Source organism: Rousettus aegyptiacus, unplaced genomic scaffold (genome assembly GCF_014176215.1).
Source record: "Rousettus aegyptiacus isolate mRouAeg1 unplaced genomic scaffold, mRouAeg1.p scaffold_m13_p_5, whole genome shotgun sequence".
Classification (NCBI taxonomy): Eukaryota; Metazoa; Chordata; class Mammalia; order Chiroptera; family Pteropodidae; genus Rousettus; species Rousettus aegyptiacus.
The window spans coordinates 22355135-22496834 of record NW_023416308.1 but is presented as its reverse complement, the minus strand read 5'-3'; the positions used below and the strand labels follow the sequence as shown (position 1 = coordinate 22496834).

General features: G+C 50.5%; 3 protein-coding genes across 5 annotated transcripts; 2 read left to right on the top strand and 1 right to left on the bottom strand.

Moving 5' to 3' along the window:
• The first annotated feature begins 660 nt into the window (after positions 1–660).
• On the top strand, positions 661–19980 carry LOC107500145 (glycolipid transfer protein). The gene is made up of 5 exons (XM_016125053.2): positions 661–924; positions 14610–14668; positions 15731–15864; positions 16758–16908; positions 18784–19980. The coding sequence occupies exons 1-5, from the start codon at positions 822–824 to the stop codon at positions 18964–18966; spliced, it is 630 nt and encodes a 209-aa protein (XP_015980539.1). The 5' UTR covers positions 661–821; the 3' UTR covers positions 18967–19980.
• A 10436-nt stretch (positions 19981–30416) lies between these two features.
• TRPV4 (transient receptor potential cation channel subfamily V member 4) lies at positions 30417–66070 on the top strand. Of its 3 annotated transcripts, none has more exons than XM_016125043.2 (16): positions 30417–30494; positions 44315–44731; positions 48090–48262; positions 52181–52333; positions 53092–53232; positions 53847–54145; positions 55801–55980; positions 57322–57480; positions 57722–57814; positions 58111–58184; positions 58934–59099; positions 59347–59413; positions 61730–62046; positions 63225–63352; positions 64777–64898; positions 65373–66070. In XM_016125043.2, the coding sequence occupies exons 2-16, from the start codon at positions 44346–44348 to the stop codon at positions 65528–65530; spliced, it is 2616 nt and encodes an 871-aa protein (XP_015980529.2). In that variant the 5' UTR covers positions 30417–30494; positions 44315–44345; the 3' UTR covers positions 65531–66070. The 3 variants fall into 3 exon arrangements, with proteins under 3 accessions (XP_015980529.2, XP_015980528.2, XP_015980530.2); XM_016125042.2 differs by lacking the exon at positions 30417–30494 and adding an exon at positions 30849–31694; XM_016125044.2 differs by lacking the exon at positions 30417–30494 and adding an exon at positions 37070–43105.
• An 8477-nt stretch (positions 66071–74547) lies between these two features.
• FAM222A (family with sequence similarity 222 member A) lies at positions 74548–131292 on the bottom strand. Its single transcript, XM_016125041.2, has 3 exons — positions 130253–131292; positions 101438–101565; positions 74548–77082 (listed from the first exon to the last, which is right to left on the bottom strand). The coding sequence occupies exons 2-3, from the start codon at positions 101517–101519 to the stop codon at positions 75806–75808; spliced, it is 1359 nt and encodes a 452-aa protein (XP_015980527.1). The 5' UTR covers positions 101520–101565; positions 130253–131292; the 3' UTR covers positions 74548–75805.
• Between the last annotated feature and the right edge of the window lie 10408 nt (positions 131293–141700).

Sequence of the window (141700 nt, the reverse complement as noted above, 5' to 3'; positions counted from 1 at the left end):
CCAGGTTGTGGCAAGCATGTGTCCTGGGACGTTGGGGTGAGGCTGGGGTTGGGAAACGCGTGCGTCCAGTCGGGTGGTGTTTCAGTTGGATTCTGGGCTGTTAAGGTCAGACTGGACCCCAGATTTCAGGAAACAGGAGTCATAGTTAGGCATGGCTTAGTTAATCCGTGACTTGAGCAGTGAGTGATCAACAGCTATAAGATCATTGAAGGAGAAGAATCAAATGTCCCCTGTGGTGTCCAACAGGTCACTTAGGGTTGCTGGACGATAGGCTGTTTTGGCAGAAACAGGTGTCCTGAAGGGTGATGCTCTGGGTTGGGCTGTACCCTGGGCTGTTGTGTGGGTTGTGAATTACGACGAGGGCAGCTCCACGAGCCCATCAGGCGAGGATCCGGCCCAAGCCAGCCCGCCTGGGTTTGGGGGACCACGCCGGGGGCGGCAGGAAACACGCCTGGGGAAAGCTCACCTGGGAGCGGCTTACCTGGGCGGACCTGGACCTACCAGTTCGCGTACTTCCGCGCGGAGGCTGGCCCGTCCCGCCCCCCGACCAATGGGGACGCACAGGACAGCGGCGGCGGGAGACGATTGGGCGCGGGTGGGCGGAGGCGGGGCGGCGCCGCGGACCGCTTAGGCGCCCGGCGGGCGGGCGGCGCTCAGCGCTCGGCTAGGCGGGCGCAGCGCGAGCGGAAGTGGCGACGCTGGCGTCCGGTGAGCCTGCGGCGGGCGGCAGTGACAGCCCTGGCGCTGACGGCGGCGGCCGGGGGGGCGGCGTGGACCCCCGCGGCGCCGGTTGGGGCATCACTGCAGGTCTCGACCCCGAAATGGCGCTGCTGGCCGAGCACCTGCTGAAGCCGCTCCCTGCGGACAAGCAGATCGAGACGGGGCCCTTCCTCGAGGCGGTGTCCCACCTGCCGCCCTTCTTCGGTGAGCGGGGGTGAAGGGGGGCGCCAGCCCGCAGCCCTGCTCCAGAGCGCGCGCTCCCAGACGCCCGCGAGTCCTCCTCCCGAGCATCCCCACATAGCCCCTCCCCTAGGCATCCTAAATCCTAGTTCCCCAGGCACCCAGAACCTCTTTTCTCTTCAAGGACCCCAAATTCTTCCTACCCCGGACCGCTCCGAAACCCGCCATCCCCCCACCCCCAACATGTCGCATTCCCGCATCTCTTCCCAGACACTCCAGCCTTCATCTCCAGACATCCCAACCCTCTATCTCCAAAGAGCTCACATTTCCACCATATCCAGTCCTCTCCTCCCTTGGGCTCTCCAATCATCCATCTCCCCCAAACACTACTTACTCTTCCAAATTCCCAGTTCTCCAATTCTCCCGGAAAGCATCCCACTGCATCTCCCCCTAAATCCTTCATCCCTCACCTTATCATTCCCTTCTTCCCTTTTAGAATGGCTCTTAACTCCCTCTCCTTAAAATGACTCCTCTCTTTTCATAAACCTTCTTTTCCTTAAATTCTCCCAGCATCAAACTCATGAGATCTGTGAACCAACCCTTCTTCCCTCATAATTCCCCCATTCCAGATTAAGGACCCTCCCCCCCCAACACACACACACACACACACACACACACACACACACACACTCCAAGGGCAGGAAGCCTGACAGGGTGAAGAGGGGACTTTTGAAAATGAGTCACAAAACTCTAGGACCCCTTTCTACGAGAAGCCACTTAAAGTTTTTCCTCTTTTTAGAACATGGGTCAAGACCGGGGGTGGGGACTGCTTTGTGGGGTAATGTCAGACACAGGGTACTTGGCATGGGCTCTAAAAGAAGAAAACTCTTCCCCTGTTTGTAATGTTCAGGAAGGTCTTAGAAGCACTGGGAACATGGTCCCTAAGCCCATGTCAGACCCTCCTTCCTCCCCTCCTTCAGCCCAGCCCAGGTCCTGAATGGAAAATGAGAAATTGAAGACAGTATCATCTGCCCCTGCCCTTTGCCTTTCGGGTCCTGGGTAAAGGATGTAACCTGAGCCTCTTCTCTCTTCTCTTCTCTTCCATGTGGGCTTGCCCTGTGCCCTGCCCTGCAGGTTCACTTGGTGGCCTTGCAGGAAGATACCAATCCCCAGGGCAGAGTCCAGCTGCAACCTACAGACTGACAGAACCTAGACTGAAGAGTTTGGCCCCCAGGGCAGTCACTCACTTTACCCTTAGTGGGTAATCAGGGCTTGTAACGGGTAGTAGTTGTTGCAACGCCGTGAGCTCTGGGGTGGTCATGGTTTCCTGGAGTCGTATACTAGCTCTTCTCTTCCGCCTCTTGAGTTTCAGCATCCCCTCCTGTGAAATGTGCTGTGTAAAGGTCTACGGTCTTAGTGTCAAAGTGGATCTTAGCTGAGGCAGGTGGCGGGCGGTGTTTTATGTTTCTGTATCCAGTTTTGGTTCCTTCAGGTAGTAGATGATTAATCAGTGTTTGAACAAGTGCCGTTGACCAGTTTGTATGATTCTCAGACCTGTATAAGCAACCTGAGAGTAAGGTCTTGGTCGTTTTTGTCCACCATAGTGCCTGGCACATAATGAGGTGCTCAGGCTGTACTTGCTAATGTACAGAAGGATGTACAAAACGTTCTTATTGTCGGTATCACAGTGTCATGATAACACTGACTTTCCAGGCAGGGGTTTGGGAGCTGACTGGCTTTGGCATTAAGGAGTTGTTCATTTGGTTCTCCGAACATTGCAGGACAGTCATCTTTCCTTGGACCAGGATTCAGAATCTGTTTAAGCCAGTGGTTCTCCATAGAGGGCAAGGGGTACGGATGCTGGGAGATACTGCTGGCATCTAGAGGGTAGAGGCCAAGGATGCTGCAAACATCCCCTGCCACAAAGTATTGATCTAGCCCGAAATATTAGCAGGGCCGAGGTGGATAAGCCTTGAGTTAAGCTATGTAAGTAACCTTTTCCTCCTCTATCTTCAGCAAAGTTGCCCGTCAGTTCTGCATTTGGGAACACCTTCATTTGATGCGATTATCCGGCTGGTTTTAGAGGAAAGGGGATGGTGGCAGCTGGAGCCAGCAGTAATCTGGTGCTAGGGCTAAAGAGTATCCCCTCCTCCCTTTCCCTGATCTCAATGGACCTTTGTCTTTGCTGCAAGCCACATGCTGTGGGGTGTTGCATCTGTTGACAGAAGTGCCATTTATACAGAAGCCTCAGTAGGTTGGTGCACAGAGGACGATTCTTAGCACTCTACGAAAAGTGATAATCCATTTTGAACTATTATGCTCTTCGGGGCGGGGAGAGTTTCTCCTAAGGGTTTAAATTTTTAAGAGGATGCTTTCACCAGTGACTTTTCTCTGGGACTCAGGGGTTGAGTGTGATCTGCTGTCAGCTCTAACACAGGCGCTTTGTCCCAATCTTGGGAGTGTCTGCTCACCTGGATGATCTAAGCGGCGTGTGTGTCTCTTGAGTGGAGAAGGTCTGGGATAATGGATGCAAGAAGTCTGAAACGCATTGCAATAGCAGTTCCCTTCAAATCAGAATTTCTCCACCATGGCACTGCTGACATTTGGGACTGGATCATTCTTTGTGGTGGGGGGCTGTCCTGTCCATTGTAAGATGTTTAGAAGCATCCCTGGCCTCTATCTACTAGATGCCAGTAGTACCTCTTCTCCCCAGGTTGTGGCAACCAAAAATATCTGTAAGGAAACAAAATTGCCACTGGTTGAGAACTACTGCTCTTGATATAAATATGGCAAAGAGCTGAAAGATGTGTTTTAAAAAGTATTTAATTTTGCAAGGAAGATCTGTTTCTTAAAGGCAAATTGAACAAGAAGAAATGATAAAAATCTCTGTCATTTATTGAGCACTTACTATATACTAAGTATTCCATGTGGATTTATTCGCTTAATCCTCTGACAACCTTTTGAGGTAGAGCTTTTAAAAGAGGAACTCTCTGCTGATATTTCAGAGTATTTTCATTCAGACTTATTTTATCAATCTTTAAGGGAGAATGTATAAGCTGTTTTTTCCATGTAACAGTATAGCATGACCATCTTTTTATGTCAATCATCATTTTTCATAGCTGCTTAGAATTCCATTCTTTGAATGTGGCTATAATTTATTTAACCAGTCTCCTGCTGTCGGACATGCTCATTGCCTCTCTAGTAAACAGTGCTACAGTGAACATCCTTATATGTATTTCTTTACATACTTTGGTTATATCTAATTTTTAGAAGTGAAATCTCTAGGCTGAAGGGTGCAAAGGCTTTTAACCTATTAAAGCAGCCTCATTTTTTAAACCCTTGTTGGGTGTGGTTTGTGACAGAGTTGGTTGGGCTGGATGAATGCCGATTCTCTGGGAGCAGATCAGTTGTGGTTTAGAGCACCCACATCTTGGGCTAGCCCTTCCTTCATATCTCTAGCCTGAATTGCTCGAGTTGTGTAAGTTTCACTATGTCCACTTAGCGGCCAGTCCTTTGTCCGTCTTCTTTCTCCACCTTGACCCAGTAATCGGATCTCATCTCTGATTGATCAACTTGTATCTGACTTTTGTGGCCTGCTGTCTTGTCTTTTAGGTCAGTTATCCAGCTCTTCTAGAGCATTAACAATTGGAGGCTGGAGGGAGGGGGATCGAAGGAGGGAGAGACTTAGTTGTCATTTAGTCTTGTCAGTCCTGCCTAGAAGCCTCAGTGGCTCCCTATTCCCCCACCTTGATATCTGCGTTGCAGCCTTTCTGAATGGCTTGCAGCCCCACCAGTGGTACCAGGCGATCACTTGCCTCTGGAGCCTTACCCATGTCAGTGTTTCTGCCTGTTACATCACTTCTCTCCAGCCCACCACCTTCCGTTTGCCTGGCTGGGTGGGTTCCTCTTATCCTTAAGGAATCAGCTTAGCAGTCACCTCATCCAGAAAATCTTTCCTGAGTCTCATAGAACGTGTCACATTCTGAGCCTGAGTTATTTCAGTGCCCAGTTTGCCGAGTGAATGCTTTTGGTTCCGTTTCCATTTTTTCTAGGTTCTTTCTAAAGGTGTTTTGCTTTTCTCTCTCTTTCTAAATTGAAATATGTGACCAAATTACAATACATAATTCATATCCTGTACCCATGGCAGACGTTATTAATCAATCAATCATGATACTGTTTTCTCCTTTGAGTGTACCCACAGACTTGGCATCTTTCCTAACCCAACCACTCCAGGTCAATTAAAGTTGATGCATGAGATGACACCTGTTTGCTCTTACTGTTTAGGGAGAAACCAAAGATGCAGGTGATGTTTTCACCTCTCAGTTCCTGAGATTTGAATTCCAGGGGGTGATTTATTATTTTTTTTCATTCAGTTCTCTTAACTTAATTAAATGGATGTCCATTGAATCGAGCCTTAATGGATATCTGGCACTCATTAATTAGTTCTAGAGCAATCCCAGGGAGAGTGGTTTTCCATCACTTTGGTTCAGTGCTTGCTCTACTTGGTGGGGAGAAGGGGAGAGCAATGGCGGCCCAGAGCACAGAATTATCTTCCTGTCATACAGCCAAAGAAACCAAAGCCAGAGAGGGTAGGTGACTTGCCCAGGGTCACACAGCCAGTGAGTGAACGAGAGCCAGACTAGAACTCAGGCCTGTGGACTCTTTATGCAGCACTTATGCTGTTATACCTGCCTGCTGTCTCGGCTTCCTGTCGGGTAGAGGAGAAGCCCCACATTGGAGCCAGCCTGCTTGGCCACTGCTGAAACCCAGTGGTTTTGGCTCCACAACGACTTGTCTTAGATGCTGGGAGCCATAGACCAGATGTGCAGATTTTCTCTGAGTCAGGTGCCTCACAGTAGGCCTGCTAAGGTGGGCCCATAACACCTGCTTATTTGAATGCAAATTTGAATAACTGGGATGTGGAAGTCATCAGTGGGGAGGCCTCAAAGAGGTCAGTTTTCCTTTAATTGGGACATTGGTTTAACTACATGGGAACCAGCCCCAACAGCACCCCTGGGTCTGTAAGAAGTTCCCCTTCCTCTAGAGAAATTGTTCCTGCATTGCAACAAGCACCTTCTAGGTGATGAGACCATCAGTTACGTCTGTGCAGTGTTTTTGTTTTGAAGTTTATACAAATATATATTTGATTTTGTATAGAATATCCTAAGATAAACAAACTATTAACCATCTTCCTTTAGCAGGTCAGTTATTATTTTGGTTGAGTGTCTTTGAGAACCGGAGTCTGCAGGAATGGGATACAGGCTGTGTGCCTGGGAGGGACACTTCTAGGAGAAAGAAACAGCGTCCCTATGGGAGAAGTAGCCAAATATACCCTTTCTGCAATAGATTTTGCAATTTTGAAATAGCCCATAGGCTTCTGTCATCATCAGTCAGAGGTGCATTTGTAAGTACTAAGTGAGGATTCGTTAGCCTTTATAAGCACCTACTGTGTGCCCAATGTCCTACCGGTGCTTCACACTCATAATCTCATCTCATCTCATCATAGCAAGATCTGAGTAACAGCTGATGAGAGGGCCTCTGCTGGCCTCCTTGTGTTAGCTTGTCCATCTGAGTAACAGCCTGGAAGTGGGCTGTTTTTGAGGTTCAGCAGGGAGAAGTCACTTAGAACCTGGGTCTGTTTGCTGCAGTCTGTGCTCTGAACACTACAGATGAACAGAAAGAAACATGGGCAGTGCCGTCAAGCCGAGCCAGCCTCAGGTGGAGTCCTGGTTCTGTGGTGCCAAAGCTGTGTGACTGCATTGCAAGTCCTTCCCTTCTCTGAGCCTGCAGCCCCACCCAGTTGTAAAGCAGGGAAGCCAGGCCTCTCAGGAAGGCTGGTGGAGGTGAGCTCCCAAAATGATTTTGGTGCTCAGTGCCTAAAATCACTTCATCTTTGCACAGGTAGGACAGACAGCCTCAGGCCTTTAAAAACTGTCCCTCTTGTCACACAGCCCTTGGGAAACATGTGTCTTCCAAAAAGAAGTTGCCTCTGGGTCTTGATGACCAACTGCCAGCTGAGTTGCCTGCCCGAAGTCTGAGAACTGCTTCAATGTCCTCACTTATGACACCCACAGAGCACAGACCAATGGCCCCCACCGGCTCTGTTCCCCCAGTGATAGTGACCAAGATTCTCTTGCTCCTCTGTGTTGAGACCCCTGAGGCCAGGACCTGATGTCTGGCCTCTGCTCCCTGGAGGAGACAGATGGAGAAGCAGGAGGGAAAGACCCAAGTGTCCACTCTGTCCCTTGCTAGCCAATCTAGCCCCTGACCTCGGTTCCTCATCTGTGTGGCGTCCACTGGAGAGGGCTACTTGGAGGAACAGTGTCACCCTGTAAATCCCTTAGAGACAGAAGTCAGGCCTTGTAGGGTCCAGAAATGTGCCTGGCAGAGTTAGGTGCTCAGCCAATGTTGAACTGAAAGGGAATGGAAAAAATGCATGACAAAGGGCTTTGTAAACTACCGTGTGTGACCCCGATCATTGCCAGTGTAAAGCCCTGTTTTGAGTGTCTGCCATGTGCCAACCATTGAACTAGCTGAGATCTCATTCCCAGTCCTTATAATGACCTTACGACTTAGGAGGGATTGGCACCATTTTACAGAAGAAACTGAGGTTCAGAGTAGTAAAGGGATTTGATCAGGTCAGACAGTTAGAAAGTGGCCCAGGAGGGTTTGAAGAAGGTAGGCCCTGCAACCAAGGAGGGCAGCACACTCAAAGATGTTGGAAGTGTTCCGGGGTGGGGGAGGAGAAATGACAGGAAGTTCGCATCTGGCAAGACACTGCTTATTTCAGTGAATGTATTATAATGGAAATGTTGGGCTCTAGTCTTAGGTTTCATTATTTCAGTTTAAAAATGGCCTGGGTGGATGTTACATCCTTTGTTACATTCTTCCAGAGTAACTTGTATCAGAGCCTTTTTTTTTTTTTTTTAATTGTTATAGTGTTAACTGTATCTGAGCTTTTAAGAGTCATTACAGTGGACCAGTCCTCTCCAGGGCCCTATACAAAACTCTGCTCACCACACTGTGGTTAGGCAGCCAACTCACACTTCCCCATGTTGAGAAATGATTCATTTTCTGCATTGCTGTTCCCCCAAGTTCCTTATTCCACTCCTTTCTTAGCTCTCTCTTTTAATGGTCTGAAACACATTAGAGGGCATCATTTTATAACTAGAGGATTCCTGCTGATTTTACATCAATCAATCAATCAATTGATCGATATTGTTTTCTCTCCTTCCCTTTCTTCCTTTCTCCTTTGATTTCTTAGTCCCGAGGTCATTATTTCCTGGATTTCCTCTCTGAAGAGCTTTCTTTGTTGAGAAAGATGAAAAGGATGATAAAATTTATAATAATCAGCATTAAAAAGAAAAAAAACTTTCCTTTTTATTGAGCATTTAGTAGGTGCCAGAAACTGCTTAGCCCTTTGTTTATACAACCTCATTTAAACCTATGAGATAGGGTCCATTTTTAGCCTCTTTTGACAAACAAGGAAACTGGAGCTCAGAGCTGTTAACTAATCTCTCCTGGGCCACACAGCAAGTAAGAGAAATCATTTTCTTACTACATTCTCAATTCAAGGCTGGTTTTTGCCAAAGGCAGTTGTGGACAGAGAGAGTCATTACAGTGGACCCTATGCCATGGGGGTGATTTTTAAAAGATTTGGATTGTTTTGTGAACATTCTTTCCACTTTAAACAGTAAAATTAAGAGGGGGAATTGGTTTTAGGAAGGTGGGCATTCTCAGGGTTTGTATTCCTCAAAATAGGTTTTATTGCAAACTGAGCCAGGACGTGTACATACACACACACGCGCGCACACACACACACACACGTGCACATATAGCACCCCTGTATGCATGTGGATTAATAAATGATTCATCATCAGCTGTAATTTGAGTGCCTCCCATTATGATCCCTGTAACCCAGGACCTACAAGTTAATCTGCCCCCATGTGTTTAACAATGGAACCTTATTTTCCAGCTATTGGGAAAAAAAATGAATTTGAAACATAACCTCTCCAAATCAGGTTCCTAGCACCGCGGCACAGGCGTCATGGTCCTTCTCTCTGAAATAAACTTTTATGGGTTGGCTTAGGTGTTCCCATCCTGAATCACATAGGCCAAAAGTGAAGCTGTGCATCTTAAAAATGAGGTGATTTTTGTTCTGGAATGAAAATTATTCCTGGGATGAAGTGAGAGGGTGGGCCAGGGTGGGAGTGACCTGGTCACCAAGTTGCCCAGTGTCAGGAACATCACCTCTTGAAAGAGATGGGTGTCTGAAGCGGCAGGTGTTGAGGGGCAGCTCAGGTGGAATCTCCAGCTATGCGCTCTGATCTTGCTCAGAGCAGAATGGCAGGTACTTTCCCACTATGTTGAAACCAGAAAAAGAGGAAATGAGCGATTCTGTGTGGCATTTGGTGACCACTGGCTCATGGGGAATTCTGCGCTCTGAGCAACCTTGCCCATCTGAACTGTGGCAGAGACCTGGGCATGAAGCTCTAGGTTTAGCCGGAATTGTTACAGAGGTCAGGTACAAAATGGTTGCTTGGTGCCTGTCTCCTCTTAATCTGTAGGCAATGCTGACACAGCTGGCTATTTGTTTTTCAAATAGGTAGCAGATTCAAAGCAGGAGGCAGTGACCATCAACTGTTAAGAAGTTTTTAGAAACTACGCAAAGCTGTACCAAAATCCTGCAAGCACACCACGGAGAGCTGTTTAATGAAGGGTCAAGGGGGCCTGCGATGTTTCTGTTTCTGGGTCACATCTTCATCATACTCATACTTTTGATGATGGCCTTGTTTAGAAAATCACAAATGGCTTGCAATACGAAAGCAGGGACATTTTTGTTTCATTTTTATGAGTTCCATCCAGATTGGTTGTACTAGAGAAGGTTGGTGCATTCATAAAATTTAGTAGAGGGAAAATATTTCACTGTTGTAATTTTATTTTCTTTTTATTATTGAGATTAAGTGTCCTCGTTTCTTCTGTGAATTGCTCATTTTTCTATAGGGTTTTTAAAATTATTGATTTGTTAGAGCTCTTTTTACATATGAGAGATAAAAGTCCTTAGTCTGTGATTTTCATTACACAGGTCAACCCCCAATCATCAGTTTGTCGTTTGGCTTTGATTGGTGATGAGTCTTTTTCCCCGACCCATATAGAAGATTTCTGGGGTTTGTAATCAGATTTCTTGTTCTTTTTTAATGTTTTCTGAGGTGAGTAGCATACTTAGTGAAACTCTTCTATACTAAACAGAAGGGGCCATTGGCCACATACTCCAGATAAGCTTGACTTGACCATATTTAGATCTGTGCCCATTAGAGTTGGTTCTATGTAGTAAGACGGTAGGATTGTATCTGATTTTTTGTTTGTTTGTTTTTACTTTTTTGTTTGTTTTTGAGACAACTTCCTTTCTCCCTGGAGGTCAGATGAGGAACAAGAAAACCATCCAAGCCCCCTCCCTCCCTCCTGGCAGGTTCTGGGTGGCATTTTAAAGAACTTATTTTGCTGACAATTAAAAAAAAAAAAGTTTAGGGTAATGCAAAACTGGTAAAACAAGTCAGGTAATATTGGGGCAGGACTGCATTCTGTAGGAAAGGTGAGGCTGAATAACCTGTTAGAAATGTGTACACTATATCTGGAACAGGGGCCAGCTTGAGTTTAAACTATTAGAAAGGCCACTGTTTGCAGAGTCCTCTTGCTTTTGTTGAATTTACACAAACAGATGGAAACATTCTGGAAAGAAAGGTAAGGGATCATTGGAACGAGCCTTGGCTCAGTAATTGTGTCTTGGTACGTAGCTCTTGCTGTGTAACCCTGGGCGAGTCACTTGGCTGTTCTGGGCCTGGTGGCCTTGGACTGCACCAAAGGCAAACATAAGCCCAGAACCTATGGTGGGTCATGTTGAAGCAGGCTTCAGCTCAACCGCACCTGTAGCACCTCTTGCACAACTGCTAGGTTGGGGGAAATGAGGGGCCTGAGCCTCAGCAGTTAAGTCACTTGTCCACATCCACATCAGAGCTGAGATTCAAACCCTGGACTAGAGCACTACACTGCTTCTCTCCTGATCACAAGTGGCCTTGTGATCACAGATGCTCCCAGACCGACTTCAGAGCACACATTTTATGTGCATGTGGAGGCGGTTTCCTGCCGGTGACTCCCTCTGGGTTTCACCTCTCACCCCTTACCTCGCGCCGCTCTCTGCTTTTGCTCCACTCCCAGCTCCAGAAGTGTGCTTTAGGCCCCACATTCCTGCCCTGCCATTGAGCAGAACTGTCCCCGTATGGTGCCCACGAGACACAATAAGAGCTGCTGTCGGGCTGGCTCCCTCTGACCATGGCGGCCTCGTGGCCCACGGAGTGCACTGTCAGGAAAACAAAACAAAACCTTTCTCCCTGCCACTGGGGCAGGGCCGCTCACAACTACATGAGAGCTGTCTTCAGAGCCATGAAAGCCAAAAAACATGTTTTGCATCTCGAAATACGTATTGAGTGACCTGAGTCATCGGGACAGCTAAGAAACCAGTCATGGCCGGCTGATGGTGAGCTGTTACCAAGCCCTGGTCCTGGATCTTCTCCATTTGAAAGCTTTACTTGAAAAACAGCCCGTAGCAGCAATAACTATCTTGGTCAGTGCTCCTAGCACTCACTCTGCACAGATGATGTCTCCCCCCACAGCAGCCCTGCAGGGGAGGTCCTGCTGGTGATCCCATTTACAGACAAAGGAACTGAGGCCCACACCCTTCCCATATCCTCTGCTATCTAAGCATAGGTGCTTAGAACCAGTGCTTTGAGTCAATCTGAACTATAAGAAAGTGGATAGAAAAAGTTCCTGGCAGGAAATATGCCTCTAGGTTTACGTTTTCCACAATCTATTCACCTGTTCGTGCCACAGATATCATATAAGCGCCCACTGTGGTCCAGCTCTGTGCTAGAAACTGGAGACACAGCAGGGGACCGAGGCAATCTGGCCTCTGTCCTCTCAGAGCTCAAGTCTGTGGGAGAGGCAAAACAGTTACCCATGTAACTACAATCACTGTGACACTGAAGTGGACTTGGAGAAAAAGTAAAAGGAAGAAGTATGATTTTCATGAGCAGGGAAAAAAAAAACCTAATATTTTTCCAACATTTTATATGAAAATTTTCAAACATACAACAAATTTAAAAGAATTTTACAGTGAATATTTATACACCTGCCACTTAGATTCTACCATTAATGTGTTGCTGTAACTAGTCATTCATCAATCCACCTCATATCTAAGTACATTGTACATTTTTGAAAGATGAGGATGCAAAGCCATTGGCTGGAGCTAAGAGTGACCATCCCTTCGCAAGTCCCCACGCAGCCCATCCGCGGCACCTGCCTGGCCCCTGTGAGGGTCAGAATTGATTACCCTTGGCAGCACAGTCAAGAGAGAAATGGTCACTGGGGGAGGAAGATCTTGGCTCTCTTGCTTTATTATTGAAGTCTAGAATGCATTGTCTTTTGGGGGAGCCACTGGTAAAGCATCCTGGGAGAGAACACATTCCAGGGCTAGCAAGTTGCACCACCTCCCCAGGTTAGCCTCTACAAGATGAGGTCAGTGACACATCAGGTAAGATTCAAGGGTGGGAGGGAGTAGTTCTCATGAATGTCCTAGGCAGGCCCATCTGGGAGGCCAGAATGCCCAGAATCAGGTGGGACAGGCCACCGGTAGCCCCAGCCCAGCACCTCAGAACAGCTCCTTGTGGCCACCCTAGGGGAGACTCCGGCGTGTCCCCATGATGTGAGATATGCTCCTACAGGCATGGGAGAGAGACCTGGTCATTGAGAGAAAGGGCTTGCTGCTCAGCCTGAGGATTCTGTGTGGAGAGCCTGAGGCCCAACAATGGGCCTCAGGAAAGAGGATAGTAGAGGTGGCTGGGGGGACAGGCCAAGTGTGTCCTATGTGGTAGGATTCTAGGGACCTGGTGGCTTCCAAGCAAGTCTAGGGACTTGGTAACCTAGAGTGACATTTGCAATACATTCAATACACAGTTTCCAATTCCTGCCACAAGCCTATGAAGAAGTATTATTACTGCTCCATTTATCATGTGAGAAAACTGAGGCACATAGGTAGGGAGATTTGCTCAACTGGGGCGTGGTTGGGAGTCAAGCTCAGTCTGGATCCCTAACCCATCTTCTTTTCATCAAGACATTTAATTTATTTTTAATTTTATTATTATGTCTTTCTCTCTGCAGCGTTTTATTTATAGTGTTAATCCTGTTTCCCCATGCACTTCTTTTAACAACTGCAATTAGAATGTTCCAGACAGCCAGCCAGGTGTGCTGGGTCACCTTGAGTGGAATTTGGCCCACAGATGGCCCTCCCTTATTCCTCTACTTCCGTGTGGTCAGTTGGCATTCACGCTGAGGGCCCGGCCTGGCCTGCAGGCAAGGAGAAGCGGCCACTGGCATTCCCTCTTTTGGTTTGGTACCCACTGTGGCCCGCTCGGGCATCTTTGTCCCCTGGGCTCTGGCCTCAGCAAAGAGGACAGTGAGTAAGTGCTGTCCGTGTTGAGGCTCTGAAGGCAAAGTCTGTGTTGAGCTGGCCCAGGAGAGACTGACCTGTGCAGTTCCTCTGTGCTGAGTCCTCAGTCCCCAAGACCACCTGCCAGACAGGTCACAAAGGAGGGAGAGGAGCAGAGACAGGCCACGGGCTGCTCACGTTTCACATAGAGCCCAGAGTCCCAGGCACTGCCAGTTTCTACATTCCATTCCATTAACTCAAAGGTGTCACTGTTTTAAAATGCTCTTGTTTTATGAACCACCAAGAAATGAAAAACACTTCCCATTAAGAACATTTGGATTCCAGAGATGAACAAAATATGTCTTGGAAGTGGATTGTTTTAAGTCATCGCTATAGTGCCTTTGTGTTGGTTCTGTTGCCCCATTTGCTAGATGGGAAAGCTGAGGCCAGAGAGTGAAGGTCACACACATGGCCAGGGTGTGCAGAGTCAGGCACTGAGGCCAAATTCATGCTCCATTAAGTGACGGGTCCCATTGCTGGTGTGTTCTCGTGGGCTGTTATGCAGCCTCAGAACTGTAGAGCTTCAGAGCTGTCAGGCCGGCACCTGCAATCCTGGTATTGCATCACTTCTTCCTTATAAGCTGATGAATGAGAAGGTCGTCTTTAATAAATCTGACCCCGCTTCTCCCACCTCGTAAGAGTCCTTGGTCTGCCTACTGGCCAGCTGCTTAATTAGCATTGATCCGCCTTGTTGGCCGAGATGAGTTTCTCAGACAGTTCTGCAAGTTACTACATAGCTGTGCTGTCTAATACAGTAGCCACCAGCCACATGTGGCTATTTAAATTCAAATGAGAGTTAAATAAAAGTGCAAATTTAGTCCCTTAGTCTTACCGCATTTCAGGTGCTCAATAGCCACCTGTGGCCTATATTTCAGATATGGAATGTTTTCATCATTCTGTGGGATAGCTCTGTTCTAATGCAGAAGGGCACTGTGGACAAAAGGGTTTATACCCCAGATGGTCCTGTTGCATGTTAAAAACTGACTAGTCCTGCAGTAAGAAAACCATCTCTCATGAAGCCTAGCACACCAAATTTACTTGCCCAGGAACCTTTTTAGCACCTATAAACAGTTCTGCCTTTCTCAAAACACATCAAGTGACTTCCTCTCCTGTCCCCAAGCCTCGAAGGCCTCTTTAGGAATCTAAACCTCATTTGCTTTGTCCCCAGATTGCCTCGGATCCCCAGTGTTTACTCCCATCAAGGCGGACATAAGTGGCAACATCACCGTACGTACTTGGCCTGGCAGCTACAGCCTTGGTACTGCACCAGGACTCTAAATGCCCTGCTCACTGGCTCCTTGCCCCCCTCCACAAGCTTCCCAGGCCGAGGATCAGGAAGGAGATGTGGAAAATGGGCTTGGCCCCCAGCTCACCTGACTCGGGGCTCTTGGCTCTCCGTCCTCCTGTGTAGTTATGCCACCCAGTCACAGCCTGACTAGGACCACAGTCTGACGGTCGACCTGCAAAGGAACCTACTGGTCTTGCATCCACCCCACTACGTAAACTCTAAAGATAAAGACCATGGGTACACTGGCCCGCGCTTCCCTTCCCCAGTCCTGGGAGCTCCTGGTGCTGCCCCCCACCTACTGAGCCTCTCCCCATGTAAAGCCACGTAGGGCCCAGCCTGCAGCTCAGCCCCACTGCATTATTTCATTTTTTCATCCCAATATCCCTTTGAGGCTGCTTCTGTTGTCATCCCCATTTTACAGATGAGGAAGCTGAGGCTCAGAGAGGTTGAAGGGCTCATTGGAGGTCACACAGCAAGGAAGTGACAGAAGTAGGATTGAGACCCAAATTGCCTGGTTCCACTCAGGAACCTCATTCCTGGATGTCTTTGAACCCTAAGAGCCTATTTCCCCTTGTCCACAAAGTAAAATTTCAATTACTTGGTGTCCAACTCGCTATCAAGAGTAGTCAGAGAACTTGGACTCTGGAGCAGGCCTGTGTGGGAACTCACTCCCACCAGTACCAGCTGTGTCACCTTGGACATGTCACTGCCCCTTTCTGAGCCTCAGTTTCCTCATCTGCAAATTGGGATGATGACAGAGCACTATCAGGGTTGCCATGAGCCTCAAATAAGGCAGCACCCGTGAAGCACTTTCCACGTCCCGGCTCATGTGACGTGCTCAGTAAATGCGAGCATTCGTGGTAGTTGACTGCCATTCTGGGTGTTTCTGGCACTGGCGGGAAGGACAGGGAGGCCCTGGTGGGTGCTCCTCCACCCAGCACGCAGGCTGGCCGCCTGTGGACAGCCTGCCCAAAGGGAACACCCCATGTGCTCCATTTCAGAAAATCAAAGCTGTGTATGACACCAACCCGGCCAAGTTCCGGACCCTGCAGAACATCCTGGAGGTAGAGAAGGAAATGCATGGAGCAGAGTGGCCCAAAGTGGGGGCCACGCTGGCGCTGATGTGGCTGAAAAGGTGATGGGCTCAGGCGGCGGGGCGTTTGTGGCTCTTGGGCCTGGGGACCTGCCAAGGGACGTGCATCCCTGCCACTGTCCCACTGTGACGGCTCTGACAGGGAAGGGAGGTCACTTCCATTTTATCACACAGGTGCTCTTGTGTGCTGCTGGTTAGTGACCAGCACCCCAGGGGTCGAGGCTTGCCTGATGGCGATGCTTCCTTCTGGTCCCATCAGAGGCACAGCAAGCTAGCGCTCACACTGGGCGTTGTGCCAAGCTCTGTGTAAGCCCGATAGCATTTCACGTGCTGTGAGCTAGGCGTGTGTTAGCCCCATCTCACAGAGGAGGCCACAAGGGCTTCAGGAGGCTGAATCATGTGCCTGGGTTATAGGGACCGAGTGGCTGAACACAGTTGTGCAGGTCGTGCACTGCACAGAAATGTCCTGTCGAGGACTGGTCACCTCATGCACGTGGTAGGGCCTGCCCGGTGCATCTGTGGTCTGTGGTCCATGAGCCCTTTCAAGGCCAGCACTGTGGCTTCAGTCTTTAAGCACTGATGGCCAGCGGCCATGTGCTGGCCCATGGTAGGCCATGTGGACACAAATGGACAAGGCAGGCCCAGACCTTGCTCTCAGAGACTTTATAGTCATGGTCAGGGGCCAGCACCTGCCCTAGTGTAGACAAGGTGCTTGGGAAATGCTACGCTGAGCCTGCGGTCACATTACATGGAAGTCAGGTGTAGAGATGACAGTTGTAGGATACCCACTCTTTTGCATGTACATATTCCTGGCCCACAGTAGGTGCTTAATTCAGAGTAGTCAGGGTCTGCCGGGTGTAGGGGGCGCTGGCTGGTCTATAAGCAGGAGCGGGGCAGTGTCCTAAAGCATTGTCTGCCTCCTTTCTGGGCTGCAGAGGCCTCCGCTTCATCCAGGTCTTCCTCCAGAGCATCTGCGATGGGGAGCGGGACGAGAACCACCCCAACCTCATCCGCGTCAATGCCACCAAGGCCTATGAGATGGCCCTCAAGAAGTACCATGGCTGGATCGTGCAGAAGATCTTCCAGGTGAACTGGGGGAGCCCCGTTTTGTCCCCAGGCCCAGGAGATCACCAGCTTGTGTGGTCCACTCCCTGTCCTGCCACCGTTTAGCTGTGACCCCTTGGAGCCTGTGTCAACCCCCCTGGGCTCCGGAAGGGTTCCCTGTCTATGTGGGGGGAGGCTGGTGCATTGAAGGGCCCTCTCACGTGCTCTTGCCCAGCCCCATCTGTGGCCGAGGTGGGTGTCCTTTCAGATTCTCTCTGGTGTCCTGGAAGGCCTGACTGGGAGGCCACAGGAGCAAGCCCAGTAGAGACCGAGGAATGTAGGTTAATGGTGGGCTAACCTGATTGGCCTCTCAGATTCAGCCTGAATCCTCGCTCTAAGCAGGGAGGGGAGAAGGACCCCGGTGCCCACTGGGGCATCTGCTGAAAGGATGCTGGCCTGCAGGGGTCTTGGTGGCTTGCATTGGAGTGATTGTGACTTGGGCGCCTGGAAATGGGCTTCAGTACTGGCCTCATTACCTGAGGGCCCCTAGGGTCGCCAGGCTGACGGGCCCACTTGAGAGAAGTTGAGAAGCCCTCAGGACGCCCTATATGCTGTCACTGGCCACCCTGCCTCTCACGGCCTCCTCCTCTCACCCAGCCTGTCGTGCTACCCTTCCGCCTGCCCATCCTCACTCCCTTGAGAACCAGAGTCCCATGGGCCAGTCTCTTTCCCACATGGCACAGATCATAGACAGGAAGAGCCAGTCACCAGGTGGGAAACGTGACCACCTCTGGGCCATCCACCCTGGCAGGGCTGGGACAGGGCCCGTCCTGGGTGGGCATCCTGAAAGCCTGCCTTCCCTGGAATGTGTTGCCCCTGTGAAGGCCTCACAGCCACCGCCTCAGTAGTAACTGCGTGCCCCATGTGCCAGGCCTAGGGCTGCCCACGGATTGTAATCTTCATCAGTGCACCATGCAGTGGACACTACCCTTAACCCCGTTTCACGGATGAGGAAACTGATGCTCAGAGTGGTTAAGGATCTTGCTCAAGCTCACACAGAAGAAGATGGGGCTGGGACTATGACCCTGAGCCTCAGTATCCCGTCTTTCAAATGGGTGTAAACTAGGCCCTGCCTGAAAGGGTCATTGTGAAGATTAATTGAGTTACTCTGTATCCGGTGCTTGGCACATGGTATACATTCAATATATCAAAACTACCGTTTCCATTCTTAATGACAGTAATATTTGTAATTCCTTCACCCTGTCAAACTCACAGCTTTTCTATCCAGTTGCATCTTTTCCCTTCTGGATCCAAAATTTCTGATTCTTTGAACAGGGAGGCCTGGATATTTGGGGAAGTGTTTCCCCCTGACAAACAAAAGAGGCCAACAGCACAAGCGCATCCCTCTCCCCTTATCGGAAAGTGGATTTTCCAAAGAAGCAGTTCACCTTCTTCAGAGCAGGGAACGCAGAGAGAAGAGGCTCATCCATGAGGAGCACCTACTGTGTGCCTGGTGCTGTGCTGAGCACTTCGCACAACCTCCTTAATCCGCACAAAATCCACCCAATCAGATGGGTGCCGTGATCATCCTCATTTTACAGATGAGGAAACAGGCTCAGAGAGCCTAAGTAACTTGCTCAAGGCTCACAGCTAGTTAGCGCCACAAGCTGGAATTGGAACCCAGGTCTGTCTGTCCCCAAAGCTGGCGTCCTTCCTGCTGTCCCTCGCGGGGGTAGAAGGGAACACACATCGCCCTTTGCCTTCTCCTTTCCCTTCCAATGCCATGAATAGTGCAGACCCCTGCCCAGCACAGACCTCACGGGCATCCCCTCCCTCCCCCCCACGAGCCCCATCGTGCCTGGCAAGGTGGCTTGAGTCCCCACTAACCCTGCCACCTTCTTTCTTGCCCGTCTCAAGGCGGCACTGTATGCAGCACCATATAAGTCTGACTTCCTGAAAGCGCTCTCTAAGGGCCAGAACGTGACGGAGGAGGAGTGCCTGGAAAAGACCCGCCTCTTCTTAGTCAACTTCACGGCCACCATTGACGTCATCTACGAGATGTACACCAAGATGAATGCCGAGCTCAACTACAAGGTGTAGGCATGCGCAATGGCAGGCACGCCCAGGCCGTGTGCCTCGACATGCAGCCACTTGCAGAAACAGACAAACCTGAATCACTGTGAATCAAGCTGGCGGGCCACCCCTGGCCTACCTGCCACCCCCAGAGCAACTCATTTTGACCAGGGTCTGCAGGGGAGGGCTCTGGTTTTTTAAGTCATTTTTGGGGGTCTATCCTAACAGCAATAAATAATGATCCTACTTCCGAATAGCCTTTGAATTTCACAACGTTCCAGACCGATTTTATGCCTTCATTTCAGTGTGGTAAAAATTAATTAATGTTGCTAATAAATCAAGTCCTAGGGTTTTTTTGGTTTATTTTTTCCCCCACATGGAGCCTGACTTTGGGGGAGCTGTGTCATACACCTCACTGTAAAAGCAAGCACGTGTCCATCTGAAGATATGGCTCAGTGATATTTTGGATATTTTAAGGATCATGAGGAGTTTGATTTTAAATTATACAGGACCCCTATTGTGGGATTTTGTTTTTTAAAAGCAAACTGGTATATATTCTTATGTGGTTGCACAGCCCAGCCTCACAGCACTGTCATTATAGACCCTTTTCTTTCTTACTGTCTTTTTTCCAGACAGTCTTTTTTTTATAGCTGAAAACAACCAGCAAGTCTTCGATGACCTGACCAAGAAGACTTTATTTTAAAGCTATTGGGCACAAATAATTGACCAGAGATGACAGTATTTTATTCTTCTACGTAATTATTTTCTTCAGGGACAGCTTTTCCAACCTAAGAAACTACCTATCACGTACTCTCTCAAAGGGGAGACAGGGAATCCCTACGGTTGCTGAGACCCAGGGAAACACCTCGCTGCCTTAACTGTCCTTCTCGGCGCTAAAAAGAGCTGTATTTTTGAACGTGGTAGGGGTGAATAGAAGAATCTCGAAAGAATTGATGTGTATTAAAAACTCAATTTGGAACAATTGGTGATTTTTATGCAGGAATGTAATAATTCTTAATAAATCTCTATTTTGGAATCATATCTGTGTGCTGTTTTGGTCGAGTCTTTTTTTCTTCTTTCCGAATTAAAAGTTACAACTGGAGGCCAGCCAAGGATCTGTTTTCTGGCCTTCGTGGCTTAAAAAAAATAGAACTGGTTGCTACATTAAGAAACTGGGGAAATTTCACATAAAATGTTAATTTCTAGCTTCATTTGAAAAATTGGATTGCCCGGCAGGAGCTAAGAGATGACTGTCGTTTTGGCTAAACAGAGTGAGTGAATATATTCTTCACTTTTGCCTCATTCCCCACCAATCCCTGTTGCCTTCCCAACCCCCATGATCTCATGATAATTTTCACTTTATTATGGGCCGAAGCTTTTTTTCTGATACTAGAGTTAAATGTAAAGGGCTTATTCATTTTACTTTATTTCTGCTCCTGCAGAGCTGGTAGTCTTGTGGGCAAAATGGGCCAATAAATCAACAGTGCTAAAATAGTCAGTGCCCAGAGGGAGCCTGGTGTCACAGCTGAGGAGCCATATTCTGGGGTGCACCTTAGGGAGTCAGGGTTTGCACTGAGCCTTGATGGAAGGGACAGGGTAGGGGTGGAAGCAGAAGAGGGGCAGGAGACACCTCAAGGCAAAGGCAAAGACCTGATGACCTAAAGCAGGCTGTGTGTGTGTGTGTGTGTGTGTGTGTGAGAGAGAGAGAGAGAGAGAGAGAGAGAGAGAGAGAGAGAGAGAGAGAGATGTTACCAATGGATTTGAACTTGACTGTGTGTAACACCTTCAAGGGTCTTGTGCACAGTCCAAGCAGATATCCATTTTGGAAGCCTGCCTCTGCCATGACCAAGGGATGGTCACCTGAACCAAGTTTTTACTGCCTCTGATGTCATTATATTTTATAATATTTCTGGTAGTAAGAATGCTACTGATCTTTCTAAGCCCCAACTGCTTTTTAGGGTTTTTCCCCTTTGGGTTTTCTAGAAATATAAAATTCTACCAACAGAGTAGAAGAATTCTGCATCTCCTTTTTTAAAAAGCTTTTCTTTGGGTTTCTAATATTAAGTGACTAAGGGGAAAAAAAAAAAAGGCTAGGAGGACAATTTTTTTGTGGAAGGTCGAGATAATCCCAGGACAGCATCTTTCACTCCTGGTACCTGCCAGGCCCCAGGGAGACAAAACCAGCAGACATCTGTGCCTTCCTGTTTCATCTTTTTCAAAGTGGGACTGAGTTCTGCCTGCGGCAGAGAGGAAGGAATATAGATTGAGTGCAGCTATATACCAGGACCCACACAAAGCATGTACACACTTCATTTCACAAACCACCCGGAGATGTAGGCATCAGGAGCCCCATTTATCATATGAGGAAACTGAACCCCCCCCCCCCGGGAGGTGAGAGGACTTGGCCAGGGTGACCCGACCAAAGCCGAGGGACTCTGGAGCTTCACATTTGACCCCAAATCTCTCCTCAGCTGTGTCCACTTCTGCGCCAGAGGACAGCACACCTTCCTGCCAGGACAGTCGCACTGCGGGAAGCTACCATATCTGACTCACACTAACCCGATAGTGCACAGAAACCTAAATGAGTCCCCCAGATTTGACAAGGGTTGATTATTCATTTGTTCGCTCAACTAAACCTCACTGAGCAATAGCTCACTCAAATCATTAAAATACATGTCTATTATAGACAAGGAACTGATGCTCACTTCACTGTAAAAAAAGCCTCAGTTTCTTCTTTTTCTTATAACATAGGGGACCTGTTAATACCCACCTCACTGGTCATGAAGCTCAAATTAAATGTTACTATTTATAAAACAATTAGGCATTTCTGAAGTCTAGAAAACTGTCTTAGGTAAGACTGCACGGATGTACTTATGCGATGTGGGGTATATAGTGATATAATTGAGTGTTGGAGTCCTGGCTCTGCTACTTAGTAGCTGAGTGGCCTTGGACAAATCACTTCACCTCTCTGAGCCTCAGTTTCCCTCATCTGTACAATGGGGATACTAATTGTTCCTAACTCACTGAGATTCAATGAAACTGCCTGAGTAGGCGATGGGCTGCATAATCATTCAGTGTTGACCCAATAATCATCATTTGCGGGGGGTGGAGGGTTATCGGAGATTGGAGGGGGAACACATCCTTGGGTTTGTTGGTTGGTTGATGAATTTTCCTGGTGAGCACCCAACTGCCCCCGCGCCTGCGCGCTGACCATCTGCAGTTTCCCACGGTGCCCAGAAGGTGGCAGCGTCAGCACTGCGCCGAGGCTGCTGCAGCTCGGCTGGTCCGCAACTATCCAATCTCTCGCGCCAAAGTGTGTATGTTTGTGGGGTTCCGGGTGGTTTCCAAAGGCTGAACAAGAAGCCCCATTTTGAACACCGTTGGGAAAGTTTGAAGCTTCTCAAACAGGTGCTCTGGAGTTCTGACTTCAGGCCAGCCTCGGCGTGGAGGGAGACCAAAGGTGTGTCCTATTATTTTTACTATTGTACTATTAGTAGCACTGCCACTAGCGCCACTGCCATCACCCCCACCACGTAACAATTTTGGGGTTCGGCTTCAGGCTCTGTAACTGTGTAGCCAGATAGCCGTGTGATACATGAAAAGTCAATTGACCACTCTGAGCCTCAGTTTCTGCATCTGTAAAACAGGACAAGACCACCTCTACCTTGCAGGATTATATAAAATAATGTGTGTCAAATGCCCAACACATGGAAGATGCTCAATAAATGGCTTTTATTAATATTTTTGTTTATTGCGATGCTATGGCCTGCCAGAGACTCCTGCGGGGGCAACCCTGCCCCAAATGCAATTAAACCATAGCACGCTCGTCACTTCCTCCTTGCTCTTAAAGATTCGGCAGGGCCCATGTCGACACATCAACAGGAACACCCCAGAAAAGGTCATGCAATCTGGCTGCTTTCTCACTCTGCCTTGATCTTCTGTGTGACTCTGGGCACACAGAAGTCCCTTCTTCCCTCAGCCTCAGTTTTCTCATCTATAAAATCAGGGGGAGATTGGACAGTTTAAGGCTCCCTCCCAGCTCAGCTATTCTGTAATGAACACCTCTTGTCATTGTAACCATTCCCTGGTTTATATTCATCATTCCGCTGAAATCAACACTCTACCAACAAGTAGAGACATCGGTCTCTCTTTGTGACATCTAATGGGACCACATATGCAAAGCAATTAACAAAGGGCTTGACACCTAGCGAGGGCAGCTATGATGATGGTTAATCACCTCTCAATCATACCCAGAAAGGATTGTCTGGAAAGTGAGTCATTCACTCTTGTTTGCTGAGCACCCGCTATGTTCCAGGCCCTGGGCTAGGCTCAGGGGATCCCACAGGGCCAAGACAGGTAAGATCTCACCTTCCAAGGGGCTCAAGGGGCTCGCAGTCCACTGGGAGATATTTAGATGGGAGAGGGTAGGAGGGCCTCTGAGGAGGTGACTTTTGAACTAAGAGCTGAAGGGGAAAGAACAGGCTAGGGAAATAGGCTGGCTACATACAGCTAGTGCAAAAGCCCTGAGGCAGGAGAGAAAACAGCATGTTCTAAGGACGGAGAGGCCAAAGTGGATGGAGCCTGGAGATCAAGGAGGGAGGATAGCAAGGTATGAAACCTAGAGATGCTGAGGCCAGTGTGAATTTGGTTTTTGTTCTATGAGCAAGGGAAATTATAAGTCTCTATGAGTAGAGGGGAACAACGCTAATTCAGAGTTTAAAAAGCTGTTGGCTAGGATCCTGGACTCAGAAAAGGGAGTGTCTCCACCCCCTACCCAAACTCTGCCTCTTCCTGGCTGGAAAAGTTGGGCCTTCATGACCTACGTGCTGGGGGCGGGGGTCCCAGGCCTCTGTCAAAGTCATGGGCCTCTCTCTAGAAAGTGCTCATTGGCCCCTCTTACAATTTCACCCACTATTCTAGGGGCCTCCGTGTACCTCTCAGGAGCCCACCCAGGATGCCCTGAATTACTGGAACTGCTGGCACCGGCTTAGTTGCCCCCCTCCCTCTCTATGCCACAGTTTCAGATGAAGGCTATCTTTGAAATGCCCATGGCCAGCCATGGCCTGGCCACACCCACAGGCCACAAGGCCTGCTGCCCAGAGGACTGGAATCAGCCAGTGGCTGAGCAGCTGCGAGTGGCCGTGCCCATAGCAACAGTCATCTAAGGGAAGGACTTCCTCTCCACCTGGCCTCAGGTTTCTGCCCCAGGGAGAATTCCAGAAGAACCTCATTGAAGGTCCCTGGCCGGGCAGGGCCTCCAGTCTCTGGGACCAAGGCCAGCTATGCGTGCAGGACCGAGGCAGACAAACCAGCTGATTGTCTCTAGTCTCTTTGTATCCTGTCTCCATGGCTTCTTGGTAAATGTGGGTGTGTGTGATGGGGGTGGGGGCTGCTGTCTATTGGGGCAGGATCCCAGAGAAAGACCATCAGACCCCACGCCCTCCTGGCTATGTGGCCTTAGATACGTTCCTTCACCTCTCTGGTATGCTTCCTCTCCTGTAGCTGGAAGAAATCCTTGAGGATAAAGCCATACACAATGCCTGGCACACAGTAAGCGCTGCATAAATGCACACATGCTAGCCTCCCACCCTCTTTCCCCAGTTGTTTCCTCTAGTTTTTTTTTTTTTTCCCTTTCATCATGACTTGAGCCCACCTATGGCACTCAGTGCAGAATGAGCAAAAAGGCCAACCAGAAGTTTTCACCCCCACCATCCCACACTCCCAATCTCGTCCAAGAGGGTGTGAGCAGATCTTCCCACATCAGAGGTGAGGGAACTAAGGCACATGGGGAGGAGCCAGGTGGCTGCTGCTCTAGGGGCCATTTGAATTTAGAAGGTCCTGGGTTCAAATCTTGAATGTACCACTGGCAGGTACATTGGTCAAAGGACTTTCACTGTGTAGAACCTCAGTTTGTCCATCTGCAAAAAGTGCTGAAGAATACCGAGCCCTCAAGGCTGTGGGAGGAGGGGAAGAGATGGCCCAGGTCTGCAGGAATCCAGCCCCATGTGGTGGTTTTGGCTGCATCCATAACTCAGAGACCCACTCCAGGCCTCCAGGTCCTGGATACCAACTCTTGGCCTAAGTCGAGCTTTGGGTCACCAGCTAGGCTAAGGGGTGCTCATGGAAGAGAAAGAGGGAAGAGAGCAGAGGCAAACAGTGTGGATTATGAGGAGGGTAAGGAAAGAATCTTCTGCCCGGGAGTGTCGGGGAGAGCTGGGACCTGCTAGCTTCTGGATTTCGTAGTTCTTATCTGTAAAATGGAGACAACGAAATGGAGACATTAGTGCCACCCTCACAAGATTACAGGGAAGACGCCAGGTAGTGTGAGGGGGAGCATAGGGTAAACTGAGGGCGCTCTGAGTGTGTGGCGGGGGAGGTGGCAGCTTTTTTTTGGTTGGGGTTTTCAAGTTTTGAGGGTAAACGCCCAGTAGAGGGATTGCTGGATCATGTGGCAGATCAATTCTTAGTTTTTGGAGGAACTTCCATACTGTTTTCCATAGTGTCTGCACCAATATGCAGTCCCACCAGCAGTGTATGAGGGTTCCTTCTTCTCCGCATCCTCTCCAACATTTTTATTACTTGTCTTGTTGATTATAGCTATTCTAACAGGTGTGAGATGGTATTTCATTGTAGTTTTGATTTGCATTTCCCTGCTAGCGATGTTGAGCATCTTTTCATATATTTGCTGGCCATTTGTATGTACTCTAGGGAGAAGTATCTGTTCAGGTCCTCTGCTCAGTTTTTGATTGGATCGTTTGTTTTTGTTTTTGTTGTTGTTGTTGTTATTGAGTCATATGAGTTCTTTGTATATTTGGGATATTAGGTCCTTATCTGAGGCATTGCTTGCAAATATATTTTCCCATACAGGTGGTTGTCTCTTTACCTTGTTGATGATTTCTTTTGCTGAGCAGAAGCTTTTTAGTTTGATGTAGTCTCATTCATTTATTTTTGCTTTTACTTCCCTGGCCTTTGAGGTCAATTTCACAAAATCCTCTTCAAGTCCAAGGTCCTTGAGTTTAGTTCCTATGTTTTCTTCTATGCCTTTTACTGATTCCGGTCTTACATTCAGGTCCTTAATCCATTTGAGTTAATTTTGGTGTGTGATGATAGACAACAGTCTAGTTTCATTCTTTTGCATGTGGCTTTCCAGTTTTTCTGGCACCATCTATTAAAGAGGCTTTCCTTTTTCCACTCTATGTTTTTGGCTTTTTTGTTGAAAATTATTTGCCAATATACATATGGGATTACTTCTGGACTCTCAGTTCTGTTCTGCTGGTCTGTGTGTCTGTTTTACTGCCAATATCATACCATTTTGATTATCGTCTCTTTGTAGTATAATTTGAAGTTGGGCAGAGTGATGCCTCCAGCCTCATTCTTTTTCCTCAAGGTGGGTTTGGCAGTTTGGGGTCTTTTGTGCTTCCATACAAATCTGATGATTTTTTTTTGTTCTATTTCTTTAAAAAATGCTGATGAGATTTTGATATGGATTTCATTAAATCTGTATAATGCTTTAGGTAATACGGTCATTTTAACTATATTGATTCTTCCAATCCAAGAACACAAAATATCTTTCCATTTCTTTGTATTTTCTTTGATTTGTTTTAATAGGGTCTTGTAGTTTTCATTATATAGGTCCTTCACATATTTCGTTAAGTTTATTCCTAGGTATTTTATTCTTTTTATTGCAATTGCAAAAGGAATTATTTTTTTCCACTTCTTTTTCTGATGCTTCATTATTCTAGTATAGGAACGCTATAGATTTTTGAACGTTGATTGTTATCCAGAGACTTTACTGTATTTGCTTATTATCTCTAGTAGTAATCTGTGGAATCTTTAGGGTTTTCTATATAGAGAATCATGTCATCTGCAAATAGTGACAGATTGACTGCTTTGTTTCCTGTGTGGATGCCTTTTATATCTTTCTCTTGCCTGATTGCACTCGCCAGGACCTCCAATGTTATATTGAATAACAGTGGTGATAGTGGACAGCCTTGCCTTGTTCCTCATCTTAGAGGGAAGGTTTTTAGTTTTTCACCGTTAAGTATAATGTTAGCTGAGGTTTGTCATATATGGCCTTTATTATGTTAAGGTACTTTCCTTCTACACTGATTTTGTGAAGTGTTTTCATCATAAATGGATGCTGTATCTTCTTGAAGGCTTTTTCTGCATCTATTGATGTGATCAGATGATTCTTATTTTTTTATTTGTTTATGTGCTGTATCACATTACTCGATTTGCATATGTGGAACCATCCCTGTACCTCTGGGATGAAGCCCATTCGATCATGGTGTATAATCTTTTTAATATGTTGCTGTATTTCATTCGCTAGTATCTTGTTTAGGATTTTTGCATCTATGTTCATGAGAGATATTGGTTTGTAGTTTTCTTTTTTTGTGTTATCTTTATGAGGTGTTGGTATCAGACTAATATTGGCCTTATAGAATGAGTTGGGAAGTATTGCCTCCTCTTCGATTTTTTGGAAGAGTTTGAAGAGAATAGGTATTAAATCTTCTTTGAATGTTTGGTAGAATTCACTGGTGAAGCCATCTGGTCCTGGACTTTTACTTTTTTAGGTTTTTGATGATTGTTTCAATTTCCATACTGCTGAATGGTCTATTTAGATTTTCCAGATCTTCTTGATTCAGTCTAAGAAGATTATATTTTTCTAAGTACTGGTCCATTTTTTCTAGATCATTAAATTTGATATTATATACTTTTTCATAGTATTCTTGTATGATCCTTTGTATTTCTGTGATGTCAGTCGTAATTTCCCCTCTTTCATCCCTGATTTTGTTTATTTGTGTCCTTTCTCTTTTTTCTTCAGTGAGTCTAGCCAGGGGTTTGCCTATTTTATTAACCTTCTCAAAGAACCAGCTTCTTGTATTTATTTTTCTGTTTGTTGTTGTTGTTTTCAATTTCAATTATTTCTGCTCTAATTTTGATTTCTTTCCTTCTGAGGACTTTAGGCCTCATTTGTTCTTCCTTTTCTAGTTTTCTAAGACAAAGCGTTAGGTTGTTTATTCGGGCTCGTTCTTGTTTTTGGAGATAGGCCTGAATGATACAAACTTTCCTCTTACGACTGCTTTTGCCGTGTCCCAAAAGTTTTAATATGTTGTACTATCATTATCATTCATTTCCGTGTATCTCTTGATCTCCATTTTTATTTCTTCTCTCACCCGGGTATTCTTCAGTAGCATGTTGTTCAATCTCCATGCATTTGTGGTTCTTCTTGATTTCTTTTTGGAGTTGATCTCTAGTTTCAAAGCATTATGATCAAAGAATATGGTTGGTATGATTTCAACCCTGTTTATTTGTCGAGGCTATCTCTGTGTGTCCCAGTATGTGGCCGATTCTTGAGAATGTTCCATGTGCACTAGAGAAGAATGTATAAGCAGCTACTTTGGGATAGAAGGCTCTGTACATGTCAGTTATGTCCGGTTGGTCTAATTTGTCCCCCGCACACACACACACTTTTTTTTTAACGTTATAAAATACACATAAAATTTGCCATCTTAAACCATTTTTAAGTATATAATTCAGTGGCAGTTAAGTACATCAACATTGTCGAGTAAACATCACCACCATCCATTTCCATAACTGTTTCTATCTTGCAAAACTAAAACTCTACCCATTAAACAACGCATCTCTATTCCCCTATCCCTCCAGCTAAATCAATCGGTATTTTTAAAGCACCTACTAAGGGCCAGGAGCTGGTCCTGCAGCTGCAAACAAGATAGACATGGTTCTTGCTTTACGGAAACTGATACTCATTTTTTGGATGAGGAGACTAAAGTTCTGAGAGGGAGAGTCTTCTACCTAATCAGCAGCAGGGAAGAGTTTGAACCCAAGCATTGGGCATGGAGGCCAAGATGAGTCACTTCCTCGCACTGGGAACTCCGTTGCCCAGCCTGTGAAATGGGGGTCAGAAGGGTGTTGGGTTAGCTATGCTGATGCTGAGGGCTCATATCCCAACCCCCTGATTTTGGAGAAGAGTAAGCGCCATCCTCAGCCTCATCTCCTCCAGTCCCCTTCGTTCTCCTATTAGCCTGGATCCTTCTTGTTGTTTTCGTTTGAGAAGGGCCCTTCTGCAGAAATAGGCCCCAGACTAGTTCTGCCCATTACATCTCTGCTTCTCAACCCGGCCCAGCCCCAGCCAGGAAGGCCTCCAGCAGGAAGCATTTCCCCCAGGAGTGAGAAAGGTGGATACATGAGGGATGCTCTGTCTCCATTCCTCACCACAGGCCAGATTGCCATTTGCTCTATTTAAGATCCTAGAATACCACAGGGAAAGGTTCTTTCCTCACCCTGTCACAGAGGGAGCAGCTTTTGGAGAAGCCACATTCTCTCCAAGCCTCAGTTTTCCATCTATAAAGTGGGCACGGCAATCCCTTACCTCACAGCCCTGTTGGGAGGAAAGTATGCTTGACATCCCCCACCCTCATACCCAGTGAGTTCATTATCAAAGTTTATTTATTTATTTTTGTACATGTCTCACAGTGGCGGTTTTAACACATCATTCTGTTCTGGCTCTCTCTCTGCAACACCTCTAAAATTCCACATTTTAGCTGCCGAACCTCAGGGGAGCTAGTTCTATCTGCCGACTGGGGAAAGCAGACCCCAAAGTCTTACCAATGGGGGAGTTAGCTCAGTGGAGTAGAAACAATAATGATAAAAAGGACTAAAAATGTTCCTAAAAACGTTCCTTGGGTTCTATGCAGACCTGGTGCTCCCAGCATCTTACCATGACTGTGAGGTGGGGATGTATCTACACCCTACTCTAAATGGGGACACTGAGGCACCAAGGTGAAAGGGCTAGTTGCTCAGCTGGTGAGTTACAGAGTCAAGGTTTGGGCTCAGGGAGCCCGGCTCTGAAACTCGGGCCCACCAGGCTTCCAACCAATCTGGAGGAAGTGAGATGCCCAATCTATGGAAGTAATCAAGATACTGGGGTAGATGGTGAGACTGTATGGCTCACCTTCACCATCCAATTAAAAGACTACGCATGGATCACCTCCTCAGTGCCAGGCTCTGCTGTACTAAGCGCTGGTGAAGAGGCGAAGCAAAGGAACTCATATTTATTGAGCCCTGGGCGGACCCGCACGGACTCGTCTCTGAATTATCTGCTGAGTGAATGAATGAATGAATGAATGAGCGATTGCATGGATCCATTAACAGATGAGCAAGCAGTGCCAGAGTGGCCAAGTCAGGAGCCCGAAACCTCAGGATTCCACCCAAAGCTCTCTCTCCAATCAGCGCCTGCCCCTCTGTCCAGTGATGCTCATTTTCCTGGTGAGGAAACTGAGGCTCCTTGTCCGCCCCAAGCGGAGGTAGGTGATCAGTCCCTGGCTGGGTGGGTTCAGTGGCCGTTCGCCACCTCGGGCGCTGTGCTGGCGGCGGGCGGCCAGGGTGGGCGGGGTGCAGGCCCGGGGGCGGCGCGCAGCTTGGAACCTGAGCCGGGGGAGGAGAGACGCCGCGGAGCAGCGGGCGCCTGGCCGGGGCCGCCGGGATTCAGGAAGCGCCGCGCTCCCGGCCACCCGCGCTGCGCCGTCCCGGAGGTGAGTGTAGCCTGGGCCCTCGGGGCAGGGACCAGGGGAGGGACGGCCCAGACGAGGTCCCCTCGCGCTCCTGGGGACGTCGCGGAGGCTCCACAGGTTCTCCCGGGGCGCGGGAGGTGCGGGACCTTGCTAGGTGCCCTTGGGCCGGGCATCCACCACTTCCCTAGGGTTCAGTTTTTATCATCTGTGAAATGGGAGCCAACGTGGGCCCTGGGGTTGCAGGTCTTGGGGAGAGAGGTCCCAGGTGCCCAAGATCCAAGCTAAGGAACTACATTCAGGAAGCCCGGCAGCCCACCTGGTGGGGGGGGGGACATTTCCATTTTGGGGTGCTTGGAAGAGGGAGGTGGGGGTCTGAGGTTGGCCCGGAAACTCGGAGCAAGCTGGAGGGAACTGGGAGTGTGGAACTTCCAAAGGCCAGTTTTAGTTACTGAGTCCCAGAGAGATGACTCTTCCCCCACAGAGGCAGGAAAATCTTTAACCTCCAGCTCTGCCTGGAGACTCGGGGAAGTCCCGAGGACAGGGAGAGACCTCCCGGGTGCCCTACTTGCCTGGAGAAATGAAACACAGGCACCATGCTTAAGCTACTTAAAACACCACCCATTTTGCAGATGAGGAAACTGAAGCTCTGATCTGGGAGCTTGGAATTTAAACCTAGGGCGGTCTGGCTCCAAAGCCCTCCCTGCCTGGTACTCAAGAGGAGTGCCCTGGAAGTGATGGGGAAGAGGTGGGCCCATGGCTGTCATGGCCCAGCAACTAAAAAGAGGCCTTGAGGGGAGGGGGATGAGGCGCGAACCCCTGAAATTCTAAGCAGATCTCATGAGTGAGCTTTGTCCTGGGACACTAGGAGTCTCCCAAGGATTTCGGTTTTGCAACTTTCACTGTCAGGCGAGGGATAATTCCATGACTGCCTCTTTACAGAGGTCAGGTCGAAGGGTCAGGACCGGGTCATGTGAGAGGTTAAAAGTGGGGCCCGTGTGAGCTCACATTCCCGCTCTGCCACCCTACTACTGTGGCCTTGAGCTAGTCCCTTAGCTGACCGTGGGGGTAGCATGGGGGCCACCCCCGGGCTCTCATGAGGACAGACAGACGCCCTGCGAGGAGAGCTGCGCCTTGCCTGGTGCTCCCTCGGAGCTTGGAGCTCGGTGTCAGCCTGGAGGTCCTGGCAGCAAACATCGTCTTAATGAAAAGGAGTGAAAAAAGGTAATTGCCCATTTCCACATTTCTCCAATTCATTCTGTTTGAATAACCATGGGAAGCCTTCTTTCCCACCTTTATTGGTAAATCAGGGTGGGGGCTCCTTAAACGGATGGCAAATAACACTCATGGGTCAGTCGGGTTCACATTTGTAAAACCAGGTGGAGTCATTTTGAAATGGAGTAAGTAGGTGAATAAGCCTGGGGTTTGTAGAGCTGAGAAACCTTTCTGTTTGGAGTGTGTAGCGTGAACAGGAAGGGCAAGTGATCAGATAGTCAGGGGCTAGGTCAGACCCAGAAGCCCTAAAAGTCCAGGCTGAGAGGGCCATGCTGGATGTGTGCTCTGGAAAGGTCCCTCTGGCTGCAGAGTGGGGGCCAGATAGGGAGGCCGGTCTGCAGGCCTGAGGAGTCCCTCCAGGTGTGAGATGTGAGGCCCCAGGTGGGGACTGGAGAAGGACTGCTGAAAGGAGATTAAGAGGGAGAGGAACACGCAGGATTGGTCTCACTGTGCCTGGCACATAGTAGGTGCTCAGTAAATTGCCATTGCCCTGTTGAGTGACTGAACACATCGTTTCAAGAAGTCCTGAGTCCTTGGAGCTCCCTTGTCTACTCCTGGAAGAGGAGGTCCACATGGAGTGGGCTTCTCCACCTCTCACAAGCCCCTAGCCTGCTGTCTGCCTCAGTTTCCTACATTTTACTCCAGGAAAGATGCTCCAGCCCCTCCCCAAGTCTTAGGGACCCAGCTTTTCTTCTTGTTACACAAAGGATCTGGGGAGCCAAGAGAACATTTTATACCAGCCGGCCCTCTGGAATGCTCTGCATCACTAATTCGGAGTGGAATTTACCTGTTAAAGATTAATTCAGATCTCTTGAGATATCTGTGGTCCTGGGCCCCACAGCTGCCACTCTGAACTCTGGGTGCACGTTTCTGTCCAGCTTTTCCCAAGCCTGGGCTGCATTAGTGGTCATGATGATGGTGGTAAGCATTTACTGAGCACTTACTATGTGCCAGGCACTGAGCCAAACACTCTTGGCATGTTTGGATACAAAACTATGATTGTATCTATTTTTGAGAGGGAGAAACTGAGGTCTGAACAGTGAAGTCGCTTGCCGAGGGTCTCTGAGCTGGGAAGGGGCAGAGCTGGGATTGGAATTCTTGGTCTAATTTCAAAATTCATGTCTTTTATTTCCAAAGTGGCCTTTCCTGGTTTGTCTGGGCCCAGAGTCGTGGGGAAGATGCTCTGTAGTATAGAGATAAGAACCAAAACTACTCAGATAGGGCTGAGCTTAAACCCTAGGCCTGCTGCTCCTTCACCAGGGAGGCGGAGCTAGTCACCTGGCCTCATTGAGCCTGTTTCCTCATTTATCAAGTGGGGCTCTCGGTTCTCACTTTACAGGGACAATCAAGGCACATGACAGGGCTCTAAACCACCGTCTTCTTCCTCATCCTGTCCCTTGGCCTTTTCCAGGGCGTATTTTCCTCCAGCCCATCCCTAGGGCATATAGCACCTCCTTGCCAGGTAGGTGGGTAGAGGGTAGCAGGAGCAAAGCTAGAGTTGTATCTGGACAAAGGATGATGCCCTTCAGCCATGAAATATTTACAGGTATCAACAGAGTACCAGGAGCCATTGGCGTTTCTTACTTTCCTGATTTAATGCTTAAACTCTAGGGATAGAACCTGGCCACCTGGTTCAAATCCCAGCTTCCAGTAAGTTCCCTCACTCCTCAGTTTCCTCATCTGTAAACCAGGGATGATGATAGCACCTGCTTCGTGGGGTTGTGGGCTGTCTCCAGTGTAACATTGACTGTTTAGTTTGTAATCAATGTCTAGCACCTGATATTCACTTTAGCGGTGTCGTAACCTCACCTCTACCAGGGGTGGGCAGGGGCGGGAAGGCTGACTCTTATTTTATAGCTGAGAAAACAGACTCAGAGAGAGAATAGATTTGCCCAGGGTTGCCCCACTGGCTCATGGCAGAGCTGGATCGGGAAGCAGATTTGAGGGACTATGGTCCCCTTGGGTTCCTGAAAAGCCCGCTGACTGGCTTAGCTTCCTTCCTGGAAAGCCACCTTGGACTCATCCCTCTTGCAGTCTGACCCACCTCTGTTCACATTTCAGCTCTGTCACTTGCTGCTGTGTGACCTCAGGAAGTGGCTTAACCTCTCTGTTCTTGGGTCTGCCACCTGGGCTTTGCTGGAAGTCAGAGAGCTCTGCCAGCATGAGAGGGTTTCAGGCAGAGCTCCTGCCTTGGGTGCCCTTGGATCTTGTGAGCTGACACCCTGGCTGGCAGGAATGAGGAAGGGAGGCCAGGCCCTTATTTTCACTGTGACTTTGACTTCCTTCCTACCTCTGAGCCCCTGCCTGATCATCAGCTTCGTCGTTCTGCCCTGAGCCCTGGTCACTGCTGGCTGTGTGACCCCCAAGGAGGTCGCCCCACCTCTCTGAGCAGGTTTCCTCATCAGTGAGGGTGGGTCACAGAGACCATGCCAGGGGCATAAGAGGCCTTCCATAAATGCTCTCGAGTCTGTTCCAGATGAGGTCAGGGGACAGGAAAGGCCACAGAAGGAGGTGGGGCAGGAGAGGGGGGTGACAGGCAGGCCATTGACCAAGTGGGAGTACTCTTATTTTTCTTTAGTGGTGAGTAACGGCTGCCCTGCCTGCCTGCCCGCCCTGCCTGCCCCCCACACAAAGGGCTGCTCGGTCTCACCAGGCGCCTGCTTTTCCTGAGGGTGGAGTAGCCTAGGTTCCACCCAGCTGAACAGGAGGGCTGACCACCTTCTGGGACAGCTCCTCGGGGGTGTGTGTGTGTCGGGGAGGCAATTCCAACATACGCCCTGGTTGGGCCCCACAGGCTTGGGGAGACCCCAGCAGGCCTGATTCACTCCTATCTTCCTTTGGCACAAAAGGAGGGGCTTGGGCTTACGTGTAGCCGTGGTGAATGAATGAAAGAAGGAAGGAAGGAATAAGTGGTTGGATAGACAGGTCAATAAGGCAGGAGGCAGGGGTGTCAGAAGATATCACCTGCTCAGATTCACTCTGGCTCTGAGACTAATTGAGCCTGGGCAAGTGTCCTGGCCCCTCTGAGCTTAGTGTCCTTATCTGCAAAATGGACTCATGATAGCTGTCTCTTTCACAGGGGAGTATTGGGTTTCATAGTAGGTGCTCGATAAATGATCTGTTAGAGCAGGGGTCCCCCACCCCCCGAGTCGTGGACCAGTACTGGTCTGTGGCCTGTTAGGAACCAGGCCTCACAGCAGGAGGTGAGTGGCGGGCAAGCGAGCTAACTCTCATCTGTGTTTGCAGCCGCTCTCCAGAGCTAGCATCACCGCCTCAGCTCCACCTCAGATCATCAGGCATTAGATTCTCATAGGAGCACTGGTCCCTGGTGCCAAAAAGGTTGGGGTCTGCTGCGTTAGAGGATGGGAGAAAGGAAGTTAGCTAGTTAACTAGGTAGAGGTTCTGCTTTGGAGATCTGTCTGCCCTGGGGAGAAGGATGAAGCTTGTCTTTGACTCCTTTCATTTGTATCATGAGTTCATTTGTTCATTAATTCATTGATGTGGTCATTCATCAACTATATCTTGAGCAGCTACTATGTGCCAGGTCCTGTTCTAGGCACTTCAGATTTCAGTGGTGACAGGAACAGAAGAGGGCCTTGCCCTCTTAAAGCTTGCGTCCAAGTTCCCATCATTCCACAAGCAGTCTTTTGGGGCTGCACTTATGAGGCCCCGACACCCACAATGATTAAGCAACCCAGTGGTGGGTGCTGTAATGCAATCTTTTATAGAAATAAGGAAACAGGCTCAGGGCGAGTGAAGGGATTTGCCTGGGCTCACACAGCAACTAAGTGGCAAAGCCAAGATTCAGACTCCAAGTTTGTCTGCCTGTGGCATCTCAGCCCCTCACCACCGTACCAGCTATCCTGCGAGTTCCACGGGGCATGGCATTTCGAAGAGTGGCCCCAGAGAGAAGGTTTCTTAGACCCCAAAGGGATGAACTCGAATGGGTTTAAAAGCAGGTGGTTGGAATACTAGCCAGATTCCCTTCCTGTTGAGCAGTAACCTCTGCAGGATCTCTTGGTCTCTCCTGGTCTCTCCGAGCCTCAGTTTGCTCACCTACGAAATGGGGTAACAGTGATGCCCACCTCATATGGGAGGAAAACGTGAAAGTTCTTGGAGCATGGGAGGTGTTGGATAAATGTCACTCCCCCACCTCCATTCTCCCGGGCTTAGTTTATTCATCTGGGAATGGAGACAATAATATCTAACTTCTAGAGATATTACTTGGATTAAAACAGATAAAAGGCACGGTGTGAAATGTACCAATGAGGGCAGGCACTGCGTATGGTGGAATTTCAGGCACTGGCCTCAGCCTAATTCTAGGCAGTTAACCAGAGACAACAGCCTACGGCTGGCATAGGGGAGGGTGGCTGGGTGGGAGGGAGGATCTCAGCCTGGTTTTCTGCTGCCCCAGGCTCCCTTTCCGGGCTCCTGCCCGACCCATTCATTCCATGGTTTCTGCTCTTACCTCTAACATGATAACCTCAGGGTTTTTGCACTGGGGAATTAAGTGGAGGAGTGTTTGTATGTATGGGTGGGTGGGGTCCCATCCCTTCTGGGCTTCAGCCTCCTAGCTGGGAAATGGGCCAGTGCCTGCCCTGACAGCCTCCCAGAGGTGGCAAGAGATGGAAATGAGGTGGTGAAAAAACCCTTTCTCCCAACAGAGTCATGAGCCAGGTTTTGGAGCCGGGAAGTCTGGGTTCCAGTGCCTGCTCTGCCCTCCCTGGGCCTGGTCTCCACAGCTATCAATCGAGGGACCATCAACAACAATGAAACAGCAGCCGCCCTTCGGTGCTCATTCACTGCACCGGGCACCGCCTTAAACTCTTGAATTATTGCATTTAATCCTCACAACAGGTTCCTTGGTATAGGAGCTATCATCTTATTTTTTTTTAATGTAAAGCTTGAATGTAAAGTCCAACAAAAAATTTACAAAGCAATGCAGGCTCACCCCTCCCAGGTGGTAGTATTATGTCCCTCATTTTATAGATGAGGAAACTGAGAACCAGAGCGAAGTGACTTGCTCAAGGCCGGCCAGCCAGCCAACGAGTGGCAGGTGGGGATCAGAACATAGCTGCTTTGGGTGGTTCCTGAGGCTACAGGGTCCTCTTTGGCAGGGCGGGGGGTGGTGGTCTCCATGGCTGTGACTGTCCTCCAGGAGAAGGGCTGGGCCAGAGAGGAGGGGCTGCTAAGGATCCGAGGCCTCCCTGTCTTGGCCTGGGGCTGAGGCTGAGAGGGTGGGCTGCTGGGGTTGTGCTCTGAGTGGGGGGTGGGAGTAGGGGAGGGGGTGGATAGGCCCAGAAGGAGCTGGAGCCGTCTGGGGCAGGGGCCACATGTCCTTGAGCCTCTGCTGTGTGCCAGACCCTTGACATGTGTTTAATCCCCATGACGTTCCATGTGTCCCTGAGGAAACTGAGGCTCAGGGAGGGGATAGCCACTTGCCCGAGGACATGAAGCCAGAAAGGGTTATTGAGATGTAATTCACATACCATACAACTCCCTTTCAAAGTGTACAATTCAGTGGTTTTCAGGGTATACAGAGTTGTGCAGTCAACGCCACTATCTAGTTCCGGAACATTTTCATCACCTCAAAAAGTTACCCATGCCCCTGAGCAGTCGTTGCCGGCCACTGCCCTGTCCCCCAGCCCCTGGCAACCATGCATCTGCTTCCTGACTCTATGGATTTGTCTGTGCCGGACATTTCATGTAAATGGAATGCTATCATATGTGACCTTAGTGTTGCATAGTGAGTGCCCTTAAACTGTTGAACCACACTGCCTCTCAGTGGCTCCCACTCTGGGCCTGGGGACCCTGGAATGTGCATGGGTGCCCACGAAGGCTCAGGAGGGGGGTATTTTTATGCACTGTCGAATCCCTAGCCACCGAATCTTTGCCATAGCCACACTGGCCTTGCTCTCTGTGGGCCTGGTGAGTCACCCCAGCCCTGCCCCATCTGGGCGGAGTGAGCTTGAGGAGGGGCTCCCTCCCAAGTGAGGGGATCCGACAGGACACTGGAGCTCTGTCTGTCCTGGACAGACGGCCACTGTGCAGCAAACAGGAAGCAGGCTAGGCCGAGACCTGCTAGGTAAATACAAGCTGGCCAGGGATGGGGCTTGGCATGGCATGATGCCCTCAGCGGCCACCTCCTGCCAGGGGCTGAGGAGCCTGGCTGGCAGGAAGTTCCGTTTGGCCAAGGGGCTGAGCTCCCAGCAGCTGCTGTTCTGAGGTGGCTGCTGGATGCCAGTCTCTGGGCCTAGCCACCCACCCTCCTTGGCAGTCGAGCCTTCATTGGTCCTCAGTCAGTCAGTTCATCTGTCCTCTAACAATAATAATATAACGATAATGGTGTTGCCAACAACAGCCATCCTGTACTGAGTGCGTGTGTTCTGCCAGGCACTGGGCTCAGAATTTTACAGACGATCTCATCTAACCGTCACAGCAGGCCCCTGGGGTGGGTGCTAGGACCATCACCATTTACAGTGAGGAAACTGAGGCACAGGAAGGCTAGGTGACATAGCGGGGTCACACAGCGGTGAGGTGGCTGGCAGTCTGCCTCCTGGGCAGTGATCCCTCCACCTACCCTGCGCTACTTCCTTCACCCCTCCCTTCCACCCTTCCCTTCCGAAGTCCCCTGATTCTTGTAAAGGATTCATTGACGGCACAGGTCCCGGTGGCACACAGGTTCTAATCCTACGTATTCCTCTTAGGAGCTGGGCAACACTGGGTAAGTGACTCCACCTCCCTTAGCCTCGGTTTCCCCACCTAGAACATGGGGGCTTGGGCAGGGCTTGTGTTTTCTCTCCAACACCAGTGAACCTTAGTGTCCCCTCTTCCTAGTCCCTTCCCCACCCATGCCACCCTCCAACTGATGTAGAATGACAGGCACTCACAGTCATTCTTCTTCCAGAGTGCTGTAGGAAACAGGGCCCCCAGATTCGACAAGGAACACCCCAGGATGCGGGGAGGAAGAAGCGTACTGGGTCTGTCTGGGAGCCCCAGCCCTTCCCCCCCTGGCCTGCCTCCTCCCTACCCACTCACCTGTCTATTTTTCCTTCCTACTTTTCTTCTCCCAATGCCTCAGGCTGCACCGTTCCTCAGTCTTCTCCGTACTCACCTCCACAGCTGGACCTGCTGTCTCCTCTGCCCTCCCGCCCGTTGTCAAGCCCCAGTCCAATCATCCCTCTTCCTGGCAGCCTCTCCCTGTCCCCATCAGGATGAATGTCTCTTTCCCCTGCCTGCACATCCTGGAATGTCAGAGGCCCCTTGTCTTACAGTTTAAGAAAGGAAATGTTTTTTTAATGCCCCATTCTTCCTCCGCAAGGTGCTAAATGCTGGGGGTGGTGGGGGAGGGAATGGCAGACTCAAAATAGTCCCTACCTCATGGAACTAAAACTCTGGAGAAGAGAGAAGTTGAATAAAAGAATAATACATGCAAATATGAACATTTCATCATGAAAAGTGTTCTAAAGGGAGACACGTGTGGCTCTGAGAGGAAACAGCCAGGCCGTTCGTTGGTTTAGACTGGAGGGCCAGGAAGGCTGTTCACAGGAAGTGTTGGTTAAGACGAGACATGAAGAAAGGGAATTAGCCAGTAGAGAAAGAGGTCCAGGCAGAGGGAACAGCCGGGCAAAGGCCCAGAGTAGGGAAAAGCCATCCGCCTTCTCTCGTAGACTCTCGCGTGGGGTTCCACTCTTTTATGCTACCGGGTGCCCTGCAAACAGGTGGCACTCAAAAGATGCCTGTTGGAGTGAATTGATTCCAGGTGAAAGGGAACCAGGAAGAACCAGCTCCCTAGAATTCTTCCCCCTGGGGCGGAGCAGCCCCCACACGCACGCCCAAACTTGCCCCCAGATTTAAGCAGCTTTTCTTGATCACGTAATCAGGAGGATGGGATTTGACAAGTATGTGCCAGGGTTTCCATGAGATCAGGCAAAGCCATGGAGTCCCAGTGAGGTGAGGATGGGTCCTTCCACCCTGTGCAGTTGGGGGCAGGGCAGGGAGTGGAGCCAGAGACCCCCATTGAATCTGGGATTCGAAGAGAGAAGACACCTGCCTTTCACTTAGTCATGGAATTTGCAGTTTACCGAGGGCTTACTTTGTGCCAGGTGCTTGACTCAAGGTATGTAATTCTCACAATAACCCAGTTAAGATCCCTACAGGTGGGTGAGGGAAGCGAGGCTCGGAGAGGCTGAGTACCTTGCTCAAGCTCACCGTCATCGAATGAGCGAAGGGCCTGGGAACCCACCTCCTGATGTGTCTGACGTCAAAACGCACACTCTTTCCATGCCCCACTAGCTCCCACCTGGTGTGGGGTGGATTTGGCTGCCCTGACTGAACTCTCCAGGGCTGTCGGAGCAGAACGCGTGACCTTCCAGATGGCCCTGTGTCTGGAGAGCCTGGAGCCTCTCTCAGGGGCAGAGAGGAAGGCTCGAGGACCCTGGCTCAGCCCTGTGTCTCCTCACCCGGCTGAGTCCTCCGCACCTCTTAACTCATCCACTCTCGAGCCTTTCTGGTCTACACAGCTCTTAGCACCACTGGGCATGACTCTGCTTATTGCTCCGTCTGGCTGTTTACTCTGTTTTTCCGCTAGACAGTCAGCCCCGGGAGGGCAGGGATTTCTCCCCAGTATCTGGCACACAGTTGGTGCTCAATAAGTTTTTGTTGAATGAATGGATGAATGGTTTCTCCTGTTCCATGGGCCCTGAGATTCAAATCCCCCTTCTGTCTATCCTGACACAAGTACCATCTGTGCGTGTACTACGATTTAGTATATATAGTCAAACAAAGGTTTGGGTGCTCAAAACAAAAACATTTGGAATTCGCTGCTTTAAATGAATATGCAGTGGTGACACCCGGGGCGGGCATGTTCACGCTCATGCATCAGTGTGCCGGGGTGAGTCCCTGATGCTCGCCAGGCGCCACGAGTAAGCATACAGGACGTTCGCATGCGGAGGGGACGCACACGAGGACTCAGCCTCTCCCGCCTGCACCCCTCCTTCCCTCCTAAGTCTGGCAAGGGTTTGGAATGTGTAATTACAGCCTAAAGGGCAAATTAGAACAGGGAGTGAACTCTTTCCGCAGCCACAAAGAACAGGGCAGTGTTTGGGGAGGGAATTGCCACAGAGCGGCCCGGCAGCCCCTGTGTGTGTGTGTGTGTGTGTGTGTGTGTGTGTGTGTGTGTGTGTGTGTGTGTATGCGTGTGTGTATGTGTGTGTGTATGCATGCACTGGCATGTACATATGCTTGGGTGATGTGGTGTACAAGGAACCCAGGGTTAGGATCCAGAGGCCGTTTGCCCCCTGGGTGGCCCCTCGGGGCCTCAGTTTCCTCAGCTACAAAATAAGAGTGGAAGCCCAGCTTTGCTCACCAGACTCTGGGGGGTTAACTGAGGGCAAGGCTGGGAGAGGCGAATTTTAACATGGGACATGTTAACCCGGACATGAATGCCAGGCTGTGGTACTTACTACCTGTGTGTGCATGAGGAAGGTGGTAAGGAGGCAGGAACCCTGTGATAATGGTGATGATGATGATTAAGGCATTTTTCAAGTGCTTCATAGGTGCCCAAGAAACCCCTGAGCTGCTCTCTGTCACAGCAGCCTGATGGAGTAGACACTATTATTGCAACCCATGTTTACAGGTAGGGAAACTGAGGCTTGGAGAGAATAGCATGGGCTGATAGTAATAATCCTGACCTCCTAGGCCTGTTGTGCAGCTTGGACAAGTTACCGTCAAGGTTTGGCGTGGCATCTGGCACCTACGATGTGTCCAGTCAGCTGAGCAGATAGGATAGCCCAGGTTCTGTGGCCAGCTGCCCAGATTTGAATTCTGGCTCTGCTGTGAGCCTGCTGTGTGGCCTCAGGCAAGGCACTTAACCTGTCTGAACCTCAGTTTCCTCCTCTACAAAGGGGGAATTACAGCAGCGCCTACCGCCTACCTGCAGGGCAGAGTTTCACGACTTCTGCGCTGTTGGTATTTTGGGCTGGGTTATTCCCTGTGGTGGCACCTGTCTTTACATTGGAGGATGTTTGACAGCATTCCTGGCCTTGATCGACTAGGTGCCAGTAGCCCCCTCTTCCCTGCACAATGGGATAAGCAAACATGTCCCCAGATGTTGCCAGGTGTCTCTGGGGAGTAGAACGGCCCCCACTGGGAACCGCTGGTCTCGGTCCGGTAGGAATGCACGTGTGAAGCGTGTAGGTTGGTGCCTGGCACAGAGTTAGAGCAGCATAATCCTGATGATGATGGAGGTGTATTTCATAATTATTATTTCGTCATAATTAAAATGTTAATAATGATCACTATGTGCCTTGCCTAAAAGCTATGAGCAGTGACTGGCTGGGAGAGGATTTGAACCCCAGGCTAGCTGACTTTAGACTTAACGGTTATGGAGCCCCCAGAAATGTTGGGTGCTGTCCGGATTGGGGTTCCTTAAGAGATGGGTTAGAGGGGCCTTGGAGCTCCCTGAGCTGGGGGGTGTCATTAGGTCCCGCCCTAGTCGGCGAAGGAGTGCAGTAATTAGAGTGTTGATAGCAATGTCTCCTTTTCCTCGTCTCCAATGAGGCCGACAGGGCTGTTCTCTTGGGAATCTAATTCCCCCTTCAATGCCCAACAGACAAGCCTCCCTGCCTCAACATGTCTCCGCCCCTCCTCCCCCTGCCATTTTTGCAGAACAAAGCCCAAACTCATGCCGCAGCAGGGGCCAAGATCGAGGTCTTTCTTTCTCACCTGGCAGGTAGACAGGAACTACGGCCTCCTGTGGTCCTACTAGGTGGCAGCACTTGAGTAGGTGCTTCAAATTTCTGGGGTCACTGGTATGGCTCAAGAACTCTGTCTAAGAGGAGGTGTGGTCACTCCAGGTTTTATAGGTGGGAAAACTGGGGCCCAGAGAGAGGAAGTGATTTGCCCAAGATCACACAGTGCTAGTTTCCAAAGCCAGGACAGGAACCACATATATCCAATTTCTGAACCGGTGCTCCTAACCCTTCCTTCCTCCTTTGATTATAATCACTGACAGCCCCCAGTTCAATCCCGGCGTCAGCACCAGACATGGCTGATCTCTTTTAATTCTTCCTGCAGACTTATGAAAAAAGCTACTACAATTATACCCACTTTACAGATGAAGAAACTGAGGCTCGGGTAGCTAAAGTGATAGGTAAATAGCAGAGCTGGGGTTAGCATCCAAGCCTGAATGACTCTAAAGTCCAGGCTCCCGATTCCACACTGGTGGCCAGCACGGGGCCAGTGTCCAGCAGGAGCTCCGACGTCGGTGTGCCCCACTGCGGCCGCCAAGAATGGCCTCTTGCAGTGCCCCCACCTCTGTGGCCCACGACTTCCTTCCTGGCAGCCACACAACAAACAAGGTGGGAATCAGTCTTTATTTGTTTCTTTGCTAATGCTTCAGGCAGGAGGGGAGACACAGAAAAGAGGACTTTTCAGACATTTCCCTGCTGCCTGGGTGAGATGGTGTGAGTCTGGGAAACTCCCCCTCGTTGCCCAGCCCTGCCTGCCCAGCAGTGTGCTGCAGAGGGCAGGAGGCTGCCAGGAAGCCAGTAGGACCTAGCTCCCCTGCCCCCACTGCTCCTGGCTAGACGTTGGACCCTAAGCCAGAGAGACCTCTTCTCCCTCCAAGCCGTGGCTGCCTTTCTTGAAGCTTCAGTTTCCTCATCTGAGACATGGGAAAAAATAGTGCCTTTGTCATAAGGTCGTTTGTCCGCGTGGCGCCCTTCAAGATGTTGCAGATGCGGGAATGAACAAGACAGATGCCGCCTAGGAACTAACTAAGCCCATGCACGAATAGTCAGAGAGGGCTTCCCAGAGGAAGGGGTAGTTGAGCTGGGAACATAGGAGGGTGGGAGTTAACCAGGGAGAGAGGGGAGGGAAAGGGTCCGTACTTGGCACTGGGAGCAAAGTTTGTGCCTGGGGAGAGTCATCTTCAGCCTTGGAAACTTGCTTTCTTATTCTGGAAAACGGGGCTCCTAATGGTGGTGCTAGATGAGGAAACTGAGGATTACTAGGTTTACTCCTGGGGCTACAGCAGGTTCACACGGATTTTCTGAGCTCCTACTGTGCCCGAAGCATGCAGGTAATGGCTACATTTGAGTGGGCGCTTACTGTGTGTCAGGCACTGTGCTCTGACATCCCCATTTTACAGGTGAGAAAACCAAGGCTGTGAAATGTCAACTTTCCTGTCATCACAGGGTTCCTAAGTGTGGAGCCTGACTTGGAGCCCTGCTCAGTGAGGCACCAAAACTGTTTAGGTCGGTCGGGAGTGTCAGGCTCCAGGTTTGGGGTCCCGGTGTGACTCTGAGGCCCTTCTTCCCCCAGCTAACGCCCAGGGCAGCTGGACCTGAGGCCGACTCACATTGCCAGGTCTCTGAAAGAGACTCCTGTTGCAGCTCCTGCCTGGGGCTCGCAGCAAACCACATCTGGGAGTGGCCGCCCCACACTCCTGTCATTACAAGGGTGGCTTTGAAGCAGCTGGCAGCAGTGCTGTTTGCCCACGCGGGAGGGGGCTTCCTGGAGCTCCCATCATTGGCCGGGCTCCGACTGACTCTGCTGTTCCCTTGCAGGCCACGCAGTGCAGACGGGCCCGGGGTCAGCATGGCGGATCCCAGCGAAGGCCCCCGTACAGGACCTGGGGACGTGGCCGAGCCCCCCGGGGATGAGAGTGGCACCTCCAGCGGGGAGGCCTTCCCCCTCTCCTCGCTGGCCAACCTCTTTGAAGGGGAGGACGGCTCCGCCTCGCCCTCGCCGCCTGATGCTGGCCGCCCCGCCGGCCCAGGTGAGGGGCGACCAAACCTGCGCATGAAGTTCCAGGGTGCCTTCCGCAAGGGGGTGCCCAACCCCATCGACCTGCTGGAGTCCACCCTGTACGAGTCCTCAGTGGTGCCCGGGCCCAAGAAGGCACCCATGGACTCGCTCTTCGACTATGGCACCTATCGTCACCACCCCAGTGACAACAAGCGGTGGAGGAAGAAGGTCATGGAGTGAGTATTGCTGGCTGCCCGGCCAGTGGTCTCCTCCTCTGAGTTAAATCCACCCACCCACCCACCCATCCATCCACCTACCCACCTGTCTACTCTTTCATATACTTGTCTGTTCATCCATCCATTCGTCCATCCATCCACCCACCCACCCACTCAACCATCATCCTCTCATCCATTCTTCGAGCTACCTATCTTTCCACCTGTTTATCTGTTGGATCGATCCATCCATCCACCATCATTCAAATATCTATTTACCCACCTATTTATCTGTCATCTATTTTTCTGGTCCTCCACTTGTACAGTCAGCCTTCCATTCATCTACCACTTATCCATCCGTCCATCCATCCTACCTACTGGTCTAGTCATCCAACCAGTTATTCTTCAAACTACTTATCATTTATTCATTTCATTTCTAATGTTTTTTCTATTTTTTTCTCTCCCCTCCTTCTTCCTCCCTCCCTCCCTCCCTTCCTTCCTTCCTTCCTTCCTTCCTTCCTTCCTTCCTTCCTTCCTTCCTCCCTCCCTCCCTACCACCAATTCATTTACCCAGCTGCCTGTGCATCCATTCATTTATTCACTCATTCACTAGCTCCACCACTGGCTCACTCTTGTCTTCCTTCATTTACTCATCTATCATCCATCCGTCTATTCATCTTCCTTCTCCTGATGACGCACCCCAATTGGTCCTCCTGGGTCTTCTCTAAGTATCACCTTCATTCCTGGGCATCAGGTGGCTCTTCTGGTGCTCAGGAAGAATTCAAATCCCCAGAGCGTTAACCTTTTCTCTCCCACGGAGGAGGCTTGGCTAAAAGAAGAGAAGGGGAGCAGAGAGAAGTCCCTGGGTCGGGTAACAGCACATGGCTCTCTCAATGACGCGTTCTATGCTAGGCATAGCCGGGGACAGGGAACCTCCAACCCCCTGGATCATGGATCCCCAACTCCTGGGCCATGGACCTGTACCACTCTGTGGCCTGTTAGGAACAGGGCCGCACAGCAGGAGGTGAGTGGCGGGTGAGCGAGCGAAGCTTTTTCTATATTTGCAGCCATTCCCCAGCGCTAGCATCACCACCTCAGCTCTACCTCAGATCATCAGGCATTAGAGTCTCGTAGGAACACCGGTCCCTGGTGCCAAAAGGTTGGGACCACTGTCCTAGAACGCCTTGACTGGACCCCAAACAGTAGGTTCTGCTGAGCTGATTTCTGCAGCCTGGACTCCAGACTCAAAGGCATTTTGCCTGACATCTTCTGTGGTTTGTGTGACATTTTGTAAACCTAGGCTCCCAGCATTCTGTTTGCAGCATGACCCTGCTCTCTGTCACCTGTGGACCCCCTACCTTAAGAGGTTGAGTCCTCCTTCCTGATTATTTAGGGAGTCTGGGGACATCCCCACAATTTTTGCAATTTAGGGGAGGAAGTGGGGGTTACAGTCTCATTGTTACTGCTTTTCCCAGCCTCTGCTCCTGCTGAACTAGCTCAGTTTATGATCCTTCCTAGGTCCGGATGCTGCTGTTGCTAAAATTCCCTGAACTGACCCTTTTCTCAACTCTTTTCTTCATCAGCTACTCACTCATTTATCCAGCTACTCATCTTCCCACCTGTTCATCCGTTTCTCTAATCTGTGCATCCATCATCACGCATTCAAATACCTATCTACCCATCTATCGATCTGCCACCTACCGGTCCAGCCTTCTACCCACGAAAACCCCTTGACATGCCTCTCAGGTCTCTGCATCTGAAGGATTATCATGAAGCCTGGAGATGTCCTGTTGTCACCTGGTCCTCCCCTGTCCTTCTTGCTGATCACAGATTCCTTTATGCCCTCGGATGAAGCACATTCACCTTCTCGGCCCTTGCTTGGTCAGGAGCTGTCCCCTTTATTTTTTTACTGAGGCATCGACTCATTCAATGAATGTTTTTCCAGTGCCCACCACATGTCGGGCAGTGGGGTTGGCCCTGGGGCTCCGGGGTCAGCCAGACCAAATATGCTCCTACTCAGGTGGCACCTTCCACTTGAAGAGTGAAACAGGCAATAAGCAAGGAAATAAGCACGTGACTATACAATTTCAGTTGGAGGAGGCACTGAGGTGGGAGAGGGGAGCTGATGTAGGAATGGTGGTTCCCGAGGGCTTCTGAGAGGAGCTGATGCTCAAGCCCAAAACTAAGGGGTGAGAAGGGGCAGCCACACAGAGAGGGGAAAAGTATTCCACGTAGAGGGAAGGAACAGGGCCTCATAGCCACCCACACACTACTGGATGGTCCGCACAACCTCAGGTAGAAACAGGCCCAGGACGGCAAAATGCCCAGTGTCCCAGTTCCTCCAAGGTCCTGTTGGAAGCTAGTGGGCTCCATGCCTCCCCTTCTCCTCCTTCAGACCCCCCACTTCAGGCACCCACACAGTCAAGGCTAAGGGCTTTAGAGGGGTGATGGAGGAACTGGGGTATGGCTGAGCAGCTAAGGTCCTCAGACACCCTGAAGGTCACCTTAGTGAGACAGGGGGCAAGGGGATTCTTTTCATATAGATTTTTTGACTCCAAGGTCAAAGTTCAGGAGCAGGTCAAGTGGAGGCACTGCAGGTGCCCTCATTAGGGGGCGTGCCAGTCTCTGAGCCCCATCATCAGGAGAGCACCACCTTGCCCTTCCTCAGTGCCCACCACCAGAGGGCTCACTAGCAAGGGCGCTCCCCGCCCCTGCCCACTGCCCGCTGCGTGCCCTGGCCTCCAGACTGCCTCCTCTCTGTCATGGCGCGCTCTCTCCTGCCCCTCTCTCCCTTCGTCTCCTTCCCAGTCTTACTGCACCTCTAGGTACCAGGCACACAGTAGGCGCTAAATAATGACAGTAATGCCAGCTAACTTTTATTGAGGGCTTACTGTGTGCTGGGCCTTGGACTAGACACCTATTTGCATGGCCCCATTCGTCTTAAATGTCTGTCGAATGAATAAGTTAATGAGTGATTGGTTGAGTAAGTGAATGAGTTCCTTTATCTTTTAGTCTGATGTTCCTCCTTTATTTTCTCACTGTCTTTGTTTCTTTCAGTCTCTTTCTAGCTTAGTAAATATTCAAAAATGAAAAATGGAAGGATGGATGGAAACATGGAAGGGTAGATGGATGGATGGAAATGTGTCTGGACAGACGGATGGAGGGATAGGCAGGTTATCCTATCTGTCTGTCCACCCAACACAGTAGGTACGAGGTAGAGTGTGTTGGATAAAACATTCCTTTGTGTCTCCAGCTGTCGCTCTCCTCTCAGTCTGGTCCCTCCCTGGGCTCTGGCTGCCCCCCACCATCCCTAGGGGCTCCAGGGATGGTGGGGTGGGCGGGGGGGATGAGCCCTCCCATCACCCTGACTCCCTACCTCCAGGAAGCAGCCGCAGAGCCCCAAAGCTCCCGCGCCCCAGCCACCCCCCATCCTCAAAGTCTTCAACCGGCCCATCCTCTTTGACATTGTGTCCCGAGGCTCTACCGCCGACCTGGATGGCCTGCTCCCCTTCTTGCTGACCCACAAGAAGCGCCTGACCGATGAGGAGTTCCGGGGTGAGCCACCCAGCTGGGATAGTGGGTAGGCCAGCCAGGGGTGGGAGAGGCCTGGCATTGCGGGCTCCATTTCCAAAACCTCAGCATTTTCCCTTGGGTCTGTGGGCATCACTGGCCGGAAAGAGCACTCGATAGGGAGTCTGGATCTGTGTATCCTTTACCATCTTACTTAACCTCTCTGGCCTTATCTCCCTTTATTCATTCATTTATCCACCCTTTATTTATGAAGTGGTCAGTGTAGCAGGTAAAAAAAAACCATCTCCCTGGTTTTAAATTCTACTTCCACCATTTAAGGGATGTGTGGCTTCTTTGAGCCTCAATTTCCTCGTTTGTAAACTGGGGAATAATAATTGTATGTCCTGGCCTTTGAGAAGAGAGATTCCATAGTGCCGAGCCTAAGACAGCTGGGGTCCCAGGAGCCCCTTCTCCCTCTGAGCAGAGATCTGGGGAGGGGCAGGGCATGGGGCCAGGATTCTTGCTTCTGCTCCTGGGCTCTGCCCTATCCCCACCCAGGTTTCCAGCTTCCTTCCCAAGGCTGAAGGCCTTGTCACCACTGCCCTAGGACTCCCCCAACCCAGAGAGCTCACCCTCCAGCCTTGTCCAGGTTCCAGACACCCACCTCGGGACACCAGCTCCTTCTGCTGCCCCAGGCCTTCTTTGTAAATCCAAGAAGTTAGCCTGTGAGCCCCGTGACCCAAGTCAGCCACCTGCTATTTGCTAGGTGCCAGGTGAGCCATAATTAACTGGCCAGACGATCCTATAGATCAATATAAAATGTGAATTATGTCACCTGCTACAAAAGAGGGTCTGTCTCAGGAAGGGCGGCAGTGGTCTACAACTTGGAACTATCAAAGCTTCGGGGAGGTCAGGAGGGCCTTTTTTTTTTTTTTTTTTTTTTGAGACTTCAGATACTTTAAATGAATTAAGTGCCAAAACAGGGTGACTGAATCTGTGGTATATGTTTCACATATACCTTTATCAACCTTACGATTCTCTGAACACCAAAACAATACAGTTCAGTATCATTATGTATGTCTGAAAAAAAATTTTAATTTAATATTTATAAATTACTGGATTTATAAAAAATATTTATTCATGGTGCCTGACCAGACTATATCTCCTTGTTTGGGTCACACACTTAGAATTGTGGGAGGATGAAGGCTCCTCTCTGCCCTCATGGGTCTCAGTGACAAGGTGAATAACCTCACCAGAGATAACCCACATATAAGCCCTGGCCAGATGTCCTCTCCTGGCTTCCCCAATTTCATTAGGCAAAAGCGGGGAGTCTTGCGGTGGAGTGAACCCCCGTGAAATGGAGGCCATGGGGCCTGTGACTTCAGTGGGGAGAGCAGTACCTTGTGGAGCTTACCAAGGCTTCTGGCTTCTTATGCATCTAAATATGGGTGGGGGACTGTAAGTAGGCTTGGGGGAGGGTCCCTGAAATAGTAGACAATAGAGTATGTGTGAAGGAGGACTTACCATGAGGCCTATTAATTAAGCTGCAGGGCCCCTCATTTGGTCTGGCCCCTTCTTAGGCCCTGGACCTAATTTTGAATTCATAATTATGTTTTGTTTTATAAGCAAGACCCCCAAGTTGTATCAGTCACAGGCCCCGCAAAACCTGGGTCTTCTCCTGCATATTCTTCTAGCCAGAGGCTCATGAGCTCATCTGTGACAAACCCCATTGCCACCACCAACAAAGTCTGACGTTTTTCTTAAAATAGGGTACCCACTGCGGCAGCCTGATCCTCCCCTGTAGGCAGAGCCACTGCGCCACCTGGTGGATGAATCTCGGAACTGCGTGCCTCCATTTCTGTGGAGAAGATAGTCTTGGTATCTCATCTCAGGACCCAGGCTGGCAGCCCCCCACCCTGCTTTAGCCTGGGTCTGGGGATGCAGAAGCCCAATCTAAGGTCTAGTTCCACATCCCATATAAACCACTTTGGGTTACCTGTGGTTTGGAATTTCCTGAGGTGTCCAGCTCACCCCTTTATTGAATGTTATTGATGCAACAAATGGTTATTGGGCAACTACTATGTGTCAGCTGCTGCCTTTGGCATGGGGCAGACAATGGTCAGTGAAGCAGATGTGACCCTGTCCTGAGTGAGACTGACATTCGTCAAGCGATCACAGAAATGAATCCACTGTTACAAACTATAATGCGTATCAACAAGAGGCTGTATTGGAGGATTTGAGCTAGTCAGGAAAATCTGGGAGAGCTTCCTGGAAGAGGTGACACTTGAGCTGAGTTTGAATGAGTTGCAGTTAATCAGGTGAAATGAAGAGGAAGGACTGGGCAGGAGGTAAAGGGACAGCATGTGCAAATGACCTCTTGCTGACCATGATCAGAGTTGTACTTGAGGTGACCATTCCAGCTGCTGCGGCAGGTGGATGCGGGGCAGAAGGGAGGACAAGGACAAGAGTGTTTGGCTGGCTGGGGATACCATCCTCTGAGAAGGGGGCATAAGCAGGCTGGGAGTGTGTTTTGGGAGAGAAAGATGATGAGGTCAGCATGAAGAGTTGCGAGTTGCCTCACCATTAGAAAATAGACCGATGCCACCTCCAGATTAGAGCTGAGCGTGGGTATGTCTGGACAGAATTCCCAGGGGCCTCGGCCAGGATTGGGGCACCCCCTCTTCCACTTATGCAGATGGGGAACTGGAGTCCGTTACTTATTCAGGAAATAGTTATCTGGTGTTGACTCTGAGCTGGGGTCCATGGGTGCAGCAGGAAGCTGCCAGGAATGAGGCTTGTCCAAGTAACCTCACTCCTGGGGGCACTGCGACTGGAACTCAGGTCTCTGTGAGTCTTCGCCTTCTCCCCATTGATTTCCCGCCTCTCAGGTGAGCTTCCTAAAGCACCTCCCATGGCAGAGCTGCGGCAATAGTAGCATTTACAGAGGACTCCTATCTGCCTGGCTCTGGGCTCATCAACATGTTGGCTCATCCATTTATTTCCCTTTGTGGCCTTGATTTCGCTAGAAAGGCAACTGAAGCAGAGAAAAGGCTGCACAGAAATTGGACCAAAGCTGGATCTGAACCCCAACGTGCCTGGCTCCCAAATGGGCACCTCAGTCCACACCTGCAGCTCCCGTCCCGATCCCATTCCTGCATCTGGCCATTCCCGAGCCCCCAGCATGATTTTGCTGCATGCCTGATTCACAGGGGTTTTCTTTTCATTGACTCACCCCTTTAAGGTATAAAGCAACCCATACAACCATAAAAATTAATCCGAGGGAAAGAAAATTGCAAAGGAACATTAACAAGTGTTAATGTCGATGTTAAGGACCCATTAGTAGCAGACATTGACATCATGAGAGATTTGAGGATGAGATGAAACTTGCTCACGGCACGCCGTCAGGGTTATTATTACCGCATCCATGGAGCCTCCAAAATCTTCTCCCACTCCCCCTTAGGTAACTCAGAACCACTCTGGCAAGCAGCCCACACTTTGGGGAACACTGAACTTCCCCTCGTCCCCTCTAGGGGCACTAGTGCAAATGCTTCAGGGGAAAAGAATCTGTGTTCAAGGAGGTGGGCCAAGTCTGCCTGCTGTGTCGGCTTTTAGAGGTTCACAACCTTCATTAGCACATTAAAGGCTCTGAGAAGTCCTGTAGTAAAGAAACTCGGTTGGCTTTGTTTAACCCAGCATTCTCTCCATTTATTTGATTTTAAAAATTCCTTCCAAATCTGCTTTGGTAAATACCAATCTCTCTATAGTCTGTGGCTTCCCAGATTTGAAAGAACTTTGGCCCCTCTGAGTTTAATTGACCTCTTCCCCCCACCTTAGTTCCATGAGGGGCAGATAGGGAACTGGCTCAGAGAGGAGGCATGACAGAGTCAGGTACTCTGGCTCCCTGTCCAGTAGTGCTGAGCCATGGGCGGAATACCCCTCATCCTGTACGTCTGTCCTCCCCAGAGCCGTCCACAGGGAAGACCTGCCTGCCCAAGGCCCTGCTGAACTTGAGCAATGGCCGAAACGACACCATCCCTGTGCTTCTGGACATCGCCGAGCGCACTGGCAACATGCGCGAGTTCATCAACTCACCCTTCCGGGACATCTACTACCGAGGTGGGCCCCGGGCAGGTTGCGACTTGATGGAGGGGCGGGGGCGGGGCACCGTCCTCGCTTGTCTGACTTCGGAGAACTTGGTCTGAGCCCCAAGTGCAGCATGTACCTGCAAACTGATTGTTGAATGAATGAATGAACAAATGGAGGAACAGTAACTACCCCTTCTGGCCCTGATATTCTGCATTTCAGAAGGAAAGGCGCCAAGATTCTGAGATGCACTGAGCCCAGTGATCCATGAACTTGGAATTCTGGACCTAAGATGCTGTGGTTCCGAACACACTGAAGCACTATGCTAATAGTTCTAGGAGCCAATAGCGCTAAGAGGCAAAGGAGTCACAAGTCCCAGCTCCTGGGCCTAAATTCTGGATTCTATGAATCAGACTCAATTTTTCAGATTCCCAAATACGAGGAAAGGGTGTGAACTTTATATCCCGAGTCCAGAATCTTGTGAGACCACCGTGCCTCTAGGGCTAAAGCCTCTTGTGAGTCTGAAAGTTTCCCACACCTGGCATACTACAAGTCAGATATAATTTGAGCCTAAAATTCTGCTTACACGACACAGCAGGTCTAGGACTTCTTGCATCAGAGGCGCCACATCCGGGGAGAAGGTCTGTTATGGCCCTTGCATGGAGCCAGCCAAGGTTCTGGCTTGCAGCCGCCACCCCGTCTCCACACTGTGCACCTGACCTCCTTCAAGCTGGATCTGGTTTCTGCTTGCTCTGCCAGAGCCCTGGGTGACTTCCCCTCCCCCTCCCCAGGTCAGACTGCCCTGCACATCGCCATCGAGCGCCGCTGTAAACACTACGTGGAGCTCCTTGTAGCCCAGGGAGCCGACGTCCACGCTCAGGCCCGGGGGCGCTTCTTCCAGCCCAAAGACGAGGGGGGCTACTTCTACTTTGGTGAGAAGGCCTGCTGGGGGTTGTGTCCAGAATCCTGGTAGTGTCCACAGCCCTGACTCCTCCCTAGATACGCAGGGCCCAGATGGTGCGCTGTACATAGGTCGCGTGTTGGTTTGGGGCATCAAGGTCTTGCCTTTGTGGGGGTAGAGTGTCGCCTCACTACCCTGAGCCTTAGCTTTCCCATCAGTACAGTGGGGATCATGATGGGGTGTCAGCACCCCGTGTCTTTTCATGTGCATTCTTTAGTCCAATGTATGCTGGGATCAGTGGACAGATTGTGGGGCCCACACTGCATCAATCACTGCCACGCTCCAGTGAAAGATCGGACCAATGAAAGATTTTGACTTTCACATGATATGTGTGTGGGGTTCAGGGACAAAATCCCTCAAAGAATCCCTTACAGCCTCTAAATTGCATAGCCATTGCTCCAAAATGTCACACCCCGTCTCCCCAGCATCCACACAAACATATGTGGTCACCGTAGGACATGTGCCCACTGACTGTTGGTGCTGCATCTGACGTCAGGGGTCTGTTCCACCAAGAATCTGCAGGCAGAGCTCCACCCTGGGCCCCCTTCACGCCTCATCACCGCTCCCCCCACCCCCGGCCCGCAGGTGAGCTCCCCCTGTCGCTGGCTGCCTGCACCAACCAGCCCCACATCGTCAACTACCTGACGGAGAATCCCCACAAGAAGGCGGACATGCGGCGGCAGGACTCCCGCGGCAACACCGTGCTGCACGCCCTGGTGGCCATCGCTGACAACACACGCGAGAACACCAAGTTCGTCACCAAGATGTACGACCTGCTGCTGCTCAAGTGTGCCCGCCTCTTCCCCGACAGCAACCTGGAGGCCGTGCTCAACAACGATGGCCTCTCGCCCCTCATGATGGCCGCCAAGACGGGCAAGATTGGGGTGAGTGCAGGGCCCAGGGGTGAAGCCGGCCCACCCACCCACCCACACGTGCACGCACAAGTGCACATACACGTGCACGCACACATGCATGCAAACACACATGCACACACATGCACACACGCATGCACATACTCACAGACACACAGATGCACACACGCATGCACATACTCACAGACACACATGCACACACAAACACACACATGCACATGCACACAAATATGCACACACACAAAAACACATGCACACACGCACACACAGATGCACAAACACACACACAGAGGAGGAGCTACTGCTGGTATTCATTGTTATTAACACTCACAACCCCCTCTCATCATGCCAACCCCAGTGTGCAGATGTCCCAGCTCAAGAGCCCGCTATGGCTCCCTATTGTCCAGCCAGTCTACTCAGCTTCATCCCAGAGCCTCCTCATCTCACTCTGCTGGATGCTCACAGCCACACTCCCACTTGCTAGGACAAGCCACTGATGGGAACCTGAGTCCCAAGGCTCCAGCCCTGCCGTGATCCCCCGTACCCCGCTGCTGGGGTCCTGCCTCAGCCCTTAACCTACTGAGTGGCCTGTGTCAGTTCCTCACCCTCTCTGGACCACAAAGCACAGGATTTCTCAGCCTTGGACCTACCGACATTTGAGGCTGGATGGTTCTGGGGTGGGGAGCTCTTCTGCGCACCGTAGGGTGTTGAGCTGCATCCTTGGCTTCCACCCATGAGATGCCGGTAGCACCTCCATTACTGCGAAAACCAAACATGTCTCCCGATATTGCCAGATGTCCCTTGGGGAACACCATCACCTTGATTGAGAACTAAATCCGAGTGCTCAGGAGTCAGGAGCACCTAGGTCCGAGGCCTGGCTCTGCTACTTTTCAGCACATGACCTCAGGTTTCTCACCTCTCCTCTCTGTGCCTCAGTTTCCTCATCTGTAGAATGGGGATAATAACAGTACCCTGTTGTCATAGTGTTGTTCTGACTACTAAGTCAGGTGATCCACTTAAAACTCTTAGCACAGGGCCTGGGATGGATAGTAAGTGCTCAATAAAAGGTAGAGGTTATTATTACTCTATTAAAAATATAGCAAAAATTGCTACAATTGCAATTTATGCCAGAGTCCTGAGGTGATAGAAAAGGCTTGGGTTTAAATTCTGGCTTCATCCCACTAAACCGGGTGGCCTTGGGCAACCCCACCTGTCTGTGTTCCTGTTTCTCTCTGTGTAAGACAAAGAGAGTAGAAATGGTAACAGGAAGCACCGGGATCATAATTATTACTAGAAGGAACATATTAACAAGATCGATTAATTGCTGTTTTCATTACATAAAGAAGATATTCATTACAAGTCAGAATTTTTTAAGGCTGGCCTATGTTCAGTCTGGCTTCAGCTGACTGCTTGTGTGGCCTCAGAGAACACCCTTCTTTTCTCTGAGCCTCCATTTGCTCATCTGTAAACTCAGACTTTAAGGCAAAGACTTAAACGAGATGATGTGAGGAGGCGGGTCCGGCACACAGCGCATGCCCAGTAAGTATTTTCCCTCCGCTCCATCCTGCTCTCTGGGAAGGCCCCGTTTGCTGGGCCGTGCTGGGCTGTGGGGTCCTTCTGCTAATGCCCCTCTTTGGAACTCCTTAACCCTTCTTTTTCCCATGCAGATCTTTCAACACATCATCCGTCGGGAGGTGACGGATGAGGACACCAGGCACCTGTCCCGTAAGTTCAAGGACTGGGCGTACGGGCCGGTGTATTCCTCGCTCTACGACCTGTCCTCTCTGGACACATGCGGGGAAGAGGCCTCTGTGCTGGAGATCCTGGTCTACAGCAGCAAGACTGAGGTGGGCGCCAGGGCGGGGACAAGGCCCAGAGAAGGACAGGTGTGGCTGAGGGTGGGGAAGGGACCACAGGGCTGTGTCAGGGAGCCCAGCCTCCGTGGCCCAAAGCAGTAGGTCTGTGGACTGAGCCCAAAAGAAAGTGCCAACCGAGTGTCCAGAACAGCGTCTAGCTGGGCTTCAGGGGCAGGCAGGACTGGGTTGGGATTCTGGCTCTCTGATTTATATGCTGTGTGACTCAGGACAGGTGACCCAACCTCTCTGAGTCCCAGCTTCCTCATCAGTAACATGGAGATAAGGGTAGTGCACATCTCATAGGGTCGATGGGAGAACCATGAGTTAATTTTAGAATGGCCTGGCTAGTGTTATCATGAGTAGTTCTTACATGAAATTTTGAAAGCTCTTTTTTTTTTTTCAACTTAGCAGTATTTTGTGAACATTATTCTGTACCATTAAATAGTCTTCTGCATTATCATTGCTGTGTGTATATGTACCACATTCTAACGAACCAGCCCTCCCTTCTTGTTTAGGTTTGTTTCTGCCTTTAACTATTAGGAATAATACTGAAATAGCATCTTTGTGGCTAAATTGTGGCACAGATCCATGGTTCTAAAGAATCTCAAGTCATTAGAGGGACAGGATGCTGTACGAATGGGACAGAAAGTGCTGGCATGTGAGTGCAGGTCTCCCTTTAAGCCCTGGCCCTGTCTAGCTTAGATGGATGCTGTTCCTTGCTGGAGCTCACTTCCCTCATCTTTGCATTAGTGACCGACTTGGTTTAGATTGGGAGTGATTAGAGGTTTAGCATCTCTAGTGCAAACTCTGAGTGGTTGGCAGTGTCTGCCTGGGAAACGAAATAGAGAACTGTCATGCAGGACTCAATTATTGATGTCTGCCCTGGGTTCAGAATCGGAAAATTGTGATGGGTCAAGTGTTTATCACCCTTAGGCTAAATTTCCCAGTCCTGCTTCTTGAATCAAAATTTCTGAGGTTGGAGCCCAGGAATTTATATTTTTGGCAAGCTACATAGGTGATTTTTGCTTCTAATACCTCAGTACATCCACAGATTGGAGTTTGGGGACCATGAGAATAGCTCTCTGGCTCTGGGTTCTGAGTCTAGCATAGGCTGGAATGGTAAGTTGGGGCTGAACTAGGCAGAGCCTCGAATGCGGAGCCTAGGAATTTGGGTTGATTCTGGTTCCCCATCGAGTCCCCTGTGAATGCTTGAGTGTCACTAAAGAGTGTGTTAGGAGGAGAAAGTGCTCTCGGGGCAGAGGGTAGGGGAAAGTGTACTGAAGTCAGCCTGTCCACTGGGATGGCAGCCCCCGACCACCTTGCCGCCCACAGAACCGCCATGACATGCTGGCTGTGGAACCCATCAATGAGCTGCTGCGTGACAAGTGGCGCAAGTTCGGAGCCGTCTCCTTCTACATCAACGTGGCCTCCTATCTGTGCGCCATGGTCATCTTCACCCTTACTGCCTACTACCAGCCACTGGAGGGCACCGTGAGTGACCCCGAGCTGGGCAGGAGCTGGGGCACAGCCAGGCCCTCATGGGTCCCCTGTGGGAGGGAGTGGAGGAGGCTTAGGAACAGGATGGGGAGGTGTCTTGCCAACGCTCAGGTGGAAGAGAGGAAGAGAGGAGGCTTCCCAGGATCCAGATGTTTGGGGCTTTGGGGGAACATCTGGATCTGGGGCCAGATGTTGGTGGGGCTCGGTGAGGACTTCTGTGTCCCCTGCGCCCTAGCCGCCATACCCTTACCGCACCACGGTGGACTACCTGAGGCTGGCTGGCGAGATCATCACAGTCTTCACTGGGGTCCTGTTCTTTTTTACCAATGTGAGTGCTTTGCCCCAACCCCACCTACCCTGCCCATCCTCCTCCTTCTCCACTTCTCTTAGTTCTTCTCTCTTCCTCCTCCTCTCCTTCTTCCTTTTACTCCGCACTTTTCTTCTTTTGCCTCCCTCTCCATCCCTACACTCTCCTCTGCCTTTTTCTCCTTTTCCAACAGAAAAGAGTCTTTTCTCTGTATCACACTCTGCCTTCCTCTCTCCACTCCCTTCCTCTTCCTCCCCTCTCTTCCCTTAGCACTCCTGCTGGTCCATGCCTCTCATACGCCTCCTCCCCACCTCCAGATCAAAGACTTGTTCATGAAGAAATGCCCTGGAGTGAACTCTCTCTTCATCGATGGCTCCTTCCAGCTACTCTAGTAAGTCGAGGTCTCCAGGCTGGCAGCTTATGGGTGAGGAAGCTGGATTTGGGCTGGGACGTTCTTCAGATTGGAGGAGCGGCACTGACCTTATTAGGAGTAAAATCAGTAAGCCAGGACAGCTGTAAGTCAAAGTCAGGACAAGGTCAATTAATGTCAAGCAATACGATCTTCTGATTAAAGCCAGATTCTAGTTGCTAGAGAGTTGCCATTTACACATGGATAGAAATGATTTAGTCTCGTATGCTGGTGACTGATTGCTAATGTCTGCCTGGAATGCCATATTGAGAAGAATCCTTAGGTTGTGTATGTGTTTAGTAGGAAAGACAGCTGTGATTGATTGATGATGTCTGCCTAGGGCACAGGATGAGATACTGTGTGTGCTACATCTTTTCCTTTTCCCTTAGAGTTAGCAGCAAAATTCACTAGAGTTAGAGTTAGTTGTAGAGTTAGCTACAAAACCTCCACTGAACACTGCTGAATCTTTCTTTAGAAATTCCAAAGGGCATCACTTTGGGATCTCAGACACACCATCCCAATCCTCAGAGCCATTGCACACACAATAATTATCAATTAATTGAATGTTCTGGTCAACAGAATACTAGAGAACCCAGCAAATCTACTTCGTTTATCTCCTGGGGGTCTGGAGGGCATTGGGATGCCCTGATATCCTGGAGGGCCTGGAGTGTGTCTTCCCCTTCAGGGCCTCATTGTCCCCTCTCCCATCTGGTGGTCTGTGCTGCCTGTAGCTTTATCTACTCTGTGCTGGTGATCGTCTCGGCGGCCCTCTACCTGGCGGGGATTGAGGCCTACCTGGCTGTTATGGTCTTTGCCTTGGTTCTGGGCTGGATGAATGCCCTTTACTTCACCCGTGGGCTGAAGTTGACGGGGACCTATAGCATCATGATCCAGAAGGTATGGAGCAGGGGACCCTCTGGACTGTGTGTCCCGGAGAGAGCCATGCACACCGTGTACACACCATGTGTGTGTAGACAGTGCCTTCGGACCTGAGGGTGTGGGGCACTGTGGGGGCAGCAGACAGGGCCTGGCTATCTGGGATGGACAAGGGTGGAGATGGGAAGAAGATTTTAGATAGAGACCCTGGGAAAGTAAGAAACCGTGTGTCTCATCTTTGCCTCCATCATCCTGCTGGGTTCTTTAGATCCTCTTCAAAGATCTGTTCCGCTTCTTGCTGGTCTACTTACTCTTCATGATCGGCTACGCTTCAGGTGAGCTCTGAGTGCCCAGGTGGGCCTGGTGGGGGTGGTACAAGGACAGCAACCATGGCATGTGGAGGAAAATAACTGGGGTTGGTTGAGTTCTCAGTGCATGCCAGGAACTGGGCTAAGCCCTTTCCCAGCTCTGCCTCATTTAATCCTCCCAAGTCTGCAAGGTAAGGAAGTGCCTTTATGATTCCATTTTAGAGATGAGGAAATGAGGCTTAGAAAGGTATAATAACTTGCCCAAGTCCAAAAGCTAGGAAATGGTAAAACTGGCTTATTAGCTATTATAGCAAAAGAAACTACCTAGAATTTAGTGGCCTAAAACAACTACTGTTTATTTACTGCTTGCAAGTCTACAGGTCAGCTGGGTGGTTGTGCTTACCTGAGCCAGATTTGACTGATGCAGATGGGCTCCTGTGTCTGTAGTCGGTGGGTGGGTTGGCTGCCAGATGACTAGTCTCACTAGGATGGCCTCAGTAGAAGTGACTTTGCTCTCTTCCCCATGGTCACTCATCCTCTAACTGGCTTGCTTGGGCTTGGTCACATGGTGGTCTGAGGGTTACCAGAATGACCGTGGAAGTGTTCAAGGTCACTGCCTAGCACAGCATCATCTCTGCCTTACTCTATTGGCCAAAGCAAATCTCAAGGACAGCCATGGTTCATAGAAAGGGGAAATGGTCTCTCCCTCTTGATGGAAGGAGCTGCCACGCCACACTGAAGGGCTGTGGATACATTGGAGGGCAAATTTTAGTGATTAATCTACCTGCCCAGTCCTTTTTAAAGCTCAATACTGGCTCCCTCCAATATGCTTTTTCCATGATGCCATGGGACCTCAGTGTCACAGGCTATAAGGGAAGGACCATGGGAAAACTGACCAAGCCATTGGGCTGGTCCCCAAGGGATGGGTGATCTGCCATCCAGTGCCCGGCATCCAAAAGGCAGTGGCCAGATCCAGCTTCACCAGGCCACACTCACATCTGAGGAGGTTGGTCTGGGGACCAGCACTGGAGCAGCAGTCTGATGGTGGTGCTATTTTAACCCAGAAGGGGCTGAGGCTCTGGGTGGGTTATTTTGGGGAACCAGAACTTAGCCTTAGCTAAGGATAAGACTAGGATAAGACTATCCCCTCCTAAGGATAAGACTAGGAAGAACTAAACAGAGTATCAAGGGTTCCACAATGGTTTGGGATTCAGGTCAAGAGTCGGACCCTACTATGGTCCTAATTATAGAAAGTGAGGCAGTAGCAACTTAGTGGTCAGCTTGGTCCTCGGACTTCTCCTGCTATGGGACATTAGATCCCTAGTCTGAGGTTGACATAACACAAACATGACACATGTGTGGCTGTTCCCCATGTTTGTGCCCATGGAAGACATTGCAGAACTTTGCAAGATGACAGAACTCTTTTTCTGATGAGTCCAGACAGGGTCTCAGAATCCTTCCAACACATTTCAGCAGCCACTACACAACTGAGTAGCGTGAGCACATGAGTTGGAACCTGCTTACCATAATCCCAGGTTGGGGGCACTATGGCATTCTATCTTCTACTGACCTGAAAGGGCTCAGTCTCCTCATGCTCTCGGCTGTGGATGGTATAGGGGCCATTGTCGCTGCTAAACTTATTGAGAAGGACTCTGAAGTTTCGTCTGGGTTTAGTGAGCAGGGATGAGCACCATGATCAGTTTGAGATGTTTGGAGGGGGTGAGGGCCTTAGCGAGCACAGCTTCTGGGACAGTCAGAACTAGTACCTGGTTTCAGCTTCCTGTCTTCCTCTCTGAGCTCGTGTGGGCCAAGAAACAGGAATTTGAGAGAAAGTCTGTTACCAGGAATGCTGGCATCCTAGGCTCTCAGGACTTCTAGGAACAATAATCTAGATTAGGACTTTTCAGCCTTGACACTGTTGACATTTGGAGCCAGATAGTTCTCTGTTGTGGGGTTGTTCAGTGCCTGTTGGGATGTTTAGCAGCATCCCTGGCCTCTACCTACTAGGTGCCCATAGCACTCCCCTCAAGTTACAACAGATAATCACATCTCCAGACACTGCCAGGTGTCCCTTGGGGAAAAAATTGCCCCAAGTTGAGAACTGCTGGACTAGATGCTAGGAACCTCCTCTTCATTAGCAAGAGTGTGTGAAAAAAGTAATGGCTTTGGACCCAGAAGGATCCAGGTTTGGTCCCTGGCTTGGCTTACGTGCTCGGTAACGTTGGGCCAGTGCTCTCCTCTTGCCCAGCCCCAGCTTTCTCCTCCATCAAATGGGACTGGTTCTCTCCGCCTCTCAGCTTGTGTTATCGCAGTCAATGAACGCCACCCTCGTCCCTCCCACAGCCCTGGTGTCCCTCCTGAACCCGTGCGCCAACATGAAAGTGTGTGACAAGGACCACACCAACTGCACAGTGCCCACGTACCCCTCTTGCCGCGACAGCGAGACCTTCAGCACCTTCCTCCTGGACCTCTTCAAGCTGACCATCGGCATGGGCGACCTGGAGATGCTGAGCAGCACCAAGTACCCTGTGGTCTTCATCATCCTGCTGGTCACCTACATCATCCTCACCTTCGTGCTGCTCCTCAACATGCTTATCGCCCTCATGGGGGAGACGGTGGGCCAGGTCTCCAAGGAGAGCAAGCACATCTGGAAGCTGCAGGTGAGGCCTCAGGACTCTCATCCGCACCCCGCCAACTGCCCTTTTTCCAAGACGGGGAGACCTGGCCCATTGCACCTCATCTGTCTTCTCTGGGAGAGCCACCTCATCTTTTGCCTCCACCTCCCTATCTGTAAAACAGTCATCGGAGGCTGCTGCCTACTTCCCAGAGCCACCTGGTGCATTTTCCAGTGGCTTCTTGCTTGACCACCAGTCGTAGTCTCAGATTCACCTTGCAGTCCAGCTCATAGGACACAGCTGACCTCACCCGGCACCAGGAAATGCTCAGAGAGCATCGGCATTGCAGTGTGCCCCCACTCTGAGCCCAGGGGCAGCTTCCAAGCCCCACTGCGTGCCCAGTCGTAGAGGAGAAGCTGGTGTGGACATGGGCCTTGTGGGCACAGGGGAGCTCCCGCTTTGCTCCCCAAAGATTTCTGTGCAATTCTAGAAAGTGGAGGCCCTAGAAGTCACAGCCTGCCTGGGCCATGCATAGTTCACAAACCTAGGGGTTCACAATAAACAGTGCCATCCCAAGGGCCAGGCATGTAGCACCCACACTTACTTTGACTCAGTACATTTCAAGATCTAGTCTTAGAGAAGTATCTAGGGTGACTCTCATCCATACCACTTAACGTTTTCTGGCCTCAGTTTCCCAACTGAGTGTAACTCATAAAATGTAAAGTGACAGCCTACAGACTGGATTTACTTTTTTCACATCACCATATTTTTAAAAAATGAAATGCAGAATTTTTCAATTTAAGAGATTTCATATAAAACTTCAGGTTTCTGGCCTTTTGTTGAAAAGTTGGAAGTCTGACAGGGCGGACCCACATAACTGCCTGACAGCACTTGAGTGGGTGGGAGGCGGCTGCCTCCTTTACATGGGGCTATGCTCCCAGTCCCCATCCCTCCCTGGTGACTCCCAGCACTGAGGGGCGACTGCTGTGCGTGAGTCATGGGGCTCGGGCTGCGGTCTTCTTGTATGTGATCCTGCTTCGCTCATTCATTCTGCCAGGCCCCTGTGGGTGTTTGAGTTTATAACCCTGTTTCCAGGGGCAGAGGGAGCTGGGAAGCCTATTTCTCGGCCTACCCCAGCCCATGGCGTCATTTTGGCCATGGGGGCAGTAGGTGCAGGCTGAGAGAGGCTCACTAGTGGCCTTCTCACTTGTCCCTCCCTGCAGTGGGCCACCACCATCCTGGACATCGAGCGCTCCTTCCCCGTGTTCCTGAGGAAGGCCTTCCGCTCCGGTGAGATGGTGACCGTGGGCAAGAGCTCAGACGGCACTCCAGACCGCAGGTGGTGCTTCAGGTGAGGCAGGGTGGGCGGGGTGGACCATCCTGCAAGGTCAGATCTCCTGACATTTTCTATCCGTTGCAGCCACTGATGGTCTGGCCGAAGTTCAGCTCTAATGGCTGATCTTGGGCAAGTTGCTTTACTTCCCAGGCTCGATTTCTTCATTGGTGAAAATAGGGACATTGATAGCACCACCCCCTAGATCGGCTGTGCAGATTAGATGGGTTAGCACAGGAGACATGCTTGGCCAGCACCTCGTATACGCCCACATGGTGTGACTCCTCCTCTATCCCTTGCTGGGGGAAGCAGAGGCTTGGAGGCCGTGCTCTCCTTGGGGCATCACCCCCTATCCATGAAACAATGGGGTGGGATTCAGTGCTTCAGCTGAAAGGGGGAAACTGAGGAATCACCAGCTGGGATGTTGGCCAGGTGCATGGGGAACACGAGCTTCTTAGGGGAACCCCTGGGCCAGTCTTTTCTCTTAAGGTGAATCATTCTTTGTAAAGTGATTGCCAGCAGAGAGTGCAGGGTCATGCTTGGAGTCAGGCAAAGTCAGTTTCCTCATCTCTGAAGTGGGGACAGTAATAAATAGCCTCTAGCTCATAGGCCAGTCACTCAATCCTGTTTAGCTCGAACCCAAAGTTCAGATTCCAACTCTAATTTATCAGCTTTGTTACTTTGCATGAATAGTTTTAAAAGCTTTGGTTTCCTCATCTGTAAAATGGGGACAGTGAATGTATCTTCCTTGCTGGGTCCTGACACATAGCGATTGCTCAAGAGACGGAAGTTGAATAAAAATAACAAAAGTCATTTTAAAAAGAAAAAAATATATTGAGCCAATCTGGGCCCAAGGGGCTGTAGCCTGACTATGAGGGTGTCCCAAATATAAGAGGTGAGACCATCAAGAAGGAGGGTATCCGCCTGCAGATGAGTGGGCGAGCAAAATTTGGAGGAACCATACGATGGAATATTATTCAACCCCAAAAACGAATGAAGTACTGGCATATGCTACATACAACATGGACGAACCTCAAAAACATGTTAACTGAAAGCAGCCAGACCCCAAAGGCCACAAACTGATTCCTCTTACCTGAAATGTCCAGAGTAGGTAAATTCATAGAGACAGGAAGTAGAATAGAGGTTACCAGGGGCCGGGAGGGGAGTGGGGAGTTATATTGCTTAATGGGTACAGAATTTCTGTTTGGGGTGATGAAAGAGTTTTGGAAACAGATAACATCAATGGTTGCACAACCTTGGGAATAGATTTAATGCACTGAGTGGTGTACTTTTTTTTGGTTAAAATGGCAAATTTTATGTTATGCATATTTTACCAGAATAAAAATAAGGAGGAGGGTGTGTTGGGGAGGCTGCCTGGGGATGGGGAAGGGTGCCCTCTCAGTGGGGGCTCCCCCTGACCCCTGTCTGCTTGGCCCTGCCAGAGTGGACGAGGTGAACTGGTCTCACTGGAACCAGAACTTGGGCATCATTAATGAGGACCCAGGCAAGAACGAGAGCTACCAGTATTACGGCTTCTCGCACACCATGGGTCGCCTCCGGAGGGGTGAGTGGAAGGACTAGAGAAAGTTTGGGGGGGCGGTGATTTGCGGGCACAGAGAGGAAGCCCTGGGCCACTCTCATCGCTAATTGGCTTGGAGCAGGCCTGTCCCTTTCTGGGACTGAGTGTTCATGTCTGTGGAATGGGAGGGTTGGGTGGGCTGACCACTGCGTTTCCTTTGCTGCCTGTGAACGCCTGGGGCACCTCCCTTCCCCTGCACTAAGTGCATGAGACTCAGTGGAGAGGACATGGGGAGGACACGGCGCTCAGGCATTCTGACCTTGAATTCTGGTTCTTCCATTTACTCCGTGTGCTCCTGGGCAGGCGCTGCACCTAATCTGAGCCCATTTCCACCTCTGTAAATGGGGATAATAGTACCTCCCCCCCTTAGATCACTATGGAGCACCCAGCATACAGTAGGTGCTCGATATATGCGTATGCGCTCTCCACCAACCCTCGTTTCCACTGTGCTCACTACAGATCGCTGGTCCTCGGTGGTGCCGCGCGTGGTGGAACTGAACAAAAACTCAAACCCAGATGAGGTGGTGGTGCCGCTGGACAACATGGGGAACCCCAGCTGCGACGGCCACCAGCAGAGCTACCCCCCCAAATGGAGGACTGATGACTCCCCCCTCTAGGGACTGCGGGCAGGGGCAGGGTCTCCAGCCTGCAGCCCAACCCCGTGCCCTCCCCCTGCCCATTTCTAGTCCATCTGCATGTCAGTGGTGCCTCTTGGGGGCTCCTTCACACACTCCCATGATGCCTCAGAGGTGAGGGCCTGGCAGAGATACCAGGGTGGCCCCAGGACCCTCTGATCCTCAGGCTCCTGCCCCCGGCTCCACCTCCCCACCTGGGAAAAGGGCTCCTGGGTGCCTGTCTCACTCCCATGGAGTCACATAAGCCAATGCCAGGGCCCCTCGCCCCACAGGGGCTCACCCTGGCTTCTCCATTATTTATTTGTTCTGCTCTCAGGAAAGCAGTGTGGTCCCTTCAATGGAACCTGGCAGAGGCCTCAGGACCCCATTCCAAACCCCCAGCTCCACCCCATTCCCTGAGCTGCGTACAGCAGTGTGGTGGCCTTGCTGAGGGCCTGGCCCTCAGGGTGGGGTTTCACCTGTGCATTCTGTAGAGGGTCTGGGATTTGTCAGTGCTCAATAAATTTTCATTTGCCAATGGTGGAGACGGTGGTGATGGGTGGGATGGTAGTGGGAACGGGCATGGGATGACAGCAGGGAGAGGGGAGAGCCAAGAAATGCCTGCGGTAGGGCGATGGGGATGAGAACAAGGGCAATTGTCATGGCCAAGGTGGTGGTTCGGGGGCTGGACTGCAGGTGGTGATGATGGTGGTGGCCTGAGAGATGGGGATGATTAGAGTGGTAATGGGGAAGGTAGAAGAAATAAGGGAATGGGAGGAGCGTAATGCTGAAGGGGGTAACAACGCTGGTCGGGAAATAGCTTTGTTGGAGGGAGGTGTGGTGCTGGTTGGGAAGTAACAGTTATTGGAGTAATGTTGGTGGGGGAGATTAATGCTCACCAGAGGATAGTGAGGCTGGTTGGGGGGGTCATGATGTGCCAGTGGGGGCAGGAAAGCTGCTGGGTAGAGGCAGAGTGGAGGTGGAGATGACAGCCATAGAGATGGGTGAACCATTGTCAGAGGGGTGATGGTAAGGATGCGGGCGGCCGTCGTAAGGGTGGTGGTGGTGGCTGGAGCAGTGAGAGTCCTTGGGGAGGCTGGGCCGGGGATGGGATCCCCTGCTTTCCTCTTTGGGGCCCATGTGCCATTGGGGCTGTGAATGTGAACTGGAGCTAAAGGCCGACCCACTCCCCTTCCAAGGGCAGCCATTTACCCCAGGGTCACACCCCACTGCTGGTCAAGCCACCCTGGGCAGCTCCAAGCCTCCTGTTATGAGGTGGGAGCCCCACAGACACCCCATTCTGCTGCTCTACCCTGGAGCTGAGGATTTGCAGCTACCTACAATTTCCCTTGGACCTCCTCAGTTCCCTTGGCCTGGATCAGGCTGGGGTCTTAGGTCCCTCTGAAGCGTCAGCTGAGAAGACCATGGATCTCAGGACCTGGCTAAGGGCAGCTGCAGTGGGAAAAGCACAGGGTGTGAGGTCTGCACCCTTTGGCCAAATCACGGCAATAGGTTATATCTCTGGGCCTCTGTGTCCCCAACTGTCAGAAGGATGAGAATAACGACCCAAGGGACATGAGTCAATTCAGCTCTTTGAGAAGGAAGGGAGACTAGTTGTATTACTATTGAGTGTGGCTGGGGGGACTCCAACCTTCCCAAGGACCTGTTCTCTCCATCTCTCTCTACGTTGCCTTCAAGGGGCCATAGGTTCTTCTTGTGGCCCGTGAACGGCCGAGCTTTTCCCAAGGCTACATGCTTCCTCATTCCAGTCTAACACATAGACTCCTCATCTGGCATTCTCATGGTGTGTGTGCTGTGCACATGGGCTCACTCCAAGAGCCATTCTGATTGGGCAGATTGGGGGTCACATGTTATGTCTCAGCCAATCCTGTGGTCAGGGGATGGGATGCCCTCCCTGTCTGAGCCAAGCCTTCTGGGTAGCTGTGGGTAGATCATAAACTCTGAGCCTTAGTTTCCTCATCTGAAAGATAGGGCACAATCTTTGTAAAGATCTAATAACTCCTTGAGCTTTTTAAAGAAGTGAGGATTGTGGTTGTAGTGTTCATATATAGTTATGTGTTTGGGGCAGCAAGTAACAGAAAATTTACACTGTCTTAAAGAAAAAGGAACATGTCTCAGATCGTCCCAAATTAGGGAGAGGATTAAGGCTGGTTAATTTAGTCTCTGTGATTCATTAAACATTCTGGCATGCATTCATCCTTTTAAAAGGCACTGTGCTAGGCACTGACCACCCAGGTGTGCTGACTTTTTATTCATACTGGCTTCCCTCAAGGATGCAAGATGGTGCTGCTGTTCCAGACCTTAGACCCAGATTCAGCCATGTCCAGAGGAAGAAGGACAGATACTTCTGTTTTGCCTTTTTTAATGAGGGAGCAAACTTTTCCCTGAGTCTCCTGGCTGACCTCTCCTCTTGTGTTATTGGCCAGATTGTGCCACATTCCACACTTCAGCCAATCAGCAGGTAGAAAGTGGCCGCTGACCTAAAGAAGTGGAGGGCAATAGGGAGTAAGGTAGCTTCTCCAGCCAGGTCTGGGTTCTGTGACAAAGGAGGATGGGGGAATCGACACTACCCAGGCAACCAGTGGCATCTGCTGCAGACCTTTTCCCAGATGCCTGCTCTCTACACCCTCTTTCCAGTGGGGAGTGGACAACCCGGTCACCGACAATGGCTGTGGCTCATTCTGGGTTGCGAAGAGGTCACTTCTCTAAGAAGCGACCCACAAAATGGGTCTGGCCATGAAATCAAAGCACCCTCTCAATTCAAAGGGACTCCTTAACTTACTGAGGTGAATGCTTCATTCATTCATTAAAAAAAAAAAAAAAAGAAGTAATTGTAGACTATGAATTCTCTTCCGAGTATGTTTTAGCTAAGCATGTAGTCACTCTTTAACTGTGATTTTCTAAATATTTGATGCTTTTGGTATTGATTCTTTATAACGCAAAAGCTATTTAGGGGCAATTTAAAACATTTTCGGGTCGTTGAGATTTTTCTGTTCCAGTAAGACCTTAAAGATGACTTTTCTCAATGTCCTTCACAGTGTGACACAGACTGGTGGTATACCACTACATTTTCAGGGGATACAGTGAACACCGAAATCAACTTAAAGACATATTCCCATTTCAGTCCTCGGTCCCTCCTGATTATGACAAGGTCTCAGTTCGATGCTTCTGTGCTTTTAATATCTTCCCAACAGTTGCTACTCTCTTTCTTTAATAGAGAAAAGCCTGAGGCTCAGCACCTCCTAAAGGCAGAATTAGAGCCAGAGATGGCGTTAGCTTCCTCCAGACCATGGGCAGGAGAATGTGCAGGGGCAATTCCTGAGGGAAGTCGGTATGTTGATATGTGTGAGAGGCGGTGTCACTGACCCCAATTTTCAGCTGTTACCTTTATTCATGCCTTTGCGGTATAACTTTGTGGTGTCCTTCCACTGTGGGGAAAAGCATAACTTCACATCCCTGGGCTTGATCATGTGACTTGTTTTAACCAATGGGCTATTAGCAGACATGCCTAGTCCCGCCCCTGCTCCCCAAAAGCGAATGAGACATAACATGGAGCAGAGCTATGCCGTCCCAGGCAAGCCTACCTGAGATCAGAGGTGCCCCGCAGATGCATGAGAAAGAATTCGTTTTGTATGCCACTGAGTTTTTGTGATTTTTTAAAAGTGCAGACAGGCATCAATTTTGTGCCAATAATGGACACAGACACTAGAAGAAATAGTAAATAGAACCTTGGAAGGCCAAAAATTGAATGTCTACTGCAGTCCATGTTAGAGACAAAGAGACTGAGGCACAGAGAAGTAAAAATTCTTACCCAGGGAACTTGGCTGGTAAGTGGTGGAGGTGGAATTTGAATCCAGGTATTCTGCCCTCAGACTCTATCTGGAGAGAAAACACTGACCTGAGGAGTGAGAGGTGATTTGTTCAGGTCACTTGTGTGATGAAGACCCTGGCTGTCACCTGCCTTTTTGCTGAGCCCTTGAGACTGCCAGCTCCCACACAGAGCCCTCTCCTATTGAACGTGCCCCTAACTTTATTCCAACAAGGATTTCTTATTATATGCATGTATGTGTATTTCATAATGATAAAGCACTTGTATGTCATATTTGACAGGAGGGCTTTTTTCATCCCAAGTTTAAAACACTACTGGGAAATAATTAGCGCTACTAGTGTCAAAAACAATGGGGCCCCATCAGAAAAGACAGTCTCAGAAACTCTGGGATCTTAATTGAACAATTACCTCTTATGCCTCTGAATAGTTCATTATTACATGCCCTGTTATTATTAGCTGTTATTATTGTTTTAGATGAATGCTGGGGATTTTCTAAAAATCAAAAGCCATTTTCAACCATACTGTTCATCCCCCCTGAACGCACGCTTCTGACATTCCCGATGTGGTAGGCTCTGCACCTCCCTCACTGCAGTGTATTCTGATCACTTCAGTTGTTTGGACCTGGACAGGAAACTATTCCAGGCCTCTGTTTGTACTGTTATTCATCTTTGACTCCTCATGAAAACATTGCATGAGAATCAAGCACTCCCTACCTTTTATTTTTTAGGGGTCCCGAAATCACTGGGGACAGAGTGTAGAGACTGAAACAAATGGAGGCGGTGGTGATGGAACCAGAGGACAGGAGAGGAGAGTAGTGGAGACCCAAGCCTCCGAGATGAAGGGCGGGAGGCTGGGTCAGGAGAGCCAGGGCTGCCAGTCTCGTGCTCTTGGAAGAATCACAAAATGAGGGAAGCAAATAACACAGATATGACACCTACCATGTGTTAGGCATTCATATCTCAGGAACCACGTGTGGAGCTTATGACTGGTGCTGATGCCTCCACAGAAGTCACATCCCCTCTTCCTTATTCGCGACACCTCATTTTCTTTAGAATTTTCCACTTTGGCTCAGGAAGCCACTGTGACTCTATTTCTCTTACTAGGTGTTGGTAGAGGAATAGCCACGTGGACCAGTTCTGACCCATTAAAATAAGAGGAATTCTGAAGGAAAGGGAAGACTGGGAAAATAAAGAGAAATATAGGAAGATGCTGTCTTCTTTGCTGGGCACTGTCAGGTCTGGATGTGATGCCTGGAATGGCAGTAGCCATCTGGTGACCATGAAGGGGCTTGGTGGAACAGAAAATAAAAAGGGCATGGATCCTTGACGAGGCCATCAAGCAACCGAATTAACCAACCCTACGGCCACCCTACCTTAGGGCTTCTTATGATTGTTTGAGATCGTAAATTTTATTTCTCATTTAAACCAGTGAGTCAGGGTTTCCTATAACTCTGCCCAACTCATGCAGGTACAATAACAATTTTATGCCCACTTGAAGAAAGTGAAACCCAATGAAGTAAACACCCTTATTACCTAAGGACGCACAGCCTGGATGTGGTGGAGCCAGGATTTTAACACTCTGTCTTAGGAGGAGGAACTTTCTGGAGGGTGGCAGGACTTTTTTTTTTTCTTTTAACTGAGCATTTTTTGGCTTTTCCAAAGCATGTACACAGTTCATTTCTCACAGAAACAGTCTCTAATGGCTTCTAACAGGTGAGGTTGGAGCCGGGACTCAAATCCAGGTCCCCAGATCCCAGCTCAGAGTTTTTTCAGCACCTCAAGGTGCTCAGTGACGTTAGAGAGTCCCCCTCGTGCTTAGCCTTGCCCATTTGGGATGCCCCCGCTGGATCCCACAGATTTGCCTTTGGCCTGCTCAGGGTGGGGTAGCTGATCCTGGAGATTGGCCACCAGGGGCCACTGTAGTCACATCCAGGGGCTGCCTCAGAGGCCTGAGGGAAATTTAAATCTAGGGGACCTGGTCCAGAAAAGCCCCTAGCTGAGCTTCTCTTTAGGTGTGCCCTGAGGCTGTAAGACTCGGGAACGCTCCTCCCCACCCCTTCCCAAGGAGAGGAGGCAGCCCAGATCCATCTCTGGAGAGTCTAGGACCTAGTTGCTGTGTGCCCTCAAGCAAGTTGCTTCCTCCCTCTGAACCTCACTTTTCTTCTCAAATGAGGGCTCCCTCTCTCTCCCCGGGGGTCTTCCCCCCTCTTTTAGGCCTAGTTTGATGGCAGATGAAAACCATTTAGGATGTGGTGACCCTAGAATTGAGGCCCAGTAATTCCAGGTCAGGGTTGGATTCCAGTCCTTTCTCTGCTACAAACTTATTATGAGTCTTTGTGTTGCAGTTGGGGAAACTGAGTAAGTCTCTCTCTCCTCTCTGGCCCTCAGTTTCCCCATTTGAAACACAAGAAGTAGGACTCAGTATTTCCTGAAGTCTGGTTTATCCCTTGGGATGTTAATAGAAACAAAAACTTAGATGATCAAAAAAAAATTAGGGAAATGCTATGTTAAAATTGAAAGGGTATCTTGCCTGCAGGACTTTTCAGAGCCTTTAAAATGCTAAGGTGATTTGGGCCACTCCAAGAGGGCGGGGGGATCTGAGTCTGTTCTCAAACTTGTTTGACCTGGAAACCCACTTTCCAAGGTGAAAATCTGCTGGACCAGGTGGTGACAGAAATAACAAGTTTTGGGGCATCTTCTCCAGAACAGGCTCTGTGTTGCCTGGGGAATCTGACCACCCATCTCCAATGTTCAACCCACGTGGTACATGCTTTGTAATGTTAGCCTCACTTTACAGTTCAGAAATAGGCATCTCAAGGTCGGCAGTCACTTGCCAGAGGCCACATGCTGGTGAGGGATAGTATCAGGACAACCACAAGGTCCCACTGCCTTTGGGGAGACCCTCTCATAGGGCTAATTTGCTGTCATCCTGATCACACATCACCTGGTACCATCCCAATCCGTCAGGTGCCACTACCCTGTTGGACAGATAAGGAATTGAGGCTCAAGAGAGGCCACACGAGTCACTCAGAGTCACACATAAAATCTGTGGGGTACCACTGCCAGTTTTCCTGCTTCCTCCGCTCCTGACACTGTCTGGAGAGCTGGTGGTGGTGATAATTTAAACAGAGGATTTTTTTGTCCACCAGGCTCACCCACCTCACTAGCCAGGTTGCACCTTCCGGTGGCCAGGGACAGCCAGGGTACTGTTGGGGTCGCCTAGGGCCCTTTAAAAGAGCCAGGATGCGCAGGCGCAGGCGCACCGCAGCGCAACTGAGGCGCACATAAAACGTAGGTGCGTGCAGCATCCTGGCCGCAGCTGGGAGCTGAGCTTGAGTCGCTTTCTGGGCAAGTTAGGAGTCGAACGTGTCTCAGCTTCCCCTTCCCAGGAGGGAGTTCTCTAAAGGCTGGATATGAGTCGGGAAAACATGGAGCCACCCTGGAAAGGTCAGTGTGTTCCTTTAGCGGTTCTACACACAAATACTTGCGGAAGCCCACATGCCCCCCTGGGGCAGCTCCGATGTCTCTGTAATAGCCTAATAGCCGAGGTTATGTGGCTACCATACTGGACAGCTCAGCTCTAAGGGGTGTGAGCCCAAGACAGCTACCTGCAGTGTCCCAGGAGAGACTTAGAGGAAGGATTGCAGCTGGGGCTGGGGGCCTGAGTGGGACGGCGTTCTTCCCCTCTGCTCCTTCTTCCAGCATGAAGTCTTGGCAGCCATGGGTATGGGACCCAAGGCTGGACCAAGGTTCTGGAGTCAGGCCAAATTTGGGGTTTGGAGGTGGGTTTATGTTCTGTGCGTAGTGTGGCAGTTAAGAACTCTAAATCGGAAGGCCTGTGTTTTTTCTATCCCAGCTGTTTCTCCGTGGCTTTGGGAAAATGACTGCTTTTCTCCGGCCTCACTAGCCTCATCTGTGACATGGGAAGGTGCAATTGAACAGGTGCAAGAACTAAATACAGCAGGTCCTCAAATAACTTCATTTCGTTCAACGACGTTTCAGTATAGCACTGATGAGATGCCGTAGGAACTGTTCATGTTAATTAGCCTGTGGCGAAATTGGTTTCCTCAAACATCGTTTTGCATAAAGCTGCAGAACCTATCGATGATACTGAGGACTTGCTGTACTGTTCTGCGCCGAACCTGGTGACCAGTCTACCTGCAGTAACTGTGGGCTGTTGGCAATTGTAGCAGTGATGGCAACATTCTCGTCACCTGTGCTGCCCCTCCAACGGTGTAAACGAAGGTGACTGTATAAAGGGCAGGGGTGCCGTGATGCTGGAGGGCCCTTTGGGATCTGCTAGCTCAGCTCCCAGGGAGGCTGTGCCAGGACAGGGTTAGAACCCCACCTGGGCCTGGGGCAGGCCCAAACTGGCTGTGCCTCATGCCCCAGCTTGTCCTGCACATGCAGACCGGTGCAGCTGAGGATGAGGTTTTCAGTCTCGTGTCTGTACCCCTATGTATGCCCCAGAGTGGGTGAGCCTGGCGGTGGGCCCAGGACATGGGGACCCAGGCTACCTTGACACCATGTTGGTGGTCCCAGGGATGGTCCTTGGGGCCAGCTGAGCCACAGGCCAATGCCCAGCCCTGAACCCGGCGGTAGACACTGCTACCCTGCCCCATCCCAAGTACCCATGCGGTGCTTTCGTCTCTGAATTCCATCTCTGATCTGGCCAGGGATGGAACGGCCCAGAGCCACTCACAGTAGCAATGGCAGGATTTGAACCCATGAAAAGCTCACTCCAGAAGCTGCGCCTGCCGGGTTGGCCTGCCTCCAGGGGCCGCCCCGGGTGCTGTGATGCCCCAGGTGGGTTTGAGCCACGTCTGAGGGTGGAGGCTGGGGGTGAGGACGGCGTGTCTGGAGGCAGCCTCACACTGCACTGTTCAGGGAAGCTGAGGGCCAGGCTTCGGTTCCGTCTCAGCTGCTCTGCGTACCTGACCAAGTGGCTGACATGTGAACAGGGCAAATGACAGTGTCCACCTCAGAAGAGCTGAAAGACTAAATGGAACTCTGAATGCAAAGTGGTCCGGCACCACAGGCACCAGGAGGCGCCAGGAGGCACCTGGCCTGCTTCCTCGGGGCTCCAAGCCGGTCAGCAGGGAGGAGGTAGCTGGTTTTACTCCTAAGGGGAGGAAGAAAGCACGAAACAATCCCACAGCTGAGACACCATCTGTGTTTTCCTTTTTTTTTCTTTCTCTTCCTTTTTAAAACAATATAGTGCAGACCCGCACTTCTCACAGTAGAATATAATGGTCAATTTTAGTATAAAAAAAAAACATTCTCAGAGATTTGTAAATGCACTTAGTGCTTGAACAGGCCTTGGAGAGAGATACAGTACCGCTTCCGGAGTGCCAGAGGGGCCAGGGCTGGGGGAGGTTGGGGCCTAGGGACTCAATGGGGGGACCCCTGCCTGCCTTCCCCTGCTTGATGGTATGGGGCAGGCCTTGGAGGGTAGCCGGCAGGAAAGGAGTTGCATTGGCTCTCCCAATTAAAACCAGTAGGTTGCCCCCTTGCTGGTCCTAGGAGAACCCCCAAAGAGGGCAGAGTAGGGTCCCTCCGACGGGGTCTAAGATGGCAGGCCCGTCGTTAGCCCCTGTGGTACCTTTGTGCGAATAGGGAAATGGCACCCCTTCCTCAAGATTCGGAAAATTGCTGTAATAAATATACAAGTCTAGGATGCAAGTGGTGTCTCCTTGGACGAGGTGCCCTTGTGCGGTGCACAGCCTATACAGCTGTGCCCAGCAGCCCTGTAAGATGTACTGGAGAGAAAAGGGAAGCTGGGGAGTCCAGGGTTTGGAGAACGGGGATGGGGGTGCGATTTTTCTATGTTGGGAAGGAACGCGGGGAGGGGAAGGAGAGGAGAAAGGAGCAGCGGGACCGGCAGTCCCTGGAACCTCTATCAGAGTGGTCTTCACCTGGACTGGCCAGGGGAGGACACTGCGAGCCCAGGGACTCCCTATAGGCTCCTTCTCTTCCTTTTCCAGGTAACTGGGGAGCGTGTGGTGGGGAGGAGCTATCTGACCCCTGAGGGCTGCTTTGATCCCACTCTGACTCCAGACCATCACAATTCCTCCTGCATCCCAACCCAGCCTGAGCTCTTCTCCTGGGAGGGCCAGAAGGGACCACTCCTATTTTTAGTGGCTTCTCTCTCCCTGCCTCTGCCAGTGTGGATGGAGGAAGGCAAGGACATCAGCAGCTGTCCTGGAGCCCTCCCCATGTCCTGGGGCGGTTGATGGGGGAGGGGCCTTTGTGAGCAAGGTCACCCTGCCAAATTCCAACAGGCATGGCAGCAGCCAGCCTGGCTTCCCTGTGGGCATCAGTGGGCACAGGGTGGGGCTAGGTGCCCCTGCACGCTGCCCACTCTGCTCTGTGGCCTGCCGTCCCCCATCAGTGCCCTGTCCATCTGTCTCTGTGTCCGCCAGGTGGGCCTTATCTGTAGACGGGCAGGCGGATGTGGGCGTGCTGGTGGTCGAGCAGCCGGGGCACTGCCACTGTCTCATAGCCCTTGCCCAGCATCTGCTCTTTGATGCAGGGCGGCCGGATATCATTGATGAGATACTCCAGCGACTGCAGGCTGCTGCTGAGCACAGCCGTGTTGCACACGCTCTTGCTGGGCAGGCCTGAGAGCGCCTCTGCGGGGGGCCCTGCCAGCTCCCTGGCTACCCCGGGCCCCAGCTCCGTGACTGCCACTGCTGCTGGGTTGTAACAATCACTGGTGGGGGTCACCAGCACGCTGTTCCAGGGGGCGGTGAAGTACTGGCCCGCAGGGAAGCTGGTGGGCAGCCCCACGCCACAGTTGAGGGGCGACCCACTGGCCCGCTCATACGCCCGCCCCCCGCAAGCCTCGGGGGACTTGCTGGCTACTGTGCCTCCGCTGTAGGCCCTCAGTGGCTGGGGCGGTGGTGGGGGTGGCTTCTGTGGCCACAGCAGGTAATCCAGGCCGCTGTCCACATACCCTGCAGGCTTGGTGGCCCCAGACAACGTCAAGGCCGCTGTGCTTCCCTGGCCCAGCTCAGCGCCTTTTCGGCAATCTGGCAGGCCCGAAGCGGCCGAGTAAGCCATGCTGGGGAAGCTGGGCACCGGGCCATGCTTGGCCGGGCTGGGGTGGGGCACAGCCACGCCTTGGCAGGCAGTAGGTGCGGTGCCCGGGGCCTGGCACTGCTGGTTGAGCTGGTAGAGGATGCTGTGGATGGAGGGCAGGTTGGAAGGCGGCAGGGCCAGGCCACGGCCAGGCAGGGGGATGACAGAGGTGGCAGTGGCAGCGGCTGTGGGGAGGCCAGGCGGTGGGGCAGGTGCCTCAGGTGGCTTGGGGTAGGCCAAGGGCCCCAGGGTGCTGGGTGCCGGGTAGGGCGCGATGCCCACCTGCACGGCAGCTGGCGACAGCTTGGTCCGCTTGCCTTCGGCACTCTTAAGCACGCTTTTGGCGGGCCCAGCGGGTGCGACCACACTGGAGGAGGAGACGGCGGCCTTGACGATGGCCAACAGGCCCTGGTAGCCAGCAGCATGCTGCGGGTAGGGGCTGTAGCGCTGGCCACTGGTGTCGTAGCCATTGACAGTGCGGCCGAGGTGCTTGTGCTGGGGCACGCGGATGGTGGTGGGGAAGATCTTGATGGAGAGTGGGCTGTTGGCTACCTTCTCAGCATAGGCATCCAGCTCGGCTGGGCTTGGGTAGCGGGAGGAATGCATGGAGCTGGCCACCGTCTCGTCTGTGGGGACAAGTGAAGAGAGGAAAGCACGGGTGAGCACCGACCTGGTGACATGGGGAGTCCTGGAGCCACACCCTCTGCTGCTCCCCAGAACCAGTCCTGGAGCTGCGGGGCTGCCCTTCCCTTGCTCATTTCTCCTTTTATTCACTTGCTCCTTCATTCACCCCTAAATATTTAAGATTTGGATCAACACGTAAAGTATGTAAAAGAAACAGCGCACGTATTAGCTTGCTGAACTTCCACAAACGGGACACACTCATATAACAACACCCGGGTAATATGAGGACACTGCCAGCCCCCTAATGGCCACTGTGCCACCTCCTAGTCCCTAACCACACCTGTGTTAGCAGCGCTCCTGACTTCTAATGACGTGAACTAGCTGCAGTGAGACGGACTGGAGCAGTGCGCACACACGTGCCTCTATCACTGAAGGCGGTGTCTGAGGGCCACCCAGGTAGCTGTGGTTTGTCTTTCTCATTGCCGTGTGCCGTTCATGTGTGACCACATCGCAAGTTATTCATCCTTCCTCCTGTTGATGTTATGGCATTTGGGTTGGTTCCAGTTTGGGGCTGATAAATGGTGTTCCTGCCCCCAGCGACTGCATTCAGTGGCTTGTTAGGAACACGCCCAGGAACAGAATTGCTGGGACATGAGAGGTGAATGCTCAGCTTTAGGAGAAAATGCGTCGACGGTTTGCCAAAGACGCTGCCGGGCTCCATACCCAGCGGCAGAGCACAGGAGTGCCTGGGGCGCCACACCCTCCAAGTGTCTGTCTTGGTGTCACGTGGTGGGTGTTCATTCCTTCTACCCCTTCACTTTTCCTCTCGGGGCCGCATCTGTAAAATGGGATGGTTCACAGCATGTTGCTCCGTGGGCATGGTGAGGGCTGGTGCGAGTGGGAGCTGCCGTCAGCTTTCATCTGGTGCTCACCTTTTCTTGTTCAGAAGGAAGGGCTTTGCCCTACCTCCCCCCACTGCCTGTCCCTCCCTGAGTCTGCCTGTCACCTGCAAGGCCAGCGTGGTAGCTACTGCCTTTTTTTGTGAGCTGTCAGCATGGGGCCAAAGAATGTACTTTGCGTGAAGGCCGACTGTCCCCACTGTCAGTAGGCACACCTGGCCCTTGCCACAGGGGAAATAGGTCATTGGTAGGCAGACCCCTTTCTCCCATCCTAAGCTCCTCCTCGGTCCTGAGATATTCCTCAGTGCGACCCAGGACCCTCCGTGGGGTGAAGTCTGCATGAGGCAGACAGAAAGGCTGCCTGAGCTTTGGAGCTGTCTGACTTGGTTGTGGCGCTGCATGGCCCTGTGCAAATCGCTTGCCCCGCTAAGCCTTAGTTTCCTGCCCTGTGGAATGGGGATAATGATTGTGCATGTCTGCAGGGGATGAGGCGCACAGTTGCTCGGTGATCGTGACCTCTCTGGGCCCTTAGACAAGGAGGACCCTACAAGGTCTCCCAGGTACACTGCCTTCCTCCCTGCCCTGTGGGCATCCCAGGGCCCACCAGTGTCCCCAGGGGGACTTGGGAGGGGGGCTTTACTACTCTGAGCCTGTTTCATTATCTGTAAATTAGGGGCAATGCTACTGCTAATACTACCTCCTACTGTGGCTGTGAAGGTTTAGCAAGTTATGTGTGGTAGAGCACGTTAGCAGAAGTGGGTGTTCTCCAAGTGTGAGTTCCTGCCTTCCCTATCCACCTGGGACGAGGGCCTTCCCGGGGGAGGAAGGGGCATGGGCTTGGGCACAGGTGGGCATAGCAATGGGGCTGTGGCAGAGTACAGACACTATGTTCTGTCCTTCCAGAGCCTCATCCACAACCCCTCATGGTCTCAAAGCCAATTTGATCAAAATACGTGCCAGGATGGGGAGAGCAGACAGCACAGGGACTCGGGGGAGCCACACTCAGCCAGGGAGGGCTTCAGAGATGGCTTTTCAGAAGAAAGAGCGACCCAGTTGAGGCAGTGGTGGAAGGAGTAAGGAGGGAGGAGAGAAACATATTTCAAGCAGAAGACACAGCATTGGCAAAGGTCCAGAGGCAGGGAAGCACGTCCAGGTGGGAACCGTAAGTAATTCAGAGGACAGAAACCCAGAGCAGGGTGCGTAGACCAAGAGAGGCGGCTCGGCAAGTGTGCGTGGGGCCAGAGCAGAAGGGGGTGGGGTGCCCTTCCCTGCAGAGCAGTGGTTCTCAGTGGGCCACCCCTGTCCCCCAGGGCATACTGGCAATGTCTGGAGGTGTGTTTGGTTGTTGCAACTAGGGGAGGGTGTACTACTGGTACCTAGTTGGCAGAGGCCAGGGATGCTGCTAAACATCCTACGATGCATAGCACAGCCCCCACCACCAAGAACTGTCTGGCCAGACTGTCAAGAGTGCTGCAGGTGAGAAGCCCCAAGGCATCAGCAGCCACGGAAGGTTGTAAGCAGGGGAGGGCAGGGCAGGCATCTGTGTTAGAACGGCCTTTCTGATCCGCCCTGCAGTGCAGGGATGTGGTCTGAGGCAGCACCAAGCACCCTGAGGAGGCTGGGGCAGCGCCCCTCCATCCCGCTGACCTAACCTGGGCTGGGCAGGTAGAGCGGCCACAGGCCCCCATCCTGACCCTGCCTGGGGCAGCCCCCACCTAAGTGGCCTAAAATAAACTTAGTGTGGAGAATGGAAATGTCACTTTGGCCATCGGGGGAAATCTTTCTCCAAGATTGGATTTAAACTACATTATACAAGCAATTTCATGGGCACTTAGCACCGCTCAGAGAGTCCCGCAAAAAAGGGACCAGCTCTTCATTTACTAGCCATAAATCAGCAGCTGCTATAATGAGCACAAAAATGTCACTTTTATGCAATTTTACAGATGAACAAAACTGGTGAAATTAACTGTGGTAACCTACTATAGTCAGCAAAAGTGGCTGCCGGGGGAAAAAAAATTATATCTGTATGTATTTTTGTTCTTCTTAAACTCTCTTCCCATGCAAGTTTCTGCCATTGTGGTGTGAAAACTCATTTGTCCTCACCATTATACTTTCATTTGGAGTTTATCTTGAGTATCCAATGAGCCACCAACTGTGAAAATGATTAAATCTACAAAATCTATCTAATGGATGGAATAAATTAGGTGTTTAAAACCATAAGAAGGGAGGGAAAAAAAAAAGGCAAGGCCTGTTACTAGTTCCCATTCATGGAAAGAAGGCGCCTCTCTGGCCCCTGGCTGGTCAACAGGGCTCAGCAAGAGTGAGTTGGTCCCTCTGGCTTTTGTGGGAGCTGATGGTGGTGCCCCTGTAACACGGAGGCTGTCCTTGGGTGAGCACGTAGTATGTCCTAGGCTCCGTGCCTACAGTTTTTCTTGGCCCCTCTGAGAGGTGGGAGGTGGTTCCCATTTCACAGATGAGGAAGCAGACAAGTTGTGGCTTTTGGCAAGCAGCCTCCAAGATCTGCCACGCCCCCACCCCAATGAGTCTCATGTCCAGGTAGTCACGTCCTTGTGTGGTCCCCTCTGACTCCCAATGGGCCTGGCTGACCTGTACGACACATGAGATGCTGTGGAAGTGAAGGAATGTGACTTCCAAGGCTAGGTCATGAGAGGCACTTTGGCGTCCTCCTCAGTCATTCTCTTGGCTGGCTTGCTCTGGGGGAAGCAGCTGCCATGCGAAGACACTGGAACAGCCTGGGGGACGGTCCACATGGGGACAAACAGGCCTCCTACCAATAGCCACGTGAGCCTTCTTGGAAGTGGGTCCTCCAGCCCCAGTTAAGTCTTCAGGTGACTGCAGCCCCATGAGAGGCTGGGTAGAACTGCCCAGCTGAGCCAGTCCTGATCACCTGATCCACAGAAACCATGAGGCACTACATCATCATTGATGTTTCAAGTCACCAAGTTTTGGAGCAACTTGTTATTCAGCAGTCGATAACTACTACAGGCCCCCATTTTACAGATGAGGAAATGGAAGCTCAGAACTTCCTGAGGCCACACAACCAGTAAGGGGCAGAGGTGGGAATAAGACCTGGCCTGCTCTCCCAGGCATCTTCACCCGCCTCTCCCACCCCTCCCTGTGCACCCCCAGGCAGGCCCCAGCGGAAGGCAAGAGACTCATGAGGCACCCCCTCTCCCATAGAATGAGGAGGAGGGTGATCCTGAGGGGGGACCATAAAGTCAGCCTGGGGGCTCAGAGAGGCAGGGGGTGACCCATCGGAGGCCATGTGGCAGGCAGCTCTCACTCCTGCCCTAGGCTTCTGCCTTGCTTCTAGAGACTACCAGCTGGTAGCCCTGAGCCGGTCTCACGGGGATGCGTGCTTGCTTGGGCCTCCTCAGTGCTCTTTGGTGTTTTGGATTTAAGAGCCTTTGGGTGGACTTGCAGGTCACCAGAGTCCCGTCGCAAACCTGGCCTGGCTGTGGTGCTGCTGTGGCCCCTCCTTTATGCCTTGTTCCTAAAGGGTTTTCTCCAGAGCCACCCTGGATGCCTCAAATGCAACCTTTCCTCCAGAATACCATGGCCATGGCTTGGGGTCCCTGGCCACTCGGGCATGCCTGGGCCCCCAACCCCAGCTTGGATGAACGCTCCAGACTCTCCTTCGGAGGTGGGCCCAGCCCCCAGTGTTCAGTGCCATTGGGCCACCTTGTTCTGGCAAATGTAATGATACAGAAAAAGGCCTCACACGAACCAGCTGAGCCTACTGTCTGGGGCAGGCTTCCAAGCAGTGGCAAGGATGGAGGGCAGCGTTCACAAGGTTAATGTGGGAGGAGGGGCGGGCCTATGGGCCCACTGAGGACCCCAGGACCCAGCTTAGATGCTATTCTCCACCTTCCCTGATTCCCCTAGCTGGGCAAGGGGACCTCATGGGGGTCCCACCAGTGTCTGGGCTTCACCACTGCATTCACTGATTCTGACTGCTGTGGGCTTCTCCCCCACCAGATGTGGGCTCCCTGAGTTAGCTTGTTCACTGCCGCATCCCCAGTCACACATAGTAGGTGCTCAGGAATGTGTTGAATGGGTGCTGAGGCTGTGGCCAGACAGACCCATCCAGCCTCAGAGACATCCTGCTCACAGCTAGTCACGATGCCTAGGGGAGACTGTCCTAGGATGAGCTAAGCCAGAGAGATAGCTCTGTGGAAAGCTGCCTTCTAGAAGCCTCCCTCCAGCCCCACAGCCACCAGACACTTCCTGAGTCCCTCCTGTGTGCAGGCGCTCTCCCAGGCCTTGGATGTGAAGCAGCTATCAAAGCAAACCAAAGTCTCCGTGCTCATGGGGCTGACAGCCTAGTAGGGGGAGATAATATTATATAACATGGCGGGTAGTAGCAAGCCCCATGAACAAGAATAAAGTGGTGTGGTTTTAAAACGTGTCCACAGATTCTTTGACAGGCTTCCTACAAAGAGTAGAGCCTGTTTTTTCTTCACTTGAACATGAACTAGTTTGGTGACCTGATTCTGCTGAATGGGCCACATGGAGAGGCCTTGTGTGGGTGTTTCGGCCAGCACCAACCACCTGATGATGTGTGAGGGAACAAGCCTACGGAAGATTCTAGCCCCCCAGGCCAGATCTTCCAACAGAGGCCCTCCCCTCTCAGCGACATCATGGAGCAGAGACCAACCTCTCTGCGCCCTGTCTGTATTCCTGAACATAGTAAATGGCTGCTTGACGCCGCCGAGTTTTGGGGTGACTCGTCACACAGCCGTAGTAAGCAGCACAGAACGGTACTGATGAGACATGAGACAGGAGAGCGGTGCCTAGTTTGGGCAGGGCGATGAGCAAAGAAGTCCTCTTCTCTCTGATGAAGTGGCGTTTGAAGAAAGATCAAGAGACGAGGGAGTGAGCCATGGGGATAGCTGATGGAAGAGTGGTTCTGGCAGTGGGGACAGTAAGCGCAAAGGCTGAGGGGAGTGGATGAGGCGAGTCTGGGAAAGCAGAAGAAACAGGGGAGGGCCACAGAAGATGAACTGGAGAGGTCGGCGGCGGGTGCAGGGTGGGGGCGCGCGCAATGTTCTAACGCCCGGTAGAACGGCTATTACCAAAAAGACTAGAAATAACACGTGTTGACGAGGAAGTGGAGAAAAGGGCCCCTTGTGCATTGTTGGAGGGAACGAAATGTAAACTGGAACCGCCACTATGGAAAACAGTATGGAGGTTCCTCGAAAAATTAGAACCGCCATAGGACCCAGCAATTCTACTTCTGGGTATTTATCCAAAGGAAACTAAATCACTATCTTGAAAAGATATCTATACCCTCATGCTCATTAAAGAATTATTTTACGATAGCCAAGATGTGGGAACAACCTAAGAGTCCATCGATAGATGAATAAAGGACATGTGTATACAGATACATAATAGCATATTATGCAGGCATAATACAAGCGTGAAATCTTGCCATTTGTGACAACATGGATGGACCTCAAGGGCACTTAGGCTAAGTGAAATAAGTCAGAGAAAGACACATCCTGTGTGATCTCACTTATATGTGGAATCTAAAAAAATTAAAAAACTAAGCTTATGGACACAGAGGGTAGATTGGTGGTTGCCAGAGTGGGAAGGGGTGGATGGGAGATACGGGTGAATTTAGTTAAAAAACAAAACAAAACAAAAAAAGTGCACTCTGAGGACCTGGGCTCTTGTTCCACATTGGATGGTTGGAGCAGAGAAGGGACCCAACTGGACATAAGTTTTAACAGAAACCTGAGGGCTACTGGGTAGAAAACAGGACAAAAAAGGGACCTCAGGAAGAAGTCCTGGCAGTAGCCTAACTGTCCCCAGGAGACAGAGCACCCAAGAGGCCCCCCAGCAGCAATATGCCTTGCTGGGCATTCAAACTTAGGTTCTAGAAGGTTCTGACTACATGGGGAAATGTGTACGGTACTGGTATGTGGAGAGAGGAGGTTACAGGGGACTGTACCTCTGAGCCTCGGCCTCCTTCCTTGCTCAAAGGGGTTTGAACCAAGATTTGAAGAAAAAAGCCCTGGATGCCAGCAGGGGCCTGGTCTGAGAAAAGGCATTTTACTCATGTTTTTCTATAATGACCAGTGATAGCCACAACTGCCTGTGGCTTTAGGGTGGGGCTCCCATTCCTACTGGGGTCCTGCCCTTGACCTGATGCAGCACAAGTCAAAGTGTCCTCTGCTTGCCTTGGCCTTGGCCAGCCCAAAGCCCACCTTGGTTCCCTGGCCATTACCATCTGGCTAGGTTTGTTCCTGAGCAGAGCACAAACGTGGTCAGGGGCCTTTTGAGAAGGCAGCATGGGGAGAGGGGTGAATGTGGGCTCCAACATCTGGGTTCAAATCCTGGCCCTGCCACACACTGACTGTGTGGCCTTGGGCCCCTCGCTGAACTTCGTTTTTTTTGTGTGTGGAAAACGGGGACAGTGCTATTGCTGCTGCTGCTGACCTTGGAAGAGTTTTTGTGAGGACTGTAAAGGGTGCCTACCCTCAGTGGGTGCCACGGTTGTTGGGGATGAGTTCACTAAAGCCGCCCCCCTCCACTGCCTCCAAGCCCCAGCTGCCTCTCAAGGGTGTCAAGCGAGGGCAGCAAACACAAATTCCCACATGTTTTTGCTGCTCACTGGAGGACAGAAGGGCCAGGAATGAGCCAGAAGGCCCAGGCAGGGCGGGGCCTGAGGTGTTCAGGGCAGGCGTGCCCCACCCAGGGACATTCACTTTTGACATGATCAAAAATATAACGAGGCAGACCATACACCTGGTGGGTGGGATGGTTGTGGCCTACAGGCTGCCAATTTGAGATTTCTGATAATGGAACAGAAGAGACCTGTGAGCCAGGATCTGAGCCCTGGTCATCCATCCTCTGGGCCCTGGTCATCCATCCTCTGGGCCCCTGCTTTTAGTTATTGGGCATCATGTATGCTGTGACTCAGGCTGGCTACAAGCTGACGCGTCTTCCCTTGTTAACCAGAATCCCACTGGCCCTTTAGACTCCAGCTCAAATGATGCCTCCTTGAGCTGAACACCTGGACACCCTGCTCATCTGGTCTGTGTCTGTCTCTTGTGCCCCATGCCCTCATAGGAAGTGCCCCATCTCTGGGTCCCACCAGTACCTGATCCAGAGTGATGAATCTGAGGTTGAGTGGAATGTCTACTTAGTGCCTGACATACAGTATGTGTTTGAATTCTATGCTGGGAGAATGAAGTAAAAGGTGTTGCCCACACCCCCCTGGTCTGCTGGCTCTGACCCTCCAGGTCTCAGCTGGGATCCCTGCCCGCCCCACCCCCCCCAATCCAGGTAGCCTTCTCTGACATGCACCTAGCACCTCCATGCAGTAGCTGTCTGGTGACTTGTCTCCTAGGCTAGATTTACAGACCTTTGAGAATACTTTCTCACCATACTTAAAAGAATGAGTGTAACCACAGCAGGTGCTTAGGGAGCATTGTGTGAATGATGGTGCAGAGTCCGGCAAATCCCATTTCAAGGCTCCCAAGGCAGCCACTACACAGAACCCGCGCTCCTGTGTGCAAAACAAAGGTGACTACCCTGTGGACTGGGCTACCCCTGCCCCATTTCCGCCCATCAAAGCCTTGTCAGGAAATTTAAAAGGCTGGCTGGAAGTGAGAACAAGTCATCACTGCCACTGAGTTAATGCTGTGAGCCATTTACAGGTGCCTCAAGTAGACGTGGTTATTAACGACTACGTTAAGCCAATTAAAAGCAGCCTTTTGAGTGAGATTTAATGTTGCTACAGGGAGACATGAAAGCTGGGTGGGACCGGGCAGCACCCTGACTTTCAGAAACAGCAGAGGAGTGGCATGGGTGTAGTGGATGGGGGCTCTGCCTTAGAGACCACGGAGGTGAGACACCCTGACTCGGTCAGGATGCGCAGGTCTGGCACCCAACATTACCACTTGCTGTGGGCGACCTTGAGTAGCCCCTTAACGTGACCCTCAGTCTCTCCTCTGTAGGGAATGAGAGGTGGGCATGTCATAGTTGCACTGTAAGGCATGTGGGACTTGCTCACCAGGGGTCATGGAGGTGGGAACGGTGGTGGATGGGGCAGAGGGGCAACACTGGCCCAGAATTCCTGGCCCCACACTCTAGGGTTCTCTGTGGGACCCCAGGCATCTGCTGTGGAGATACACCAGTTCCTCGGTTACTGTCTAGGTGAACACAGGTTCCCACTGACCCACTGGACGTACCCCTGGACAGGTTGTTCCCTCAGTGGACCTCAGATTTTTTGGCTGTGAATGGAGCTAACTGTAGCTTTCCCATAGAAGTAGTGGAAGAATTACAGGTGTGCCAGGCACACAGTAGGTGTTTAGCAAATGCCATTTTTCTCATAGTGTAGGTTTTACCAATTATCTCCCTTACGGCTCAGGAAGTCACAGTGGGCATTACCTGTGTTGAAATGCGGGGGTTTCCAGTGCTGCTGTAGGATAGAAGGGGTCCCTGGGCACAGGGCCTGGCCCCAGCCCACACAGAGGAGCAGCCCACATCTGCATTCCCCTTGGCTGCTGACATTCTGTCCTTGGAGGTGGCAGCCTCCTGAATGCTCAATTAACGTGACACTAATTAGCTGGTGGCACCAGCAGAATCCCTAATGAGGCTGCCCAGAAGAGGGGGCGCAAAAAAGGTGGCTGGGCCAGGGTGGGAACACAGCTGTTCTCTGGCCTCTGCTGGGAAGGTGGTGGCAAGGGGCAGAGTCATTGCCAGCCACCCTGACCTGCCGCAGCCCCAGCCCACTGACCTGGGTGGCAGCCTGAAGGCCTTTGACTCCAGATTTGGGTGTGCATCCAGGTGACCCAGTTACCAGCTAGGGAACCTCAGAGAGGAGACCACAGCTCCCTGGCCTCCGTTTCCCCTCAGGACAGAGAAAGAGGGAAGATTAAAGAAGAGGATGCACGTTGGAAGGCTTAAGAGACAGTGAATACATAGAAAAGGTTGGCTGCCTGCCTTCTAGCTCTTGGCCAGACTAGGCAGTACAGGGTAGTGGTTATTATCACTGGGCACTACACAAAGGTCCATTCTCTACCCAAGTGTGTGCACATATAAGAGCAAACTTCCACGTGCTCATTTGGGGACATCCTGAACATATAAAGACCAGCAGGTGCTCACAGGTGCACACATATATTCACACACATCTTTATACCCCCTCAGCCCCAGCTGGAGCTCTGGAGCTGTAGTCAGGGCTGGGAATACTTTAATCCCTCCCAGCCTGATTTCCTGCCTTTCACCTGTGCCTCAATTTCTCTTTCCTGCTCCCTGGCCGGGCTCCATCTTTGAGAGCCCACTGTCCCCAGGTCCCCGGTTTGCCCGTGATCCCGCCTAGCCTGGCTGCATTGCTGCCAGCCCTTCTGTCTTTGCCCTTTGGAACTGCTGCCTCATCTCCCCCTTCTTTATACCTTCTTCTGTCTGTCTCCATCCACACCCAGGTTGGTCAGACTCATCCACCCCTTCCCTCCCCACTCATCTCCTGCTCTCTCTCTCGGTTCCACCCACCGCTGGCTCTTTCTGCAGCCACATCCATGGCTCTCTGCTCTGGATACTGGTCTATTATAAGTGCTGCAAACATCCTCTCTCAACTTTTGGCTCATCTTGACTATTTTATGGTATATTTTGCTGAGCTGCAGTTTACTTTTAATATGGTCCAACTTTTCCATTACTTGTGTTTTTTTCCCCTTCTGTTTGCAAATACTTTCTATCCTGAGGATGATATTCTCTATCATTTTCCTCAAAGAATGCTACGGTTCTGTTTTCCATGATACAGTAGACCCCTCTTTATCCTTGGTTTTTGCTTTCTGTGGTTTTGGCCACCTGCTGCCATCTGAAAAGATGAAATAGGAAACTGCAGAAGTAAACCTACGTTTTAAGCCACATGCCATTCCGAGTGGCATGGTGAGAACTTGCACCGTTTCACTCCGTCCCGTTCAGGGTGTGACTCATCGCCTTGTCTAGCGTCTCCACACTGCATATGCCACCCACCCATTAGTCATGTGGTAGCCATATTGCTTATGAGAGAAAAACACTACATTCGCACAACTTTTATTACAACATATTATTATAATTGCTCCATTTTATTATTTGTTTTTGTTAATCTCTTACTATGCCTAATTTATAAATTAAACTTTATCACAGGTATGTATAGGAAAAAACATAGTGCATAGGGTTCAGTACTACCGTGGTTTCATTCTCTGAGGGTCTTGGAATATATCTATCTGCCATGGATAAGGGGGAACTACTGTATTAGATCTGAGCCTTCCTAGAAATCTTTTTTTGTATATGGTGTGAGGTAGGGCTCCAATGTCATTTATTCCACATGTATAACCAGTTGTTCCAGCACTGTATATCCATCCCCAGTGATCTGCAGGGCACACTTTGTCCTAGATTGAGCTCATGTGTATAGAACCTTTTCTAGATGCTCTGCTCCATCCCCTGGCCCCTTCTGTCCCTTTGTTGATCTCATAATGTCAGCCTTAAGCCATGGCAGAACTGGCCCTTCCCCCAACTTCATACTTCGTTGTCAAAAGCACCTTGGCCGTTCTTGGCCCTTTGTTCTTTATCAACTTCAGCATCAGCTTTTCAAGTTATGCACACAGATGGTCAGGATGTAGAGATTGAATTTTTTCTATATTGAATCTCTGTCTATGTGCATGGCATATGTCTAAGTTTATTTAGGATTTTAGATTCCTTACTAGACTATAATAGTATTGTAACTTAGATAAAATGGACAATTCATAGGTAGACACTACCAAAACTGAGTTAAGAAGAAATAGAAAATGTGACTAGACTTGTAACAAGTAAACAGGTTGAATTAGTAATCAAAACACTACCCACAAAGAAAAGCCCAGGCCTAGATGGCATCACTGATGAACTGTACCAAACATTTAAAGAAGAATTAATGTGTATTTTTCATAAACTCTTCTAAAAAAAGAGAATAGGAGGAACACTTGCAGACTAATTCTGTGAGGCCAGTATTACCCTGAGAGCAAACCAAAGATACAACAAAATAACTGTAGACTAATATCTCTTATGAACACAGACCCAAAAATCAGCAAAATACTAGCAAATTGAATCCAGCAACATACAAAAAAGAATTATACACCATGACCAAGCAGGACTTATCCCAGAAATGCAAGGTTGGTTTAACACCCAAAACTCGATTAATGTAATACACCATAGCAACAGGATAAGGGACAGCTACCATATGATCACCTCAGTAGATGCCGGAAAAACATCTGACATAACCCAACATCCCTTCATGATAAAAATACTCTACAAACTAGGATAGGGGGGAACTTCCTCAACCCGATAAAGAGTATCTAGTAAAACCCCACAGCTAACATAATGGTGAAGACAGTATTTTCTCTCTAAAATGAGAAAGACAAAGATGTCCACACTTGCCGCTTCTATTCAACGTTGTGCAGAAGATTCTAGCCGGGGATATTAGACAGGAAAAAGAAAAGGCATTCATATTGAAAAGCAAGAAGTAAAATGATCTCTATTCATGCATGACATAATCTTGGACACAGAAACTCCTAAGAAATCCACTAAAAAATTGTTAGAATAAACAAGTTCAGCAAGTTTACAGGATATAAGATCGATATACAAAAATCAATTGTATTTCTATACCCTCACAATGAACAATGCAAAACTTAAGAAAACAATTTCATCTACAAAAGCATCAAAAAGAATAAAATACTTAGAAATGAATTTAACAAAAGAAGAGTAAAACATAATATGAAAAATAGAAAACACTGCTGAAAGAAATTAAAGACGATGTAAATAAATGGAAAGACATCCCACGTTCATAGACTGGAAGACTTAATTTCAAGATGGCAATAGTTCTTAGATTGATCTACAAATCCAACACAATCCCCATCAAAATCCCAGATGGCTTTGCAGAAATTGACAAGCCGATGCTAAAATTCATGGAACTCAAAAGAGCCAAAACAATTTTGAAAAAGGACAGAGTTGGAGGATTCATAATTTCTGATTTCACTACTTACTACAAAGCTACAGTAATAGAACAGCATGGCTGGCATAAGCATAGACATATAGATCAAGAGAATAGGTTTGAGAATCTAGAAATAAACCCTCACATTTCTGGTCAATTATTTTTGCCAAGGGTGCCAAAATAATTCAATAGAAAAAGACTGGTCTCTTCAACAAATGGTGCTGGGGCAGAAGATATTCATATGCAAATAAATGAATTTAGACCTCTTCCTCACACCATACACAGAAATTAACTCAAAATGGAACACAGCACTGAATATAAGAGCTAAAACTAGAAAATTCTTAAAACAGCAAATTTTCACATCCTAGGGGTAAATTAAGCAAAGCCTTCTTAGATACAACGCCAGAATAACAAATGACAAAAGAAATTTTGATTTCATTAAAATGAAAACCTTTAGTGTTTCAAAGGACACCCATGAAGAAAGTGGGGTGGAAAATCGCCCTAGAATAAGAGAAAATATTTGCAAATCATGAATCTGTTAAGGGACTTATATTTAAAGAACTTTTACAACTTAATAAAAAGATAACCCAATTAAAAATGGCAAAGAGCAGAATAGACATTTCTTCAAAGAAGATTATACAAAGGCCAAAGAAGCACATAAAAAGATGCGCAACATCCTCAGTCATTAGGGAAATGCAAATCAAAACCACAGTGATATACCATTTCATACACACTAGAATGGCTAGAATCAAAAAGACATGGTAAGTTTGGTGAAGAGACGTGGAGAAATTGGAACCCTCATACATTGCTGGTGAGAATGTAAGATGGAGACCAGTTTGGTGGTTCCTCAAGAAAGTTAAGCATAGAGTTACCATGTATCCCAGAAATTCTACTCTGAGGTGTATACACAAGAGAAAGGTAAACAAAAGTCCACAAAGAAACTTGAATGTTCATACCAGCATATTCATAATTGCCAAAAATGTGGCAATGATCCAAATGTCTGTCAGCTGATAAATGGATAAATAAAACACGGTATATCCAAACAATAGAATATTATTCGGCAATAACAAGGAGTGAAATACTGAAATATGCTATAATGTAGATGAACCTTGAAGATATTATACTAAGTGAAAAAATGCAGACACAAAATGCTACATATTGAATGATTCCATTTATATGAAATATCCAAAATAGGTGAATCTAGAAAGACAGAAAGTAGTTTAGTGGTTGCCTAGAGCTCTGATGAGAGCTGCTAACGAGTATGGGATTGCTTTGGGGTGTGATGAGAAAATGTTCTGGAATTTGATAGTGGAGATGCTTGCACAACCCTGAATTTATACTAAGAAGTATGCACTAGTATACTTTGAATGGACGAATTGTATGGTATGTGTGTTACCAGACACATAAAACAATTTCCAAATATCATAGTAGTAGTATCTTTTTGTAAAATGTATTTTCCAATTCTTTGCTATAGGTGTAGAGCAGGAACATGCAAATCTGGCCTGCTACTTTTGTAACTAAAGTTTTATTGGAACACAGTCCTGCCATGCAGCAGGGTTGAGTGGTTACATAGAGACTGTATGGCTTGCAGGGCCAAAAATATTGGCTCTTTACTAAAAAATGTGTGACGACTTTTGTTGTAGAGGGATACAATTGCATGTGTTTGTTGATCTTATATTTGTAATATTGCTGAATTCTTATTCTCTTGCGGTTTCTATGCAGATAGTTTTACTTCTCTCTAATCTGTATAACTTGTTATTTATGTTCCCTGTGTTACTGTGCTGGCAAGGACCTCTGTACAATGTGGAAAGGCAGAGATTTGGATCTGTCTCCTCTGATTTTATCTACCCTCAGGTTGGCTTGCTGTGGATTGTGGTCAGATACTCTTTAAGAGATGAAGGGAGTTGCCTGACTTAGTTTGCTAAGAGCTTATTTGTATTTGCTAAATCACAAAAGGGGACTAATTCTGTCAGGGCCTCTTCCAGCCCTTGTCTCTGAGCCTCTGTCCTCTCCTAGGCTTGGTTCCCATGGCTGGGGTGGCACTGGACCTTCTTTCCATCCCCCAGGCTGCACTCAGCAGCAGCTACATAATTGGATCTGTTGTGCGGCCAAAGGTTTGTTTTTAATTTTATTGGAATTTTAAATTGCTTTGTTTCTTCCGTATTTCATTAGTGTCAGTGGAAGCAGCTGCACCTGCAGGAATGCTGGTGGGCAGGGGCTCCCCTCTCTCAGGGTCAGGGTTGTTGCAGGAGGGTGAGGTGTGGGGTGGGAGGTGGGGAGAAGAACCACTCCCTGATCTTAGGGATTAGTAAATCCTTAAGGGTTAGCAAGCCCATGAAGTTTCTCCTCCATGAAGTTGAGAGGGAGAGAGGGAGGGAAGGAGGGAGAGAGGGAGGGAAGGAGGAAGGGAGGGAGGGAGGGGGAGGGGGAGAGAGGGATGGGGAGGAGGGGGAGGAGAGGGAGGCAGTGGGGGAAGGAGGCGGGGAGGGAGGTGCAGGGAACCTCTTGTCCCCTGTGAGTGTGGGAGGCTCCCACACCCACAGTAAAGTGTTTGAGTCTGCTATCAGTCCCTGAGGGTTCTCTCCTTCTGTTCTTATTCCTGTGTCACAGCAGAGGAGACTGAGGGCTAGACAGGGCTGTTCACTCTTTTGCCCAAGATATGCCCATGCCCCATGCAGGGTACAGCCGGGACTTGCCCCCCAGACTGTGTTGGTCTCAAAGCCTGTGCCCTAGGAGTGCATGGGGAGAGGGCAGGGTGGGCACACTACTCTCACCTACAGAGGAGCAGCCCGAGTTACGGAGAGGCTGCATTGCTTACACAAGGTGTGGCAGAGTGAGAGTAAAAGCTCACATCAGTGTCCTGGGGCAGCTGCCTCAGCTCCTCCTTCCTTGGCCCCGTTGGATGACAGGTCTCTGAGTACCACCTCACCCCCATCAGTCCCCACAGAACCTCTCTGGAGCTCTCTGCATAGCCTGTACTTTAGCAGCACGTGACTCAAAGTTTATATATCAACACCATGATGGAAAAGTCAAATATTTATTAGTGGAGAAGGTGCTGAGCAGCTGAGAAAAACAAGCTTCTGTCCCAGGGGAGGGCAGGTCCTGTTTGGAACCCAGGGACTGTGGCTAGCTGGGAGGAGTCCAAGATCGTAGGCTGAGGTAGGGGACAGGTAATGGACTTTCCCTCCCCCAACATCATTCTTCCTTTTTCTCTAGGTCACTTTCTCCAGTCACCTGGAACAGCCAACCTCCCAGGCTCCTGGACACATGGCTGCCCGTTCCCCAGCCTCCTCTACTTGCTTGACTTCAGATCCTAGAGAGGTGAGATACAGCCATTTCCTCTTTGCTGGCCATGTTCAGGGCATATGTGATGGCCAGTCCTCATGCAGCCCTGAGTAGTAAGGCTGCTCTGATCCCCTTTTACAGGAAGAGGAAGGAAAGCGTCTCAGACTGGGCCATGTCTTCCCCCAGCCAGGCTTTTGACATTATCACTCTAGAGGGCCAGAGTTGGATAGCTTCTTAGGTCCATCTAATCTGACCTTTTACTTTGCAGGAACACAGGCTCTAAGAGGCTGACTGAATAGTCCAAGGTCACATTGGACATGGCCCAGTCAAGACCGTTCTCCCTTGGTAAAAAAACAGCACAGATCAATATGTCTGGTCATGAAACTTGGAGCCAGCCCTTCCTGTCTCGATTCTGCCTGGGGGCCATAGGGACAAGAGGGTGGGCCTAGGGCCGGAGTGCACAAGAGTCATGCCCAGGAAGAAAGGGCAGGAGCCTCCTCTGCCAATTGTCCGGCTTTGACCAGTAGCAGGGCACCCAATCCAATTTGCTTATCTCCCTTCCTGCCTCCCTCTTTCCTGTGCTCTTTAATTATAGGCAGAGTCAGTGTCTTTTCCAATAAGTGCAAAAATGTTGAAGGGTCTGAGTGGGCAGGGGAAGCAAGACATCCTGGGTGGACCTCTGCACTCCCTAGTTCCGGCCTTGGAGCAGGAAGGAAGGACCAGCCCATGCATCATCCCAGTCCCTGTCTCTAGCCATCTGGCAGCAGTGAGCAAGGCAGGGGACCCTGGCAACTGGACGGTGGCAATCAAATGTTAAAATGCACAGATCCTTTGAGCCAGCAAATCCATTCTGGAAACATACACACATGTACAAAGGGTGTTCATTACAGCCCCGTTCAGAATAGCAAGAGACTAGAAACAACCTAAATGTCCATCAACAGGGGGATGGTTAAAAATGTTATTTTTTCTCTGTGCAATGGAATACGATGCAGTTATTAGAATGAGCGAGGGAGGGTGTTCTTTCTGTCAGATGGGGAATAATCTCTAAGGTACATTGGTAAGGATAAAAGGCAAGGAGCTGAGAAGAGTGTGTAGGGGTGCACAGGTCTACATAAAAGGTATTCATTGCTTCTCACACGTGCGTATTTAAGAAACTGCTAACACTGGTTTCCTCTGTGCAGGAGAGTTATTTTTCACTGTAAATTCTTATGTTTGCTGTATTGGGTGCCATGGACAATCTATTCAGTGAAGCACTTGATTTTATAAGACAATGAGATGTTCTCCCTGGAGATCACATAAAGGAGTGAAGGGGGCTGGTCATGAAACATTTTCCCTTGAAACTGAAGGCCCTCCCACCCAGGTTATCTGTCATTGCTCTGTTTTTGATGAGACAAATATTTCTCTAAACCCCTATCTCTGAAAGAACAACATCAGTGAACTTTCAGTTTTGAGAATGTGGATAGAACATTTTAGGTCCCTCTTCTCTTCCTAGAAATACCCTGAAAGCAACATGGAACAAAAACAAGTTCCATTATTGGCAAAACTAAATCCCTAATCCCCTAAACCAGTGGTCCCCAACCTTTATGGCACCAGGGACCGGTGCTCCTATAAGAATCTAATGCCTGATCATCTGAGGTGGGGCTGAGGCGGTGATGCTAGCCCTGGGGAGCGGCTGCAAGTACACATGAAGCTTCGCTCACTAGCTGCTCACCTCCTGCTGTGCAGCCTGGTTCCTAACAGCCCACAGAACTGGTACCAGCCCAGGGGTTGGGGACCCCTACCCTAAACAAACAATAGGCGGATCAGCTGCCCAAAGCAATTGAGATCAAGTGGGGCCAAGGGAGGAAGCAGAGGGAAGGTGTCATAGCTATGGATTTCAGAACGAGCCAGCAGTATATACTTCCCAAATGTGAGGGACACACCCTGAGGTATAAAATCTGAATTCTGTCTTTGCAGCAGTGAAACCAGGGGTGCATTGGCTGTCAACAGAGCTTCCGTAGAGCCACCTGATTCTGAAAAGCAAAGGAGGTAGGGCTAAATAAGAAATCACACAAATGTGCCACATTCGCAGGAACCTGTTTGTCTCTGAGGCAACTGGAGGGAAAGAGCTGGGCTAGAAAAAACTCACCTCCTCCGGAAGCAAATAATCAAAATTGAACCAGTACAGGTTCTAATAAAAAATATATATATAAGAAAAGCAAAGGAAAGGCAAAGCCTAGATAAAGTAATGGTCAGCAGAAAACCACTTGCCCTCAGAAAAATGTGGCCCCAGAAGAGATGAAGATTATGGCCAAATATTTCATTGTGAAGGAAAAAACTTAGTAAACAGTTGTTTCTGTAAAGCAAAAACACAAAGCAGATATACAAGAGGAAGAAAATACTTATCGGGAAAGCGAAAGGGGGAAAATGAAATGAGTGCAAGGAGAAAAAGGCACAGAAAACAGAAAAGCAGAAGAAAAAAGGAAATAAGGAGCTAGAAAGGCTCCTTAGCAGATAGTCAGATAGACAGCCAATCTCTGCTTAGCTAGGGTCCCCAAAAGAAGGAAACTGAAATACAAGCCTTGGAACTGCCTGTCAAAAGGGCATGGTACTATGTTCCAGGAAAAATAGACTTGAATGGTCAACATCAAGCCACACGCTAGTAATGACACGAAAGATACGGAAAGATCAAAATGAACATAAAGGAAAAAATCAGGCTTCAACTTCTCCATGGCAACATTCAACATTAGAAGAGAACAGAACAAGATCTGCAAAAAGCCTCAAGGAAACAAAGTGACCCAGGGATTATTTTTCACTCATTCAAGTAGAAAGGTGAGAGACCGTTCTGAACATGAAGGAACTCCAGGAGTGCTGTTCACAGGAAGCCTTAAGCTGTAGACTAGAGGGTCAGCTTCAGATGATGGAAAAGTGAGGCAGAGGTGCTGATGGTGAGCACTGACCTTGTTTATCCAGAGGACAGATCGAAATGACTGTGGTGATGTAATCAGATGCTAACATTACCAACCCTAGGAGAGTAACGGTATCTTTAACAACAGAAGGGAGGAGACAAGCAAAGAAAACAGTAGTATAATAAGTACAGGTCTGTCCTCAGTTTTAATAGCTGGGATCAAAGGACATCATGTAAAGCTGATGTCAGGTAACAGAGGTTTCAAGGTTTGAAGTGAACTCCATAAAAATGTTGTGGAAAGGAAAAGGGAATACAGTTGATGCCTGAACAACGCAGGGGTTAGGCATACAGAGCCACCACCCACCCTGTGCGGTGAAAACTCCACATATAACTTTGACTCCCCTGAAACTTAACTACTAATAGCCTGCTGTTGACCAGAGTCCTTACTGATGACAAACAGTTGATTAACATATTTTGTAATATGTATTATATACTGTAGTCTTACAATAAGGCAAGCTAGAGAAAAGAAAATGTAAAGGAGAGAAAATATTGATAGTACTGTACATGTTTACTGAAAAAAATGCACATATAAGTGAACCCACATAGTTCAAACCTGTGTTGCTCAAGGTTCAATTGTACACTAATTTCATCATGTTGTTCATCTTATGGAAAGTAATAGATACTGTTCTGAAGAAATAGAGAATTAGGATGTTATTTATCATTGCATCACTAGAACAAAAATACCAACCTTCTTCATTAGTAGGTGTAACAAAACAATGCAGAGAACACAGATCACACAGGGACTTTTAAAAGCAATTAAAGCGCAAAATGACTGAATTAAGACATCTGTCATATCAGTAAATGTAAATGGACTAAACTCTCCAAAAATTTTAAAAGGCATTCAGATTGGATCACAAAGCTAAATCCAATTCTGTAGTATATGAGTCACAACTAAAAGTAATTCAGAAAGATTGAACTTAAAGGACGGGCAAAGGTTTCAAGAAAAATGTGAATTAAAAGTGCAGAGGTTATCATCTTAACAGATAAAATGAATCTGCCCCCAAAGTATTAAATAAAGCAAAGAAGGATGCAATTCACCATGAAGATTTAAGGTATTAAATATCTCTGTGTTAAATAACGTTGTATCACCATAAGGCCAAAGGTGTATGTGCTACAAGAAGAAGTAGACTGGAACATATTCCCAGCAGGCATCTAATTCATTTCTCTTTCCATGCCGGCTAAGTAAGGCTGTAGAAGACCTAACATAATTAATGGGGTAGATATAATTGGTATACACCAAATTCTACATCCTGAAAACAGAACATCTTCTTTTCAAGTCCCCATAAAAAAGTCTTAAAACTCACAAAAATGACCATAGATTATATTGCAAAGAAAACTTAAAGTCCAAAAAAGTAGAAATTATAGACAACATTCTTTATTAGAGTGCAGTAAAACTAGAAAAAAACAAAACACAACAGTACCTACTGCCTGGATTGAGAGGTAGAACTCAAATGAGCCTTCGGTCAAAGAAGAAATCTAAGCCAAAATGATAAAATATCTAGAAAAAAATGATAAAAATACTACATATTAGAACCTATAGGATATAACTAAAGCAGTGCTCAGAGAATTCATAGCTTTAATATTCCCTCTTTTTCTTGTTTATCAGTATGAAGATTTAAGCCTCTAACTCAAATTTTTTTAAAAAGCAGCAAGATTTTAATAAAGGTAAAAGCATAAATTAATTAAAAACCAGAAAGGGGTAATTACTAATAAATAAACCCTAAAGATGGAGTTTTGGGGAAAGGGAACAGATAACTTTATTCTTTAATTAACCTAATAAAAAGAGAAAGAAAGCACAAACATACAAATAGAGTGAAGTAATCATTTAAAAAAATTGTAAATGATTAAACCTCATGCAAATAAGTTTGAAACCCTGGATAAAATGAATACTTTTCTAGAGAAATATAAGTTACCAAATTCATTCAAGGAGCAGAAAAATTCAAAAATAAATTATTACAGAAGAAACCAGAGATTATCATTGAGCTACCCATCCAACCCAAATAGATGCACGAGCTCAGGCTGTTTAAAGGATTGACCAACCGTTAAAGAACAGATAGTCCATTTCTACTTAAACTGTTACAAAGCGCAGAGAAAGAAGGAAAACCTTCATTCTCTTTATGAAGCAAGTGTGATAACACTGATACCAAAACCCAATAAAAATGGTTCCAAAAAAGAAAATGAAGGACTATTCTCATCGATGAAATTGAGGCAAAACTCATAGGAGTGAATCAGATTCCTCAGTAGCATATTATATAGAACTATTCACCATAACCAAGTGAGATTCAAGTAAGAATGCAAAGATGGTTCAATATTAAGAAATCTATCATTATTCATATTAATGGATCAAAGGAAAACCCCACATGATCATAGACACTGAAAAGTCATTTGGAAAACTTTAACTGATTTTTAAAAACCATTCCTGATTTTTAAAATTCTCACTAAAGCAGAGACAGATTGATGCTTATTTAACTTGATAAAATATCTGCCCCCAAACCAGCATTTTGCTGGAGGAAAACCTAGAAGCTTCTGGTAAAGCCAGGGACAAAGCAAGAATGTCTGTTGTCACCAATATTTTTCATTGCTCCAAGGATAGTAGCTGACAGTATTAAATAAGACAAAAAATTATGGTATAAAACTTCCTAAATGAGAAGTAAAATTATCATTTGACAAAATATTTCAGTAAGGTTATTGTTTATATAATAGCCTTTATATAAACAACCTCCACTTATGGAAGAAAAGACCAGCCAAAAAAGGTAAACTATCCAGAAGAAATAAACTTCGAAATTGTGCAAGATACAAATGAAGCAAGATAGTAAAACACTCACAGGGGTTGCACAAGTCTGAACAAAGAGAAGAGTATTTCATGTTCTTGGAGGAAAGACAGCATCATAAAAACAGCATTTCTTCCTAAAGTAATTTATAAATTTAATGGAGTCCCCGGAAAAACACAAACAGGATTTTTGTTCTTAGGTGAGTTGCTCTATAGTTCACACAGAGAAATAAACAGAACAGCTAAGGAAATTCTGCATACGGAGCTGGTGAATAACAAGGAACAACACACCCGACCCTATACTACGTTATGCACCTGCTACAATGTGGATGAAGCTTGAAAGCATTCTAAGTGAAAGAAGCCAGTTGCAAAGGCCACGTGCTCTGTGGTTCCCTCCTTATCGAAGTCCAGAATAGTGGAATCTGTAGAGAAAGAAGGTGCTGGGAGAATAAGGGAGCGACTGCTAAGGGGTTTCTTCTGGATGTGATAAAAATGCTCTAAAATCAACTATGGCGATGGCAGCTGAAATGCTGTAAATATACTAAAAACCACTGAATTGTACACTTCAAATAGTGGTTGGTATAGTATATGAATTAGATCTCCATAAAGCTGTTAAAAATTTGATAATGTATTATAATGCTACAATAATTAAATGCTATTGCACTGATGATTATACTTGGATCCACACCTCACACTTTATACCACATAAATTAAAAAACAATCAGATATCATATATTGTAAGAATTAAATCATAAACGAACTATAAGAAACTCTGGTAGAGTTATTTTTTGTTGTGTTTTGTTTTGTTTTTAATAATCTCAGCATGAAGAAGGTCATTCTAAGTATTCCAAAAGCCAAGAAAGGAAATAATGACAAGTTTCACTTCACAAAGAACATCCCTCCATGGCAGAACCAAAGACAAATGACAAACTGGAAAAAACATCTGCAATTCATGTGACAGACAGCGGTCTACTGCCATCATATACAAAGAGCTCCTACAAATCAACAAGGACAAAAACAACCCAATTTTAAAAATGGACCAAGGAGATGAATAGTTAAGTCAGAAAGACCACATCTATCAAAATTACAAATGCACATACCTTTGATCCAGTATTTCTACTTTAGAAATTTATCTTGTAGTTGTAGTCACACCTCTGTGACACATACATGGTTGTTTACTGCTGCACTGTTTATAATGGCAACAGGTTGGGTGTGGTCCTCCTTAGAGACTAGTCAAATAAATTATGGATTATCTTTGCTATGGAAAACTATATGTCAAAAGAATGAGGAGCTCTTTAGATGCTGACATATAGGATATGTTACTAAGTGAAAAACTGAGGTGCAGGACACTGTGTAAAATATATGTGGACACACATATTTGCTGAGATGTGCATAAAAGATCTCTTGGAAAGACATGCAGGAAGATGACAATTCTGGCTGCCTCTGAAGGAGACGGGGTTGGGCAATGTGGGGAGAGGGAGGCTTTGGTCTATATACCCCGTCGTTCCTTTTGAATATTGGACCACATGAATGTGTTACCATGTCTGAAGGTAAATACATGTTAAAAAAGAAAAGAAAAACAACAGTGTAAGCACAGTGATAAATGGCAATTGATCCCGTGCTGTAGGACAGAGGTGAGAAGGAGGGGTGGGGACTGTGGTGAACTGGAGATGGGTGTCCCCTTTAAAGATGCGAAAGTCCTGTTCTAACCAATAGCAGCCTGCATATAGGAACACAGGCCTATGATACCAGATCCTCTGATTTTTTTTTTTTCGAGTCATTAGAAATCCAGATTTTTATACAAATCTGTTTTTAAATGTTTGCAAATACTTCAAAATTAAAAAGACAAAAATGCTCAGGGAGCTAAAAATAATCAGATCAGAGGGTTTGAGATCCCTGTCCTATATGATCAAGGACAGACCAGTCCAGCTCCCCAATTTGACACACTGAGAAACCAAAGCCCAGAGAGTGAAAAGACACCAGAGATCATACAGCAAATCAGGCCCTGAGCTGGGATCCCATTGAGGACTACTTGTTTCCACATTATCCTACTCTTTGCTAATGCAGGAAAATGATGGTGAGCAAGACAGACATGGCACGTGGCAGGGTCACAGGAGGGGCCAGGGTTGGGGCCGTGGTGCTGGTAGTGGTCAGAGAAGTCTGCTAGGAAGGCGGCCACAGCCAGTGGGAGCTGGCCAAAGGGGGTGGGTGCCATTGTGGGGAGGAACTCCAAGGAGGCGGCACAACATGGGCAAAGGCCTAGAGGAACACAGAGAGTTCAAGACAGGGTCAGGGTGGATGTGCTGGGGTGTGGGTGGCATTCCCTGCCCGGGACTGCCAAGCAAAGGCCTGAGGTGGAAGAAGCTTGGTGTGTCTAGGAATGGAAAGAGCCCTGTGGACTCAGAGTGGGCAGAGGAAGGGGAAACGTGGAGAGGGCTGAGAGGCATGGAGGGTACCGTACAGGGCGAGGGCACCCACTCACACTTGCGCAGCTCCAGGCTCTTGCTCGGGCAGGCCAGGTGTTGGCCCGGTGGGTTCTGGGTCCTCTGCAGACAGGCCAGCATGGCTGAGCTGGGGGCCTGCGGTGTGGCACGCTCTGCAGCAGGGTCCCTGTGAGGAGGGAGATGAGGTGCTTGTCACACGGACTGTTCCAAGCCCACCTCCCACCTTCCCCAGCCAGGAGTTGCTGCCAGTAGCCTCCCCACTACCCAGCAGAACATTGGAGACTTTCAAAACAGCCTCTCTTTCTCCCTAACAGATGAGGCTGAGAGGCATCAAGAGGCTCATGCACAGCCTCACAGGAAGGAAAAGAATCCAGGTCTCCGGAGTGGTGGACTTCCACTGTGACGGGGACAGAACTGCTCAGAGTACAGGTCACCTCCTCTAAGCAGCTTACTGACGCCCCACATCTGCACAGATCCTCACCCCTATCATGTTCCCTCAGCAGGCTACCCTTCCAGGTGGTGGCTCTCAGCTCTTTTGTAACCTGTGAGCAGATCTGATCCCCCAGGCCTCTGTAGCCTTGAGCTCATCAAAGTCAGAGACCCCCATCTGGTCATCTTTGGGACTTTCATGGAGGGGTACCCAAGAACTGCCTGTGGGTGCATGGGTGTTCCAGTTTTTTGACGTTGGTCTGCTTTTTTTCACAGCACCTTTGGAGGGGTGATGGACAGGATGGTGTTGCTGGGAGGACGAGGGGGGCTCCAACCCTGAGCTGATCTCCGACTGAGCCCTGAGCCCAGGCCCCAAGGGCTACCAGGGCTAACTAACCAAGCTCCCTACCCCAAGTGGAAAGAGCAGGGCCACCCAGGGCAGCCCTGCCAGCCTGAGCAGAGGTCCGCATAGGTGGCAGCTCGGATGTGGCTCCAGACAGGTCCGCATTTGCTCACTCACCCAGAGTCAGATGCCCAGCGTTCACGTGGAAATGCGCATTTTCCCTTCACAAAGCCCACTTTCCTGAGAACCCACAGTCCCTGCGGAGCAGGAGGACACAGGCGGGACCTGCCCTAGAAGCCACAGGGGGAGGGTGGGGCTCTCCCTGCCAAGTCCTTCCTTTCCTCTTTCCCCAGTAAGGAGACAGCAGGCCCAGCGGGGATCTGAGCCCTGGACGCCACTGATGTCTACTCAGCCCAGGCACTCCGTCCCTACCACCTCCTGACCCCACCCCACTCTTCCAAGTCCCAGTCAGCCAAGTCCCAAGGCAGAAGTTGGGCTAACTCAATCCTCATGCTGGTTTTGAAAAAGAAAGAAGCAGGGGGGAAGAAAAGGAAGTTATTTAATACTAAACAGGTGTCTGGAGCCCTAAATTCTGCTGCATTCTTCTAATAATGAAGTATTCATGAGGAAAAGCCTTTTTTCACTACTTTCTTAAGATACTAATTTCACAACAAGCTCCTTGTTACCGCGCAATTATTCCAATCTTGTATTTCTCCGAGACGGTTGCAGCCTCCTGTCTGTCCTGGCCTCTCGGTAAATGAAAGACAATCACGTAACCACCTTTCATTATGCTCTATTTTACTTTCAGCAAAGGTACCCTGAAAGAAATGATTTACACTGAAAGGGACTTTTATTCAGTTTCAAAACCAATTTTCTCCTATTACTGTCTCAAAAGAGAGAGAGAGAAAGTAAGGGATGGATGGGGGAGGGTAGTTGGTTTTCGTCTTCCCCCCCACCCCCAATAGCCAGCCTTAACACAGCGATGCAATAAAAGCTGCAGTATCCACTTCCCGGCTTTGATTTCTGGTAATTTTAAAATATGCCATTACAATCAGGCAGAAATTATACAGTTTAAAAAGGGAATGAAGTGGGGCTTATTGCGGAGATGAAAGCCCTTGACTGCGGGAATGAGGCGCCACTGCCACTCCTTGGGGACTTGGGACACGAGTGGGCGGTGGGAGCAGGCTTTGCTGAGGCCCTCGAGGACACACCCAAACACACGGGTATGCTCTGCCCCTTGCAGACACCCGGGGACATTTGGACATGCTGCCTGCCACTCTGGGTGTGCACATACACCTTGATTTGCTCACTGCATGTTTTCCCGCAGACGGGCACATCACACTCACCTCTCGCCCGCACCACGTGACATGCCCCTCCATGCCCTCTGGCACCCTCTCACACGTGCAGGCAGCCCACGGCCAGGCACAGCTGTGTGCATACTGGGAAGGTAAGTGGCCTGTGGCTACCCCGCAGCACAGCCTGTCAGCCTCCCGCCCAGAGCAGCGTCCACCTCTTACCACTCTGATGCAGGGGCTGGGCACAGAGGGGAGAGCTGGAGAAGGCCAGCTGGCTGCAGGGCCCTAGCCTCTCTCTCTACAGATGGGGAAACCCAAGCCAGAGGGAAGCAGCACTCCGCCCAGGGCTACCCAGCAGGCAGTGGCTGGGTAAACCTGCTCCCTCACCAGTGGGCTATACTGCTGCCCACAGCCAGTGCAGTGCTGGGCCAGAGAGGCGGTGTTGTGTCCTGAGGAGCCCTGGGCTGGATGCCTGGACCCCGCCCCCCCCCCCCCCCCGCCCCCAGCCCAGTGCCTGCTATACAACCTAAGGGAAGCTACTGTCCCACTCTTAGGGAAGTGGCTCCATGACCCCTTCCAGCTCATTTTCCTCCAAGATCCTGGTCTTGCCCAGCCATGCCCCATCTCTGGCCTTTCTCTGGGTGCCAGAACCCCAGAGCCCAGTCCCTCTCCAGCCCTAAGCCCCGCCACAAGTCCGTATGGGTCATGTATCCCAGAATGCTTTGCAGCTGAAAAGGGCAGGCTGAGGGCTACGGTTATTAGGTGAGGGGCAGGCTGCCTATTCTGGGGCCTCTCCGGACCCCCTCACTGCCTTCCCACTCAGGCTCTAATTTTCAGAGTACTCTGGTGGTGGATGCCCAGGCAGTTCTGGGAGCCAAAAGGTCACCTGCCCCAACTTGGGGGGTGTCACAAAGGATTCTCCGGAGGCCTCAGTTCAGCTTTTCTGGTACAGCCACCTGGATTCATCCCTCGCTTCTGGGGGCCCAGCAGGCAGAGGGCCCTGAAGCCTGAGAGATGGGCTTTACTTGTAGAGGACGGATTCTCCTCTCTGCACCTTTGGTTCCCCTAATTCATTGCTCATTCTCCCAGGAGCCTGTGTAGTGCTGCTGGGGCAGGTGGGGGGTCCAGTGTGTGTGTGGAGGGGACAGGGGCCAGCCAAGCATGAGGACATGTGGACCACCATGTCCAGTTTTTGTATCAGCCCCATCATCTACATACCAAGATCCCTCTCCTTGGCCTGAACACTTCTCTCCGGGCTCAGACTAGAGCCTGACGTTCGTTTGCCTGGCCCTCAAGGCCCCCATAACCTGCCGCCCTTGTCTCTCCTGGCTTCCTCCAGCCCTCCCTCCAGCCTGGCTGCCCCACACCTCCAAACCTTTGCCTGCGCTGGTCCTATTGCCTGCAGCACTGCTACCCCGATCCATTTTAACTTAGACTCTGGCTCCCCTCTTCTGCGCATCCCCCCTCGCAGCCCTAATCACACTAAATTGTAACTGCCAATTTTCATGACTGTCTTTCTCCACTGGACCCTGAGTTTCTCAGGGGCGAGGACCATGTCTTGTCTCTTTCTCCCCAGTGCCTGGCGAAGAGTAACCATTTAATAAACGGGTGTTGAATGAATGGCTGAATCAATGAATTGGTTATTGCCAGATGAAGTGGCCAAGGCCTAGAGGAGCCAACCACCCTGTACACGGCCACACAGCAAGCTGGGGACAGGACTGCGGTAGGCACCTAAAACACTTGTGATCTTCCCGTGACCCCACCCTGCCCTTTCCCTGCTAGCATCATCCCATCTGTAGAAGGCGGGCCTCTCAGGGCCCCCACCAGCACTCATTACACCTCCAGCCAGGGAGCATCCTGGGAGCACTGCTCATTTTGAAACCCTATCTGCAAATCAGGCTGTTTATAAGCCCAAGGTCTTTTGTGACTTTAATAATAAAAAGGGGGGAAGGGAGGGGGAAATGCCGGTAAGCCTCGATGATTAGAATGCCTTGACATGGGGTCTGATAAGACGCCTTATCTCAGAGGCACCCCTAGGAAAAGGTCCCCTTCACCAGATAATGCCCCCAGCTGTCGATATGCCCTTTCATAGCTGAGGATTTAGATAAAGAAAATGTGACAGGGGAGGGGAAAAAAGGAAGGAACTCTCCAAGTCCAAGGTGGAACTGAGTTTGTGCTGCTCACCTTGGCAGAACAATGAATAGGAGAGGGATGTCTAAAGGCTGTCTTTATTTTTTTTAAAAGAATGGGGAATTAGAGCCTGCCTGCCTTTTGTCTCCCCTCCTATCTGGCTACAGAGGGCTTTGGGGACCCCCCCAGGCCAGTGGGAGGGGGTAACTTGAAAATAACAATATCCACATGAATACTGATGATAGCAGTGGATTTATCGAATGCTCCCTCTGTGCCGCACCCCATGTGCATTCGGTCTGTTATACCTCACCACATGCTCCTAGCGTCCTCTGTGTGGGTTCTCTTTTAGGCTCCATTTTACAGATTAGGAAATGGTTACAGAGGGGAAGTAGTCTGCACAAGGTCACATAGTTTTTAGATGACAGAGCCCAAGGGTGTCAAACCCCCCCCCCCACCCGCTAGAGCCTGCACCCTCAGCTTCACACTGTAAGGCTCCCGCCCCTGGCTCCATTGTGGTTGGGGGCCCATCAGCCCCTAGGGACCAGTCAGCTGGGCAGGAGGAAATAGAAGAAAAGGTCTGCTTCTCCCCACTGCCCAAATCTACTTTAATTCTATTCCAGGAGAGGCTGGGATCACAGAGAGGGAGGAGGTGAGAGGAGGGGAAAAGGGAAGGGGGCTTGCAGGAGGCCACTTATCCCATAAACATTCATGAAGGACAATGTGTAAGGCCTGGGTTGGGCAGAACGAAAGTTGAGATGAAAAAAGCCTAGGCCCTATCTGGAACCATTTCGAAATGACTGTAATATACCTACCCATCATTCACATTCATTCATCATTCATTCAGGCAGCAAACACTCCCTGAGCATCTTTTGGGGAACAGCCCTGTGCCATGTGCTGGGAGAATGAACATCAATGAGTGTCCTACCAAAAGAGAACATTCAATCAGAACTGGCTTCCCCCTCCCAAAACCAGTCGGTTAAAAATGGACGTTACTGGCTTTTCCCCTCCAGCCTTCAATATTTCCCTGAAGCAGCAGGTGGCCAGAATTTTCCCTGGTGCATCCTGCAGGTCAGCAGTCTGCCCCTCACCAGGCTGGGCTGGCCCCGGAGCAGGGTGAGATGTGAGTACATACTTGGGCTCCACAGCAGGGTGAGGCTGTGATTCCATGTAATCTCGAGTTGGGCCACTTCCCAACTCGTCCTTCCCCTCTCCCTGGGGCTGCCCACTCTGGCTTCTGTGGCTCAACTCAAGGCCAAAGACTGGCTTTGGCTTAGAGGGGAAGGTCATGCCCGGCCCTTCCCAGCATCAGACTAAGAGTTCAGAGAGGAGGGCCAGCCCCAGAGGCTTCGGAGAGGCACCTGCCAGGCAGTGGCCAAGTACTGGGGTTCTAACTAGCTTAGTGACCTTGAGGAAGTCACAGCACCTCTCTGTGTCTCTGTTTCCCTCACTGAATCTTGATAGAGAGTGGGCCAGCAGATGGTAGGAAGGCCTTCCAGCTTGGATGAAGGGATGTTATAATTTGGTTTTCAAACACAATCCAGTACACTAGGTTTGTGCAAGATACAGGGCTAGGTCCTTGGTCCATTGGCACAAAGGGGGTTCTCGATGCTGTCTGTCATTGAGGGATTTAGAATCTTGAGTGAAGATGAGACAGGAAGCTAGAAAAACGCAGAAGTTCATGTAAAGCAATGAGTGAACTGTTAGGACTCTGAGTTGCTTAAAAATAAGCAAAGGAGATGCCTGCTATTCCCAGGGCTTCTCCACCCTCATGGGGAGGGGGCAGAAGCCCTCCCACAGGTCTCGCCCCCAGCCCCCTTGCTTTACTTATAGCCTCCTTCTCTTTCATCACAGAACCTGCCCCCAAATGCAGGGAAGAATTTGAAGTGATGACAAGAGGCCCAAGGCCTGGGGAGGGGAATGAGCACTGGATTGGGAGGCTGGGAGAGTGGGCTCAGATCCTGGCTGTGCGGCCCTGAGTGGGTCACTTTTCCGTGTTGGTCCCTACTACCATGCACAGGGCCGGCATGAAGCCTCAGAAAGCTCAGTACCCCCTGAACAAAAAGGGGCAGAATTTGCCTGCCCTTGGCCAGAACAGAAGAGTGAGAGCCCCTTGCCCAGGCGTGCCATAGGGAATCTGGTGCGCGGTCCCTCCCCCACAACGGGAGGATCCACTGTCTGTCTGTCTTCCTCTCCCATCTCTATCCCTGTCTCTTATACCATCTGCTTCCTTGTCCCTCCCCTTCTTTCTGCTGTCTCCTTTCTTGCTCCCTTCCTGACCCCTACTCTCCCCTCTCTTCCTTCTCTCCCCCAACTCTGTCTCTCCGTAAAGCAGATGGAAGAGAAGCCCACACCCATCCCCCTCTTGCAGCTCCCTCCCCCATCCCTGTTCTGAGCCCGAGGCCTTCCAGGGGACCCTGTTAATAATTAAATGTTAATCTAAAAAGCAATTTGAGCTGTGGCTAGGCAGATCTGGTTAGAGATTACATTAGCATGGAGGAGGTGAGGGTAATTTTCTTTAACCCCTCTCCTGATCTCTCAAGCCCTGGAATCTTTAAGTCACATTGGCACTGCTGATTAAACTGGTGCAGGGCTTGGCTGTGGATAAGGGGCCTGTGAAAAGTGATTATTTCCCACTGCTATTTGGGCCGCAGCACCAGAAAGGGATTTTCACTCTTTTTTAAATGTGAGCGGGCACTACCCCCATTCAACAGGAGGCCTCAACTACTGCGAGATTACTGCTGCATTCACCCCCACAGCTGGAGGTCTCTCTACAATGCAAACCTGGACACAACATCCGTGGCTCCCTCCAGTCCCGGGATAGAAACACTACCTTCTGGCCTGGGGGACATCCCTCCATTGAGCCTCACTTACTATTCCTAGCATCTTGTCTGTGTTTGGGTGGGGCATAGATACTGATAGTTCTGGGCCAAGGGGAGACCAAAAAGTGAACCGACAATCACTAATTCTGGATAGAAAAGTCCGGAGGTGGGCATCCTTCAAGACACGCCTCTCACCCCCACACTTACAGGCCTTTGCCCACATAATCCCTTCTACCTGCAAGCCCTTCCCGTGTCTCTACCCCCTTGAAATTCCACTTGACTTTCAGCTGAAGTCCATGTTCCTCAAGGGCTTCTAGGAAACATACAAGGTGCTTGATAAAAGTTTGATGAAGAATCAAATGAATGGCGTTCCCCTCGTGGCTCTCCTGGACCCATCCTTCATAGGTTTACGGTACTATGACCAGTACCTGTGTATAGCGGGCCCTCAGGAAACTGACCACTGAAGGAAGGATGGGTGAGAGGCTGGTCCGGGGTGGAAGGGCAAGGCTAGGCTCAGGAAGTGTCTGACTGGAACCCAGGGCTGAGGTCTGGGGGTGGGCGGCTGGCCTGAGCTCTTCAGCACCACGGCCAGATCCCAGCGCAACTGCCCTCGAGAAAGGGGCAGGGCCAAACCTGGGACGCGTAGTGACATCGGTCGCCATGGGAACTAGCCCTGCCGTATCTGCCCAGAGCAGCACTCCAACCTCTTTAGGGACCACATGACAATTAAGCACCAACTTACTGCGTGCCAGGGCCTGTGCTAGATGCTGAGGCAGTGACAGGACCTGACAGAGGAAGGGGCTCAGAGGAGCAATTACGAGGCAGGGTGAGAAGCCATGATGGCGGGCCACCACACCAAACCTGGGGGTGTCAAGATGAAAGGACAGCTCTGTTGTCTCATAAGGGTGACAGTACTGTGTCCCAGGCTTTGGAGCCAAATGCTGGAGCTTTATCTCTTATTAACTAAATCCCAGCTTTATCCCTTAACTCTGTGGCCTTAGACAAATCCCTCTCTGAGCCTCAGTTTCTTCACCTCAAAGAGGGGTTAATTCCTTACTGCAAATTAGTACAAATAAAGTGCCAGGGTCACAGTAGTAACTCCCTAAGTGGCAGCCATTATTAGTATGGTTTATTATTATCAACAGGTGAGTAGTAGAAAATAGCCCAGTGAAGAAAGCGGAGGGAGAGGGTCCCTAGTAGAGGACTGTACAGGCAAGGCGACTTGAAAGGAATTGGTGTTTGGAGAACCCGAAGCTGCTCCAGGTTGCTGGAGGGGAAACCCTCCTGGCGAGTAAGTGAGAGCCCCCGTCTGTACGAGACCAGGCAAGGTCACCAAGACAGAAGGGACAGGGACAGGCACCTCAAGGTAGGGTGATCTGCTTCTTGTGGACAAGTGCTGATTCAGGGCAGGGAGAGGCTAAGAGAAGGTGCTGCGTGGGTGGGGCTCATATGAAGGCTCAAAGGCTTCCTCCTCCAGTGATGGGATGTGAGAGCAGTCATTGCCACTGGCCAGGGGCCTGGTAGCCCTCTCCCAGAGCCAGGCTCCCCTCCGGGGGCAGCACCTAGGGAGTGAATGGGGGGTGCAAATGAGCCTTCAGGAAGCCTTGGCTGGAGGAGCAAAGCCCCAGGCCTCAGGCTTCCTCCCTAGCTTCCACCTCCTGAAGCACTCTTCCCTGACAGCCAGATCCCAAGGTAGGAAGTCTGGGTTGGGGCCAACTATACAAGTCACTGGAGGCCTCCCATCTCCTAGTTCTAGCCTCGGCTCTTTAATGACAAGTGCTATCAAGTCTCCATCGTCACCTTCCAGATAAGGGGTGAGGTGCGGGTGAAGCTGGGAATCAATACTGAAGGCCATCTGTGCTACGACGCTACATAACAGGGGCCGAGGGAGCTCAGGGAAAAGGCCTCAACCCAGCATTTTTGGAGGAAGTTGGGACCTTCCTGGAGGAGCAGCATCTAAGTGGAGACCAAAAGGACAGTGGTGTTACCAGGTGACTCCAGATAACAGGATGACAACCTGGGAGAAGGGACTCTGTGTGCAAAGGGTAAAAGTAGGAGCCATCATGGAGCTGGGAGGGGCTGGGTGCTCCCAGCCATCCTATCGCCTATTCCCCTGCACCCCAACCCCCATTCCTGCACCCACAGTTCACAGTTAACTCAATGACAGGGAAGGAGAAGATCTAATAATCAGAGCAATAATAGGAGCTAGTTTTTATTTTTAGTGTTCCCCATGGGCCCAGCACTTTACAGACATCACCTTATGTAACCCACCCTACACCTGAGATAAAGAAACGATTACGATGGTCCCTGTACCCATGAGGAAACAGAGGCCCGTGGGGGAAGCGGCTATCCAAGGTCACAGACCGGTTAGTGGAAGGAGCAGGAAAGCCCAGTGGAAGAGGTGGGCGTGAAGATTAGACCCCAAGGGGAGAAGAGGACTGGAAGAACACCGGGAATGGCTAGGAGTGCTTAGGAGAAGAGAAGCTGAGGTGGGAAGGGTGAGTGGGAGGGGAGGAGAGTGGAAAAGAAAGAGGCTGATAAAGGCTGGTCTTGACTTTTAGCCTGAAGCCAAGGTTCAACAGATGCTTCAGGGAGGTCAGGCTGGCACAGAAATTTGTGGAGCATTGGGGCAGGGGTGCAGAAACGGAGCAGGGTGTATGGCCAAACCCCCCTTGTGCATGGGCCAGGGCTCTAGCTTCCACCCTTTGCTGGGCTGGAGGCGGGGATGGTATGTGTGCAGTATCCCTAATCCCATTTCTGGTGGAGAAACTCTGGGTCATCTGGCACAGGGCACCCTAATTTTAGCGTTGGGGAGAGGGGGGCCAGATTACCTGGGTTCCAACTCCAGCTTGGCTACAGCCTGGCCTGTGCGACTATGTTTATCTCTGGGGAGTTTGATTTTTCTTTTTTTGTGCTTCTCTTTATTTCTAATGTTTCTGTGGTGCACATATATCACTTGTGTATTTTTAAAAATAACTTCTTAAAAGGAATTTAACCACTGACCACCAGGATGCTGGAGTGTATTATAAATTCCCTAACATGACAGGGAGCAGCTGCTCCACGAGGAGGCAGTGGCAGCCAGGGAAGGTAGAAATGAGTGAGGAGAGAGATAGAGGGACAGGAAGGCCCAGAAGCTTTGAAATGCAGGAGTGAAGGGGAGCAGTGAACTTTCTGGGGGCAGGGAGGCGGGGTAGGGGAGCGGGAACAGATCCAGTCTAGCTAGCCCTCCAGCAGTTCCAGTCAGCAACAATTCTGCAACGGACCCCTGCCCTGACCACGTGCCCTATCACCTTTCAACTTCCACATGGCCCCCATGTGCCATTCTCCACCTTGCTGGGGACAGGCTGAGCTTTTCCACGTAGAACTGCCGTCTCTGCTCAAAACTCCTTCACTGGCTTCCAGGGCATTTATAACAATATCCTGTGAGTGAGCCTCCCCCCAGCTCCCTCCCTATACTGTCCCCCTCCCCTTGCTCACCCTGCTCAGCTGTACTGGCCTTTCTTCCCCTCCTCTCACAGGCCAACTCTGCTCTCACCCCAGGGCCTTTGAATTTGCAGTTTTATTTGGACCTAAATATTCTACAGCCATGCGCTCCAACAGAAATACAATGTATTATAAATTTGTTACTACCCACAGGAGAAATTATGTTTAATAATTTATTTTACTTAATTCAATGCATCCAAAATACTATCACTTCAACATGTAATCAATATTTAAAAATTACTGAGTATTATACTTTTTTTTTTTTTTCATACTAAATCTTTGAAATCTGGGGTAGATTTTATACTTAAGGACATCTCAGGTCGGACTGGGTGGCATTCCCTATGCCAGCTCTGTCTCCTCGTTCACACCTCAACTCAAACATCACCTCCCCCAAGAGGCCTTCCTTGATCACCCCAACTAAGTTGGCAACCCTCTGCCCTGGACACTATCCCATCACCTCTGTAGTTCCTTCACTGTCATTATCGCTCTGAAATGATCTTAATGATGTATCATCTATCTCCCCTGAGCACACATTTTGCTGTGTTTGCACACTGGTGCTCAGGGTGGACAGATAGTAGAGGATGAGGGTCAGGGTGGCAGTCCTGGGGCCCCTCTCCACCTACTTCGTTCCAAATTCTACTCTTGGTGATGAGAGGCAGAGACCAATTATGTGTGTATGTCTGCACATGTGTGGGGGATATGTACACACACACACACACACACACACACGCACGCAAGCACGCACGCACGCACCCTCACCCCCTCCCCTCTGCTCATGAAAAGCAGGCCCAGAAGATGGGCCTCCTTTCAAAATCAGCCCGGCGCAGAAAAACGGCTGTGACAGCACAAAGCCAAGATTGAATCAGCAATGGGCCCGATTGCCTGGTGACGGTTACAAATGATCTGATGTGGAAAAGACAGGATCAGATGTGCGCAGAACAACGGCTGCTCAGAGCCCCCACATGCCAGACAATGGGCTGCTGGGCGAGCAGGCAGGTGGCTCCCAGAAGCTGCGGCCAGAACATGCTGATGGGTGCAGGGCCCAGGATAGGCTTAGCGTAGAGCGGGCCCTTCCTTGGTGCCAGGCCCTGGGCTCGGCCACATCCGTGCACCAACCCACTCATGTGAGCCCTGCTTGGCCAGGGTGGTCAATTATGCAAGACAAAATCAGACACTTCCCAAATGCTTGACATCTGGGAAGAATGTCCCTATCACGAGACCAAGAGCTCAGCTCTGGGCAGTTGTATGATGGCTGAATTTTTCTTCATCAGATTTGCCATTTCCAAATACTAAAAGATGAATATTATTTTTGTAATAGGGGAGGAAAAAGAACCTTTTCCCTCCTTCTTAAACCCTACCGACCCCTAGCTTTTGCTCTCTGAGGTGTGTAGGAGGAATCTAAAGCCCCCAGCCATCAACAGCTCCAGGACAGCCATTGAACTGGCTTCTACCCTATCCCCAAGGGGTGGGTTAGGGTTTGAACCTCTGAGTGTGCAATTCCCAGGCCCTCAACCAACTACTACTGCGACTCCCTCCACAGCTCTGTTCATGGAGGTTGGGTCCAGAGAGACCACATGGCTTGCAAGGGGTGCGTAGCCATGAGGTGGCCCAGCTGGGGCCTCGCAGACACATCTCTAGTCTCTTTCTACTCCAAGGCCAGGGACATAGTATATGCTCAATAAATCCCCACTGAACAAACAGAGGGATGTGTTGGGGCCCCTCGTTCCTGCCTGCTCCTCCTATGGCCCGGGGCTCACAGTCTCATCACCAGTCACTGCCGTGGGGTCCCTTCCTCCTCCTCTCACTGCAGTTTACCACCTCAACCAAACGAACCCCTCCACATATCTGGAACACCTGGACCACCAGAGAAATGACTAAGTGCTCTTCAACATAGTGGTGAGTAGGCAGAGAGGCAGGGCTGGAGGCAAATAGGTAAAAGCCTCCTCTCAGGGCCACTGTCACATGCCAGTGGGGCATGGTCTGGGAGGTGATGCAAGCCCCAGCTGTGTCCTGGAAGCTCAAGGGCTGGGAAGCTTCTGGAGGAGGGGGCCGGCCCCTTAGGAGGTCTGGGAGGGGGGTTGCTTCATCCAACAGTGATCACATGCTAGACGCCACATCTCAGCCTTGAGCTCAGCCTTTGCAGGGAGCAAAGACTCAGAGAGGACACGGGTTTGTACAAGGCCACCTAGTGGGGTCTGCATCTGGAGCAGGCCTGCAGGACTCTCAAGACAGTGGAGCGCTGTGCCGAGGGAAGGCTGGGATTCCAGTGGGTACTCAGTGTCCTATAGGACTGCCCACTCCTGGGGCGGGCACTGAGTCACCTCCCCTGGGTGCCACCTTGGCCCTGAGTGGTGGGCATGACTGTAGGCCAAGAGGCTGATGTCAAAGGAGACATCCTGAGGTCAACAAAGGTAGCCCTCTATCACCACCACCACTACTCCACTGGCCTTCACTCTCCAGACCATCGAGGCACTGCCCACCTCAGCCCCTGACCGGTGGCATCCAGAAGGGGTCAAACAGCACCACGGCTAAAGCACAAACCCAGATCTGTGTTTGAACGCTGGCTCTGCCACTTACCAGCAGGACTCTCTTAAGTAAGTCACTGAGTCCCTTGGGGCCTCAGTATCTCTGTCTGAAAAATGGAACTAGAAACCATACCTCCCTCACCGGGCCTTGGTGAGGCCTAAGCTGGATGTGTGTCACTCGCCCAATGGCAGCGGCTACTCTTGCTGTTGTCCTCTTAGCTCCTTGAAATCTACCACCCACTGGGTATCCACTGGAACAGCAATGTCCACCCTCAGCTTTCACCATCATGGGCCAGAGAGGACAGCAAGGGGCTTTAGAGAGGTGAATCCTTGGGTTCGGGTGGAGCTTCAAGGGAGCCCAGTGAAGAGGGTTAGTTCCCCGGAGGAGCAGCTTCCTGGAAGAGGGAGTAGCTGAGCCCCCTGTGTGTTCTGGGGGAAGGGTAGTGCCTGGCACAGAGCCTAAAAGCACCTAGAGGGGGCTCAGGGAGTCTGGTGAGCCAGTTCTTTTAGGGCCAACTGAATGTTGTGGGGGGGGGGCAGTGAGGGCATTCTGGTATAGGGACCCCACCCCATGGGCAGCCACCAGAGGTAACACATTGCAGTCATTCACCCACTGAGTCCTAATTTCCCTAAGGTAAGGACTATTATATCCCAGTGTTCCAGAAGGGGAAACTGAGGCACAGGGAGAAGTCATTTGTCCAAAGCCATCCAGTGAGGGACTGGTGTATCAGGGATCTAAACCGTCTGGCTCTGTGGTCATGATTACCCATGCACGGGCCCTTGCCATGACCGAGCACGCAGGGCAGGGGTGAAGTATGTGAGAGAAGAATGGACACAGGCTGGAGGAGCTGGGGTTAGGGAGGGGCCTTGAAGGCCAGCCTGAGGTCTTGGTATATCATCCACAGACCAGAGGGAGCCACAGAGAAGGCACGATGGTTATAGGACTCTGGAGCTGGCTCACCTGGGTTCAAACCCCAGCTCTTCTACTTGCCAGTTGTGCACCCTTGGGCAGATCAACTAACCTCTCTGTGCTTCAGTTCTACATCTGAAGAAAGGGGTTCAGATCAATGAGGCTGAAGTTTGCCACACCATAAATTTCATGTGTTTATTAAAGTGGAAAAAAAATCCCTGACATCTCATGGATTGAGGCAGTGCCCGTCAGGTTTGGGGACAATCTAGTGGCTAGGCCTAAGGCACATTTTGTCCCAGGGCAGTGGGCACAGCCCGGCCCACCCCAGCCCTGCCAGGTGGGTGCCAGGCCTGGGGAAGGGTGGCAGCGGCGTCTCGAGCTTCGCCAGGGCACGTGCCAGCATATGCGTGTGCGCGGCTGTGTGTGTTGCTGCAGCAGCTTCTATGCAAACATGTTAATTTGTTTTCATTTTGTGTTTTTTTTCCCTCGCAAGATAATTGGGTGAGTTTGAAGTCTTGGCGAGGCTGCTGATTATAGCTATTTGGGTGGTGCCCTTGTGGGGCTTGGGCCCTGCCTCCTGCCTCTGGCGGTGTCTTGAGGGGTGTGTGGAGCTGTCACTGGTTTCTAGGGACTCTTGCTGGCCAGGATTGGGGATGAAGGTGGCATGACATCTGGGACCTCCATCATGCCCTCCACCCAGACAACACCCCATCACTGAAGGGTACGAATCCCACCCACAAGCATCTTTCCTTTGCCCTGCTTGATGCAGTTAAAAAAAAAAAAAGTGACAGGTTGCCAATATTAAAAAGAAAAAAAATCTAAGATTCTACTTACAATTCTCATTATCTGGTTTCTCTTGAAAACAAACTAAAACTGCCAGCTTTAGAACCACTGAGCCCATATTCCCACGAGGCTAAGTGCCGGCTACTTTGTTCACTGTGCCACCTGGTTGGCTCCATGGGCACCTGAGTTTTCTGCCCTGGAGAAGGGCACGGGCTTTGGGGTCTGACAGTCCGAGGCTCAGGCCGAGGCTCCACCCTCAGAAGCTGTGTGGCGTCAACCAGGATCTGCCTGTCTGAGCCTCTTGTCCCATCTGTAAACCCTCTGCCTTACCTTGGGAGGATTAAAATGAGATGGCCCAGTTTTTAAGAGCGTAGTAGGGGCTCAGAAATATTCGTTCCCATCTGTAGGAGGAAGAGCCAGGATGGGAGTTTCATGTTCTTTGGGTGTCCTGCACTTGATCCCATCCCCAGACATGCAGGCTTGTCACTGATCTATTTGTATCTGTTTCTCCTGCTAGCAGGGGACAAGGTCCCTTGACAGCCAGGGCTGCATCTTTGTTTCAGACTTTAACGAAGGCCTACTATGCACCACACTGAAGAGCTGGGAGAAAGGTGAAAAGGCTTGGGGGGCTCAGGGATCTGGTAGTGGTGAACAGGGTACAAGACCCTGAGTGAGGACTCCAAGCCTCAACTAGGCAGGGGTATTTAGGGACGAGGCAAGTCTGAGTTACGAAGGCACGTGTGTGTATATGTACGAATGCAGTGGGGAAGGGTATGGTGGAGGTACTCCTGGTATGAGTTCCGGCCTAAGCAAAAGCCCAAAGAAAGGAATGACCTGGTGGGTGTGAGCTGGTCCCAGGTGACTAGAATATGCTGTGAGAAGCTAAGTGGCCTTTGGGGACTTCCTGTGGGTGATTCTGGGCCTCCGACAGAGCTGATCTGAGAGAGGACTTGGTCATTGTCTGCAGTGGACAGTTGCCAAGTGGGCCAGGTGAGGTTCAGGAAGAGATTAAGGGCAGCGCCTTCCAGGAAGCTACCTTTCCTGTGTTCCTGGCTCCTTGGGACCCTGGGACCCTTGACCAGTCGCTTCAGTTACCTGAGCCTCAGTTTGCTGAACTGTAAAATGGGGCTGCAGTAAGACAATCTTTGCCATGTGCTTATGCTCCTTAGAGTTACCCTGCCACCAGCTCACTGCCTCAGCTTGTCCTCTCACCTCTCCCAGGAAATAGTAAGGAGGCTGTAAACCCCAACTCACGTTTGTGCATCCTAAGCATGTGTCAATACCAAGCTCAGTGCTTTACCTGCATTCTGGCACAACATCCCCAGTGCCAGATTCTATTTCATTCCCAGTTTTAAGCCAAGAAGATGGAGGTTCAGAGAAGGGTTAATGGGTAGGGCAGTCCTTAATAGGGTCCTGTGCTTGGCCCCCACTATAGCTGCAGCTGCTAGCCTAGAGCCTAGCCAGGATGGAGGGATGGAATGGATGCCTGGTGCCCACCTAGGGAGTGAAGACAGCCAGTAGTCCTCTTGAGGCCACCCAGAAAACTGAGGCAGGCCTTGGGTCTGCCTCAAATTGCAGCCTTGGGTCCCAGGACCCCAGACCAGCAAGGCACAGAGCATGGCTTCATGGCCAGCTGTGGCAGTATGGCAAGTCACCCGTCATCTCTGAACCTCAGTGTCTTCATCTGTCATATAGGACTACTGCCCTTTATTTGTTGGGTTGGTAGAATGGCTGGACCACTGGTAGCACATAGTAGGCCCACAACAAACCCAGTAAATGGCTGCCAGTGACTCCATAGCATCCAGAAGCTCCCAGGAAACAAGAGGAAGGCAAATAATGGTGGGAGGACATGCCAGGGGAGAAGATGACAGGCTCCTGGCTAGTCCCCTTGGGGCAGCAGCAGACCTTTGTAGAGGACTTGGACCTCCCTCATCACACAGGGTGGCAGCTGGCAGCACCCCCTCCCCCACTGAGTGTCATACAAAGGGGCCTCTATTCCTGGCTCTGAGCATTTATCCCTGGCCAGCTGGGTTGCACCGCCCTCTCCCCACCCTGCTGGCTACCCCGGCTGGCCGGAGCCTGCCCAAGGCTACACAAAGCCTGGTGTGTCCCTGCAGAGCCAGCCTGGCCTTAGAAGACCCCATCCTCAGAGAACCAGAGAGCTCAAAGGGTCCTGGGGAGGGTTCGTAGTGTGTGGCAAGGCCATGTTCAGGCCACGATGGGGAGGGGATTGGGAAAGCATGAAAAAGACGTTGGCATGGATGAATTGCACGTGAATCTGGCTCCAGTGTATCCCGCTCCTAGCTGTGTCACCTCAGGTCAGTTTGGACCTTGGTTTTCTTATCTGTACAATAGAGACAATGATAATAACATACCCAACTTTCTGGGCTGTTGAGGGTTCAGTTAGGCTATGTAAGGCCTGGCACACAGTCAGCACCCAGGACCTCAGAGCCAGATCAGAGGTACCTGGGGGAGAGGGTGGCAGGCAGAAGTGTCTTGAGGACTGGCCAGTCATGTTCTCAGCATATCCCTTCTCAGCCCTACCCTGGAAACCTGGGGGGCCCAGGCCCCTGGGTAGGAAGTAGGGGACAGTACCCCCTTATAAGCCATTCCACCCTCCACTCTCCACCCAGCAAGGTGCATGTGTATTGGTGCTGACCCTCAGGCCAGGGCCTGAGCCCCTTACTGCCCCTGGCCCATCTGCTGGCAGAAGATTTTATTGAATGACAGCATCTACTATTCATGAAACACCTACTGTGTCCTGGGACTTTTGGCTCCATCATCTCCTTTCAACCCTATGGCTACCCTGAGAGGCACGACAGGTTGGCACAATGGTTATGGGCTCTGGAGACCAGTAACCCAGGTCCAAAGCCCAGCTCTACCACTTCTAGCTGTGGTACCTCCAGGCCAGTCCCTCTCTCTTGATCCTCAAAGGGTCTGTGCAACAACCAAATAAGAAAAGGCCTGTTTGATGCCCTTAGCCCAGAGCCCAGCCCCAGCAAGCTTGAAATCCTGACCACTAGGCTATTAGCTCCAACTCACAGATGGAGAAACTGAGGCCCAGCTAGCAAGTGGCATAGTGCCTAGTATGCAGGAGGAGGACAGTAAACCCAATGGCTAATTCTAGGAGATGGACTAGGAATCTGAAGCTAAGTCTGGAGGACTCAGAGCTCCTCTTTTCTCCCTGAGGGTTTTACAAACATGTTTTAGCAGTTTGTTCTTATTTCACAGATATCCTCAGCTCTATGGGCCATGTAGCCTGGGGCAGGTAGGGCAAGAGACCAAGACCTGGAGGCTGACCCCCAGGAAAACCTCACCCTGCCACACAAAGTCCCCCTTTCTCCCTCTCGCCCACTCGGGGCGGCCAAGTGAACAGCGGAATACCAAATAATTAAGCCTGCGTGCACCATCCGGGCGCCTGGGAACACTGTGGAGTTTCCCTTTTATGTTTATAGCAATTGTATGAAAATGTGCAACATGAAGCGGCACCAGCTGACAAATGAGACGAAACAGACAGGATTCCGGGCCGGCTTTTTCTCGGGCCTGATTGGCATTAATTGTGAGCGTTTACAAAGCACAGCTCGGCGCCTGACATTTGCTTCAAGCGAACGTTTCCTTCTAATAGTTTTAATGATTACAATGGGAGCTGGTGATCACCGCCAGGCGGGTAACGGGCTGCCTGGCCTGAGCTCCTGCCAGGCGCCTGGCCAGCCTATGCTTGCCTGGGTCCTGGGGATCCCACTTTCCCCTGCTACCTGTTGTGGGAGGGCTGCACCAAGTAACAGGCCTCGGGGCCTTGGGCATGGGGTTACCCCGCATGGGCTGGCTGCTGACACACACTGAGATGCCAGTTCATAAAGTTGATGAGGACCCACAGGCACAATGATCCTGGGCACTGACCTAGGGGAGAGGGAGGGAGGGGAAGGAGGAAGAGCAGTGGGACTGGCCTGGCCTGGCTCTGAGGTTAGAGGCCCTCTGTTTCCTCTTCTTATAACGAGGGTAGGAAGGACCCCTCAAACGCTGGCTGCTATTTCCTTGCTGTGTGACCTTGGCCAAATTCCTTCCCCACTCTGGGCCTAACCTTCTTCACCTATGTGAGGGGCAGGAACTTGGTCAGCTGGAGTCACAGGGATCAGTGTTCCAGTCCCGGCTCTGGCCTCTTTCCAGCTGCGTGACCTTGGGAGAATCCCTTGATCTCTCTAAGTTAGTTTTCCTCATCGGTAGAATGGAGTTCAGAATCACTACAGGTTGCATGGTGATTTCTAAACTCTAACAGAAAAGGTGTAAAAACCCTGAACTGCCGGCAAGCCAAGAGGCTGTGTCTTATTCCCTCCCTGGAGAGTCCTCCTAATACCTCACACATCCATCATTCATTCATTCACTCATTCATTCATTCATTCATTCATTCAACAAACATCAATGTCCTTATTTGGAAGCTGGGAAGATATCAGCAAACAAAGCAAGAGTCTCCCTTGGGGAACAGACATGAGATTAATATAGCACTTCACATGCAGTATCCCATCAACTTATCCTCATTCGAAGAAACTGAGGAACGGGGAGAAACGACAGTCTGAAGTCACTGGGATGAGGTGGCGTGACATTTGAACACTGGCAGGCTGCCTCAGAGGTGGGTCCTTTCAGGACCCCGATAAGCAGCCCACTCAGGCCCCAGGTGGAAGCCCTTTCTGAGAAATGGAGTAGGCTAACCCTTGGGTGAAATTCATCTTCAAGCCAGGCACCACGGCAAGAAGACTGGACCCTGGGGAAAAGTCTGTGAGCCTGGGTAGCCTCATGGGGAAATTGCCCAGTCTCTTTGAAACAGGTAGGGTAATCAAGGCAGTCACTGAGAATATCTCGAACCCTCATGGGGTCCTTTTCCTAGGCTAGAAATAGAAGAAGTGCCTCAACTATGGGCCACAAAACACACTCATTCCCACATTTCCATCAACACTGTGCAATGCCCACTTCACGCCAAGTCCTGCTTTACAGGCTATGCAAATAGCACCAGCAACGTGGCTGGGAAAAGACAGCGGGTTCAACAGCTGCATGGCATGTGCAAAGGACAGAGTCGAGAGAGAAGCTAGTGGGTGCAGGTTCTAAGGCTGGCAGTTTACTGAGGCAGTAGCCTCCTCAGCAGTCAGGCCTCATGGGCTCTCTTACGCCTGCCCCACCTGACCCTTTGACTTTGCCAGGCCCACCCTGCAGGAAGTCCCCAGGGAAGTTTCCAGCTCTGTGCTTGGCTCTCCAGCCAGAAAAACCCTGGCAACTGTTTCTTTTGGAGTCAGTTTGGGAGGGTGGGGCAGGGAGAAATTTTTTTTTTTTTAATGGGGATTTTTTCTTCTTTTGCATATGGTGGCACAGATGGGCCCATGATCCATAAAAACTGTTTGCAATTAAACTCCCACTTTGCATGGCTGGATTTGTCAGTTGTCTGAACCACGAACGTGGGGCTCCACACTGACAGGGAGATGGGACTCGGGGTAGGGTGGGGCCAGATGCTGCAGGATGGGCAGAGGCCCAGGAACCTGCTCTGGGCTTGGGGCCCGAGCTGATGGGGGTATCGAGACAGCCTTGCCAGCTCCCTCTCTGGGCATTCCCCAGCCCTCGCCCAGAGTCGGAGGGTGGCCAGGCAGTTGGGGTGGGGCTTGGCAGGGCTTTCCTGCCCAGCAGAGACTTGGCCAGTACTGGGTACCCTGGCGGGGGGCAGAGGGTAATGAGGGTGGATAGAGTGGAGCTAATCACTGCTCAGACCCTGCCAGAGACTGGGTTTAGGACCCAGAACAGGCAGAAGGGTAGACAGGCAGTGAGCCACAATGGGGGTCCAGCAGGTAGAGTACAATGGCAGGTTCAAAGCTGAGGAGTCAGAACCTCTGGTCCATTTGGCAGAAAGGATCTAGGATGGTGCCAGGAGCAGCTGCCAAAGGCCAGAACTGGCTCCTTTCTCATCCCTGGGGGAATTGGGCCTGCCTCCTTGACGCAGGTAGGGAAATCAAGGCAGCCATTGAGAACATCACAAGGGCCTGGGCTTCCCCTTCCCATACCAATTGGCTCTCTGCATTTGGGAGCCTTTTCAGAGGGCTTCCAGGATGGGGCTGAGGGGCCTGTACCCCTTCTACTACTCCTGGGCTTAAAATGCCAGCCTGCCACCCTGGGATGTTTGCTTGTTTGGGTTTAAAAATGCATCATTTGGCTTGGGGAAATCCTGAGATCGCTAATAATTGTTCCCTGATGAAAAGAAATAAGGCCTTGATACCCGCTTCCCCCGCCCCCTCCAAGCAGGGAAAGAAAAGTCATAAAAATAGCTTGTTATCTCACCTATTGAGGCTCCGACTGGATGTTACTGCTAATTGGGTATAACATCCTTGTCTTGTTCTCTCAGAAGCTAAATCAAGAAAGCGCTACTGCTGCGAACTAATTATATCTCCGGCCTGCAGCCTGCAGCTTGTCTCTCCCTTTATTGAGTTAAAAAATGGTCATGAACCTTCATCTTTTATCCCCCCAAGCTCTGAGTCTAGGCTGCCCGCCAGGCGTGAAAGCAAAGCAGGGAAAGCCCTTTAGGAAGGTCTAAGAGAGGTCTTGGGGACAGGCAACAGGGTTGGGAGTCCTTGGAGGGAAGTGTCTGCCCCAGGTACCTATCTGGCTCCTTCCCCTTGCCTCACCCCAGACCTGGTATTCAATTTTTCCTAGACAGACAGACTTTGGCCTCTCCTCCTCGCAGCTGAGCATTTCAGTCCAATGAGCATTCATTAATTCATTCAAAAAACATTTATTGGATACCCTCCTACTGTATACCAGGCACTGTTCTAGGCTAAAGCTTCCAGAAGACCAGGGGTCACCCCAAGCACAAGCTGACCTCACCCTGGGTTCATGGGAATATTGAATAAATACACTTAGACAGGACTGGATTGCTCCTCTGCTCAAAGAGCTGCCACAGCTCCCTCTACTCCAGGGAGGCAAAGCCCAAATGCCAAGACCAGCCCTGGCTTCCTCCATGGCCTCTTTCCACTTTCCAGCCACATCCAGCCACAAACTAGTCCCTCAATCTAAACATTCTTGCTGCCTGCCTGCCTCTGAGCTGCTTCTCATGTTGTTGCCCCCACCTAGTAGGGCCCCCTTCCCTTTCCTAGAAGGCCCATCACTGCCTGTCGGAAGTCAACCAGCCTTTAAAGACACTTCCTCCAGAAAGGCTTTCCTATCTGTCACTCTCAGCCCTGCTCAAGGCTGTGCACTTCGAGACCTAGGTGTGATTGCCAGCTCAGCTACTCAGCAAGTGCTTAACCACTGAGCTTTGGTTTCCTCATCTCTGAAATGGGCTAAGAGTTCATCTTAGAGGTGTCCTGCAGAATGATGAATGAGAGGTTGCCCCTGAAGGACCTAGCTCCCAGGAAGAGCTCAGTGAATGCTGTTATTATTATCTAGACTGAAAGTATCTGGAATCTGCCCAGAGCACTTGAAATGAGCATGTGCTGGACTGCATGGCCTGGGACACAGCTCTCTCTGGGAGACAGAGGAAGGTAACAGACTCTCACGCTTCCATAGCTCTTGTGGCTAAAAACCCATATCTTCAGAAAAGATCCCCCAGAATCCCTCGCTCTGACAGCCTGGTCCTCTGAAGCACACAGAGAAGGGCCAGCGGGACCCCTGAGCTCATCCAGGCCAGGCAGGCAAGAGGGCTTTAGCTATTAGATTGTAGAGCCTCGGAAAGAACCCCACTGATTGATTGGTGCTGCCTGCCCACAGCCCTGGAAAGAACCCAAGGTCAGGAGAAGAACTCAGCAGGGGAAGAGGGCAGCAATTGATTGGCAATGTCTGCCAAGGGCACAGCTGTGTAAGGAAAGCCAGACCTGCCACAGCTTCGCCATCCTTGACATTTTACAGAGGACACAGCTGAGGCCTGGCTGGGGTGGGGGTAGGGGGATGACCAGTTCCAGGTCTTGTAGCTCATAAAGGCAATAGCTGGCTGAGAACTGGGTCCCTCAGCCCTTTTGCAAGGATCCTCCTATAACAGCCCCACCCAACTCAGTGCCCTCACAGGCAGAGAAAGGCAAAAGTTTGTGTGGATAATGAAGGGGGTTCTGTTGACCTGCCATGTAGCCTGGGGCTGTCGCTTCACCTCATCGAGCCTCTGTTTTTTCATTTACACAACAGGGATGAAAACACCCTTCTCAGAACTATATGAGAATTAAATGAGAACAAAATGCGTAAACCAGAAGCCCAGTCTGGCACCTAGCAGATGCCAACAATGTCCTATGATTCCCACAATAAGCAAAGGTGTTTAGACAGAAGCCCCCAAAGCCAGCAATCCGAAGTGCCTCCACCTCCAGGGAACTCTCCCTGGCTACCCCAGTCGGAAGTATAAATTTCCACCTCTAATTTCCTAGCATACTCTGAGAGAATGGGGGCCCCGAATGGCCATATCTGGCTTGTTTCCTGCTGTCCCCTTGCTCCTGGCACAATGCCTGCAGACTGTGAATTCTTGTATTGTGGTGACTAGCCACTGTACTGTGATGGTGTCCTGGAGGCCTCACCACCTTTCAAGGCAACTGGGCTTGATCATCTGTGTCCCCAGCACCTGGCAGGGAGCCTGGCACGGAGAAATGAATCTCTCTGAATGAATGGATGAATTAAGAACAAAAATAGCAGTTCCTGTTTACTGCTCTCTTGCTATCAGTTACTGCCAAGCCTCACAGCTGCCCTCCAAAGTGGACCCTGGGCTCATCTGACAGATGAGGAGACTGAGGTCACGCAGATGCTGAGGGGCTGGGCCAAGTCCCAGATTTAGGCTTGGAGACTGCAGGCCAGAAGGCCCTGCCACCTCTGCCTCCCTCAATGCCAAGCTCTGACCTGGGCCTTGTAGGAAAGCTTCCCCTGCCCTGGCATCAAATCCTAGAGCAGATAGCTGGCTTCTGGACTGCCCTCCTCCTCCCCTTTCTCTCCCTCCTCCAAGGGAGGTCCCCCCACCCACAGACTCTGGGTCATTAAGTTCTATGTCATTAAGTCCCCATCCCCGCAAGCCTGTTCACAGCCTACCTTGGCCTTACCCCCTGACCTCTCAGCCTTTTGTTCCCTGTGCCCTCTGCACAATGGTAGGAGCTCCCAGGGCCCCAAACAGCTGCTATATTCGGGATGCTGGTTTGCTGGGGGGGCCGAGAACCTGAGCCTGGCCCATCCAGCTCTGAAAGGCTCAGTCAAGCTGACTATAGCACTCAGCACACTCAAGCTCATCCCACCCAAAGCCTGCAAGAAAATTTGAGCACACACAGCCAGTGAGAGTAAAGGAGCCCAGGTCCCACCCTAATCATACTCAAGTCCCTATACACCCTCCTAGTTTGTCTCCCTTTGATCTCCACCATCTTACAAGCTTCCCCTGCCCTTCCTGGTTGTTCCCCTTGGTTTTCAAACTTCCTCTGCCAGTGACATCTTCATTCACTTCATGCTGGGCAGTTCCACTCAGTCTTCAGAGCCCAGAACAAACACCGCCACCCACCGCCCCACCACCCCCCCATCGGGAAGCCCTTCGTGGCCAGCTGCAGTTTCTCCCTTCTTGATGTCTCTCCTCCAGACCTGATCAGGCTCTGTCCAGAATCCGAGTTAATTGCAGACTCATCTAATTCCTAATGGAGGCTGTGGGCCATCTGATTCCTTAGGGCTTTGCCACCCAGAGAGGGACCAGCAGGATGTCCTGGCCCAGGCTGATGTCAGGTGTTTACCAAGTGGAACCACAAGGGGGTTGAGGAGGCGGGAGCCAGAATCCCACTTTTGGCTACTGACAGACCTCATACTTCTGCCACTCCCTGGCTGTGTGACTTTGGGCAGTGACATAACCTCTCTGTGCCTATTTTCTCCATGGCAAAATGGGGTAGTTACAGTCCCTGCATTTCTTAGGCTTATAACATAAGCCCTGGGAGGTACCAGTGAGGGTGACCTCTACCCAGGATTGATTACCATTATTATTTCTGTCTGCATCCCACTCGGTGGTCAGCACAGGAATTTGGGGGTCCGAGAGACTAAGGTTCCAACTGGAGTCTAGCTTATTGAGTGTGCAATTCTGGGCAGGTGGCTTAATCCTCAGTGCCTCTACTTCCCCATCTCTGAAATGGCACTAATACTGCCCATGGGAATGCAAAATCTCCGTCTCTACACCCTCTTTTGTTCGAGGCACGCAGTAGGCACTCAGAAATTTCTCAACTAACGGATCAGTGGTCCAGGTGGAAGGAATCCATCCCCCTTCCAGATTCCTCCCTACCTCCAGCCTCCAGAATCCCCCTCCCCACCCCCAACCCATGCAAACTAAAATAGTCATTAGGCAGATTTCAAAAGATGTCAGTAGCTTATAATTATAGTCGACATCCTTCTGAGATAAAAGTGATTACCTTGGATGCAAATCACTTAGCAACCAATCAGGGCGGTGGGCGGCGCCCGGCGGAGGTGACCGGCCCGCGAGCAGCCCTCCTCCCGCAGCCCGCCCCGCACAGGCAGAGAAAGCGCACAATAGCTCTTGACACGCAAATGGGTTAACACAATAAAGGCGGCTCCGGCCGCTGCTAGGGGAGAGCAGCAATTCCCGGCCCGCGGGAGGTAATAAAGCGGCCCTTTTGTGCGTGCCTCCTCATTCTCACCCCCACTCCGAGCCCAGAGGAATCGCTGCCTGATTGAATTACGGTTCATGAATATGAGTGGCTCCGCTAGCTTCCTCCGGTTTGTGAGGGATTGGAAGGCAGAAGGGGCAGGAGAGAGGTTGGGGAGGGGCCCTAACCTCTGGCCTCCTGGCCAGACCCTGGTGTCCCATCGGGAGCTCAGATTGGAGCCACGTGTGTTCACCGTGTGGGGTGCCCTGGGTAGGTGGGTGGGAGACCCGGCAGAGGCATTTGGAAGGGTGGGGGTCCAAGAACTGCCCTGAGGTCTTTCATCTTTGGCTCTAAGAGGGACTGGGAGAGCCATTCAAGGCCTTGTTCTGAGGATGAGGCCACAAGAATGTGCATTTATCGAGTGCTTACTGTATGTCACTACCTGCTCTAAGCCCTCACTGAATCTTTACCACATCCTGGGTAGTGGGTGCTATTATCAGTTCCTTCTCAGATGAGGAAACTGAGGCTCAGAAAGGCAAAGCTACTCACCCAAAGTCACACAGCCAACAAACGGGTGGACCTACTCCATCACTGGGGGTTATTAAGTAACCCAGCCCAGCCCCCTTCCAGAGCAAATGTGAAGCTCAGAGGGAATAGGGGATGGGCGAGCTTACATGGAATTAGACAAGTGATAAGGATTACTGAGGGTGGGGGATGGAGAGCTAACCTTGAGAAGGGACTGGCCAGAGAGCTGAGAAGGCCTTCCCCCATGCTGACCCACAGGGGTGACTATCGTTGTCAAGGAAGCCCTAACTGGATCCTCTCCCCTGCTTTAACCTCCCCCACTTACCTAAGCCTCCAGGACACAGCCACCCCAGGGCTACCTCTTCCCCTCATTGAGCACACCCTAGCACTCCAAAGCGTGCTACCTGGCCACTCCCACTACCCAGAACACTCTTTCCACTCTTCTGCCTGGTGGATCCCTATTTGTCCTAAGACGGACATGGTACTATTCCTATAGGGCCTTTCCTGATCTACTAAAGATGCCCTTGCCCCATCTACATTCTTGTCTTCCCCACCAGCTGGGTGTCTACCAAGGCAGTCCCTGAGACGGCTGGGGCTGGCCTCCCAACCCACCCCAGGTAAGGCCATGGGGGCAGATGACAAGTAGCCTAGGGCTGGCTCTCAACCTTTCCTGGCAGGCAGGTTTCAAGCCATACTTTCCTTCCCTCAGGGCTGGAGAAAGGTATGGGGGATTAGGGGAGCAGGCTGCTCACAAGGCCAGGACAGAAGTAACTACTCTGTTCGACCTGTTCTATAGGTAAAAGGGAAGCAGTATTCCAACCTGGGTTTCAGTGTGGCAAGGTATCCGGATGAGGCCAGACTCCCTCCATAGCCAGAGTCTGGCCCTTGTAGGAACCCTGCCCAACAAGTGGGGGTGCCTCCTTTCTACCCATGTGAGGGGGTAGGAAAACCTGGGGACTCTGGAGCCAGTACAATTCACGGCTGAACCTTTGTGGTTGCCGGGCTGAGCACCTTGCAGCCCATCACTTCCTCTGCCCGAGCCTCAGTTTCCTAATCTGTATAATGGGCCCCAGCACATGAGCCACTGCAAGTTGTAACTGAGATCCTATAAAATGCCTGACATGTAGGAAGACGCTGGGTAAGCTGGCACTCCATCCTGCGCGTCTCCTGGTGCTATTGCCAAGCCCAGGGAGGGAAACAGAAGGAATCGCCCAATTCTGACAGCCTTGGCTGTGGAAGTGTAAATACTCCACGAAGGACCTCCAACTGCCTGTGTTTGTGGATCTCTGGCGCACACTTGAGTTTGTTTCTAAACTGGGAAGCATCGAGAGGCAGCGCAAACAGCCCTTCTGCCCACCTCTCCCACTTCTCCCCCCATCTGCTATTGCTCCTCTATCCTTGGAAGCCTGAGTGTTTAACAACACCATTTCAGCTGGAAATATCATCTCCCTGCCAAGCCCCCAAAAGCAGCTCCACTGATATTTATTGACCTGTTAATCTAGCTAGAGAGCCTGGTAGAACAGAAAAAATGCTCGCTGCATAGAAATGGGACCTGGCTTCTCATCATGACCTGACATACACTCCCCTCTGCTCTCACCCCACCCCACACCGCTGAAGCAATGACACAGTTCTCCAACCTTTTCCTAGAAATGTGATCACAGCAGTTTCACCCACATCGACAATGGCAGAAAGGACCTTAGAAGAGGAATCAAAGAGCCAGCGGCAGGATGCTGCCTGAGGGCTCTCTGGGCCTTCACAAGAAACAGGGCTAGTGCTGGGGTGGGGTGGGGAGGAGAGGGCTAGTGCCTGACCTCCATCAAAGCTGGCCCCTTGGCAGAGACACGCTTTATTCAGACCTTGGCACTGATGGGCCTGACTCGCTCTCCATTCACTTAATGAGTGCCACATGGAGCTTGTCAAATCATCTAAAACACCAAAAGGAGTGGGGCAATCAGGAGTTCAGGACTGGCCAAGGCCTCTCATCTTGGCGTTAAAGAGCAGAGGAACCCCTGAACTTGAGGGGCAGCAAGCAGCAGCTCCTCTGCACCTTTCCTGGCTGGGGTTGGGGCAGCCACATTTTCCTAAGCAAAAGTAGCCTATTTTAAGGCAGGGAGCCCACAGTTCTTTGGGGACCCTTTGGGGAACTTAGGCCTGCTGGGTGTTTGGTGGGTTTCAGGGAGGTGGTCTTTGTATCTCTTTTGAAAGCAGAAAGTTGTTCTGTTTGAGAATCCTAAGGTTCCAGGCACTGCCAGGCTATATGTCCAAAGCTGAACACCTGTCCTTTGGGGGAGGAGTATCAGAAGGGACAGCTGGAGCTGCCTCCCTCCCCCACTTCATCAGGGTGCTGGGGATTTAGGTCAGAGGACTGTAGTTGGGGTGGAGGGAGTCTGCCTTCATCCCTCCACTACCCAAAGGCATCCAGCCCTGCCCCCTCCAGCCTTGGGTCAAGGCAAGTTCCATCACCACGGCAACACCAGTGGCATCAGAGGCCTGGTAGTGACATCACCTCGAGCCCCCACTGGGCACCCGCTCTCTCTGTGAGTTTTTTGTCAGAACGCAGTCATAGGGGACCCTGTTATGATTTAGCCTCAGAGAGCACAAACCTCAAAAGCGGCCAGCCACATGCATCCATCCACGGGGCTCCATATACCACTCAGAGCTGATGTCCCTTAAACATCTCAAAGGCTACTTGAGAAAACCCCAAGCTGTCCCATCCTGGGTGTTCTACTCCTCAAACACTCCAAGACGCGGAGTTTCCGAGGAATTTTGGTAACATGGAGCCGCTACCCCGCTTTAGGGGTGGGGTGGCCTCTGACATATGTGCACCTCGGGGCCCAGCAGAGTCCCCACAACGGGCCCGCAACCTCCATTCTGGCCAGCTGGCGAGTCTAGACAAGTTGTGTGTGGGAAGGAAGGGGGCGGTCAAGAAGCACTGCTGCTTCAGTGTCCCCAAAAGCCCAGGGCCCCTTCATTTCCAATCCGGCTGCCCCTACACCAGGGGGTGCACCAGCTCCAACCCGGAACCCCGCCCTGCGGAACTCACCAGATCAGCCAGGCTGTCGGAGGGCACCAGGTCTCAGCGGCGACGACTCCCCGCTCGCAGGGTTGCAGCCATGCAGAGGTGGCAGGGATTGCCTGAGGAAGCCCCTCTTGGGGGCCAATACCTCTCTCTGGGTAGGAAGGGACGCTGTCGGTTAGGGCGACCCAGGCGCCGTCCCGCGCCGTCCGAAGTCGGGAGTGAAGGGTCTGTCGGCTTAACGGGGGTCGCGCCCGCCCGGGACCCGGGCCGCGCGGGCGCTCAGGCTGCGCATCGTCGCCCAGGCCTGTGCTCACCGCGTCCGGCGGGAGGCGCTGCGTCTCCCCTCGGGGTTCCGCTCAAGGCTGCAGCTCGGCGGTGCGCTACTCCCCGGGGCGCCCTCTTCGCCCACACTGGGATCCTGGCGGCCGCGGCCCCTCTCGCCGACTGCAGCCTGTCTTTGTTGCTTCCTCTCGCTCGACCGCCCGCTGGCAGCTTGCAGTCCCCGGGTTTGCCCGGGGGCGTTGGGGGGTCGTCTCCTTTGGGGTTGCACGCGCCTGCAGCGGCCCGGGCGCCTCGCAGGGTATGCACCGGCCCCCGCAGGTTGCAAAGAGCCGCGGCAAGAATGCACCGGCCCCTCCTCCTCCTGCTCCGAGCCCCGGGAGTGGGGGGAGGGGAAGCAGGAGAGCGGTGGCAGCCAAGGCGGCGGCAGCGGGCTGCAGAGGCTCAGATGCAGCCCCGGGGGCCTCGGCGCCGAAAAATAACTGGTCCAGGTGGAGCAGGGAGGACGCGAGGACGGCCCGGAGGACAGTGTACCGGGCGTGCGAGCTCACGAGGCGTAGTAGGGACGGCGCGAGCCGGGCTCTCACGCGCCCATGGCCCCGCACAGCGAGCAAGGGCTCCCGGGCCCTCAGCCTCGCGCCGCCTGGTGCGCGCCGGCACCTCGCCTAGCCTCAGGCCCGGGCGCCTCGCGCCGCGACCCGCAGGTGGCGGGCCGGCTCTTTGCTTTCCCCGGCTAGCTAGCGCAGCCTCTTCTCATAGCCGCCGGCCCGGCTGTCTTGCCCGCTGCTCCGCTCCGGCCCGACTGACAGGCACGAGCGCCGGCAGCCGCCGCGGCGTCTTGCTCCCCGCCCGCTCTGCGGTCCAGCCCAATCAGCGACGGCCAAGAGGCGGTTACCAGGGTGACGCGGCGCCGCGTCCTGCTGGGGGCGTGGTCAGGTGCCGCCACGCGCGCTTTTCGCGGCAAAATTCAAAGGCCGGCAGGGCGGCTCTCCAACCTCCTCCCCCAAGCTGGGGCGAGGAGGGGCCAGCCCCGGGAGGACTGCAACTCCCCGTATGCCGCGCGCCAGCGCCGGGCGGAGGGGCCCCGACTGGGGATGTAAGGCATTCTGGTACTTGTAGTCCCTTTGTCGGGTGCCAAGGGTGGGAAAACCAGTATCATTTATTGAGCACATATTTGGTAGCAAATTGTTAAAAATAATAAATAAAATAAGCTAACACTATCTTCACACACACACACATTTTACAGATGTGAAAACTGATATGGTAGATACTATTATTATATTCCCAACGTATAGAGGAAATCGAGTCAAGAGATATGACATGACACTCTATCTTAGAGTACTTTTCCCCAAGGCATATTTCTGGCAGTGATAGATTTTTGGCATCACAGTTGAGATCTCTGGAGCACTAACTATATAACCAGACACCATGCTGAGCTCTTGAGAAGCTCTACCTCATGGAATCTTCAGGACGAACATGGGAGGCAGGCACAGGTATTCTCCTCCATTTAACAGATGGGGAAATCGAGGCACAGTATCCCTTGGGTCCAAATTTTGAATCTACTAAAGTATACCGTACCTTGCCTTTCACTTTCTAAGCAGCTTCATAGGTCCTCATTTGGTCTACCTGAGAGCTCATGGGTGGCCCATTTAGCAGTCCCATTTGACAGCTGGAAAATTGAGTCCTGGGAGGAACAATTCCCTCAGTTGTCAAGCATCCATCACACAGCAAGCTGGGGAGCCAGCTTTCCAGGAAAGACCTCAGGATCCCTACAAAAAATGCAAAGCAGCATCCAAAACTCCCTCCACCCTTAGGCTATGTCCATGTGCACACCACCCACACACACTGGAGTCCCCTGTGGGTGGAGATCCAACCCTGTCTTTGCTAACCGTTGGCCTTGAACGTTTAACTTCATAACTCTGTGCCTCAGTTTCTTGTCTGTGTTTAATGATTCCTATCTTACAGGATTGCTGTGAGGCCAAAGTGAGTTATTGCATGGAAAGGACTCAGAACACAGTAAGTGCTCAATAAATACCATCTCTGGTTATCAAGAAGTGGAGAGCTTTGGAGACCCTGGTGAATTTACTTAGTGGGATGAGCTCACTATAGACGGCCCTGGCCTACTTCCAGGAGCCAGCCCACTTCTACCCAGAACCTAGGAGAAGCACCCACAGGGGAGCTCCAGGGCCAACCCAAGTAGGCCACCTGCCACCTTATCTAGGGCAGGAGCTGGCCCTGTTTCAGGCTGCTGAGCAGCCGCCATGAGCGTGGTTCCCAGGGCTTTGGTGTTCAGCTTTGGTTCTCCCTACAGCCCCACCCGACCCCTGGGGAGTTGGGATGGAGTGGGGATTTACCTGGAAACTTGATCCTGCTGCCAGCTGCTTCACCTGGGCAGCCAGCCTCTTGAACTGTCAGTGACATCAGGGTGGGTTGGCTGGACAATGTACTGGGTGGACCCTGGGCATAGATAGGTGGGGAGAATGTGTGGCACACTCAAGCCAGTTGCAGGACGAGAGACCACGATGACCAAAACCCTGGGAAGAAAGAGAAGGCAGGAAGGGGGGAAGAAGGCCGCAGGCCACACCATAGCTTTTCTAAAGTTTGGGATTTTTTTCTCCACTGTAGGTTACCATGACTTGACACCAACTATGGGCTGGGCAGTGCTCAGAGCTATTTATATCTATATTTCTATCTCCTTTAACCCTCAGAGCAATCCTGTGAGGTCTGTTCGATTATTACCCACCTCTTACGGCGGAGGAAGGCTGCATGATTTGCACAAGGTCATACAATGACAGAACCAGGTCCCAAATACCAGTGCCCCTGACCTTGATTTATTGCACTCAGTGCCAGCCACTAATTGACTGGGTGTGACCTTGAGGGCAAGTTACTTTTCCTCTAAGGACCTCAGTTTTCTCTACTATAAAATGGAGGGTGGGGCTCATAACCCAACCTATTAGACTCAGGAGCTGGCACCCCCTCCTGGCCTCAGTGGTTTCCAAAGTTTCCCATGTGATTCCATTTTACAGTCAAGGGTTTAGAAGATCTCAAATGCCCTACCATCTCTGAAGCCTACAAGTCTACAATGCGCTAATGGTGGGATTTCAGGCAGCAGCAGACTCAAAGGTAGCTATGTAGGTGCAGAGGTGACTTCCACGTACCTCCTCCTTGCCCACTAGATGCTCGGTCTCTGGACTTCACTTATGTCTCCCCCACAAGCACTCATAGTGCCCATCACCTCACACCACCCCACACATGCCCATATCCCTGAGATCAGGCCTTCATTTCCCCCTGCTCCCAGCCTCCCCTTGCTCTTGGTCGTGTCCAATAACTCTGCATTATGTGAATGGAGACAGTGTCAAGATGGATTTGCCACGGTCTACAGAACTACCAGGCAGGCCAGCTCCTGAACGCTGGCTCCAGCCAGGGGTCTAAGAGGCCCTGAAGAAACTGGGAGACAGAGAGCACCTCGTTTCTCACTGCCCATGTATGCCCCCTACACACCAGCCGTGCTGAAATACCCACACATTCTCCCATGTGTCTCCTGGGCTCCCAGGTCATTGCCCAAGCTGTCCCCTCCACCTAGAATATCTTCCTCCAGGGAGTTGATTCTTGCTCCTCTTTCAGATTTCAGCTAGGTTGCCACCTCTTCTAAGAAGACTTTCTTGACTGCCACCTTCCAGGCTGGAGTGCTTCCCCCTTCATAGATGTACCCAGTCTGTGTTGCAATGGCCTACTTATTTTTTGTTAGTGTTGCCCACCAACCTGAGGGCTCTGTAGGGCAGGGGCTGCATCTGAACCACTTTATCCCCCACACAGGCCTGGCATACAGTCAGCACCCAATAAAAGTTTGTTGAATTAATCTCTGAATCAATGAATGAATGTGGCCTAGGTTTTTGTTTTGTTTTCTTGTAGGCAAAGCAGAAAGAAGAGAAGGAAGGGGAATCAGACTTACTGGGTTTGAATCCTGATTCTTCAGGTTACTAGCCATGTAACTCATTTGCTCTGTGCCTCAGTTTTCCCTGCCTGTGAAGTAGGGTTAACTACCACTTGTGAGGGGCCTGGAACTTGGAACTCTTGCTTCTACCCTCCCACTTATGTAAGGTTAGTCATGCCCTCACTCACTGAGGCTTGATCATTCCCTTGTAACTCTATTTGTTCATTCATTCATTCATTCATCATTTCCTAAGGACCTTCCCTGTGCCAGCCACTGAGGATTCAGCAGTGACCCAGACATAGTCCTTGGCTTCACAAAACTCGAGTTTCATGGGGGACAGAGAAGACAACTAGCAGTAATCATCCAGAGTAATAGGCAAGGGAAAAGCCCAGAACAGGGCCCTGCCTGACCCAGCTAGTGATGGTAGAAACCCTGATCGGCTGCCTGTGAAATGTGAACAGGAAGTAGCCAAGGGTAGAGGTGAGGGAAGAGTGCTCCTGGTAGAGGGAATTGCTGCTGCAAAGGCCTGATGTCCAGAGCAAGAGAGCTGTGAATGTCCCAAGAGTATATGTGGGTCGGAGGCTGAGATGAGGCTGGAGAGGGAAGCAGAGAGGCAGATACTAAACCTTTATTCTGGTTGGGGGAGCAGGCCTGCCCCAGCCTCTCTTCCCAGCCCCCAATTGCCTCACCTGCCCTCGTTGCCGTAATCTAGGCCAGAGCCTGGAGGGAGCCGAGCCCCCATTGGTGCATACCACGTAGATTTTTCAGAGATAATTTAATCAGAGCTATTAATAAGCAGAAAAGAAAGAGCTCTTTATGCTTCTCCTGGAGAAAAGGGAAAAGAAGAAGCACATGTAACCTTGTTATTCACCCAGCCCTGCCCCCAGTACCTAGAGCTTCTCTCTGGAGCGGGCCTAGGGGGATGGAGCTAGGAGGCCAGAGGAACAGAGGAAGGAGGCTGAGGAGGACCAGGTAGCCCCAGAGACTGACCCCTGCCAAGCTCCCCAACCACACCTCACCCTCACACCCCTCTAGCTACTTTGGCCTCTTGGCTGCTTGAAAGTTCCAAACTGTTTTCCACCTCGAGGCTTTTGCACAAGCTGTTCCCTCTGCCCAGAACACTCTTCCTTCTTCTCTTCACACGCTTGGCCCATTATTTTACTTTAGGTCTCAGCTCAAGTGCCACCTCCTCAGAGAAGTCCTCCCTGACTGCACTATCTGAGGTTATTCTCCCCAGAGCACCTTCTTTTTGCTTTTCCATTTCCAGCACTTAATAATGTTGGCTACTCCCTGAGCACTCGTGGGTTGATGTATTTTCTGCCTATCCGCCCCCCCCCCCTGCCGCGCCACCCCCCCCGGCCCCCCTGTCTAGACTGTAATCTCTGGGAGGAGAAAGACTCTTTGTCATCATCTTCACTGCTGTGTCCCCAGCATCTTGCATAATCACTGATACAGAGTAGGTTTATGGGCCTGTGTTGTTGGGACAGGAACCAGTAAGTGGTGGGAGACCCTCCTGCCTGGGAGATCTGTCAGAGAACCTGGGAACCATGGAACGTCCTCCTTGTTTCACCACTGGGGATCAAGAGGCCCGGAGAAGGGAAGGCACTTACCCGAAGTCATGTAGTAAGCTTAGGCCAGAGGTGGTCCTTGAACCCAGAACTCTTTGGGGGGTACGCAGTTCCAGATGAGTCTCATCTCAAACACTAGCTCTGTCTTGAGGGGGATTCTGAGGCCTCACTCAGGCTCAGAACTGAAAGAGTGCAGTTAGTGGCGTCCGCCATGGGTCTAGGATTGGGTGTTGAGGAACTAGCAATAGGGGGCTATCCCTGGGAATGGAGTCAGTGAGAGTTAGAATGGAGTTAGAATGGGAGTCTGCAGGCTTGGTTCCTTCAGTCAGTGCCACCATCTTGTCATGCGGCCTCCTAGACAAGTCAGCCAACTTCCCTGGGCATGTTTCCTCATCTGAAAGTTGGGACTATCTACCCTAGGCCTGCCTATCTCAAGGACTGTAACGAGAAAATAATATAACATTTCCAAAAGCCTAATGGGCTCTACAAATATAATCAATGCTTATTATTATAAAATATAGCAAGAACAACGATAATAACATCTATCTAGTGAATCTCCGCTATGAACCAGGCAACACCCCAGATCTCATACGGGATCTGTAAACCTCGCAATCAGCTCATGAAGAGGAACCACTGGTGTGTGTTACATATGTGAAACCTGAGGCTGGGGTCAGTGGCTTTGCTCAAGGTGGCATACACCTCCTAAGTGCATGGGACAGATTTTAACCCTGCTGTGGTCTCTTTGCAGTAGAGGGTTTTTGACTTAGCTAGCAGCCTTAAACAGTACATTGGAAGTGGGAGTGGTCCTGCAAAATCCCCCACCCCCACCCCCGCCAAGGTCATCTCTGCTCTCGGCTAGCTGTGGTTCTCCCAGGCTCTGAGTGGCAGGGAGATTTCCAGGGATTAAACCCAGCCTGCCCTGCCTCCCCTCTGGCCTGGAAAGGCCAGCAAGCCCTCCCAAGCCTGCCTGGCAGATCTCCTCTTGTACAAAAAGTTATTGACTTATCAAGGTTAAAATACATTCAGCACAGGCCAATAAAACAGGGATTCTGCCGCATCCTGGCTGTCATGTGCAGCCTGGTTTTCATGGCAACAGGCCCTCTTCTGCACATGAAACGGTTCAGTTGTGCAAAGTTCAGGCGTTACATAAACAGGGAGTTAACAACAGCAGCAGAAATCAATGTCTGGCCAGGCATGGCCTGGGGAGATAGCATTGATTGGGCCCTTCGTCATTGATAGGCTGGGTCCATGCTTCCTGCCCAGTCGCCTCGGGCTCCCTCCCCTGGCTCAGATCCAGAGAGCTCCAGGAAGGTGCCTCCGCCCTTGCCCCAGAGCCCCTTTCTGGCTGGGATCCAGAAGGGAAAGGATCTGCTCAGCTGTCTACAGCCGTTTTGTAAATCATTATTTCTGAGACGCCATTCCATTGCCTTAAAATATGTTCACGCCATTGTTAATGGAGAACGCATCCCTTTGTCTCTTAAGTCTTTCTCACGACAAGGAACAATCTCACTGCCTCTCTGTTTAGCCATAAAACTCACCCATACATTAGATGTGCCCCGATGAGGTCAAACAGAGCAGGGTATGAAACCAAACTGGCTGTGCAATTTTGGGTCAGTCGCTTCACCTCTCTGAGCCTTGCTTTCCTGTTTTTTAAAATGGCAAGAAAAACAGTACCAACTTCATGGGTGCAGGGAGGAAGAAATGAAGGGACACGCGAAGCCCCTAGCTTAGGGCCTGTGTCAGGAAGCTAACCCTCTGTGTCTCTCTCTCTCCGATTACAGATTCCAGGAAACACCTTCACGGAGCAGAAAAGAGCAGGGAACTAGGAAGCAATATTAGGGTTCAAATCCTAGCTCTACCACTAGCTGTGCGACCTTAGGCAAGTCAGTTTACTACTCCGAGCCTTGGCATTTATTCCCTTATATAAAATGGGGAAAGTGCCTCTGTAAGAGTGAAGGAAGAATAAAGTGAGCTCAACCACGTGGATGTTCTGGGAACACAGAAGGTACCTAGGAAAGATTTATCAAATCAGATTTCTCCTCCAGCATTCCAACGTCAGACCCACCCACCCTCACAAAATGGAAAATCTTATGGGCTTTTCTCAGGGAGGGGAGGTTCAAGAGGAAAGAGCTGTTCGTTGCATTTATTGGAAGGGTCTTAAAGATAGGAGCCTGGTCTTCTTCATCTTTGTATAGTTAAGGCTTGGGAGAGTCCAAATATACAGTAATAGCTCAATACATGTTTGTCGAATAAAGCTAAACTCCTGTGGAAAGCTGACTAGGCTACCTGTGATCTGTCATTGGTAGCGTGGAGACCAGGGGATGGCTAGGATGGTTTAGGATGATTGTGGGGACTTCCAGCCACACTGGGTATAGCAGAGGCAGCCGACTCACCACTGAAATTCATACCCCCTCCCATGGGATGGAATAAATACCAGGAAGCAGAGTCTAGCTGGGCTATGTAGCCAGGGACTATATTTCCAGCCATGGCTGTATGAATAGCTTTTGCCAGTGAAATATGAGCAAGTATGCTGTAAGAAGTGAATATGCTTCTTCTCTGTGAGCGTTCCCTTCTGCCTCAAGGAAGATGATTGAGCCTTCTGGATCAGGGCACGGCCAAAGATGGATGGAGCCTGGGTCCCTAAACCACTTGTGGAGGACAGTTGCTCACATGTTGACCAACAACACAGGCTCTGAGCTGTTAGGCAAGCAATAAACTTCTGTTGAATGTCACCACTAAGCTTCCACGGTCCATTTGTTGTAGCAGCTGATGTTGCCATCACAACGAATTCACAGGGCTTCCTGGAGAAGACCCAGACCCCCAGCACGGCCCTCTCTGAATCACGGAATTTTGCAGAGCTGAGAGGGTGTCCTTATTTGATAAAATAAGTATAGTAAAATATTAAGGGTAGAATCCACATGGTGTCTACTGTAAATATCTTTCAATTTTGCTGTACGTTCAAAATGTTTCATAATAAAATGCTTGAAACATAATCGCTATGCCTGGATTTTCAAAAATTTTCTAGGAACCTTAGGGTTTGAGGAAGTTGTGCCAGGGACCACTAGCTGTGGTGGGGGTGGACAAAGGGAGCTGGGAAAGAGAGAGCTCTGGGGTCCATACTCTATCCCACCTCACCAACTTCAACTAGAGCCCATTCGGTTTCAACTCTTTTTCATACTGGAGTTCAGCGTGGATTTAATTTGAAGAAGGGTTTCCACTGTTCCAACAATAAGGTTTGAAAACCACTGGGCTCAATCCTGTCATGTTGCAGATGTGGAAACTGAGGTTCGGAAAGGGGAAAGGACTTCCTCCAGGTCCCACTGAGAGCCAGAGGCTGGACAGGAATTCCAATTCAGATCTCCTGACCCCTAGGGCAGAGTTTACTTCTGTGGTTTTCTGATGGTTTTCTAGGGGTCTCCACCCTGGGGGCTGCTGGCAGGCCAAGAGGGTGAGTTAGACACCAGGCAAGACTCCCTCACATCCTGCATCCTCCAGCCAGAGCCCTCTGCCTTTGTCTGTCTTATATGTTAGGTTCCAAGGTATTTGGCCAAAGTGTTCTGCAGGCAGGGAGTGGCTGTTTGGGAGGTGATAGGGGACACAGGAGAAGACTTTAATGGAACCAAGACTTTCCTGGAGTGGGGCCACCCCTCCGTCGCAACACCACCCCCTTCTCTCTAGCTCTGGTGGGAAGATGGATTGAGAGAGGCAGTGCTGGGACAGACCACTCAAGAATGATGGATTTGGGCCCTGACCAGAAGCCTTTGGGGTCATCTGGGGCTGTGAGCAGAGGGGAGGGGTCACCCATCTGGGGCAGGTGGGTCATCGAGGGATAGGGATTCAGCTTAGAGGTTGGAGGGCTGATGATGGAAGGGATAGTGTGTACCCTAACCCTGGCACTCGTACTAGCTGTCTCATTCATTCATTCATTCATTCATTCCATGACTCTAGTGTGCTAGGCCCTGGGCGAGGCACTGGAGATTCCAGGGTAAATGGGCACCATTCCTGCAGGGAGAGCGGCAGGTGGGAAGACAGTGCCGCCTCACCCCACCAAGCCACTGACCAGCCCTGTGACCTTGGGCAGGTCCCCTTTAGCTTTAGTTTTCCCATCTGGAAAATGAGGATAATTATAGTTCCAAACTGATAACATGTGTGATACACGTGACACAGAGCTTGGTGAGGAGAAAGGGTGATTCTCTTCCCCAGACTTCCAATTAAAAAAGAGTCATGTCGCCCCATCCGGACTGCTGGGGTTCAGGTGAGACAGGGGCATGAGTTCTAATCCTGACCCCACTTATAGCTGTGTGATCTTGGGCCAAATCATTTCTTCTCTCTGGACTTTGGTTTTCTCTTCTACAAAATAAGCACGATAATCATAGTAACTGCCGTATTTAGTGGTTATGAAGTTTTAATGAGTCAGTATATGGAAACATTTAGAACAGTGCCTGGCCCACAGCTAACACTCAAGTAAATGTTAATCATTGCCGTAAGTGCTATGCTGGACTCAGTCTATCACAGCAGTGATAACGCCCCTGATGAATATTGATGCCATGCTAGAGGCAGACTTGCAAGCCATCTAAACCCAGTCTGGTGCCTCTGTGCTAACTCTAACCCTTCTGGAGGGAGTTCCTAGAGTTCAGGCTTTGATTGGTTTTGCTAGTCCACCTGGGCTCAGTGAGAACAATGCTGCAATCAATTAGCAATGCCTGCATGGGCAAAGGAAAAGAGAGGGACAGGAGGTATGACATCCGCTGGCCATCCTTGATGCTAGCCCAAGCCTCCTCTTATACAGATGGGGAAACTCAGGCTCAGAAAAGGAAACAAGACTTGCTTAAGGCCACACAGGCTGTCATAGATTGGGCTCCTGAGCCTGCCTCCCCGATTTCTCACTGGGTCCTGGTCTATGTCATTTAATCCTGTGGAGAAACGTCATTATTTTGCCATTACATTTCCCAGCCTGTTTTCTGGAAGGGAGTTAATTGATTTAAACTTTTCCAGGATGATTCTCCCTCCCCTTCTCTCCCTTGGGTTCCCATTCTATTATCACTCTGCCTCCTGGAAATGAGTAAGTGGCATCTGTGAGGACAGGCATGGAAGTCCCTAGGTAGAGCCTCCACGCAGGTATGGAGAGTGTGCACCTTGCCTGGAGCAGGGTCTTCTGGAGACCTCCACATTTAATGTCAACAACTGGCAGGACTCAAGCATGGGGTGTTAACAATCCTCATAGCGGCCCCCTCTCGTGCCGGGTGCTAGGTGCAGCTCAGATCTTTCATTGGCTCTTCACATCCACCCAATAAAAGAAGGGGGAACTGAGGCCTGGAGGTGGTCCCAGAGCTGAGGTCAAATCCAGGACTACCTGGCCCCAAATTCTTAATTCTTTTTTTTCATACTCAAAACCCAGTTACCCCAAATGTCCTTTCAGATTCTGACCTCTGACCTATAAGCATAGTTGAGGGGTGATCATTGACATCCTATTTGATGGATGAAGAAACTGAGGCCAACAGGTGGGGAGTGACTGTTCCTGGGCCACCCAGCAAGTGAGGCCAAGGCTCTGTCCTTTGTCTGCCCCCAAGGGGAAAAAGGACAAGAGAGTCTCAGAGCAGGGCTGGCTGTAACAGTCCTCCTGCCGATTCATCTTCCAAGCTGAAATATTTATTTACGTACCCCATTTAGTTAGAATATGCCATAATTAGC

Excerpts from the sequence above, each read along its gene's own strand:
- LOC107500145 (XM_016125053.2), top strand. The coding sequence starts at position 822 with ATGGCGCTGCTGGCCGAGCACCTGCTGAAGCCGCTCCCTGCGGACAAG. Across the intron at positions 15,865-16,757 it reads GCGCTGATGTGGCTGAAAAG|AGGCCTCCGCTTCATCCAGG; the intron begins GTGATGGGCTCA and ends TCTGGGCTGCAG. Across the intron at positions 16,909-18,783 it reads TCGTGCAGAAGATCTTCCAG|GCGGCACTGTATGCAGCACC; the intron begins GTGAACTGGGGG and ends GCCCGTCTCAAG.
- TRPV4 (XM_016125042.2), top strand. The coding sequence starts at position 31,567 with ATGAGGACAGACAGACGCCCTGCGAGGAGAGCTGCGCCTTGCCTGGTG. Across the intron at positions 63,353-64,776 it reads GACCGCAGGTGGTGCTTCAG|AGTGGACGAGGTGAACTGGT; the intron begins GTGAGGCAGGGT and ends TGGCCCTGCCAG. Across the intron at positions 64,899-65,372 it reads CATGGGTCGCCTCCGGAGGG|ATCGCTGGTCCTCGGTGGTG; the intron begins GTGAGTGGAAGG and ends TGCTCACTACAG.
- FAM222A (XM_016125041.2), bottom strand. The coding sequence starts at position 101,519 with ATGCTGGCCTGTCTGCAGAGGACCCAGAACCCACCGGGCCAACACCTG. Across the intron at positions 77,083-101,437 it reads GAGCCTGGAGCTGCGCAAGT|ACGAGACGGTGGCCAGCTCC; the intron begins GTGAGTGGGTGC and ends TTGTCCCCACAG.